This window comes from Nycticebus coucang, chromosome 9 (assembly GCF_027406575.1).
Source record: "Nycticebus coucang isolate mNycCou1 chromosome 9, mNycCou1.pri, whole genome shotgun sequence".
NCBI lineage: Eukaryota > Metazoa > Chordata > Mammalia > Primates > Lorisidae > Nycticebus > Nycticebus coucang.
The window spans coordinates 107,250,787-107,394,965 of record NC_069788.1 but is presented as its reverse complement, the minus strand read 5'-3'; the positions used below and the strand labels follow the sequence as shown (position 1 = coordinate 107,394,965).

General features: G+C 41.9%; 1 pseudogene; it reads right to left on the bottom strand.

Moving 5' to 3' along the window:
- Positions 1–136,892: 136,892 nt before the first annotated feature.
- LOC128594961 (uncharacterized) lies at positions 136,893–136,976 on the bottom strand (annotated as a pseudogene).
- Positions 136,977–144,179: the final 7,203 nt, after the last annotated feature.

Sequence of the window (144,179 nt, the reverse complement as noted above, 5' to 3'; positions counted from 1 at the left end):
CTCCTACTCCATTTTTTTTTTCCCTTGAGTTGGTATTAGTTAGGGCTCTGCACTTGTGCCTGAAAAATCCTGACATGAGAACCAAAATTCTGGAAACTTCTATAAAACTGTGTGTGAGGCACTGTGCTATGTACTTTAAATATATTCTCTGTTTTAATCTCCTATTTAATGACTTCATATGGTAGGCATGATAACCTCAATCTTAACAAGCTGGGAAATGGGGATTCAAACAGGTAAGTAAATTTCTCGTGAGCATACAAGTGGCAGAGTGGAAATCCTATGTTTTCTGCCCTGAACACCTGTAACACTTACCATCTTTGCTATTCAATGGCATTTGGGTTCATATCATCTGATAGAATTATTTCATTTCTTCATGGATTTCTATGCGAGTAAGCCACCTAAGATCTCTGATGTCAGGATACATAACCCATGCTCTGTTGGATGGTCCCACTGCCACCTAGCCCACAGCACCTAGGACTGGACAATGCAAATCACAAATCCTGAATAAACCCTTGCTGGGCTCATGGCATATCAATGGCATTAACAGGCCTTCCCAGGAGGTCCCTCCATAACCAGAATCATGGAGAAAGAGCCATGGGCAGAGTGTGCACTTGCCCCTGAGGGATTAAACATGAATTTTGCAACCATTAGAACTTGCTGCTCCCCAGGAGCTGATCACAGTGAGTCTCCATCACTCATTCGTTCAATATCCATCCATTCTTAATATTCAACAAATGTTTTCTGAACATTTATCATGTACCAAACAGATTGTAAGACTCGGAATACTAAGTGAGTAAGAAACAGCTTCTGCCCTCAAGGATCTTATTTGTAATTACCTTGAAGCAATTTTCCCAAAGCATTGACGAGTTGCTGTTAAAATTGTTGACCACCCCCCTGGATGGCCCCTTGTTGGGGCTCATGCTTTGCCCAGGAGAGAAAAGCATCAGCCCCTATATAGGTCTTTATCAGCCAGCTGGGCCCTGTTTCAGCCAGGAGGACTGCCACAGCCACAAACCTAGGGACCATAATTCTCAGAAGCCTGTGCTGCTGTACATGGAAGCTCTGAGAACCCAAACAGGACCCATTATCCCCCGCTCATTCACTGCCACATTTGTGGAGCACTTTACAGTTTGCTTGGGATTTCACCTACATTATCTCAGTTGAACTGAGTAATTTTATTTGGGTTCCCATAATGTAGTCTTTCTCTACTGCCCTTCACCCCATGGGACTCTGTTGGCTTCATGAGCTCCCCGGAGCCCCCTCTCTGCTGATGACAGCCCAACCCCAACTGAACGGATAACAATTCCCAAGCACCAAGTCGCCTTACCAGCCCCAGCTTTTCTTCCCTTTACCTGGGATTAGCAGCATTCGCAGCTCTGCAGAGGTGACTGTGCTGGTGATTACGAACACATTCCTTGTTTGTCTTTTCAGCCCTGAAATCCTGTCAGTGAGGAGAAGTGATAATAACATGTTATTAAGCGCTTTCTGGGTAATGTAATTCAGGAGTCAGGAGGCAGTTTGGTCATTTATGTCTCTGAAAAGCTTAGAATAATTTTCAGTGTCATTATCTCCCATTTTAAAGAACCAGGATCCTATGTATAAAGGTGTATCTGGCTACCCCTGTGGGTATATATAGACACACGTGTACTCTTAGATGCACACATGTGAATGTGTGTTCAGGCATGCACATGTAAGCGTAGGGGTGTGGACAGGTGTGTACATAAATCAACACAAACTTCTATTTATTTATAGATCCATGTATGTGCCCAGAAACTCCTCCTTTTTATCATCATGGTTTCTGTAATCTAAGGTTTCAGGAATTACATTTTATTCCTGGCCTCTTCCCTGGCATGTTGTAGAGTCTACAGATTTATTTGCCTTTATAATTGTTATACATAAAGGAATAAGAATCCTGGTTATAAGCACACCTCCCAGGTGAGCAGAGCCAACTCACAAGGGGCAGCATTTCAGTCACTTCGTCTTTTCTGTAACTCCCCTTTTCTAAGTCCACAGTTCCTGATAACCTTCTGATTCCACCAGAAAAAGCCTTTCTAGCAGTCACCTATTATTTGTTTATTTTTCCTTTAATGCCTTGTATCTGGTACCGCAGATACTCTAGTCAGGAAAGGTGAGTATATGGTATAATGGAGTTAGTTGCCTTTAAAAAAAAAAAACAATCGGAGATGGAGTCTTACTCGGTCTCTCAGGCTAGAGTGTAGTGGTGCCATCATAGCTCACTGGAGCCTCAAATTCCTGGGCTCAAGTGATTCTCCCACCCCAGCCTCCCAAGTAGCAGGGACTACAGGCATGCATCACCACACTCAGCTAATATTTTGTAGCAATGGGGTCTCACTATCCTGCCCATGCTGGTCCCAAACTCTTGGCCTTAAGTGAGCCCCCTCCTTAACCTCCCAAAGTGCTGTGATCATTAGTGTCAACCACTGTGCCTAGTTGGTGCCTTGATTGTAGATGGTGAAATTTCTAATCCGGAGGGCACCTGTGGTCATGAGCCAGGTTTCTCTTTGCACAGTGAAGACAGAGATGATGGAGCTGGGAGAAACTAGTCCAAGGTTCTTGAGAGTTAGCAGCAAAGCCAGAATAAGAACCCAAGCCTCCTAGGCCTCCCTCAAGAACTCTTCCTGTAATCATGTTTCTGTTCCTCAGAAGGCCACTTTGCCTCACTCCATGTATGCTCTTCCTGTATTTCTTTGTGAGTATGGAGATGGGGACTGGAGATTGGACCTGGCACAACCTTGGTGTGGTCCTAATCAGCTCCTATGAAACAGCTATAGTTCAGTGATGTGAGCTTGAAGACTAAAGTTTGGCTTCTGACCCCAGCTGTGCCGAGTAGCCTCAGGCAAATTCATTCCCTCTGTATTCCCTTTGTCTTCCGTCAGTTGAAGATAGGAGTAGTGTTTAACTCATAGGATTGTTGTGAGAGTTAATTACACTAATATATGTACGGTGCCCAATGTGTTTTGTATATTGATTATTACCCTTCACCCTCACCTGATCTATGGCATTTTTGTCTTGTCCTCATTGGATTCTTTGCCTTCAGACACTTAAATTTTAACACTGCTAGGTGAGTTAGTGTTTCTCATCTATAGCTTCGCCTCCTCCTTCCAAGGTAATTTCATTCCGTCCCATGGCTCCCCAAATCTACATCCCCTGGTCCTATTTATAGGAATGTCCCATAGGCTATATATTAGCATTCATTCATTTATTCATACAAGTATTTACTGAGTGCCTGCCATGTGCTACTTATTGTTCTAGGTACCAGGGATTTGGCAATGAACAAAATACCCTCACATTGTTATTACTGTGGAGCTTCTGATCCTAGTGGGGATTGTGACAAGTGCTGTGTGTGATGAGGAAGCAAGAAAGGAGGTTGAGAATGAGGATAGAAGTTACTGTTTTGAATAAGAAAGGCCTTATTGATGAGATGACATTTGAACGCAAAGTAGATGAAGGGGCCAGCAACAGTACAGGCAGAGGAACCAGCCAAAGCAGATGCCCTCAGTCTGGAATGTGGTAGGTGTGTTTGAGTCTAGGAGTCTAGAGAGCTGTTGAACAGTGTTTGAAAGGGAAAATAGTAGAGACTGGCTCAGAGGCATTATTGTGAGTGGAGGAAAGACAGATTCCATAGGGCTTTGTAGACTATCGGAAGAGTTGGCTGTTACTTACAGAAATATCGGAATCCAATGGAGGACTTTGATTTGGACACGTTGTACAGTGACGAGACATGACTTGTGGTTTTAGGGGATTGTTCCAATAGCTGCACTAAGAGTATATACAGAGGACAAGAGTGAAAGTAGGGGGACAGTGGAGGCCACCACAATAAGCCAGGGGCATGGAAGGGCTGTGGACATCACGTTCTGGATGAATTTTAAGGGTAGATTGAGATAGAGAGGAGTCAGAGGATGGGCAACTGGTGTGATGGTGTCATGCTGTTAACTGAGATAGAGAAGATGGGGGGAGTTGATTTTATTTTTTGTGGAAGGAAAGAGTCAAGATTTTGATTTGGATACAACTCATTAGAGATGACTTTTAAACACCCAGGTGGAGATTTTGAGTTGGAAATAGAAATTTAAGTAAATAGGAATTGATGAAAGCCCTGGCACTGGGCCAGACTTGTATGAGAGGACACCAAAGAAGGTCTGCGGACTGAGGCCCAGGGCAGCCCAGTGCTAACAGGTCGGGGAGGTGAGATGGGGGAAACCAGGAACATCTGGGTCCTGGAGGCCGCAGACAGCAGCGTCTCAATGAGTTGTGACTATCTTTGTTTTTTTTTTTTTTTTGTGGTTTTTTTTTTTGGCCGGGGCTGGGTTTGAACCCGCCACCTCCGGCATATGGGACCGGCGCCCTACTCACTGAGCCACAGGCGCCACCCGTGACTATCTTTGTTAAATATTACGAATAGTGTAAAGGTGATCAATGGATTTGGCAATGACTGGCATGGTCAGGGACCTAGAGTCCAAGTCTAGCTGTGGTTGCAGCCACGTGACATAGTGAGCTAGTGGTATAATGCACAGAAAAGGAAACCCATGTGGCATCTAAACACATGAAAAGATGCTCGCCCTCACTGATAATGCAAGAAATGCAAATTACACTATACTGAGATACCTGTTTCATCTGACAGACGGGTCAAAAGTCAAAATGTCTAAAAATACACTGCCTTCTTAGGGTCTGAGGGAGCAGGCACTCACCAGATGGGAATGTAAATTGGTAGAAACTCTGTGGAAGGGCATATCAAAGTTTAGTTCAGGAAAACAGGAACCATGCTAGGTATTTCTAGCATAAAAATATACAATGTAGGGAATTAGGTGATAGTAAGTATACTGGAAGGACTAGAGGAACTAAAGTTAGGATTATGCCATTACTTTTTGGGGGGTCACAGTAGCACAAGCTGTCATCAGTCTGGAAGGCACTTGTTCTACCCAGAAACTAGGATGCTGCAGCTAAAGTCATAGCTGCCTTTCAGTGACAGGTTGGCCATTCCAAAAAGTCATAGTGGCACAAACCTGCTCATCAGCTGCTGCCAGAGCCAGAGTAAGAATGGCTTCTGCCCCCTTTAGTCATTTATATCTCATGGGAACATACCTCATGACTGTATTCAGTTGGGAAGGAAGTCTGGGAAACGTAGTTCCCAAGCTTCTGACCCTGTGATCTCTATCTTACATCCCTATGGGATAGTATAGAAGGGATTAGAAAGGGGTACTGGGAACCAGGAGACCATATCTAACATAGTCTAGCCCTTGGCTTCTCAACATCCAGACATGCCCTTTTGTCCACATTTAAATTTCCAACAGCAACAACAATAACATATTTCCATCTAATAGAAACCATAGTGACATAAAATAATACAAATGAAAAGGTTGTCTTTTTGCCAAAGAGGAAAGACCCGAAGTGCCTTCAGTCCTTGAGTCCATCTCTGGCTGATGTTATTGTCTTTTCTAGTTCAGTCACAATCCATTTAATGCTCTAAAGACTAAATTAGAAGATTGACCACTACTAACACTTCTTGCATAAAATAATAGGCAAAAGAAAGAGGAGGGCAAATCATGACAAAGCAAGAAAGAATGTACGAGTATGCGTGTTACTACCCTTTAACAGCCAGCCTTTGTTGGTCATTGAACATGAACTGCTTCTGCTATTCATTCCTTATGCCCTTTGCTCTCAGCCAATGTTCAGCTGCTTGGGGTTCTCTCAAGGCCAAGACTGTGGTCACTGCAGAAACTCAGGTCTGCGGAAGCTGGCCTCAGCTACTTCCTCTAGTAGAGGAAGAAGGGCTTCTGCCTTTCTTCTGCACTTTCCAGAAAGTGTTCACAGGATCATATGCCTTTTTTAGTCCTTGTAACCATCTTTGCATTTCAACTGCAACTAGTTGAGGCTGATGTCTTTTCCTGCTCTAATTTCCTCCGCATCGTGTTTTTCCTTACGCTGGATGGTATTAGCGCAGCTGTGGGAATTTTGGGTATCCAGCTAGAAGAATGTTTAACTGGGATGCATTAAGTTGCTATCTGGCAGGGATTTCTGTAATTTGAAGTTATTTACTAGTTAGTCTCCTATTACAGGAATAGCTTCCATGAATAGCTCTACTGCCACAATGCCAACTCACCTAGCTTTATGACACCAAGGTGCAGGGCTAGAGGTCACACCATGATAAGAATGTGTTTCATGTCAAGTATCAGAACTATGCTGGTAGTGAAGGTGAAAAATTAAGTTAAAATGTATAAACCATTAAGGTCATGGTGGGGGTGGGGGAAGGGGAGAGCAGAGAGAGAAAAAAGGAGGGAAGGGTAGGGAAAGGAAGAGCAGAGAAAGGGAAGGAGGGAGGGGGATGGGACCTTGGTGTGTGCCACACATTTTGGGGGCAAGACACAATTGCAAGAGGGACTTTGCCTGACAAATGCAATCAGTGTAACCTGGCTTATTGTACCCTCAATGAATCCCCAACAACAACAACAACAGCAAAAACAAAAAACACTGAAATATTCAAGAATAAATCCAGAAAATTAAAAAAAAAGTATAAACCAATAGCTAGTCTGTGTAATATTCTTCTCCTTATCAGTTGTGTAAAATTGTAAACAGAGAATATGGTACTCACTGAAGCCTAGACAAAATGAAAGCTTTCTCCTATCAGGAGAAAATGCTTAATAATTTAACTTTAATGCTTAGAAATATACCACTTTTTAAAATGAGCATTGTGAATCACAGAGTTTATCAGAATTCCTAAATTCGTAGGACATAAACCTGTAGTGGTACTAATAATAGTGAGTATGTCTCACATGCTTTGTACATACCAACTATCAATAACAAAAATAAATTTTAATGAGCTATGCTAGAGGAAAAATTCAATTATCCTTGTATAAATACATGATATTATAAAATCTTGTCCTATGAAAAAGCTATCAAAGACCAAGTAGGCAAAAAAAGGTAGGGAAAAAATCTTTTATAAAGGTCTGTTAAGTAGATGAGCTAATACAAGGGGGGTGGGTGGGGGAGTAAGCAAGTGGGGAGAAGGAAGGAGAGAGGGGTTGGCGGTCACGGTGTACGGCACACCTCTTAGGGGCAGGACACAGTTATAAGAGGGACTTATCTAACAAATGCAATCAGTGTAACATAATTCTTTGTATGAATGAATCCCAAACAATAGAAAAAATGCGAAAACAAATAAAGGTATGTTAGGCAGTTGAAGAATTATAACATTATTTTTTGCTGAATTTTGTGATGTTTATACAATTATAGCTTTTAAAAATTTCTAATACATTGTGATTTTTTTCACATTCCACATTACTATTTTCATTTTTTTAATTCTTTTAAAGAAGACCTCTGAGACTGTGTAAGAGCTTTGGACAGAAAATGGCAGAGCAAAAGGACAGAATCCTGGTCTCTAATGGCACTGGGGAGCCTTGTGGCAAGCTCTGGATAGCCTACCTCCAGACTTCTTTTATTAGAGAGAGAAATAAATCTCTATCTTGTTCAAGCAACTGTTATTTTGCCTTTTCTGCTATGAGCAACCAAACAGAATCCTAAATGATATATGCATTTGCCCTTTGGCTTAGCAATTCCACTTTCGGGAATTCATCCTACAGATATACCAGTGCATATGCAAAATGATATATGGTCAAGGTCATTCATTGCAACAGAAGATGAGAAACAACCTCTATGTCTGTCTATGGGGATTGGTTAAATAAATTGTATACATCCATAGAGGGCCAGTATGCATCATATATGGGGGAGGCTTGTTATATCAGTATCGAATTATCTCTAATGTATATTGTGAGGAGAAAAAAGTAAATGTAAAGACTGTGCCATTATTTCTGTGTATATATAAATGTGCTTGCATTTGCATAAAACATCTCTAGAAGGACCCACAGGAATTTGGTAACATTGGTTGCCTCTGGAGGCAACTGAGTCATTGAAGACAGGGCTGGGAGGGGGGGACTTTTTTTTACTATATTCCTTTGGAATAATCAGGTGAACTTCTGATCTAATTTAAAATCAACAAATTAAAATGAAAACTAGAAAACATTCTTGCATCTCATACCTGTAGAACAAAATATATGCTTTAAAGAAAAACTCTTTTCAGATTAGGGAATAAAGAAATAAAAATCCCTCAAGTGACCCGGGAAGAGGGATGACCTATGTTTGGTTTGCCCAGGGCAGTCTCAGTTTATGCCTCTGTTCCTGGTGTAATTGTCAATAGTGCCTCACTTCACTCAGCAGAAGAGTTTGGTCCTCAGGTGGCTGATGCAAAGACTTACTCATTCATTTATTCACTTCTTCATTGAACCGATATTCATTAGCACCTGCTATGTACCAGGCACAGCCTTCTGTGTTAGGATTGCAGTGCTGATTTGAGTAAATCTAGTCCCTGCCTTCGTAATGACTACAGACTTTTATAACTATGCTTATTCAGCACCTGGGAAGACTCAACAAGCATTTGGTGAGTCTGACTGTGTGCTGGGACACAGGGAGAAATCAGACCAGAGCCCATAGTCAGGAGGGGGGAGGCAGAATCCAATCCAGGTGACTTATTCTTTGGCTAATTATCAGATAAAGCACTTGCCTTGAGTTTAAAGCCCTTGTATGTAAATAAAAGTGTGTTTTTTAATAATAAATGAATGCCAGTGAGGTGGGCAATGAGGCACACGGCAACCACAATGAACTGAAGGTACATCAGGTTCTTTTTTCCTATCTTGTGTCAGAGCTTGGGCCTCACTTATTGGGGGGAATGGTGGATGAGTCACTGCATTCTTTTTTTTTTTTTTGCAGCTTTTGGCCAGGGCCGGGTTTGAACTCGCCACCTCTGGTATATGGAGCCAGCACTGCACTCCTTTGAGCCACAGGCACCGCCCCGAGTCACTGCATTCTTCAACTGATTATTTTCCCTTTCTTTTTGCTGTGCAAAGCATGCACAAATGTTACATATGTCATGACTCAACTTACACATTTGGATTCTGCCTCCCCCTCCTGACTGTGGGTTCTTATCTGATTTCTCCCTGTGTCCCAGCACACAGTCAGACTCACCAAATGCTTGTTGCGTCTTCCCAGGTGCTGAATGAGCACAGTTATAAAGTTTGTAGTCATTACGAAGGCAGGGACTAGATTTACTCAAATCAGCACTGCAACCCTAACACAGAAGGCTGTGCCTGGTACATAGCAGGTGCTAATGAATATCGATTCAATGAATAAGTGAATAAATGAATGAGTAAGTCTTTGCGTCAGCCACCTGAGGACCAATCTCTTCTACTGATCATTCCCCTTGCAGGTCTGTCTGGCCCTGGCAGATAATGGGAGAATAAAAAGGAAGAGTTCATGGAGGAGGTAGGGTTTGGGGACCTTCTTGCAAAAGGGCAGAGATGTCTCTCATACCGTCATGGCTTTCTAAGTATCTTGGCAAAGTGCCTCTGTGCCTGAAGTTGTGTTAGAGGATCTCTTGCCACATTCATCATGGATGAGGTTCCCATGTCAGTAAATATAATCCTGTGGGGATACTCAGATTTTGATAAAGTCTAAAAAAAAAATCAGAGAAAATAAGTGCTATAATACTTCCTAAATGCCACAACTTTTAGTAATATAACCATCACAATTACTCACTCTAATTGTGCCATATCCAAAATGGGATGTAGCTTATGCAGCTACCAGTGAACTAACTGTCACCCCATCCTCTCGCTTCCACCCACGAATACATTATTAAACCCAAGCAACTGTGGTATTGTTTTAGATCTTGAATTTACTCTAGTTTTCCCCAAAGTAGCTAAGTCTCAAATTTTAGTTCTTTCACTGTTAATAGTAACAAATTACCTTATAACTGATTGAGACACTTATGGCAGGGAATCAACTGTTCTTTTGGTTAGTATTGCCTCTTTTGGTAACCTCTTTAATAATGTAAATGCTCTTAAAGGAACAATACCACTAATTCCCTATCCACTTCTGTGCATAACAATGGAAATATATGTGTGTGTGGGTGTGAGAAAGAGAAACAGACAGATCTGGGAGAGGGGGAAGGAAGTGTGCGTAGGGCTCCTAGAACAGGGATGGGACTTGAAAGTTACTTGACCTCACTAAGCCTCTGTTTCCTCATAAGTAAATGAGATTGATAATAAAGGTATCTATATCATAGGATTGTCGCATTAAAACCAATACAGTGCTGGCCATAGGTCTTGGCACAAAATAAGCCTTCAATAAATGTGAGCTGTTATTTTTTTTCCTGTATGTTTGCTCATTCTTCTGATACGCTGAACCCCCAGTATAAAAAGACTTTGGTTGGGACACTTACAGTTGTCATGGACACTCTGCCGTTCGGCTTGGGCTGAGACTTATCACTGGGACAAAACCCAAAATGAATGGGCAGAGCCTAGTACAGCATCAATGGGGTGGGGAGGGGCCTCGCCTTTGTTGTCCAAGTCACATTTGGGATGTGCAGAGCATCCGCAGGCCACTGGGCTGCTTTGGGGAGTCCTGCATATATGGGAATTGGGCAAGAGTTTGACTCTGGGAGAAGTTGTTAGAATCTAAGGCCAAGTGAACAAATACTGGTCACTGTGAAATTTTCCTCCTTGCCTATCTTTCTCTGTTCATCCAAGAAAATGAATTTCTCATTTCTCTGCTTGCCTTTCACTCATGATGGTGGTGGCATTTGGCCATTCATTCATTCGTTTACCTGGCAAATGTTTTCTGATCTAAGTAGGTGCCAGGCATGGTGCTAAGGGCAGAGGATACAGGGGGGATGAGACAGACAGAGTCCTGTGCCTGTGGAGTTAGTCTGGTGATGGAGGAAGCCAATTTGGTGACAGGTGCAATGAGAAGGGAACAAGCTCTGTGAGGGCAGTTACAGAGGGAAAGTTTGTGGGGGAGGGGCAGAGCAGGTAGGGTCACTTTAAGGATAGGACGTTTGAGCCGAGATTTAAATAATAAGTAGCATGAGGTCCTGAAGGAAGAAACGGAATGAGGGTGTGAAGGGAGGGATGTCATTCCAATGAGAGGTGCACACTCTCTAATTTTTTAGTGAGCTGTGCACACCACTGCTGCTATGTGGGTTTGGACAAGCTGATTCATATTTACAGCCTCCTTGCCTATGAAATAGAAATCGGAATGTCTCTCTTGATAATGAAATTAAAAAGATTACGTGGCGGTGCCCATCGCTCAGTGGGTAGGGCACCAGCCACAAACACTGAGCCTGGTGGGTTCAAACCCGGCCCGGGCCAGCTATAATCAACAATGACAACTGCAACAACAACAACAAAAACCAGCCAGGCATTGTGGCAGTTGCCTGTAGTCCTAGCTACATGGGAGGCTGAGGCAAGAGAATCGCTTAAGCCCAAGAGTTTGAGGTTGTTGTGAGCTGTAATGTCACGGCTCTCTACTGAGGGTGACATAGTGAGACTCTGTCTCAAAAAAAAAAAAAAAAAAATTACGTGAGTAAAGCGCTTGGACTAAGCCTAGCTCTGAGTAAACAGTAGCTATTATTATTGATATTGTGATTACTTTCCAAAGTGAACCTGTCATTTATCATCAGCGTTTGGCCTCATGCTCATGGACATAGTAGGTACTTAATAAATATTGCATGATTCATTGTCCTATGTTCTTCACTTACCAAAATCTCCCCACCTCCTTTTTTTGGAGACAGAGTCTCACTTTGTTGCCCTGAGTAGAGTGCCATGGTGTCATAGCCTACAGCAACCTCAAACTCTTGGGCTTGAGCCATCCTCTTGCCTCAGCCTCCCAAGTAGCTGGGACTACAGGCAACCACCATGATGCCCAGCTAGTTTTTCTATTTTTAGCCACTGTGCCCAGCCCCAAATCTTCCCTCTTCTTCAAGCTCAGGCTAGTTCCATGATATCTCCCTAATTCTTATCCACATGCCTTCTCTTGCCCAAACTGTGCCAGTGAAAGTGGGGGGAGGGTCTCTAAGGGGTGTTGGGGCCAGTACTTGGGCGCCTCCTTGTGGCAGAGATCAGTAGCAACCTCCAGGAGGCAGCAGGCTGGCCTGGTTGCAGACAAGGACAGGTAAGAGGCTAGGTAAATTGTACAGCTTCTCTGGTCATGAATTACTCTGCCTATAAAGTCATGATGTTAACCCCTTTCCTGTCTTGCAGGCAGCTGGGGGGAAGATAAGTGATCACTGAAACAGGAAAGTACTTTAAAAGTTAATTTATCACATATATCTGGTACTAAGTTCTCCAACTCTCTGTATTTTATTTTGCCATCTGTAGAATGGGAATAATAACAGTTCCTATTTTGTGAGAATTAACCCCTGTTTTGTGAGAATTACATAAGTTAATGTTTGTAAAGTACCTAGAGGGCCTGCTATATATTATTACCTGTTAACTATTATTATTATATATAATATTAAAAAATGATAAAACTATCAGCTTGAAAATCCCCTTTTGGAGTTTGGGAGCTCTTTTGAGTGGGATCCTGTTGTTGTATCCTCCTTACTGAGTACAAAGAAAAAAATTATTCAATAATATGTGTTAAAGCACAGTGCTCTGATTTGAATGTGTCCTTCAGAGTTCTGTGTTGGAAACCTAATCTCCGATGCAACCATGCTGGGACATGGGACTTTTCATAGGTGTGAGGCTCTGCCCCATGAAGGGACTGATGCTGTTACCTCGGGACTGGGTCCTTGATAAAGGGAGGAGTTTGCCCACCTGCTCTCTCTTACTGGACTCTATGCTGTTTTTCCTGTTAGGAACACCCTACCTATGACTGTGGCCTGCACAGCACCTAGAAAACTCCTTACAAATACTTTTTCCTTTTATTTAGACATAGTTTTTAATCCCAAAGGAGGCTCAGGGTCTATACTGGACTGGTTCTGATCGCTCCACTGATGGATCTCAGTGGAGACAGCAAGGTATCACAAAAAGAGCTGGACGTGGGTCAGGAGACTGACTTCAGTTTGGCTCTGCCAGTCCTTGCCTGAGGGCTCTTGGACAAGGCCCTCAGCTACTCTGGGCCTCAGTGTAGCCATCTCAAAATGGAAGAATTCAACCACATGATCTCTGCACATTTCTTCTGTCTCTGAAAAGCAATCTGTTCTTTGGTCTTTTTCTTGTAGTCATGGACAGCTAGAGTTGTAAGAACCCCTTTCTTTGCTTCTGCCACCCTGGATGTCAGCAGCTGGCTGGGGTGAATCTGTAAAGGTTAGATTGCTGAGCAACAGGGAGGGCCCCAGTGCACTGTGTGGGGAGCCGAGAGTAACGGTGGGCGAGAGCTCATGGGGAGGAGAAGCCTAGTGAGGATGTGATGCCCAGATCCCTGGAGCTTATGGCACATAACTGTGGTGTTCTTGGGTGACATGCACTCCTTTATGATTTTCCCTGCATTGAAATAATTATTCTGCAATGCCTATGCTTTAGCCAAGGAGCCATTAACCAAGGAGCTCTGCCTGCCCCTGCCCAGTGGTGGGGAAATGACCCATTTTCAGGGCCCCATGTGGATGGTGAGTGGCAGAGAGGCAAGGTAGGCTGCTTTCTCAGGCCTCTCTTGCTGCATGAATGAAGTAAGCCAAGAGCTGCTTGGGACCGTAATTTTGCTGCCATATAGAGAGAGCCTTCCTGGAAATGGAGCAAATTCAAGGAAAAGCAGAATAGAAAGACATGATCCCAGTGACATAATTTGAACCTGTGGAGCAGCCATGCCTAAGGCCAGCACCACCCTGGGATTTCCCATCTGTTTGCACCAGTAAGTTTCTTTGACTATTCCAATTTGACTTGAATTTCAATTTGATTGCAGTTAATAGAGTCCTGGAAAATACAGTGCCCAATAAATGTAGTATTCCCTTGAGATGACGTATTAGATTCTTTCTACTCAAAGTGGTCTAAGGACCAGCAACCTCAGCATCCCCTGGGAACTTGTAAAAATGCAGACTCTTGGGCCCATCCCAGACCTATTGATTCAGGACCTGCATTTTAGCAAGATCCCAGCTATTTATAAGCACATTAAAGCTGGAGAAGTGTTGCTCAGGCTAGTGGTTCTCAGCTCAAGACGCACAGTTAAAAGTCTCAACACCCAAGGCACACCCCAGACCAACTGAATCAGAATCTCTGGGGTGGACCCTAGAATCAGTGTTTTTAAAAGCTCCCCAGGTGATAACAGTGGTTGAGAGCCGCTACACTGAGGTGATATGCTTGGTGGTGGCTAAAAGGTATAATGCTTTGTGATTTGGCCTAGAGCTGAACCCCGCTTCTGTGGAGGGCACAGGGGAGGGATGCTGTCTCTCTGTCCCTTGGGAATGAATTGAGAGCTGCCCCTATGGGTGGAGGGCCTGAGACTGGGCTGCATTCCACAGACAGAACCCACAGGGACCCCAAGGGCCATGTTCCCAAATCCTGGAATACATTCTTTTCTTACCACCGCTAAATATCTTTTTTTCCTCTGAGTTTGTAACACAGGACTATGCAAAAATCTCTTAAACTTTCAAAAGTTCAAGTCCAGGGCGGCACCTGTGGCTCAAGGGAGTGGGGCGCCAGGCCCATATGCCAGAGGTGGCTGGTTCAAACCCAGCCCTGGCCAAAAACTGCAACAACAACAACAAAAATTTCAAATCCATCTGACACAGGGATTTGAACATATAAGAACAACCTGAAGGCCAAACTGAACCCAAGTATTATTTTTTTTTAATTGAACCATGAACTATTCCCCCCAAATGTTGTGAGTTTTCATTTTCCTTCTAATAATCATTGTTGTGGTGAATCAGTTCCCTTTGGAACTAATCCAGATGCTTCCTAAAATCAGACAACTGGAAGAAATGGGAATATCAAAATAGTCTGTGAATTGAAACTGAGCAAAATTCATTGCATTTGGGACTGAGCTCTGCCTTGTTACTGTGGGAGTTTGGCCTGTGGTCTCCTGTTTCTGGTGGCTGGATGGATTCTGTACTCTCTCGCCTTTTCAGTTCTCTCTGAGTGAGGATCGGGCCAGGACCCAAGGGTCACCTGTCACCAATTATGGCTAGGTCCAGGTGGCATTAGGATGTTAGCAGGTGTCAGTAGTGTGCATAGAAAGATGAATAAGGTGGAGGCATCTCTTTTGAGCCTGAGAAGGGGGTGGGCTGGGGTTGCTGGGGCTATTTTGTGTTTGTTAATACAGTTTTAACTGCTGGCAAAGAACCCTTTCCTGCCTGGAGTTCTGTTGAGAGGAGGGGGAGGTGTGGGCGGGGTCATGGAGAGAGCTGGAAGCTGGCCTTCTTTGCTTACCATAGTCAACCCCTCATTAGGGATTCTAATCAGGCAGAAATATTTTCCCATCAGCTCATTATAAACTCTAACAAGGTCCTAGCTCCAGGTCATGGCTGCTTTTCTCCTGCTGGTGATGAGAGGAGCAGCTTGTTGGAGCCTTTGGTAACTCATTTGTTACAACATGTGATTCACAGAGGCAGGAGGGCTCAGGGGAAGAGATGGAGGAGGCGTTCCCTTTGCAGAGGACTGGAAGGCAAAAATGCCCAAAGCTTTAGAGAAGCCAAATCCTGGCACACTTGGACACCTAGAAGCTTCTGGGAATCTGGGCCTAGCTATGTGTGGACTAAGTGTGAGCTGTAGACTGGCTCCCTCTTTGTGTGTGGAAGCAGGCAGCACCAGGGCTGCTGCCGATGTGACTAAGGTTGAGGACTTTGAGATGGAGGGATTATCTTGGATTGTTCAACCAGGTCCAGTGTAATTACCAGAATCCTTAAAAGTGGGATGGGGAGCAGAACAGCAGGTGAGAGAGGTACGACTGTGAGAAGGACTTGATGTAGTGGTGCAGCCTCTGAAGATGGAGGAAGCAGGCCAGGAGCCAAGGGGTACAGGCAGCCTCTAGAAGCTGGCAAGGAAACAGGTTTTCTCTGAGAGCCTCCAGGAAGGAACACAGGCCTGCTGACACCTGGATTTTAGCCCCCTGAGACCCATGCCAGCCTTCTGACCTGTACAACAGTTAGATAGCACATTTGTGTTGTTACATCACTAAGTTTGTGGTAATTTGTTACAGCAGCAAATGAAAACTAATACAGATACATTTTTCTTTTTAGCCTGAAATGGCTAACCTCTGGTACTTAAACCAAATGGCTCAGTGACTCAGAGAGGCAGAGTGGAGGCCAGAAGGACATTTGCCCATCCATTACAGGAAAAATGGTTGTCTTAGAAATCATGACCTTTGCCCCCAAGAGTAAATTAAATTAGGCAAACATGGATGACATGAAGTTTTTCTTTTTCTTTTGCACTAGTGGTCTATTTGGAGAAGGGAGGGAGCGGCATCGTGGGTTTTGTTATAAACCTCAGGTTTTTTACCACCAGCTGGTAGAAATTCGTTTCTCAAAGAATCAGGAATCCTGAAGTTCAGGCATTGCTCTGGTTTTAAAAACAATCTGATGAACCCTGTGTTAGTTATCTCTTGCTATAATAATGCTCCATGGGAAACCACCCCTCCTCCCCAACTTCACTGACTTAAAACAAGAACTATTTCTTGTTCACGGGTTTGTGAACTGACTGGTCAGTTCTGCTGCTCTGGGCTGGACTCAGCTGGTCTTAGCTGGGTTCCCTCGTTCATCTGTGGTCAGTTGGCAGGTTGGCCAGAGGCTGATGAGTCGGGGAAGACCTCAGCTAGGTGAATCAGATCTTCTTCACATGCCAGGTCACACTCCAGAAGACTAGTTGATTTTGTTCTCATGATGGAGGCAAGGGGAGGCCTGCTGGGAAGAGAGAGAGTAAAGGAGGGAGAGAGAGAACTGACATGCTGTCACCACTGCTGTATCCTTTTGGTCAAAGGAAGTTATAAGGCATCCTGGATTTAATGAACAGGGGAAGAGACTCAACCCCTTGAACTAGCAAGTCACATTGCAAGTGCTATGGAAAGGGTGGAGAATTAGGGCCATTTTTGTAGTTAACCTGCCACATACTCTCTAGGATGGGAAAATGCTCTTAGCCCCAGTTAGCTCCTCCAGGCAAAGTGAACTAGGCCACTGCCCATATCTGGCTTCTCTGCAGGCTGTGAGAATGACCCACTGTAGTCCAGAGGGAGCTGTCAGAGCCTTTAAGTCCTTTCCTCCCTTCACAGCCTGCTCTCCCCCACCCCCCCACCAAAGAAAGCTAGAGATCTCTCTGCAAACTTCAGCCACCTGCCCCTCCCTTTTCTGTCTCTCTCCTCCAAGCCCAAGGGATGCTGTGGGTGACCAGCTGGCTTGATGAATACAGCTTCTGCAAACCTTTCCCTGGCCTCTGTTGCAGCATCAGTGTGAAATGAACTTGTTAATACTCCAAGAGCCACAAACCTCTTCCACCTCCCAAGCACGACGCATCGAATCGATCTGGCTGGGTGAGCCGCGACAAACCCTACAAAAAAAAAGCATCAGCCAGTTTAAAGCCTCCTGCGAGGTCTTGATTCACCATAAACTAAGTTGCCGGCAGCCGGCATTGACACTTCCACCACAGTTGATACTGGGATTTATTGACTTGCCATTAAGATGTTGATATTGACCAAGACTGAGTTCCAAATGAAAAGGCCCATGGCAGTATATCTTTATTGCTCAAGTAATCTGAGGACTTGCTAATCCTTTCCTGTCTGCCAAGAGGGTCCCACTCAATAATGTTGCAGAAATTCTTTAGGAGCAGAGAAACCATCACCTAGACACAACGAGATGTTCTTTCCCCACAAGGCCTCCTGAATGAGGGTGGAGGTCCAGGCAGCATGTTGAGTAACATGACAAAAGTGTTGAAAAATCTGTTCTTGCCCGAAGCATTATACTTCTCCTTTAACTTTTCAGAGACACGGCACCCTCTTGGGAAATAGCCCAGAAAAAAACACAATGGAACTTCATTCCTTTCCCTCCTGGTCCACTTTAGAACCTCGGCCTTACCTAGCTCCAACCCAGGCTAATGGATCCTGGTTCCAAGGGGCGCTATGTGTCGCCTTAGTGCTGGTCCCTGAAAGTGAAATTAATGTGACATTTGGTTCTTACTAATTTCAAGGCCCACTAGGAACACAGAAAAAGAAGAGAAAATTTATTATCTGCTAATTTATTTTCTCATTCAAATATAGTCTACAGTTATATACTACAGATTTGTTAGCAGAAGAGTCATACAGGGTGCCTTTTGAGTTATTTTGGATGTCAGGGTCCCTGGAGAAACCAGAAAGGAGAACAGACAGAACAGTAATGAACACTGCCTTAGTTATCTCTTGCTATAATGATGCTCCATGGAAAACCACTGGGCCACAGCGGCAGCCCACAGCAGCAGCCCAGAGCAGCTGGGTTAGGGAGTGAACCAGGGGGTACAATTTTCCAGCCCAGCTTCCTTACTCAGCTCTTTTCATTGGTAGTTTCTAAGACCTATCCTGCAAGGTAAACTGAGGCCAGTGGCGAGAGCCAGAGACAGGCAGAACCACAGGAAGACAGAGCTTCCACGGTCATGCTGTCCCAAAGTTCAGGGAAGCAAATGCAGACTTCCCTGGATGCCGACCCACAGGAAGGCTCTTGTTACTGATTCTGGCTCAGAGACAGGTTGTCCTTGGCAGTGCAGCCTCTGTTAGCTCTCCTGGCCTGCAGCTCCAGGGGTAAAGGGGTGACAGCATGCACCTCATCTCAAAGAGTCAGTGTCACGGTCTTGGTGCTCAGACAGTTCTGGGTTTGAAACCTGGCTTTAGCACTGACCACCTGGTGGCCTTGTCATTTATCCTTTCTAAGCCACAGTTTTCTCATCTGTAAAAAAGGGGAAATAGTAACAGCACCATGGCAGACACTCCTTATGGCTCCTTATTCTTTGCCAACAGAATATCAATTTTACTCAGGCATTCTTTCCCATGAACTTGGGGGAGGGGGCCCTGTCCCTGATCCAGGAGGGAACACGTAATCAGTTCTGACCTATATGATGAAGAAAAGGAATTTTCTAGGTGTGATTCTAGGAAAGATTTTTCCTCCTTGATAAGAGAAGGAGGTCAAGGAGTATCTTTTTGACTTGTTTGACACCCATCTCCTTGATATGGAGCTGGAGGGCAAAAAGAATCTTCCTGCTTACACTTCCCAAGAGTGGATTTTGTTGGGTAATGTGATGATGTTGGCAGCCATTTTATCACCAAGAGACCAAGAAAGAGACTGCGGAAACACCTCTCCAGGGTCCTGCCATCATCAGGCAGCTAAAACAAAGCCACTGACAGCTTATGTTTTGTGTGAGAAGAATGAACCCCTGTTTGTTAAAAGCTCTGTGAATTGGTTAGTCTGTTCTTCTAGTCTCTGCAAAGTATTGACATAGGTTTGTGAGATCTGTTTCCTGGGAGTGATGAAAGAGAGATGGGGTAAAAGTAACACAGCAGTGGGATCACTCTACTTTTCTCTTTCTGTTTTTGGAAGAAGGCAGTTCAGGCCTTAGCTGGATGATTCTCCATCAACCGGACATGTACTTTCTTTTGGGTCAACCACATACTAAATATATCTTATGTACAACTAGATTTTAAAATTTGTTTTTACCTGGAATATTGGTAAATTCTATTCAGTTTCCTTGTTGCTTTACCCACTACTTTTAGAACTGTGGGTGGCAACATTTTAGCCTGAGTTCTGAGCTCAGTAAACAGTAGTTCCTGTTGTTGTTTTTTTCTTTCTTTGCCTTTAAATTTATGTTCTGAGGCTGATGGGGTAGCTCACATTTGTAATCCTAGCACTCTAGGAGGCCCATGGGGTGGATGCCTTGAGCTCAGGAGTTCGAGACCAGCCTGGGCAGGAGTGATACCCCATTTGTACTAAAAGTAGAAAAACTAGCTGGGCATCGTGGCAGATGCCTGTAGTCCCAGTTACTTTGGAGGCTGAGGCAAGGGGATTGCTTGAATCCAGGAGTTGAGGTTGGGGTGAGCTGTGCTGCCCTGATGCCACAGTACTCTAGCCTAGACAACAGAGTAAGACTGTTTCAAAAAAAAAAACAACAACAATGTGGTGTGTACACACTCAAGGGGACTAGATAGTTTTCTAAGCAAAGGGAACATTTGGTAAGCAAAGAATTATTTTCTAATGCCAAGGATCACCTAGCAATTAATTTGTTTGTTAACATTCTTCCAACATTCTTCCAGCATTTTAAAAAGGGGTAGAGATCTTCCCCAGAAGCCTTCCAAACCCCAAAGCTTGGTGTGTGGTGGCAGCTCACAACTTTAATGAACCTTGCAGGCTATTTGCAAGGATGATGAGGACAGAGGGTGGAAAGCAATGCATTCTTGGCTTCGAGTTGCTATAGCTTGCTTGTTTCATAGGTTAGTATTCCCTTAAAAAAAAATTTTTTTTTTTAGAGTTTTTTTTTGTTGTTGTTGAGGATTCATTGAGGGTACAATAAGCCAGGTAAAAATTTTTTATTTTATGCTTATCACAACCATCCTGAGAAATCACCTAACTCGACTGAATATAGCTCAAATTACAAAGTCTCAAAGCTGCAAATGCTGGTGTGGATTTGAAGAGAAGAAAACACTTTTATACTGTTGGTGGGATTGCAAACTAATACAGCCTCTTTGGAAAGAAGTAAGGAGAATACTCAGAGAATTAAAAATAGGCCTTCCATTTAGTCCTGCAATCCCATTACTAGGCATCTACCCAGAAGAAAAATAATTATTTTATCAAAAGGACATTGTTTAACACAGCTCAACTTACGATTTCCAAGATGTGGAACCAATCTAAGAGCCCATCAACCCCAGAATGGATTAATAAACTGTGGTATATGTATACTATGGAATACTATTCAGCCATAAAAAGATGTGGTACATGTACACCACGGAATATTATACAGCCTTAAAGAAAGATGGAGACTTCACCTCTTTCATGTTTACATGGATGGAGCTGGAACATGTTCTTCTTAGCAAAGTATCTCAAGAATGGAAGAAAAAGTATCCAATGTACTCAGCCCTACTATGAAGCTTATTTATAGCTTTTATATGAAGGCTATAACCCAACTATAGCACAAGAATATGGGGAAAGGGCCAAGGAAGGGGAAGGAAGTGGGAAAGTCAGGGTGGAGGGAGTGTAATGGGTGGGGCCACACCTACGGTGCATCTTAGAATGGGTACAGGCGAAACCTACTAAATGCAGAATACAAATGTCTACATACAATAACTAAGAAAATGCCATGAAGGCTACGTTGAACAGTTTGATAAGAATATTTCAGATTGTATATGAAACTAGCACATTGTACCCCTTGATTGCACAAATGTACACAGCTATGATTTAACAATAAAAAATAAAGATGGAGACTTTACAACTTTTATATTAACCTGGATGGAGTTGAAACACATTCTTCTTAATAAAGTATCACAATAATGGAGAAGCAGGTATCCAATGGACTCAATGCTAATATGAAACCAGTAGATAGATGAACTAATACTTGCCCACACAAGAGAAAACCTCAATTCAATTCAATGTGGAGGGAAAGGGGAGGAGGGAGGAGGGGAGAGGGGTGGAAGGAGAGGGATTGGTGTACTCCCACCTAATGGGCACAAGGTAAGGCTATATGGTACACCTCTAGAGTGTGGGAGACAACTACAACAGGAACCTTACCTAAAAATGCAAATATTGTAACCTAATGTTTGCACCCTCATATTAATCTGAAATTAAAAAAATTATTTAAAAATTATTATATAGTAAAAGTGATATTTTGTGTGTATGCAGATTCTTTCTATTAACTTTAATACATATGGGTAAATGCATTCATTTAACCATCATCACAATCAGAAGTGAGGTGATGAATGTTAATTAGCTTCATTTATTCCTGCCACATTATAAAAATTATCTAAATATCACAGTGTACCCACTGCTCACAGCAACCTCAAACTCTTGGGCTTAAGCGATTCTCTTGCCTCAGCTTCCCAAGTAGCTGGGATTACAGGTGCTTGTCACAAAGCCCAGGTATTTTTTGTTGTAGTTGTCATTGTTGTTTGACAGGCCCAGGCTGGGTTTGAACCCGCCAGCTCCAGTGTATGTGGCTGGCGCCCTAGCCGCTGAGCTACAGGTGCTGAGCCTATAATCTTATTCTTCATTTTCAGAATTCTTTGGGTTATTATACTTCCTTTCCATACCAATTTTAAAATTAGCTTGTCTAAATCTGTAAAAAGGAATTCTACTGGGAATGTGATTGGAATTGTATTAAATTTATTAAACATGGGAAAAATAAATATAATTATTATATTGAATCTTCCAGTTTGTGAACATGGTACGTCTCTCCAATTACTTAGGTCCAATTGAATTCTTTTATCAGCATTTTATAGTTTTAAGCATACAGATCCTGTGTATATTTTGTTGACTATACTTAAATATTTCATGTATGGGTTGCTCTTGTATTTATTTTTAAATGTTTGGTTTCCAATTTTACATTGCTAGTGTCTAGCAATATGATGTGTGTTGACCTGGTAGCCTATGACCTCAGTAAGCTCACTTACTGTGTCCAGGATTTGTTTGCTTTTTTTTGTTTGTTTGTTTTTGTTGTTGTTTTTGATTCCTTGGGATTTTTTACCTAGAAAATTATGCTGCTTGTGAGGAAAGATAGTTTTATTTCTTCCTTTCTAACCTGTGTGTCTCTTATTTCTTTGTCTTGCCTTTTGTGCTAACTAGGATTTCCACTCTGATACTGAATTGGACTGGCAAGAGAGTCTTCTTCTCAATCTGAGGGGAAAATAATTCAATATCCCACCGTATGATGTAGGTCTCTTAATAATGTAAATGTCCCTTAGCCAGTTGATGGTGTTCTTGTATTTCTCGTTTGCTGACATTAAGAAGTATTTCTCGTTTGCTGACATTAAGAAAAACATAATTAGATGTTAAATTTTGTCAAATACTTTTCTGCATCAAATGGTATGATGACGTGATTTTCTTTCTTAGATTGTTGATAGGATGGATCACCTACATTAATTTCTGAATACTAAACTATCCTCGCATTTCCAGAATAAACTCCACTTGTTTTGTGATGTATTATTCTTTCTATATTTTCCTGGATTTAATTTGCAATATTTTGCATATTTTGCTGGGTATAAGGCATACTTTTTTGCCCAAAATTTTCAGGGAAAAATAAGGACATGCATTGTACATGGAAGTACTAATTCTGCATGTGTATTTTTTGGTTTTGGTTTTGGTTCTTTTATTTATACTTAGGTGTTAAAACTGTAACTCTAAAAAGCAATAATAACATCGATATGCAAAATAATACCCTGGAATATGGTCATCAGTTTTGTTGCACTTAACAACCAACTTGCAAGAAAGGCATTTTTGGCCAATGAAGAGTGATGTATTTCTCTTTGTACATTTTAGGTGGGAACTAGCAATCTAGCTGATATTTTTACAAAAGTTATTGGAAAATCCCTTGCAAAATGTCAAAATGGTTTTTGCACACTGCAAGTTTTAAGCTAATAGTTATTAAATATGCTAAAGAGCATGGCAATAGAGCTGCTGAGAAACACTTTGGATTTCTTTTATTTTATCTAAAATTTCTTATACTGCAATATGTTAAAAAATAAATGTTAAGAGATTACAGATGTCAGGCTCTCCACCAAAAAGTAAAAATGTTAAAATTCTTTTATAATGCAAAGACAAGTACCTAAATATAAACAAATAAGTATTTGAATTAAAAAAAATTAAGATGGAAATTTCTTTCCTAAAAGTTTGGGCCAAAAATGTGGGTGTGCATTACAAAGGAGTGCATTATACATGGAAAAATACAGATGCTCATGAGGAGTATTGGTCTTTAATTTTCTTTCCTTTTTCATTCTATCTTTTTTTTGGTACTGTCTTTGATTTTTGACATCAAGGTAACACAAGCTTCCTAAAATGAGACAAAATTTTCCCTCTTCTGCTTTCTGGAACAGCTTGTCTAGCATTGGTGTTTTCTTCTCTAAATATTTGGTGGAATTTGCCAGTAAAACCATCTAGTCCTGTGGATTACATTTTGGGGAAGGGTTTAAATAGAAATTTGATTTTTTTTTTAAACAATTACAAGACTATTAGGTTATCCATTTTATCGTGGATGAACTTAGGTATTGGTGGCTTTTTAAGAATTGGTCCATTTCATCTAAGTTGTCAGATTTATGTGTTAATTTAGAATTATTTGTATTATTTCCTTACCGTTCTTTTAATGTTTGTGGGATCTATAGTGACACTACTTTTTATGATGCTGGTATTGATAATTTTCGTCTTTTCCTCTTTGTGAATCTTTTCAGAGGCTTTTTAATTTTATTAATCTCATATAACTAGCTTTTTGTTTTATTTCCTTTATTTTTTCTGTTTTTAATTTCTTCGCTTTCTGCCTTCTTTATTATTTCCTTCCATTTGCTTGCATTCAATTTATTTCATTCTTCTTTGTCTAATTTTTTCTGTGTAAATTTAGATTATTAATTTGAAACCTTGATTATTTTCTAATACAATCATTTAATACTATAAATTTCTTTAGAAGCACTGCTTTAGCTGTATCTCACAAATTTTGATATATTGTTGTTTTTGTTTAATTTAAAAAATATTCCCCACTTTCTTTTGAGATTTCCTCTTTGATCTATGGATTATTTGGAAGTGTATTGTTTAATTGCCAATAGGAGATTTTTCTGTTATATATCTGTTACGGATTTTGCTTAATTCTATTATGGTCACAGAACATACTTTGTATAATTTCTATTATTTTAAACTTATTAAGGTTTATTTTATGACTGACAACATAGTCTATTTTTGTGAATGTTCCAAGAATGTATATTCTGCTGTTCTTAGAGGGAAAATTCTACTGAGAAGAATGTGTTTTCTTCTGTTGTTGAGTGGAGTGTTCCATACTATCAATTAGATCCAGTTGGCTGATAGTGCTATTCCGTTTTTCTATATTCTTTTTGAATTTATGTTTACTACTTCTATTTATGATTTAGAGTGTAAAAGTCTCTAATTATAATAATAGACTCATGTACCTCCTTTTCCAGTACATGTTTAGAATTGCTATTTCTTCTTGGTAAATTGACCTCTTGTAATTTCCTCATTTCTACATCCTTTGTTTTCTTTGGGGGGATCTTATTTTAATATAGTCATTGTGACTTTCTTTAGTGGTTGTATAATATATCTTTCCCACTGTCTTTATTAATACCTACATATTTGATTATATTTGAGGGAAATTTTTTTTTCACAGCATATATGTAGTTGGGTTATGGGTTTTAAAAAGTCTGTTTAATAATACTTGTCTATTAATTGAAGTTTTAATTGTTTAGGCCATTTTTACTTAATGTAATTAATGGTAACTTACCATTTAGGTCTGCCATTTTATTTGTTTTCTGTTAGCGCCCTTTTTTGGTTCCCCTTTCTTATCTTTATTTAGGTTTTAAAAATAGTTTTTAGTGTTTCATTTTAATTTCTTTTTTAAAGTACATCTCTTGGTATATGTCTTTTTAGTGAGTTGCTCTACAGGTTACAATATGCACATTTAAGTTTTCACAAGCTACTTAGAGTCAATATTTTACCATTTCAGGTGGAATGTAAAATGCTTACCACATCACTTGCTCTATCTCCTTGTTTTTTTTTTTTTTTTTGTAGAGACAGAGTTTCAGTTTATGGCCCTCGGTAGAGTGCCGTGGCATCACACAGCTCACAGCAACCTCCAACTCCTGGGCTTAGGCGATTCTCCTGCCTCAGCCTCCCGAGTAGCTGAGACTACAGGCCCCACTACAATGCCCAGCTTTTTTTTGTTGTTGTTGTTGTTGCAGTTTGGCCAGGGCTGGGTTTGAACCTGCCACCCTCGGTATATGGGGCTGGTGCCCTGCTCACTGAGCCACAGGCGCCGCCCTCTATCTCCTTGTTTTATGTTGCAGTTGTCTTATATAGTATGTCTACATCCATTGAAAGCCTCATTAGATGGTGTTATAATTTTTCTTTTAATCATCAAATATATTTTAAATAATTTAATAAATAAAGAATAGTTTAGTATACTTAACCAGATATTTTACCTTTTCTGTTGTTCTTCCTTTATTCCTGATGTTTTAAAACATCTTCTGCTGTTATCTCCTTTGTTTTCTAAAGAAAAAAGGAAAATAATACGTTAGGAATTCTTTTAGAGCAGGTCTGCTGGAAATAGATTCTGTTAGTTTTAGTTTATCTGATAAGGTCTTTAGTTAACCTTAATTTCTTTTTTTTGAAGGTGGCAGTGGCTGTGGAGGCTACCACAGCTATGCAGGGTGGGGGAGTATGGCCCATGGGAGGAAAACACCATCTGGTGTTTCAACTCCCCCAAACCCAATTCTCCATGTTGTGGCCTAGCTTCCACCTCCTCCTACCTTCCTGCCTACTGGGGCAGGTGCCCAGCCAGCCATCTGCTTGTCAGTACAATCCCCACCTCTACCCACTCCTGCACCTGGTGGTGGGAAGTCCATCCCTGATCCTGGTCCCTGAATGTGTCCCAGTGGGAGATAGGCTTGGCTCCACACTTCACACCACACTGCTGGGAAAAGGGACCTAGGAGCTGGCAAAGAGGGAAGTGGACTGAGGCGAGACTGGCCTGAGGCTGCTGGGAGGAGTTTCAGGGATTCCCTCTGTACCTGGCAGTGTCACCACTTTCACAGCCTCTCTTACTACTGAAGCCTATTTCATTTTAATTTCTGAAAAATATGTTTGCTAGATATTTTGGGTTTATACAGTTTTGGGTTTACTGCACTTCTTAAATTTGTATGTTTATTTCTTTTTTCAGATTTGGCAACTTTTCAGCTATTATTTCTTCCAATATTTTTCAGCAGCAAGTTACTTCTCTTTTCTGTTTTAGACTATAATAACAAATATAAGGTCCTCTGTAAGTGTCCCATAGGTTCCTAAGGCTCTGTTCATTTTTTAAAAAAATTTGTTTATTTCTATCATTTATTTCAGATTATTTTTATTCATCTATCTTCTAGTTTGTTGAGTCTTTCCTTCACCATTTCTATTTTGTTTTTGAAGCCATATTGTATTTCCCAGTTCTCAACTTCCCATCTGATTTTTCTTAATGTTTTCTATTTCTTTGTTCAGACTTTCTATTTTGACATGAGTTTCCAGAGTGTTAGTGAGTATCTGTTGGAGCATATTTACTGTAGCTGCTTTAATGTCACTGCAACCTCAATTCCTGTGCTCAAGTTATCCACCTGCCTCAGCCTCTTGAGCACCTGGGACAACAGGCATGTGCAACCATGGTTGACTAATTTTTTTCTATTTTTAGTAGAAACAGGGTTTTGCTCTTGCTCAGACTGGTCTTAAACTTCTGTCCTCAAGCAATCCCCCAATCTTGGCCTCTTAGTGTGCTAGGACTATGGACACGAGTTACCACACCAGGCCTGCTTTAAGGTCTTTTTTTTTTGAGACAGTCTCACTCTCTTTCTTTCTTTCTTTCTTTTTTTTTTTTTTGTGGTTTTTGGCCAGGGCTGGGTTTGAACCCACCACCTCCGGCATATGGGGCTGGCGCCCTACTCCTTGAGCCACAGGCACCGCCCTAAAGTCTTTATCAGATAATTCCAACACTTGCGTTATCTAGTTGTCGACATCTATTGATTACCTTTTCCCAAGTAAGTTGAAAAGTTTCTGGCTCCTTGCATGTCAAGTAATTTTTGATCGGATCTTAAATATTTTGAATATGTTTTTTAATGAGACTCTAGGTCTTCTTAAAGTCCTATGGAGAATGCTGATATTTTTGTTTTTGTAGGCAATTGGTAGCCTGGTCAGGTTCAGGTCAAGTTCCAACTCATTTTTTATGGGCTGTTGTCCATGTCAAGTTGGTTTTTAAATTCCTTGTGTGCTATTTGAATCTCACCTATGTGTGTACTAGTCCAGGACCTGGGTGGTGGTCTTTTTGCTAGTTCAGTGCTCACCATCTTCCATGTGCTGATTGGGATAAAATCCATGCCTCTATTGTTTAGGGGTCAGTCCAGGAGTTCATAATCAATTTTATGGGGTCACTTCCTAAACTTTTCTGTCTCTATACCTTCCTATTACTTTCCAGGTCCCTCAAGCTCCCTTATATGTCCTCTAGTCAGAAATCTGGAGCTTTATTTTTCCAGTTTTGCTACTAAATTCCACAAATGTGCCCATGCTTGGGGCCAAGCACTGGGTGGACAGAGAGAAAGAAAGAGAAGAGAAAAATCAATGAGGGTTTACTTTATTCTCTTGGGTCTGTAGTATCACCAATCATAGAAGAAGGTTTCCTTTCCTCTAAGTTTTGATTTCTGTGGTATTCTGTTGCTACCACAGGATCTTTTTGGAAACTGGTATATGAGAGAATGGAGAATTCTAGTGATTTCTGCACTGTCTCTGACCATTAGGAGTTCCCTTTCTTGATGTCTAAGCCAGAACTATAAAGCTGTCTTGGAGCTCACTCTTTGTGCCCCACTTCTCTTTCTGAGTCTTGAGCTGCCTGGAGTTCAGACTGGGGAATACTAGATAGAAAAACTTACTATTTACTGGCAAGAAAGTAAAAGGAAGAGATGAGATAGCTGCTCCATGCATTTGTCCAAGATTTATAGCTGCATTCACTGGGAGAAACAGAATGAAGTGTGCTTACTCCATCTTCCCTGGGCCTGGAACTCCAGTGTTTTCTCACAGATTTAATAATAATTGCCATTTCTGCACTCCATGCTGAATAATTTACATGGCTTATCCTGTGTCTTTCTAACTTGACTAATAGGTGGCCTACTTTAAAAGAAAAATAATCTTTTTTGGATTCCTAGAGTTTATTTTTTAAATAATTTTGTTCCTTAAATATGCATGGCCACAAATTTAGGTCTAAATTTCTTACAGGGCTTAAAGAACTATGAAACAAAATGAAATTTATAAATGAAGTGCAAACAAAATTACAATACATAACAATGCAAATCAACATCATTTATTTAATGTGACAGATGACAATGTTTGTTGAAACTAAATAACTGTTTATATTGTGAATTATAGTATATGATTGTGGTGTGAGTTGTTTTTTTTTTTTTGGCTGGGGCTGGGTTTGAACCCACCACATCTGGCATATGGGGCCGGCACCCTACTCCTTTGAGCCACAGGTGCTGCCTGGTGTGAGTTTTTTTTTTGTGTGTGGGAGATGTGTCATGTGTTGTGAAATATGACTCACTTCTCTCACTAATTTCTCTACTTAACCACTGCACCACACTGAAGCTCCCATTTCTACAGTGTGGTGTGATCATTTGGCCTATTTTTTACTCAAAACAACATTTACATATTAACTATCTTTTAACATATTAAGATAATAACACATTATATATTAAATTTGTCTTTCTTTAATGGCCTGAGGTCATTAAAATACTGGTTACTGGTGCGAACACTAGTACAAATGTCATTGAAAACTTTGATACTTAAAACATCCAGCAGGACTCACTTATGAGGTAGTCAACCAGATGATCTAGATTATGCTACTATTATAATTTTTAGCCTCTTATTGAAACGAAAGCCTCCACATTAAAAAAATATAGTTTTAGAAAATTCATAAGGCTCAGAATATACGTTTGTGGATCCCAATTTGAGCAACATTGTAATATTGATGAATTTAATCCTTTCAACAAAAATAATTACAGTGAGAAAACTGAGGCTTAGAGAGGTAACTTGGCCCAGGTTTTCCAAGTGATCTGTGGCAGAGTCAGGTATACAGAGAGCAGCCACGTCTGTCCACCTTTAGAGCCTCCACTCACAACTGTGACTTGCCCAAGCTTACTCTTATCTCCATGAAAGCTCATGCTTTGATCTGTTCTTCCAAAGTGGGTGGGGGCTCAAAGGAGTCCTCCAAATTGCCTCAGATGTTTTCCCTTCACTTCTTGATATGAGTCCTTATTGTTCTCCTAAATGAAAGAATAAATTTTTTATTATGTCCCAAAGGCAAGAAAGAATACAAGGAACATAAAACTGTATTCACTTTATTACTCTAAATTCCCTTTATGTCTGTGTCACTGCATGAAATATATTTTTTCTGTAGGTGTGATCAGTGTGTACATTCATGTCATTAACTCTGAGAAGCTTCTCTGTCTTCTCAGACACAATTAATCACTCCTTTTTCTTTTCAACATATAGCACTCTGGTAATAAGCCAAATGGAATACTTAATCCATTGTGTCACACTTGTTTCTCTGCCTCTGAACAGTAAAGCACCTTGAGGACAAGGATTTTGTCATCTTCACCTTTGTAGCACTGGAGGAGCAATATGGATTTGCTGAAATGAATTTTTGTGTATTAACTGACCATATGTTAAAATAAAACTGTTTTCTTGATTTTTTTCCCCTTTAACATTTTCCTCTTTTCACATCTGCTACCATCATCTCTCGCCTCAAAGACAGCAATTGCCTCTAATTGGTCTTGCCCCATCAACTACAATTCATGAGAACTCTGACTACCAGCTTTCCCTCTGTTTTTCATTTCTCCTTTTCTATCTTTCCTCCTTCCTTCTATGTGTACCTGTTTCACTCTTTGCTCTCCTCAATTTGGCTTTGGCTCCTCTTTCCCCTCTGACCATGTATTAGTTATCTGTCACTGTGTAACAAATTGCTCCCAAACTCAGTGACTTGAGATGACATTTAGAGTATCATGGCTTCTGTAGGTTGAGCATCTAGGTGAGGCTTAGCAGGGTCTTAAGCTTCTAGTAGGCTGCAACCAAAGGTGGTAGCTGGAGCTGCAGTCTTCTCAAGGCTCACCTGGAGAAAGATCTGTTTCTAAGTTCACCACAGGGAGTTGGCAGGACCTAGTTCCTGAACAGCTGTTAGATCAAGAGCCATGTTCCTTGCTGGCCATGGCCTGGAAGCCACCCTCAGTCCCTAGCAATGTGGGCCTCAACTTGGAGTACTGCAGTTTGCTTCATCAGAGAAAGCAAGATGGAAGTGACAGCCTTTTACTTCCTGATCTCAGAAGTGCATCACGTTTTTTGTCTTTTGTTTTTTAGAACCAACTCATGAGGTGTAGCCTCAAGGAGAGGGAATGGCACATGGGTGTGAATACCAGGAGGTGTAGGTCACAAGTTGCTATTTTAGGAGCAGCTGACCACAGGCCAGATAACAATGGCTGTCCCTCTGCTCTCAAATTCTTATGCCTACATGCAGCTTCGTGGAGAGGTCCAGTTCTGTCTTATGGTCCTAGTTCTAGATTCTTAGGGAGAGATCTCCACTTGGCTAGCTCAAATCATGTGCTCACCCTTGGTCCAGTATGGCTAGGGGGATGGAGGTAAGATGAGCAGTGATGGTTATTGGGAGTCCATGCCTGTTGTAGGGACCGGGGGTGGGGAGAAAAGGGAGTCTGGTGGTTTTCTAGCTGTGCACAACTTGGCAAGTATTTGCTCTAGATGTCTTGGCTCCTGGGGTCTATAAGCAGCACCTAAACAGGAGAAGCCATTGACTTACATTGGACACCCTAGTACATAGGAGGTCATTTTGGAAGTTTCCCAGAAAGAGAAATGGAGACCATTGGCATTTAGTTATAACACAAGCTCCTGGCTTTGGAGAAGTTGGCATGTTGCAATAGGACTGGGGTCTCTCAGGTCAGAGGAGTGGAGGAAGGCAGGTGCAGGTTCATAGACACGCAGCCTTTTAAAACACCCTGAATAGAGTTCCTTCACCTTTCTAGTGTGTCAGATGTGTTGGAATGCATCTAGTCCCAAGAGCATGATCTTTCACAAGCTAAGTGACAGCCACATTGATTTGAAGACTACTGAACAGAGTCTGTATTAAGCTGGGGGCACTTAGAGTGCTTTGTTGCTGGTTCTGTTTGTTTTTCCCCAGCTTAATATTTCTACTGTGCTATGGTGATCACAACCAGGAAGGGAGTCCCCAAGAATGCTTTCTGGGGGCGCATTAATCTATCTCTTGGATGTAGTTAGATGGTGGGCTAGCAGACTGTAGGGTCTGCCCTATCTCTCTTCCCCAGACACTGCACTGGATATCAGGGGCTGAGATGGGCCTTAGTGTGGGTGCCCTGTACTCAGCAAGCTCACAACAGTGTGGACAAGCTCCTTAGTGTGGGTCTGGGGATTCCTTCTTTTATTTTTTTTTAAAACTAGGGTGAAATTCACCTAATGTATAAGTAACCATTTAAAAACTCCCCATTCAGTGGCATTTAATACCACAGTGTTGGGCAACCACCATCTCTCTCTAATTTAACAACTTTTTCATTTCCCCAGAAGAACACCCTGTTCCTTTTAAATGATCTTTCCTCATCCCCTTCCCTACCCCCGGCCCCTGGCAACCACTTATCTGCTTTCTGTCTTCACCTCTTCTAGATATTTTTTATAGAAAGAACCATACAATATGTTGATTTTTTTTATATCTGGCTTCTTTTGCTTAGCCTGTTTTTGAGGTTCATCCAATTTGTGGCATGTATTGATACTTCATTCCTTTATATAGATAATTTTTTCAAATGAGTTATCTGTACTAGAATTTTGACACGTTGTCACGTACCTCTCCCCCATTTCTCCATCTCTTTAAACTTTCTCTCTTCTAGGCGAGTCTCTTTCAAGTTGGAGAAGAACATAGAGTTTATTGCTGCTCTTGATTGATATTTGTTTTTAAAGTATTGGAGTAGTTGGCCCTGTAAAATTACCGTGGACACTGTTTCTAAAATCCTCTCACTAGGGACGGTAGAGGGTGAAGGTCTTCCTTTGATCACACATCCTTTATTAAACACTTGCTACATGGTGATATGTACTATTAGAGGTAGGACCTTATGTTGCTTCACCAAGTGGCATAAAATGTTAATCCTGCCTTTATAGAGTGTGAGCTCAGAGGTGTAGGGATAGAAACATCAACCAACCATGACAATGCAGTGCAATAAATGCTTCTGTGAGATGTTTGCTAAGGGTGCCGTGAAGTACAGAGCAAAGGCATTTAGTCAATCGGGAAGGCTTCCAGAAGAAACTGATGTTTGAGTTGAGTCCTGTAGCTGAGAGAGAATTGCCCAGAAGGAGGACAAGAAAGAAACAACTATGGGAAGACACAGAACATTATGGTGAGCCCTATAGGCAAATAAAGAAACCTAATGAAATATTCATACCTAATAAAAAACAATGAAAAAAATGCTGAGCAGTCCTCACTTCTCTGTAGTGAGACAACACGGGGGGTGGGGAAAGTGGGGGAGAGGGTCACTCATTTATTGGCTGGTGAGCTTGTTCCTGCCAGACAGATCAGTGGGACAGGCATGCTGATGTGATTGATGGAATATGGATACTTGCATATCCAATTGCAAGTTGCTGGTACATTCTGCAAGGGGTGGTAAAGTGTGGGAGTTGAGAGTTAGACTCTGGAGCTAGACGGCCTGAGCCTAAATCCAGATTTGGTCACTTCAGTTGTTTGTTAGCTGTGGGCCTTGAATGAAATATTTAACATCATAGTGCCTTAGTTTTGTCATTTATAAAATGGAAGTCATAATGGTACTTACTCTTTAGGTTGTTGTGAGGATGGAATGGGTTGACACAGTGCACGTGAAGCTCTGTCATTACAGTAAACATGCAGTAAGTCTTGGCTTTTATCATTCCTCCAGATTGGCCACAAAAGCCACTTATAAGAGGTGAGCATCATGAGCCATGTACCAGGCACTGGAGAATCACACATCATTTCACTTAGCTCTTGCCTGACCACCCAGTGAGGGAACTTGAAAGAAGAGACTTGATAATGAGACTTCAGCCTGGAGAAACCCTCTCCCAAGACCCACAGTGAATGCGGGACATGGTTAGCATTTGGATCCGGTTTGTGTAATTGCAGAGGTCTGCTCTTCACTACGCCTTTTCTGCCTTCCTTAGGTGGAAGGTCCTCCCTAATGCCAATGGTGCGCACACCTCAGGGGGCTGGGGGTTGTGTGTTGGAGGGGCAGGACGACTTCTGAGGTTGCATAGTATTTCAACATGTGTTTGGGACATTTGGGGATTTACCCCCTCTCCTTACCACTCAAGCAAAAAGCCTCCAATTTGAATATGCACTCATTTGCACCCCACTCTCTGTATATACATCCCATGGACCACAATACAGGAGATTTTATTTTGGGACTAAATCTAACTAGGCATAGGGGCCACATTTGGATCCTGAGAAGAGGAACATGCTAAGTAGATTCACACTTACCCTTGTGATGAAGTCACATTTTAAGTGGGAAGTGAACCACAACCTATTGCCATCAACTTGGCCTGCAGAGGAATGGCTGCAGATAGGACATTGGAAGTCACCTACCTGAAGGGCACATAGTTGCCCTGGGAGGGTTGTATGAGCATCCTCTGGGGTGGCAGCATTGGTACCTTTCAGAACCCTAATTTTTCCAGCTATTAGAGGTCTGGGTCAGAGATCGTGGGTGTCCACGGGTTAACCTACAGGCCCTTGCTGCAGGGGTTGGCATTCATTAGCAACTGCTGTTTCTGTCTTCAGCATGATGGAGGGGTAGTTTTTGCTAAGAGCTGTTAGGGTGCCTGGGCCAGTATTTGCTGGAAAGAGTGGTCATAATCATGTTTCCTGCTTCTATCAGGGCCTTGGATCCTACAAGGCACCAAAGTACCTTGCCAGAGGCCTTCCCAAGTGAAAGCTCTCAGGAGAAGCCTAGAAATGAGGCTCTGGCTACCCTCTCTGTGGTCTATAGTTTGGAGCCAAAAAAACAAGCTCTTTAGAGACTTGTAGGGTGAATTTTGTCAGTTATGTTACTGTTGATTTTGGGATTGGAGGAGGTAGCGAAATGGAGGATCCCTGTAGGAAGCGTATGTCTGCTTCCCCCCGGTGTGGCATGATCTGGGTGGGCGGTGAGTTCCTCACGATGCTTGATGTGAGCAGTAAGAGACGAAGTGTTTCTGGGCTGTCTGAGGACACAGGTGTTATCTAAGGAGTCTCTCTGCAATTTGAACAGAGGAGGAAAGGAGGTAAAACCTCCCTCACTCTTTTCCCCCCTCCTTCCCTTCCTTTTCTTCTCTCCTTCACTTCCCTCCTTAATCTTTCCTCAAAAGTTTATTGATCACTTACCATGTGCTTGGATTGGGTGATATATATGTGGAGAAAACATACCAAGGAGTTTTCCTCCAGCAGGGGAGGCGGCCACCACTCACAGTGCAGAGTGGTCCTGAGGTCTGTGGGGTCTGTGCCAGGACCTGGGGAACACAGAGGAGGGGGCATCTGATTCAGCTTAGAACAGCAGGTGGGGGCTGAGGAGAGGACACAGACAGGCTTACAAAGGGGCTGGCACTGGAGATGGCCATAGGAGGAGTTTTCCCAGAGGTCAGTTGGGGAAGGGCACCCTGAAAAAGGAAATAGTAGGAAGAAATGTTTGGAGGTAGGCAAGAGAATCAATAGGTATTCAGGAAATGGCATATACAGTGTCCAAATAAAATGTACACAGGAACCATGCAAAAGAAATGCTGCTTGGTTGTAGACTGTTGTCTACCATAGACTGTTGCTGACCATAGGTTGTTGTCAGCCATACACTGGTTGTAGGCATTTTGAATATATCTGACTTTAAGAAAACCACAATAATTATTAATTAACATCTTTTAAAAAAATCTATGTATCAGAGGCTGGGCGCAGGGGCTCATGCCTGTAATCTCAGCACTCTGGGAGGTTGAGGCAGGAGGATCTCCTGAGCTCAGGAGTTCGAGACCAGCCTGAGTAAGAGCAAGACCTCATCTCTACTAAAAATAGAAAGACCAGCCAGGTGTTGTGGTGGGTACCTGTAGTCCCAGCTACTCAGAAGGCCCTGGCATTTGAGGTTACTGTGAGCTATGATGAAGCCACAACACTCTACTGAGGGCAACAAAGTGAGACTCTGTTTCAAAAAAACAAAACAAAACAATCTGTATACTAAAACTGCGAATATATTTTATTGGATAACCATAGGTTTTGGTGCAGCTGGAACATAACATGTCATTAGGGTGAGAGAGAAAAGAATGAAATGGTGATAGAGCCAACTTAATGCTTGACTGGACACATATTAGGTGTTTCTTTTATTTTTCTTTTTATAAAAGAAAATGTTCACATACATACAAAAGTACAGAGACTAGTACAATGAAGCCTTATGTGTACCCATAACCCAGAGCTTTAATAACCACCAACTACTTTCCATTTTTATAGCATTCTTTTTTAATTGCGGAATCTCTTGAAACAAATCCTGTACCCAGGGAAATGTCAGTATAATTTATTTCTTTAAAACATGTACCCATGAATCTATACTGGATAATTTCTTTTGAAAAATATACTTACAATATCATTTTCACACCCAATAAAATAAACATAAATTCCTTAAAATTCTATCTATGTTGAATTTTCCCTGTCTGTCTCAACAATTTCTTTTTACAGTTGGCTGTCAAGCACGCGCATGATTCGTTCCTGATTGTCTCTTAATCTATCTTAGTTTTTCACACTGTCCCCCACTTCCTTCCCCACTTTATTTTTTTGTTAGGAAATTGGGTTGTCCTGCAGAAGCTCTGGTTTGGCTGATTGTCCCTTGTCGTGCTCTTTCACAAGCTCCTCTAACTCTCTTGTGAACCAGTAGTTAGAGCTAAAGGCTTGATCAGATGAGGGTCTTTCCCACGTGGCCGGAAGACTTCATACAGATGGTGCTGTGTGCCTCCTATTGACTCATATTTGTTCCCTGCTACTGATGTTAACACCGGTCCCTGGGATCAGGTGATTACAGACTGATCTCACCATAGAGTTTGTACTAAGGCTTTTAAGCAGGAATGGCAAAAATACAGTTGGGTGACAAAGGTCCCTTCTGGTGACTCTAGTAGAGAATGAGCTGAAGAAGTCTAGGTGAAAGATGAACTTTCTGACTACGTCCGTAGTGGTAGCAGAGATGACATGGGAGAGAGATTATGTAGATAGTGGGTGTCCACTGGATATGGAGGTAAAGGAGTAGAACACAGTCATTCCATTGGCCTGTCATATTCTTTCTCTACATACATCATAAACCTAGGTGATCTCATTCATTGCCATGGATTTATATACCCTCACTTGCAGATAGCTCTGACCTTAGCCTTTTTCCTGAATTTCACACTCTCATATTCAATAACCTGCTGAACACTTTCACTGGGATGTCAAACCTCTATGTCCAAAACCATAATCCTGTGTCATTCCTATAAACTTCCCCATCCTAGTAATGGCACTGCTAGTTGTTCATATAAAGGAAACTTAGGAGTCTCCTTATTTCTTACCTGTCCATCACACTCCCATTCAGTTATTTTAGCTAGACCCTCAAGATTTATCTGAATCTGAACACCTCTCAGCAACTTTATCACTCCCAGCCCATGTCAGAACGCTGTCATCTTTCAGCTTATCCTACGTTCTTACTGCTTCCATTTTTACAGTATGTAGTCCAGATAAGCGATGTAGACCAGCAGAGTTAAGGCTCAGAGGATAGTGCCTTTCTGTATTCCTCAATGATTCTTGGCAAAGTCAAGTGTTGGTCATCCTAGTTTTCATCATCTATACTTTCCCTCTAGTCCCAAGGCATTATCATCTCTACACAATCGTGGTGTGGTAACTGCAAAAACGGCCCATTTCTTTACCTCTCCCTGGATCTATGCTTTTTTGGCATGTAGCTTTACAATGCTCTCCCACAGTCTCTGGGCTTGGCCATGTGGCTAGCTTTAACAAAAGGAACACAAGCAGATTATGATGCAAGAAGATGCTTGTAAAATGCTTGGGCGGTTAGGCTTGCTCTTCTTTGCTTACACCTCTGCTGTTACCATGAGAACATCTCCAGTGGACTGGTGGAGGATGGGAGATATGTGAAGCAGAGAGCTGAGGCTGACTAGGTGGCTCTGCTAATCCAGCCAGCTGACCTTCAGATGTGTGAGTGAGTCTAGACAAGGTTAGCAGAGCTGCCTCGTCAGCCTCCCCAGATGCATGATCAATTAGGGTTTCATGGTTGTTAATGTAGTATTGTGACAATAGATAACTCGGGCATTCTAAATATGTGTCCACCACACAGTTCTTTCTTCTTAATTCTAGATTTGTATATACATTACTATCAGATAATTGTGTTTGAATATGGGACACACGGCACCCAGAAAACATGACCAAGCCATCTACAAATTATCTGTTCCCCTAATTGCTCCCATCTCATGCCTCATTCATCTAGTAGCCCAGTCCAAAAAGTGGGAGTCATCCTCTATTCTTTAATTTTCTTTGTGTCTCTCATCCAGTTAATCAGGTTGTATCTATTTTAACTTCAAAATGTATCTCTTTAAGTATATACACTTTTCTCCATCCCCCATAAACTCTCTTGTGTTGTTACGGTCACCTTTTCTCTGTTTCCATACTTGATAATCAGTTTTCAAAACAGCAGCCAGAATAATTGAAAATTATGAAAGCAGTGAAACCAAAAACATAGACAATAAAAGAAAAAATAGGTAAATTGACTATATGAAGGCTAAAACTATTGTTCATCAAAGGACCCTACCAACAGGGTAAAAATGCAACCCATGGAACGGAAGAAAATATTTGCAAACCATTTATAAAAAACTCATACAACCCGAAACCAAAAAACAACCTAAACAAAAGATGGGCAAAGGACTTGAATGCACATTTTTTTACAAAGAAGATATATAAATGGCCAGCAAGCAAGCGGAAAGATGCCCAACACCACTAATCAGTAGGAAAATATAATCAAAACCGCAATGAGATCCCACCTCACACCCATTAGGATAGCTACCATTTGAAAATACAACAGAAAATAACAAGTGTTGTTGAGGATGTCATAAAACTCTTGTGCACTGCTGGTAAGAGTGTAAAATGGTTTATATTGAAAACAGTATAGCAATTCTTCCAAAAAAATTAGAATACAATGACTCAGCAATACTATTTCTGGGCAATTGCCCAAAAGAATTGAGAACAGGGACATGGACAAATATTTGTATATTGTATCCAGAACAGCATTATTCACAATAGCCAAGGGATGGAACCAACCCAATTGTTCACTGAGTGGTAAGAGGGTAAACAAAATGTGGTCTATACATACAATGGAATATTATTCAGCCTTAAAAAGGAAGGAAATCCTCACACATTCTGTGACATGGATGAACTATAAAGATGTTATACCAGGTAAAACAAGCCAGTTGCAAAAGGACAAATACTACATGATTCCACTTATTTGAAATATGAAGAGGAGGCAAAATTATAGAAATAGAAAGTTGATTGGTGGTTACCTGGAGTTTGGGATAAGGAGGATCGGTGGAGGTGCAAGGAGAATGGGGAGTTCTTGTTTAATGGGGACTGAGTTTCAGTTTTGCGAGATAAAGAGTTCTACTTATGGCTGGTGGTGATGGTTGCACAACAGTGTAAATGTACTCAAGGCTTCTGAACCTTACACTTAAAATAGTATAAACTTATAAAAAATAGCAAGAAAAATATCTCATAGGCATTTAAAATACATTTTAATATTTTCTTTTGACCACATCAACGATAAAGCAAACAAGAAATGGATTCAGAAATAATAAAATAAATTATTGGCCTTTTCTGGGCATATAAGGAACTATGCCTATTTTCAGACAATCATTCTATATCTAGACTCTTTTCTATATTCAGAATATACTATAGCTCTTTAGCTCCGATTTTACATCTAAATTATTTTTCCTGTCTTATGAACACTGACAATAGACGTGTGCTTCATGGCTGATTAGGTATTCCATTTTGAATATTTTAAGTACAATCAAACTTACATTTACATTTTTAAACTAAGTAATATTTGATTAATACAATGGCATATATGTAAGTTATACATGTATCTATAACATGAATATATATAAATGGTGAAAATGTGTAAGTTATGTAAGAATATACATTAGTCATAAGGTATAAGTACCTTCTGAAATGTAAGTCAGATCATTTCTCTCCCTGATCAAAGCCTTCAAAGACTTCTAATCTGTGTCCTTCATTTGCCTTCAGATCCTGCAGAGCCCCACTTGACCTATCTTGCCGGCCTCATCTCCTACTATCATTCTCCTAGCTCATTCTCCTCTGGCTACTGTGGCCTTCTTGCTCCTACCCGAACTCCCTAAGTTTAGCTCTGTCTCAAGGGCTTTGCACTTGGCTTCCTCTGGAATATTCTCCTTCCAGATAGCTGCAGATCTCATGCCCTCACTTCCTCCTCCTATCCTGACTGCTCTATGTGAAACAAACCTCTCCCTCCCCTCTGCTGCTCATCACTCTCCATCTCCTTATTCTGCTTACCTTTCCTTTTCAGTCACTACACAAGGTCACGTTGCATACTTATCTCTTGTCTTTCTCTCTCCATCATCTAGCTTGTTCACCACAGCCTCCCCACCTCCAAGAAGGTGCTTGGCACATTGTTGAGATTCAAAAAATGTTTTCTCAAGGAATGAACTCAACAGACATTAACTGAGTCCCTAATGTATGCCAGGTACTGTGGCATCAGTATGGAAGATCATACCACTCCAGGGTGTTGAGAAAGGTATTGAGAAAATGACCGGGGGCACTTAGGGTTTTTAGAGGGTTTGAGTTTGAGGTACTTTGGGACTAGCACGTGGAGAGGGAGAAGGCAGTTGTAGCCCTGGTAGGGAATCCAGGGGCAAAGAGATTGGTGGGAATGTATAATACAACATAACAGGATTTGACACTGGGACTAATGGACCAGTGTCTCCATCCTGGGATTCCATTTTCTTTCTTTCTTTCTTTTTTTTTTTTATTGTTAGGGATTCATTGAGGATTCAATAAGGGATTGAATCCCTATTGTTAGGGATTCAGTAAGCCAGGTTACACTGATTGCATTTGTTAGGTAAAGTCCCTCTTGGAATCATGTCTTGCCCCCAGAAGGTGTGGCACACACCAAGGCCCCATCCCTCATTTTTGATGGGCAGTAGGGGGCACTGTGGGAAGAAGGGGCATGTCCATAATATCAATAGTAAGTGGAGACTGTAGGTGATGCAGCTTTGGGAACTATGAGCACATCTCTGTCCCCAGAACCACAGGCTTCTTCATCAGCTGCCTGGTGTTAGAAGTTCCCTTAGAGGGGAAAGTGATTCACTTGGCCTCTTAGAGAGAAGGTGGAAAGACAGGCAGGCCTATGTGAAGGCCACTTCACTTCTATATAGAGGAAACATATAGACGACTCCTATTAGAACTTTCCAGGACCCAGGTTTGGGCCTTTGGTTAAAAAGAGAATCTGAGGTCTGAGGCAAAGAGCAAAGGAGATAGGAAGTTGGGCTTGAAACATAACATGTAAGTTTCCTAGATAAAAACTGTCCTTACATTTGTCTGGTACTTTATAGCTTATAAATTTTTCATCAAAAAGTCAAGTGTTCCTGGATTGAATTCCACCTACCACCTATGACTTGTGGAACCTTTAGAAAATTTGCTTTTACAAATGTTCTTGCTTGTGGGCTGTGAGTAATGACAGATTCCTTATGGGATTGACTAAGACAATGCTGTAAAGCATTAGCCTACTTCCAGCACACACACATCCCACCGACAGGAGTCTCCTCCTCCATTTCCTCTACCTTACCTCATCTGAACCTTATCCCAACTCTGCAAGGTGGGTTTTGCAGATATTGTTATCACCCCCATTTTACAGATGAAAAACCGAGACCCAGAGAGATTTATTGCAACTTTCCTAAAGTTATAGAGCTTTCACATAAGAGAGCTAGGATTTGAATTCAGGTCTTGGTTCTCATGTCTCCTGACGCCGTGCTGCGTCCGGCTTCTTTCTGACGGTGTCAGACAGTGTCGATGCTGGGGAAACAGGATCTCAACACTTACCACCTTATGGGCACTGTGGGGCCAGGAAGATGCTGCTGCCTTTGCTTTTATTATCAGATACTTCTACCTAAACACACAGAGGCAGAATATCTGAAAGCTGAATGATAGACTTAAATGTTCTCGAGGTATGCTGATCAAATTACATAATCCTTAATTACACCTTGCCTTTCAGACACTCCCTCTATGACTGTTACGAGCACCTCCGATGTCTTTCATTTCACTTTTTCCCTTCACAGTTGAATGCAGACTTGGCCGCCGATAGGAAGCTGGGTGGCTAGTCAAGATTAATGAGTCCCCACTTTGGACAAGCCTGGCGATGTTCACCTTTGATTCCACTAAATTTATGAGCCTTTTCACCTTCTCACTTACCTCTTTTCTTTCCCCAGTTATTAAAAAATTATGGCAAATGCAATATACTACTTAAACAGTTGCCCGACTAAACATGGCTGTACCTAATTGGTGAGCGGAGGCAGGGTCATTTTGTCATGGCTCAGTTGAGTCTGCTAATCTCCAAATCCTAGAAGGGGCCACCAGGGACTGTAGAGTAAGGCAGTGAAAGTTGTGCAAAAGTTGCTGGTTGGAGGGCGCGACTCGGGTCATGACCTGCTTGTAGTGGGCATACACTCACGTCGCCAGGAGGTGGCGCCCTTTCTCTGCCCAGGCAGTAGTTGTCGGCCACGACTGTGGGGAGAGAAAAAGATGCGCTTCCTGGAGCTCGGCGGCCATGTCACAGGCTCTGAGAGGCAGCCAGGGGTGTTTCTTCTAAACAGACACACAGTTCCTTTGATGAGAGAAATTGAGTGGAGCTTCACTTCTTCAGCTGCCACAGCTTCTTGTCTGCCCATGGCTTGGCCCGCTTCTCTCTTCCCTTTAGAGGTCCCACTAATATCTCTTCAGGTTTCTGTCCCCTCAGGATGAGGGAGAAAAATCACAACAGCGGCGCGTGTTGAGGGTGGACTGGAGACGAGTCGAGGACAGGCTGGGCCGGCGGGCTGTTGCTTGCGGTGGTCGCTTCCCTCTCTCCCTGTCATGAGCGGCCCTTCTGCTGTTACTCCTGGGGTGACTGTGCTTCTGCATCTCTGCGGGAGGAACTCAACAACGCCCAGCCAAACTTGTGATGGGAGTTGGAGTCACCTGGGGCTGCTAAGCGCCCTTCTTTTTGTTTTGAGTGGATTGTGGGAAATCTGAGGTCTGCATGGGAAGCAAAGAAGAAAGGAAGAAGAGAGATGAAAATCTGAGAAGAAAATGAAAGAGACAGCCAAACAGATGCCAGAGAGAAAAACACAGGGACAGAGAAAGACACACAGAGAGAAAGAGACGTGAGTGACCAGGTGAGATGCGTGCATGAGAGCGGGTGTTGATTTGAAGGCAGGAGAATGGATTTGCACCCCAGCTCATCTACTTCAAGGTCTGTGGCGTTGGGAACGTCACCCGACTGCTTTGAGCCTCAGTCTCCCCATTTGAGAAATGGGAATAATTACCCTGGGTATATACTGCTGTGATGAGGACCACATAGGATGAGAGGAGATCTTTTCTAAGTGACAAAACCTGAGTTAAATGGATGCTACCTGATACCAACTTTAAGAGAGTGGATGTGGTCCAGGCCTGTGGTGAGCCCTAGGGTGGGTCTTGTTTTCAGTAGCCCTGGGAGGAGACAACAGTCTCCTGCACCCCAATCCTGTTTTCCCCGAGGATTTTTTTTAAGAGGGGAAGTTTTCTTTCTTCCAGCACCTGGACAGAGGAGCCTCCCCTGACTAGGGCAGCATTCAGGGCAGGTAAGTGGGGGCGCTTTTAGATTACACTCTCCAGGATTAATAGTCATAGCTAGCATTTTATGGAGTTCACTATGTGCTGCTTTTCTAAGTGTGCCATGTGGATTAACATTTAATCCTCGTAATGATCTTATGAAGTAGGTACTATTATTAGCCTCATTTTACAGATGTGGAAAGTGAACGAACCAAAGGCAGATGAAAGGGACTTGCCTACAGTCATGAGAAGTGGTAGGAGACATGAGAACTCAGGCCATCTGGTCCAAGTCCCTCATCCTAACCACTACACAAACTGCCTCCCCAGTTAGGCCTACGTCCCTCCCTTACCCGCCTATGGGAGCCCTTAGTGGCACCAATTATCCTTATGTTTGACAATCTTTATCTTTTATATCTATGCCTGATCCAAGTGCTTTAAATCTCTTTGTCTTATTTTCTCCTCATTTACTGTGATTATATCAGGATTTTTTCATCCTATTAATTATATTTTTCAGCTGGCTCTGTTCCTTTTCATTCAGTTGTTTCTGATTTGTTTATTAGATCTGTAATACATTTATTTTAGTTCACAATTTGTTTCCTTAGCTCTGTTAAATTCTTTGTCGTTTCATTCTATTCCATCATCTCTTGTTTATTGATTTTATATTTCTATTAAGTCCTTCTATGGAACACAACTCTCATGGGGAGCCTAGTTATGTTCTTCATGTCACTTTTAAAATTTCAGATGATCATATTTGGTTTATAATCTTTCTTTTCTCTCTCTTTTTCTCTCCTTGGAAAGATGGTAAGCCCTGATGGCCCTTCCTGCCTCTGCTCAGGCCCCATGGCAGGATGGAGGGTGTCTACACACTGGAGTTTCCCCCTAACTTTTCATAGACCTTCCAATTCTCTTAGGAAAGTAGGATATTTATAAGAATTTTCAGGAAATTTTCAGGCTCAATTACTTCTTTACCTTCTGTTTTTGTTGAGAATGTTGTAAATTGGATGTCATGAAAAGTATGCAAAAAAAAAAAAAGAATGATATAAGGAGCTATTCTAGATTACATCAGACTATTTTGCATCTTTCCTTGGCTACTATTTTCGAATTCTATGGCACCAGGTCTTATCTCTTTCCTTCTTTTGGTTGCTGACCTTTTTTTTCTTTTTTTTTCGACTGAGCCCTTAAAGAGAGAGATTTTTGTGTTTTTGCTCTGTTCAGGTGATTTGACCCTAAAGTCTGCATTATTTTTATAATCACAAAAAAATTCTATAAGGCTACTAAAATAAAACAGAAAGAATTGGGTTATCTCCAGTTTTTATTTTTTATTTTTTAAATTTTATTTTTTTAATTAAGTCTTTTGTACATAGATCATAAATACATTTATGCCCATTTCAGTGTGTTGATTATTTGTACAGATTGGAGTGCTTAAATCATACTAATCAGCATAGCTTTCATCTCATTTACCCATTTATAGCTTTAGGACATTTGTGTTCTACACATGATAGAATCAACTTGTACTTGCAATGTGCTCCATAGTTGTGGTCCCCCTACTATTCCCTACTATCCCTCCCACCTCTTCCCCATCCCTCCCCCTCCCCTTCCCTCCTTCATCATAGCCTAAAGTTGTGTTTCATTTTTCATATGCAAGTGTGAGTTATTATAAATTGGTTTTACAGTAATGCTGAGTACATTGGATACTTTTTTTCCCATTCCTGAGATACTTTGCTAAGAAGAATATTTTCCAGTTTTTAAATTAACCATTCAGGTATGCTTTTTGAGTACGTTGAAATTTGCCTGTCTAAATAAGTTTCATAAAGGGCACCTTTTTCAGCTTGGATGCTTATTTGAAAACAGTTCAGGACAAATATATAGAGAGAACAAGGTCAGATCACATTTTCTCTCATTACATGAGCTTCACTCTCGCAGACAATTCTGAAACTGTCCTCACAGAGGGCTTCAAACAATGTTTAGACTTATTTGATTTTGCTTTTCATTATATTGATCCTCGCTAACATTTATCTTCTTTTGGTGTAGAAATTATGAAGATTTTATTTCAAAGTTTACTTTTTGTTTTTGAATGTTGCTGTAAGAGAGAGGGTTATATATAATCACTACCCAGGGTTTTTTCATAAAGAAACACCAAAACTTAGGTTCATTTATGTTTCCACAACAATAAAACTCATCTGATGATCCTATGTAACAAACCCATATGGCATACCTAACTACATCTTTACACTTTTGAGACTGCTGCTTCTGACTCACTGTCAAAGTCATCAGTGGAGGTGTAAAGGACAATACTACCTTGGATGATTTTTGGGAATGTTCTGGTCCTGAACATTGGATTTTCAAGTTAATGTTTCAAACTTTCAGATTTTATCTATCTGCCCAAATATTGAGTTTCAAATAAAATTTTATAATATCATATTTTTTGAAATATGTAAAAAAAAAGTCCCAGAATTTTTGGAACTTTATATTATGGAGGCATTTACTCCAGTAATATGTGGGTGTTAGCTTTGACTTACCCTTGTAACCAAAAATAGGGTTATTTAATTGAGAGAGGAAGTTGAAATGATTTGGAAGAGCTGAACTTTTTATGAGTGACCAGAAATAAGTAGCAACAACAATAAAACAGTTCTGAGGCATGAGGTGATAAACTCTATTATAAATATGGAATATATCTCTATTTTCCCTTGAACATACTTAATGCCCATTTCAATTCCTATCCCTAACCTCAATCCTTCTATGATTTTCCTATTTCTAAGGGTTATAGCAAGGTCTTCAAGAATTTGGCCCACATGAGCCCTCCAGGACGTGCATTTCTGGGCTGGAGTTGGTATGTGGGAATCCCTGTTCTCCCTTGTCCCAAATAAATGCATGGCTGTGTCCTCACTGTAGTATTGCCACCCCTTCTGGGTCCTGAGAAACCAAGCATGGGTCTTCTTTTCTTTGAGGCTCCACAGACATCTCTAATCATTGAATTATTTTTCTCTTCCCTCTAGTTGCAGAAAATCTCTTTCTAATCTGTGGAGAATCCTCCCTTCTTCTTGTTTTTGGCCAAGGTCTTTGTGTTTTTGCACAAAGATCTCCATCTTCTTATTTCCTCCATGATGCTAAATGAACCAAAGGGTCATCATACTTTGGGAAAGAAGTAGCCAGGAAGGCCTGTGTGCTGCTCCCTGATCATTTGAATGGCCTGTCGGTCATGGCTCTACCAGAGAAACAGAACCAGCAGGATACACGTGTCTCCTTACATCACTCCCGCCTCTGCCGCCTGCCTCCTGTGCACACATGGACGTGCACATACATACTATATACAGGTATATACACATGCTTATTTATATCTATTTCTTTATATCTTTCTATCTCCAAGGAATTGGCTTATGTGATTGTAGGTTCTGGCTGAACAAGCCCAAAATTTGTAGGGCAGGCTGGCAGGCTAGAAAACTTTTAGAAAGAAACTGCTGCCATGGTCTACTGGCGGATAGATCTCTTCTTCTTCAAAGAAACTTCATTTTTCCTCTTACGGGCCTTTCAACTGACTGGACAAGGCTCACCCACTTTATTAAGGAAAATCTTTACTTAAAGTCACTTGATGGTAGACATTAACTCTATCTGCAAAATACCTGTGCAGCAACACTTATGTTAGTGTCTGATGGGATAACTGGGTTCTCTAACCCATCTAAGTTGATACATAACACTGACCACCACAAATGGGGAAGGGAGGGTAAGAAAGGGAAAAAACAAAGTATCAGGGGTGGGCAGGCAAGTTACTCCTTAGAATTTAATAGGTTAAAAGCATGTTCCCACTCCTCTGCAGGTGTGACCCACACTAAGAGCAGTCACAGTCCATCATTCTGCAGCTGAGTTCCTTGGAAACACTCCAGCATGAAACTGTGCATAAGAAGGTGTTCTGTGGGCAGCTTTGAAGGCTAGGTCTTCCCATTGGTGATTCACAGTGTGTATCACCATATTGAAAACTCTGAGAAATCCCACAGCAAAGAAACTTGTTTATCTTTATTTTTAATTAAGCTTTTCCCAAACTCATTTGACCAGGAAACCTGTCATTTCTTTTTCCATGTAACATCCATCAGCAGAGCAAGCTCAGGAGGGCAAGGCTGGCTTAATCTTCTCTCCCTCAAGCAACAGACCCTGTCCTCTTGGATACTGCTGAAGCTTTGCTGATAACATAAGAACGTTTGCAATCACTCACTGGACAGAAATGTTTTCTTCTTTCCTGGTGTTCATGAAAAGAATGAAATTGGCTGATGCAGGAAAATAGAATTCTGTAGCTTCTGTCTTGTGCATGTGAAAAAAAATCTCATAAGAGGTAAAGAATTCAAAATGGTTTTAATCAAATCTTTGAGCAAAATGGTCTTTGGGAATGTGCCACTTTGTGTATCCCATGAAACACCACCAGGTACCCTCAGGGGCATCAGAACCCTGTGGGATTCTTGGTCTGGCACACTTGGGAGCTGGTTCCCCAGGTGGCAGGGAGTGGTGATACCAGGGATTGTGCCATTGATCTCAGCTAACAGTAGACTCCTCAGTTTGTTCTTGAGAGTCTACTGGGGGATAGGTCAGAGGATGTGCACGTGTGTGTGTGGGGGGGTAATGTGCATGTAGGGGAGAGGGTGGGCATGTACTCAGGAATAAATAAAGAACTAATTAAGTTAAGAGCTAATTAAGTTAAGTTAATAGATTATTTCTGTTAGCAGTTGATTTAGCAATGCCCACGTATGATGGTTAATTTTATGTATCAACTTGACTGGGCCAGGAGGGATATACCCAGTCAATTTGATGAATAAATTAATGCTCAGATGTTTGGTTGAACATTAGTCTGCGTTTGTGAGGGTGTTTCTGGGTGAGATTAATGTTTGAACTGGTGGACTGAGTGAGGCAGATGGCCCTTTCCAATGTGGTCAGGCATCATCCCATTCATCAAAGGCATGAGTAGAACAAAAAGGCTAAGTGAGGTTGTGCTTTCTGACTATCTTCAAGCTGGAACATTGGTCTTCTGCCTTTGGACTCAGGCTCAGACTTAGACTGGAACTTACACAATCATCTCTCCTAGTTCTCAGGCCTCAGGCTTGGACTGAAACTTCCACCATTGGTTCTTCTGGTTCCCAAGACTTTGGACATATTGGTCCTATTTCTCTGGAAAACCCAGACTAATATAACCCCTCAAATAATAGTGCCTTAAACAAGACAAGGGTTTATTTATCTCTAATAGTAACAGTCTGTTGCTAGGCAGACTAGAGCTGGAATGGGGTTCCAAGGTACGAGGGACCCAGGCTTGGCCATTTCTGAAATATTTCTCTCATCTGGGTCATCCAGAATAGCTCAAGATCATGTCCGGTTCTAGCCAGGAAGGAGGAGGAAATGATGCCAAGAAGGGCTCCCACCCTTTGAGGATACCATTCGAAAATTGTATATGCCACCTGCTGTATATCCCATTGGCCAGAACTTGGTCATATGGCCACATACAGTGTCAAGGAGGGGGAGTCTGAGAAAAATAATCCCTACTCCTGGTGGTCATGAAACTCAGCAAAAAGTTTTGTTGTTCTGGAGAATGGGAGACTGGGTTACATCAAATGTGAAAAGGCATTTTTCGGGCCCTTGACTGTTCCCAGCTAAGTGTACTGCAGGATTGGACTAAGACACTTGGTAACCTCTATATCTCTAATTAGTTAGGAGCCATCTCAGAACGTTAAACATTTGAGGTTGCTGCTCCTGACTGTTTTTAAAGTACTCCCTAAACTTTTATTTTTAACAGCAACTTAACTTACTGCATTATAATTACTTCTGCCTGTGGTTGTGTCTGCCTCCCCAGTCACACTGTGCTCCTTTAGGGCGGGGACTCTGTTCTGTGTCTGACTCACTGTGGGTGCTCAGTAAACACTGGCTGGATCCAGTGCGGGAAACTGACATCTGGAAGAGTTGATTTGTAGGATAGTCTCAACACCCACTCCTGTTCCCACTCCCACCTCCAAACTGTCCTGAACCCTGACCTTTTCTTGTGTGTTAATTGGAATTGCTGGGGAGTGAACCCAAATAGTTGGGAACTATGTAACAGTCAGGAACATCACTTCTGCCACATGTTAGTCTTTGTGGCAGTCAAAAAGTCCTTTCCAGTTTCAAGAGATGGAGGCTGCCTCTTCGTGGGGTGGTGGTGGCAGTGGCAAAGTTCTGAAAAGAGCACATGGAAAACGTATCTGCAGCCATTTTTGGAAAACACACTCTTTGCATGCCACCTGTCAGGCTCATCCCGAGGGCTGAATCCAGATGGCTGGATTCACCGAGAACTTCTGGCAGGATGGGTCCATTAGCCACATTCCCCTTCTTCCAAAGGGGCCTGAGAAGAGTCAGGAGCTTTGGCAAAATCCCTGGCATCCCGCCGGCACCCTGACAAGCAGCATGGGGTAGTGGAAATCCCCCTCACCTGGGCATCAGGAGGCCTGTCATCTGATCGTAGTGTGACATAGGATGGACCCTTGACCGACGTGAGCATCAGTTTCTTATGACATAGGATGGACCCTTGACCGATGTGAGCATCAGTTTCTTATCTGACAGATGAGAGGTCTGGTTTAGATCAGTTGTTTTCTCCTGCTTTTAAGTGTGTATTATTTTCAAACAAAAGTTTAGGCAGAACCCAATATACAAACTGATAAAAGGCACTGATGGTGGTAATCCCTAATCCTGGTGGTCATAAAACCCAGCAAAAAGTCAAGGGTCTTGTTCTGGAGAATGGGAGAGTGGGTTACATCAAATGTGAAAAGTCATTTATCAGGCCCTTGACTGTTTCCAGGTAAGTGTACTACAGGATCAGGGGATGTATGTGCCCGCTCATCCTTCCCCACTTCCTTGTGGTGGGGATTCTTCACAAAATCTCAGAGCTCCTTAGAACACCTTTGGAAAATCCTTGGACTGAGATGTATTCAAGGGTCTTCTGGATGGGATGGGATCAGAAAGACCCACCACTCATGCCTCAGATTTCCCTTCTTAGAGTATTTTCTGCTTCCTTCCTGCTCCTTGTGTGACTCCCCCACTTCCACCCCTCAGCCATCTGACACTGCAGTGTCTGCCAGGCGCTCTGGGTGAGCCAAGGTCCCAAAAATCCCTGTGGAGAGTAGTGTTTAGGAGCCCAGACATCTGCTAGTACTGTTTGAACTGGGGGCCCTATCAGGCTTCTCATGTCTCTTGTGCTAGGCTAGTGTCAGGGGTGGAGGTGTGGGGAAGATCTCTCATTCACTACAAAGTTCCTGGCTGAGGCCCCGCTGATAAAAGACAGTCGTGAGAAAAGCACGCAAATTTGTTTGGTATCAGTTTTAGGTGAGTTGGGAGCCTTCAGAAATGAAGACCCCAGGCAACAGGGAAAACCATCTTTCTATGGACACTCATGCAGACATATGATTGATTGGAGGACAAAAGGGTATGACCTAATGGTAATAAACTGGGGGGAACTTAGCAAGACCTATTTGCTGAGGTTCTTCTTGGACATGTGTCTTTGAGGATAAGGACATTCTTTTCCTTCACAAACAGGGAGGACCCTGGTGGTGAGAAGGTCTTAAGACCTATTTTTAGGGAAAGGTCGGCTGGGTTTCCCGGCTGCTTCAGGGGAAAGGGGGCAAGTAGAATTCTTCTAGATTCATGTCTATTTTTGCTTTTTCCTCTATATTTTGGGATGACATGTCCTGAACCACAACACTAACCTGGTCTGGGGGGAAGTTGGAGACGAAGCAGAAAGGCTAGAGGACCATGGAGACTGTGGCCTCCCCAGGGACTCTGCCGTGCCTCCCGCTACACTGCAGAGGAGAGGTGCGGGCTCTGTTCTCCAAGTCCTTCCCTCTCCCAGAAGCTTCCATCTACCTTCCTTATCCCATGCTCTCTGGTGGTCCTCTGCACAGCCCCTTTCCCTAGCCTACCCCCACACCCTACTGTACACAGCCCGATCTTTGGATCTTTGCTCTCCCACACTTTCTGCCCCAATCTTTGTCTCTCCATCCTGTTCTCTCTTAAAAAAAAAAAAAAAAAAAAAAAAAAATCAATCCACAGAGCGATTAGATTTGCAAATGAGCGGGCAGGAAACTGGGAACAAAGGGAACCAGAGCTAAGAGGGAGCAGGTATAATTACTGTAATTAACTCAAGCAGCAGGGACACATCCCCCCAGCGCTGCCAAGAGGGGCCCAGGCACAGGGAAACTCAGACAGCATCTCCTCCTCAGGGCAGGGGCATCCTCTCCAGGCCCTGGCTCAGAGGCTCCTCCTGGAGCAGAAGCCTGGAACAGCAGCATCTCATCTCCTGTCCTGTCTGTGGGAGGAGTGATCCAGGCTCAGAGACAGCCTGTGGGCTTTTGCCCTGCAAAGTGTGGCCACTTAGTTTTTCTTGTGTGCTTAATTAAAAAAAAATTTTTTTTGAGACAGTCTTATTATGTCTCTCTCGATAGAGTGCCGTCACGTCACAGCTCACAGCAACCTCTAATTCTTGGGCTTAAGCGATTCTCTTGCCTCAGCCTCCCAAGTAGCTGGGACTACAGGCGGCCTGCCACAATGCCTGGCTATTTTTTTTTTTTTTTCCTGTTGTTGCTGTTGTCATTATTGTTTAGCAGGCCCAGGCAGGATTTGAACCTGCCTGCCTTGGTATAGGTGGCTGGCACCCTAACCATGAACTATGGGTGCCGAGCTGCTTAATTAAATGCTTTTCAGAGGCAGGATCTTTTTCTGTCACCCAGGCTGGAATGCGTGATCACAGCTCTCTGCAATCTCAAACTCCTGGACTCAAGTGGTCCTCCTGCTTCAGCCTCCTGAGTGGCTGGGACGATACGTGCACCACACCACACCTCACCCGGCTAATTTTTTAATTTTTGGAGAGATAGGGTCTCGCTATATTGCTCAGGCTGGTCTTGAACTACTGGCTTTAAGAGATCCCCCCTCCTCAGCCTCTCAACATGCTGGGATTACAGGCCTGACCCACTGCTCCCAGCCCTGTCTCTTAGCTCTTTACCAGCTTTATGACATATTGAGAATTGGCTCTGGTTTCCCTGGGATCCAGACATTTCTAGAGGCTTAGAGGAGGAATGTGTCTCTGATCCCATGACATTGTCATACCTGTGTCCCTAGCTACCCCCCAAATATACATGTCTTGGCATTTGTAGCCTTCCAATGCACCTTTGCAATCTTACCTTTCACAATGCCCCCTCATCACCTTGTCCTCCAGCCAAATCTGATGGCAGTTGGCTCCCTGAACATGCCCTGCTTTTTTCTATTTCTGTGCCTTCACACACGAAGCACTGCACCTTCCCAAGTGCCACTTGGTGAAATGTCCTCTGTGAAGTCAGTACTAATCTCAGCCTGCTCAGAAGCCCGTGGCCCCTTCTTTTTTGTGGCCCTTCCACCTGTCCTTTGGGGAAGGCAGACAGACCCTACCTTTGGATTCCTGGAGTGTGACTACCAGACCTTTGGGGCTCTGTGTCAATTAAACCTCCTTCACGTGCAGTGACAGAATCTCCAACTCAAACCGGCACCAGCAATGAAGGGAATTTATTGGTTCAAATAACTTTGGGGCTGTTTGCCTTTAGGTGTGGCCATTCAGTCTCTGTCCCTCCTGTCACCTTTCCTCAGTGTGGGCTTTACTCTCAGGAAGGCCTGTCTACAACCTGGCCCCCGGCCTCTCCCGCCTGGCCTCATTCTGAGCCAGCCATCCTAGGGTGAGGGCCTCTCTTCCCAGTGTTGCCAGCACACACCTAAGACTGAGTCTCCCTGGGCCGCATCCAGCCCAGAGCCAGTCACAGGGTGAGGAAAGTGAAACTTAGTGACTGGCCAGCCTAGCACCACCATGTGCCCACCCCTGGAATCTGAGGGAGGAGTGAGGGCAGCCCTGTCCAAACCATGTGTATTCCCAGCTGGGAGCAGAGGTTCCCCAAAGGAGAGCTAAGAAGAGCTCAGCAGGGAGGTTGTGCAGATGGCCCACCAACTTGGAGCACCGGGTCAGAGCCCGGCCCAGGGAATCCCCTGTAGGTCCTTCAGTGCCAACCCACGTCCACCTCACTGCTGCCACCAGGGCACCTCCTCACCTGCTCTGGGTACCAGAGTCTGCACCACTCGGCCAGGTGCATATCCTGTGCGGCCTTATCACAACCTCTATGTTTTCATTTGCTCCTGCCTTATTTGAGCAAGGGGTGTGACCATCTTGTATGTCCACCTCCTACCTGGTACAGCCCTGGGACCCTGGATGGCACGACAGTGGACTGAGCATGGCAGGCAGATCATTTCCAGGTCACTTGCTAGCCTGTGACCTTAGAGAGTCCCCCGACCTCTCTGAGCCTCAGTTTCCACATCGAAAAATAGGGGTTATAAAAACACCTATTTTCCAGGATTGTAAACATAAAGGAGATAATATGTGTAGAAGCACCTTCCACCCTTCTCAGCTAAGCCCAGCCTGCTTTTCCTCAAGTTATAAAACTGGGTATTTAATTACAAGGGAGGGAAGAAATAGACTTTTTCCTTCCTTATCTTGGTGACACTACTCTCTCCAGGCTACCCCCACCTCTTCTGTGATTTCCTTCATTCTCCTTTGCCAGATCCTCTTATTTTTGGCCAACCTTTTAAAAAATGTGCATGTTAAAAGGCGTGAATGAAGGGGTTAGCCCTGCTCGGGTCCTGGGTCACTACCATTCTGGTTGCTGTCTGACCCCTGGACAGAGCATGACCTCAGGCAAGTTGTTTAACCTCCATGGCCCAGTTCTTCACTGTACAGTAAGCACTCCCAGCAGAACCACCTCACGGAGCTGGATTTAATGAGTTGATTTCTGCAAAGCACTTTGCACAGAACTTGGTGGGGAATAAGAACCATTAAAACATTATTATTCTCATTTTAATATTCCAGACATCTTTCGGTACCAAAATCTGGTCAACTCTTCCTCCTTAAAACTTCTCAAATTTCATTCTTTAAACTCTTCTCCATCCCTACTTCTAATTTCTTAATTCGGTCCTCATAATTTCAGCATGGGTTACTCCCACATCCTCCTACTTGGGCTGCCTTTGCTGTCTTGCCTTCCAATCTATTCTCCTCGCAGTCTGGCCGTTTCTCTTCCTTGATTTACATCTTTGCATGGCATCCCATCATGATGAGAATACGAAGTGCAAACTCTGGGCACGGCATAGGCGGCGCTTCGTGATTTTCTCCTGGCTCGTTTCTTTCGCCTCCTCTCTCTCGGCAGCCCCCTCATCTCTGCCGCCATCCTTCTCTCACCTCCTTGTCTGGGGTGTTCTTGCTTCCTCTTTTCTCCCGGCCCCCACTTCAGTGTCTGCTGAGCCTGGTTTGGGCATCGCATGCTTGTAAGGGCTTCTGGGACATCAAGTCTGCTCCTGCCCAGGCTACTCTAGGTCCCTCACCCTGGAATATCTACTGCTGGGAGCATGAACTATGTCCTGCCCTATGTGACATCCAGAAATTATTTGTTTCCCTGCTTCCAGAGGTTATCCTCAGATGCAGGGAGCCTCTTCTCACACATGCACTGACCACTGTCCAACACAGGCTGGAGGGGACCTGTCGGCAAATTACTGCATCCCTGTTCTGTGCAGCTCTGCCTTTTCTGACACCCTGTTCTGCAGGTGTAGCTGCTGTGGCTGCCCTGAGCTGTTGCAGCCTCTGTCTTCCCCGAGGAAAACCGCTCGGTGCTGCCTCAGTTTCCCCTTCTTGCACTGTGGCCTGAAACCACAGGTGATTGTAGGGCTTGTCTCTCTTACTCCCTTTTTTTCAGTGACCAGTCCTGCCCTGATTGATGCTCCGTGTCTTAAAACCATTGATTCATTTTGTCTTTTTTGGTAAACTTCCTTTTCAAGGCAGGAGGGTAAATCTGGTCCCTATCACTCCACCATGGCCAGAAGTAGTGCTACCTTCACTAGTTTTTTTTTTTTTTTAATTTTCCAGAAACATTCTCTGCATAAACAAGCATGTATATATCTCCCCTCCTTTCTACAAACAGCACCCTTTGCTACACACTGTTTTGCCCCTTATTTTTGTCCCTTATCATTTTACATATTGTTCTGTATAGGTTGACACCATTCTTTCAAAGACAGAGCCTGCCTTTCTAACCCCTGCTCTCTTTTGCCTCAGTGAATGACAGCTTCGTTATTGGTGGTTATAATTGATGCCCGGTAAATAGTTGCGAGTTGACTGTATTATGCTGAGACTGCACTGGGTGGCTGGACTCTCAGGTTTTGAGGACCAGAGGGAAAAGGACGCCCTGTGTTTGCTTTGCGGTTCTTTGCATTCCAGGCTGTTCTGTCCCCTCCTTTCACTCCCCTTCAGAGGAGTTTTCCCTCCTCCTGGTCTGTGGTTGACTGAGGCACAGTATGTAGCAATAGATAAATCTCAATTCTTGTCCCTTTTCTCCCATTTTGTAAGAATTCAAATTACACAGTAAAACCACAGCCATTATTAAAAGAGGAATACCAGGTCAGGAAGGTGCTATAAGGTGATGTGGAAATGTGCTCCATGTCCAGAAACCCAGCAAATGCGGTTTTTTTTTTTTTTAAATTTTAGCTGTTTATTTGTTGCAAGCAAATGCTTTTTTGGATGAATTTGGGGTTCACCTATGTCTTGTGTGATTATTATCTAGCCTCTTGCTATGGGTCGAATTGTATTCTCTCAAAATTCATATTTTGAAACCCCAAACCTTCAATGTGACTGCATTTGAAGATCGGACTTTTGAAGAGAGAGCTAAGGTTAAATGAAGTCATAAGGGTGGGCCTCTACTCCACTATGACTAGTGTCCTTATAAGAAAAGGAACAGACACCAGGGATTCACACACACAGGGGAAAGGCCATGTATGGACACAGTGAGAAGGTGGCCTGCGGGCCAAGGAAAGGGGTCTCGGAAGAAACCAGTCACCGACATCTTCATCTTGGGCTTCCAGCCTTCAGAACGGCGAGATATAAATTTATGTTTTTAAGTTACCCAGTCTGTAATATTTTGTATGGAAATCCTAGCAAACTAATATTCTCTCCTACCCCCTCACCTCTTAAAGACTCCACCTCTTAATACTGTTAAATTGGGAATTAAATTTCAACATGCATTTCTGAGGGATTCAAATCAGAGCACTCGGGTAAGCTAGCTCTTCCTTTGCAAAAACTTAGGGGATTGCTGGATCATATAGTAAGTGAATGTTTAACTTCACAGGAAATTGCCAAGATTTCCAAAGTGCTCTGCTATTTTGCATTCCGAGCTTTGCTGTTGTTCCACATCTTTGTCAAAACTTGGTGGTGGTTTTCATTTTAACTATTCTAGTGGTTGCAATGGTGTCTTGTGGTTTTAATTTGCATTTTCCTAATGACAGTGATGTTGAGTACAGTTTGCACATTTACCACTTGCATTTCTTTTTGTGAAGTCTCTGTTCAAATCTTTTGCCAATGTTTAATTAATATCTTATTATTGGGCTACAAGAGGTCTATACATAGTATTTTACAGCCTTTTATCCAATATATGTGCTACATATATATTTTTTCTGTGTATAGTCTACCTTTTCTTTCTTTTTTAAAATGCTATCTTTCAAAAGGCTTTAATTTTGAGCTAGTCCCATTTATGGATTTTTGTTTTCTCCCCGAGTATATGCTTTTTGTATACTAAGAATTGTTTGCCTTTACTAAGGTCTCAACATTTATCTCTTATGTTTTCTTCTGGAAGTTTTTACTTTAGCTTGTACATTTAGGCCTATGATTAATTTTAAGTTAATTTTTGTTTATAGTGTAAAGCAAGTTTCTTTTGTGAGTATTCAACTGTCCTGGCAACATTTGTTGAAAATCTTTTCCCATTGGATTACTTTGGCATTTTTGTCAAAAATAAATTGACCATATTTGAGTAAGTCTATTCCTGGACTCTTATTCTGTTTTATTGATCTATATGTCTATCTTATGTTAATAGCATACTGTTTTTAATCACCGGAGCTTTATGATAAAACTTAAAATAGTGTAGTTCTTACATTATTTTAGCACGTAGTGTAGGAGGTAGTTTTAAGTCCTCCAACTTTGTTCTTCTTTTCTCAGAGTTGTTTAGGATATTTTAAGTTCTGAGCATTTACATATAAATTTTATTATCAGTCTCTCAATTTCTGTTAAGGAAAAACCTGTTGGCATTGTGATTGTGATTATGTTGAATCCTGATACACTAGGAAGTATTAAGATATTAACAGGATTGCATCTTCCAATCTATAATTATTATACATATCATTTATTTAGGTTTTCTTTAATGTTTTTTTAGTGAATATTTTGTTGTTTTTGGTGTATTGATTCAGCCTAGAATTTTGTTGTTTTTGGTGTATTGATTCAGACTATTTGGAATAGTCTTCCAAATCTGTGGTTTCAGTTTCTACAGTTTCGGTTACCCATGGTACAGCATATTTTGAGAAAGAGAGGAAGAAAGAGAGGGAGAGCGTGAGCACATCCACATCACTTTTATTATAGTCTATTGTTACAATTATCCTATTTTATTATTAGTCATTGCTGTTAATCTCTTACTGTACTTAATTTATAAATTACACTTTATCATAGGTATGTATGTATAGGAAAAACATAGTATAATAGATAGTGCAGCAGGGCAGTACTATCTGCACTTTCAGGCATTCAGTGGGCATCGTGTCTTGGAATGTAGCCCTTAAGAATAAGGTAGACTACTGTGTGTTTCATTGAATTTATCCATAAATGTTTTATGGTTTTTTTGATGCTGCTGTAAATGGTATTTGTGACAGCCAGTGAGTGATCCTTCCCTCCTGGTATTCATGCCCTGGTATAGTCCCTTCTGCCCCACATTTTACCAGGTTTGATCTGTGATATGGCAGAAGTGATAGAAAGCCACTTCTGAGACTAGGTCATGAGAGTCATCATGGCTACTTTGCTCTTTTTGGTTGCTTGCTCTAGAGAATAGGGGAACAGCTCTGTTGGAATGTCTATGTGGTGAAGAGCTACAACCTTTATCAATGAGGAACTGATGACTTCACCAACAAGAGGCAAATGAGTCGTATTGAATTGGTGGTTTGCTTTGGGAAGTATGAACATTTTAACAATGCCAATTTGTCCAATCCATGAGCATGCAGTATCTTTCAATTTTTTTTGTGTGTCCTATTCAATCTCTTTCATCAATGTTTTATAGTTTTCATTGGAGTCATCTTTCACTTCTTTGGTATTTTATTTTACTTTATTTGTAGCTATTATAAATGGGATTGTTTTCTTGGTTTCTTTTTCAGATTGTTTACTATTGGCATATAGGAATGCTACTGATTTTTGTATGTTGATTTGTATCTTGCAACTTTGCAAAATCTGTTCCACAGTTCTAATAGTTTGTTTTTGTGTGTGGAGGTCTTTATTTTTCTCTGGATATAAGATTTTTAAAAATCGCTTTAGTCTCTTTGTTAAATTTCTCTGATAAGCTGAATTCCTTCTCTGTGTTGTCACTGAGGTTCTTTAAGACAGCTATTTTGAATTCTTTGTTTGAAAGGTCACATATCTCCATCTCTCTAAGACTGGACACTACACCTTATTTAGTTCATTTGGTTAAGTCATGTATTCCTGGATGTTCTTGATGCTTATGGATATTCTGATGATAAGCATATCTGAACATTAAAGAGTTCAGTATTTATTTTAATATTTACCCAAAGATTAATATTTTAATCTTTGAACCCATCTTTCCTGAGAAGGCTTTCCTGATATGCAAAGGGAATTGAGTGCTGTGATCTAAGTCTTTGGTCATTGTACCAGTATCAGCACTGGGGGTGCCCAAAGCTCAATAATGCTGTGACTCTTATAGACTCCTGGTGGTACTGCCTGGGTGGACTTGGGTAAGATACAGGAGAATTTCCTGGATCACCAGATAATGTCTCCCACTCTCTTCCCTCACTCTCTGTGCTGGGCTGCTAGAGTTGGTGAAAGAGTGATGTGGGTGCCAGCACCAGGTCACAGCTGAAGTCGATCCTGATGACCTCTGATGTTTATTTGAAGCCCTTGGGATCTTTAGTCAGCAGATGTGAATCTTGCCAGGGCAGAGCTTTTCTCTTCACAACAGTGAGTTTCCTTCTGGCTCAGGGTGAGTCTAGAAATGCTGTCCAGGAACTAAGGCCTGGAATCAACAGTGTCAGGAATCTGCTTGGTACTTTATTTTACTTTGGGTGAGCTAGTACCCAAGTTGCAAGACAAAGTCCTCTGAACTCTTCTCTTTCCTTTCCTCAAGTAGAGGAAGATTCTCCAGAGCCATGCTGCTTGTAGTGACACAGGTGCTGGCTTGGCCACAGCTGCTGATGTCTCACTGGGACTCTGAGCCAGCATAGCCACAGGAATTGCCCAAGGACTGCAGCCCTTGTGGCCTGACTGCTTTATGAATTTATTTCTGACTCCAGGCCACTTTTAGTCAGCCTGTGGGTGCTGCTAGCTGGAACTTGGGTTTTGGAGAGGAGAATTACCCTCTGGCTGGGCTAATCTAATGTTCTTCTCACTGGCAGAGTTCTGCCCAGTGCTGTGTTCCCCTGTGACTGGTGGCCCTGAGTTTTTATGTAAAGTCCCACAATCATTTCACTCTCCCTCCCCTGGCACACAGATTCTGGTTCCGCTTGGCTCAGTGATGTAGCGCTGCCAGGGGTTAGGGAAGGGTGGTGTAGGTGATGCAAGACTCTTTCCTGCCCTTCTCAGTGCCTTTTTCCTTGACATAATGTTAAAACCAGGTGCTGTGATCCCTCACCTGGTTTTTGGTTCTTCTGAAGGTGCTTCCTTGCCTGGAGAGTGTTGAATTTGGTGTTTGGGCAGAGGGATGATCACTGGAAGTTTCTTTTGAGCCATTTTGCTCCATCCTTCTTGTCCTGTGTCTTGATCTCTCCTTTTTAACATTCAGAAGTCCCATGTAGAAGGCTGCCTGGCTCAGTCTTTCAAGCTGCTAAGGATGGGAGAAAGAATATCTGCCCTTCAGGTTGTATAGTGAGATGCAGGCCTCTCCTTAAAATAGGGAGGCTATTTAGATAGTGGCCACCCTAAAAATGACAAATATCTGCCATGAAGGCATGCTTTAGGAGTCTTATCCACATTTCCAAGACATTTTTTCAGTATCCATTCAACCACACGTTCTATTTTTATGACAAATTTTAAGAAGCACATTTTCCCCTCCATCTCCCTGTTTCTGTGATATCCTGCCAATGCAGTGATGTTTGAATACACCTTTCCTTGGGTATTTTTGCTGCAGGCAGTTGCCTGGGCGACTCATCCCTTAATCTGATTCTGGACGATCTCCACATGGTGCTTTGAGCAAAGTAGGGGTTTGGTCAATATTTGTTGAAAGCTCAGTGTTCCACTCCTTGGAACTCCAGGGATATGGTTATGAGATATTACAATAATTTGTTTTTACACATAAGCAGAGAGACCATGGAGAACATCTCTTGATCTGACTATGAAGCTGGGGTGAGTGTCCGTGTGTTATGAGAAGGGAGACTTAGACACAGGGCTCTGAAAGGAGACTTTCAGTGAATGAGATGATGGGAGAGAGGCTGGGTGGCTCTGCTGAATCCCAAACAGCTGCCAACTTCACAAGGTTAATACAATGAAAAGGGCTGGAACCTCTGGGGTTTTTCCTGCATCCAGTCTGCTGTGAGTCTTTGGAGTATGTGAAAATAGCTGGTGAGCAGACTACAGCAATGCGGTCTCTTTCCTGCTCTCTTTTCATCTCATTTTTCATTGTCTTCCCTCATCCCCATCTAATCTAGACTGGGGCAATCAGATGACAAAAAGGTTCTACTTTAAAACAAGTGCACTCAGGTATTTATAGTAAGGAAGTGTGACTGAATGAGCCAGCTGCTAAAATTAGAAGGTCTGACTTAATCCATTCAGGAAGACTGGCCCAATGCATTTAGGGGTAAGATACATTGATTTAGATCTAATATTTAGAAAACTTATCCCAGCTTTGGGTGGCTTACCTCTCACGAGAAATGCTGTAGACTTCCAGATCGGCAGCAATGATGGGGGTAGACTTTGCATGGAAAAGGCTTGACTCTTAGCCTGGACATCAGAAGATCTAAAGTTTGTCCTCATTCTCCTATAGGAAAATCGGTCTAAATCCTCTAAGCTTTGGACTACATACATTTCAGTAAAGCTCGCTGAGACCATAAGGGAGATTTGGGGCCCTGACTTATGTTTGGGGAATATTAACCCTCAATTATCTGGCTGGTGCTCATTTAATTTCTCCACATATGTAAGTTCCTTGAATGTATAAACAAATGAACAGTTATTGAGGAGTTATAGGTGCCATGCACCATGCTAGGCCCTTTTCATGCTGTTTTATTTAGGCCTCACTCAACCCTAGTATATGCTCTCAGCTTTGCTGTTACAGAAATAGAAGCTTGGGCTAGGGTTTTCCAAAGTCATATTACTTGTAAATAGTAGCTTGAGATTTGAACTGATATTTAGCATTGGCAATACATAGCAAATCTTGCAGGATTTCTGCAGTAATGCAACTTGGAAATTTATTTAGGATTGTATACTTACAGGCCTCCATAAACATTTGTTTATGATAAAGGCTCCCTTCCCTCTTCCTTTGAGCTCAACGATATCTACTTTATGCTATATTATCTATTGTATCAGTTAGGAATGTGTCAAGTCACAAGGAAAAAACTTCAACCATCGTGGTGGTTAAAATAATAGTAGCATAAAAATGCAGCAATCTGATTGAAAAATAGGCAAAGCAAAGGACCTGAGTAGACATTTTCCCCAAAGAAGACATGCAAATGGCCACAGGTATTGGAAAAGATGCTCAACATTCCAACAGGGAAATGCAAATCAAAACCAAAATGCACTGTCACCTTATAACTGTTAGGTTGGCTATTATCAAAAAGACAAGAGGTAAGTGTTAACAAGGCTATAGAGAAAAGGGAACCCTTTTGTACTGTTGGTGGGATGTAAATTGGGACAGCCATTACGGGAAGCAGTATGAAGGTTCCTCAAAAAATTAAAAATAGAACTATCATGTGATCCATTCTGGGCATATATCAAAAGGAAAGGAAATCAGTAGTATGTTGAAGAGATAGATAGCTTCCCTCCCATGTTCATTGTAACTATCACAGTATTCATAATAGCTAAGATATGGAAATAGCACAAGTGTCCACCTGTGGATGAATGGATAAAGAAAATGTGAGATATAAAGGTGAGATATATGAGATATATGTATACACAAACATATATGTACACACAATGGAATATTATCTGGCCTTGAAAAGAAGGAAATCCTGCCATTTAGATAGATGAACCTGGAAGACTCAGTGAAATAACCCAGACACAGAAGACAAGTACTATAGGATACTCACTTAGATGTAGAATCTAAAGGAGTTGAACTCATAGAAACAGAAAGTAGAATGGTGGTTGCCAGAGGCTAGGGGTGGAGGAAATGGGGAGATGCTGATCAAAGGAAACAAACGTTCACTTATAAGATGGAACATTTCTCGGGGTCTAATGTACAGCATTGTTGTAATTACTAATTTGACTGTACTAATCATTACCTGGTTTATACATACATCACATCGTTACACTGTGCACCCTGAATATGTTTAATCTTTATTTGACAATTTAATATTTTTCAAAAATGGCTGCAGGTTGTTTGACACTCCTCCCATTGAGAAGTGGAGGGTCCGTGAATCTGGTGACTTCTTGGGCCAAATGAGTGACAGAAAGGACACTACATGACTCTTGCATGAGTCTAGGCCGTAAGGCAGCATGCAGCTTCTGCCTATGTTTCTCAGAATACGTGCTCTGGGAACCTAGCCGTCATATTGTGAAAACCTAACTCATAGGAAAAGGGCACATGTTCAGGCACTCTGGTCAACAGTCCCACCTGAGTCCAGGCCTTGGTCTTCCCAGCTCAGGCAATAGACATGTGAGTGAAGAAGCCAGTTTGGAAGTGCATTCTGCAGATCAGCTGGTCCAACTCCTACAAGTTTGAGTCTTCTCAGTTGAGGCCCTAGTTAGTGGTAGGTCAAGCCATTCAGCTGTACTTTGTCTGAAGTCTTTCCCGCAGGATCTGTAAGCTTAACAAAATGACACTGAGTCTTGGAGTGGCTTGTTGCACAGCAGAAGTAACTGAAACATACACTGAGCTGTGTTTTACAGCAATAGAAGTGTTATATGTGTGGGTATTTATTGTGGCTGGAGATCCAGAAGTGGGCTCTTGTTGGCACTAGTTCACTGCTGAACAATGCTGTCAGGGACCCAGGTTCTTTCACATGTCCCGGTTACCATCTTTCTCTTGTTGCCTCATAGTTTTGGCATAACTGCTGTAGTTCCAGGCATTGCATCTATATTCAAGTCAGGAAGAAGAAGGGACAAGCAGAGCCAGCTTCATCTGTGTGGTTTTATCAGGAAAACAAAGGCTTTCTCAGAAAGATACTCATTTAAGTCTCATCAACCAGAATTTTGTCACATGGCTGTCCCTAATGAGAAGAATGAGAAGGAAGGCCAAGAAAATGCATATTTACCTGGGCACACCACTGTCCCAAACTTAGTCTGGATTTACTTAGCAAGCACACAGGGGACAAGAACACCATGTGAGGAACTCTGGTGCCTGTCACATACTCAATTGTTTTGCACATGTTTTCTGGTTGGCTCAACTAGATGGCCAATCTTTGACAGAGACAATGCCTGTTACTTCTCAGGAATCCTCTTTAGTATCCAATACAGCACTGAGAAGGTCCTTTTGGTTTACTGTATTCGCTCCTTGAAGAAAGAGGAGAGGAAAAAGGAGGACATTTTCCAAAGCAGACATCTTTGATTTTTTTCTCTCACATGTCCCTTGAGTGAATTTGAAAGACAGTATAACCCCTGGCACATTTTTAACTTGGTGTCCATAGTTTTTCATTACAACTTAACATAGTTGCAAAGAATATAATTTTGGTCATATTTTATTTATTTTTTTTTTTGTAGAGACAGAGTCTCACTGTACCGCCCTCGGGTAGAATGCCGTGGCGTCACACGCTCACAGCAACCTCCAACTCTTGGGCCTATGCGATTCTCTTGCCTCAGCCTCCCGAGCAGCTGGGACTACAGGCGCCCGCCACAACGCCCGGCTATTTTTTTGTTGCAGTTTGGCCGGGGCTGGGTTTGAACCCGCCACCCTCGGCACATGGGGCCGGCGCCCTACTCACTGAGCCACAGGCGCTGCCCTAATTTTGGTCATATTTTAAATGCTGACATTTAAAAATGAAATAATTACATTGCTATTTTAAAAATTCTCAATTGGCCAGACGTAGTGGCTCATGCCTATAATCCCAGTGCTTTGGGAGGCCAAGGTGGGAGGATCAGTTGAGCCCAGGAGTTTGAGATGAGCCTGGGCAACACAGCCAGGCCCTGTCTTCATAAAAAATGGAAAAAAATTACTTGGGCATGGTGGCCTGCACCTGTAGTCCCAACTAGTCAGGATACTGAGGCTGGAGAATTGCTTGAGCATAGGACTTTGAGGCTTCTATGAACTATAATCATGCCATTGCATTCCAGCCCAGGTGACATTGAGACCCTCTCTGGAAAAAAAACAAAACAAAAAACCCCAAAACAAAAAAACAACTGTCCAGTGAAGACTAAATAGCATAGTAACTTGATACTATAGCTTTTATTTAAAAATATACAAACAATCTTTTCTTTCATAGACAGAAGTTTTCCCATCGTTACTTTTTCTCCTTGAACTTGTATTTTCATTCCATTTCCCAACAGAATTTTATCCAAATGTAATATATTTTATGCTTGAAAGTGTTTTATTGATTTCTGTATCATGCTTCTCTGCAACAAAAATGTGCATATAAATTGAAATAACATTTTAAAACATTTTATGTGACTAAAAGGCTCTGAGTATTGAAAAATTTCTTCTGGATTGAATTATCATGAAAATTATTACTACTATGCAATTGAGAAGAACAACATAACTGTGTTATATATTTTGATATGTAATTATTAAACATGAAAAGTGAAATTACATTGGAAATGTATCTGCTATGAGATGAGTAGTATTTTAAAAAATTATTTCATGTATCTGTGGGTGCATATTACTTATGCTAGAATGAGACAAGGTTTGGCATCAATTACAGTCCTATTTTTTGTTTATTAAGACACAAGTGCTGAAACTGTTGTTCACATAAGTAGATGGGAATGTTGATACATTTGAATTATTTGAGCTACTTCCAAGTCATATATTAAAAAAAAAACACATAGTGATCTATCATCAAAATTATTTTTAATGATCTCCCTGTTTAGCTCAATTAGGTTTTCTTTCGATTATATGGAAACCACAGAGCTGGAAACCACTTGACTTGCAAAAGGATTTGCTACCCAGTCATTCTAGTTGCTCACTGGCAAATGGCTTGTTGTTAGAGATATTAACGACCTCAGTATTTCTATTTATCCCTCTGTGGGAGCCCTGGGAGTTTACATTCCAGGATGTATTATATTAAGATTTGGATGACTGAGAACAGGGCCTTTCTTTTGTGAAGTGGGAGGAGGGCTGCGTGGAAAGAGAAGGTAAGGAAAGCGCATCTGCCCGATGCCCTCATTGCAGGCAGATCAATTTTAGGAGTGTTTGTAGGAAAACAGAGAATCTGGAAATTGAACCTCGCAAATCTATCCATGCCCCCAGATCATATCTGTTTGTACCCCCAAAGGTGTGAGTACCCCATTAGACTGCTGCTCCAAAGGATGGTAAGCTCACGGAGATGTTAACAGTCTTGAGTCGTGGATTTGCTTGAGTTTCCCACAGGAATAGTGGCTGTCACTTCGTGAGCTGCTCTGTGCTAAGTGCCTTGCAGGTACCATCTCATGGAGGCCTTAGATTCAGGAATCATTACCTTTCCTTTGCAGATGAGGATGCAGAATGTAAGGGAAGCAGAAGCCAGCAAGTACCAAAGCTGGGTTCACCCCCAGGGCTGTGGAGTGGCAGAGCCAGAGCTCTTTAGCCACCTTGTTGAATTGTGCCCTGGCTCTAGGTTCAGAGGGCACAGTTCTCCATGCTTGTGACACTTGGATGGCTGTTGCTGCTGCTTTTCACTTTGTCTCTTTCTTGGCAAGTTTCTCTAAATCCGTGGTTCTCAAACCTTGGCATGACTCAGAGTCAGCTGGAGGCTTTGTTAAGACACAGGTAGCCACATGGCACCTCCAGAGTTTCTGATTCCATAGGTCTGGGGTGAGGCTGAGAATCTGCATTTCTAACAAGTCCCTAGGTCTGGAAATCACACTTTGAGAACCACTTCTCTAAAGCATGTTCAGCCTAAAGCATTTAAGGACTAATATTTTTTCTTTTAAATTTCTCTTAGGACTAAGGTTTTCACCTGCTTGAAAATGAGCATGCATAAATATGACATTGAATGGATATTTCAACATCTAAAACCTTAGAAAAAATTTATGCTGCAGGAATTTTTGCTAGAGATTTTTTGAGTGATTTTGTCCATGCGCAAGCCCGCATAAGGGGCAAATTGTGTTTTTGTATTCTTATTTGTTTATTCAATGTGCATGAAGGTCCTCTCTTTGCCAAGTTGTTCCTTCTGTTTGGATGGAATGTCTCACCCCCTTTCTTTACCCATTGATTCAATCTTCAAGACTGTTGTTAAGGTAGTATCTTCTCTTTGAAGTTTCCTGGCTGAGTTAAGTCTGTTTCTAGAACTCCTCTAGCCTGCATAGCATTTTATAAGCACGATCTACTTACACATTATTAATACCTCTCACACTGGATAAATTCAATGCCAGCAAGTACTCAATAAATGATAACAATTAGCTGACGTTTCATAAATGCTTACTATATAGGAGGCATTTGCTAAACAGCTTACATGTGCTGTTTTTGTTTTGTTTTGTTTTTTTTTGAGACAGAGTCTCACTCTGTCACCCTGAGTAGAGTGCTTTGGCATCACAGCTCACAACAACTGATGCTGAGGAGATCCTGTTGCCTCAGTCTTCTGAATAGCTGGGACTACAGGCCCCTGCCATAATACCTAGCTATTTTTTTCTATTTTTAGTAGAGACAGAGTCTTTCTCTTGCTCAGGCTGGTCTTGAAGTCCTCACCTCAGGCAATCCACCTGCCTCAGCCTCCCAGAGAGCTAGGATTATAGGCATGAGCCACCTCCCTCCGCCCTTACATATAGTGTTTCATTGCGTCCTTGTAACAACCTTATGAGATAGACACTGTTGTCCTCCCTGCTTCACAGTTGAGGAAAATGAAGCACCAAAAGGGCTCATACCTATTCAGGAGCATTTCTTTGTTATAGTCCTCAGGGCCTAGGACTGACCTTCAGATTTACAGCTGCTAAATACTGATGTGTCAGCCCCAGAAGCTCACTGATACCCAGTCCATCGGTTTGTGTTGTGAGAAACGCCAAGGGGGATGGATACTCTGGGCAGCGAATTCTCTCTCTGTAGCAGGTTTCTTTGGGAGCTCAAGTACAACCTCTATTTGGCCAATACAAGTTCATACCAGGAGAGTTAGCAACGTAGGTCTTGGGTTAATACAATCTATTGGTGCAGCAAGGATGTTGCTGGGAGAAATAGGGTAAATCCTTGGGGATAACAGCTTCATGGATAAGAGCAGGAGGGGTTCAGTTCCATCTCTGCACTTAGTAGCTGTGTGACCTACAAATTACTCAGTGGTTGTGCCATCTGTCTCCTGGTACCTGTTTCCTCATATGAACAAAAGATGTTGGTAACTATGGAACCTAACTCATAGGCTTGTTGTGAGGGCTAAATTCGTTAGCCTAAGAATTTAGGAGAGTGTCAAACATATGACAAGGACTATGTAAACAATATTTGCTCTTGTGACTCCTAGCATTACATCACTGGTGCCCAGCAGAGGCTTAGCACCTAGTAGGTGCTTAATGCATATATATATATATATATATTTTTTTTTTTTTTTTTTGAGTCAGAGTCTCAAGCTATCCCCCTGGGTAGAGTGCTGTGGCATCATCATTCACAGCAACCTCCAACTCTTTGAGCTCAAGCAATCCTCTTGCCTCAGTTTTCCTATTTTTAGTGGAGATGGGAGTCTCGCTTTTGCTTAGGCTCATCTTGAACTTGTGAGCTCAAGTTATCCACCTGCCTCGGCCTTCCAAAGTGCTAGAATTACAGGTGTGAGCCACGGTACCTGGCCTCTTAATGCATGTTTTTGAATGACTGATCACTTTGACTAGAAGTTTGTAAGACTTTACCAAAGTTTATTTGAGAGCCTATAAGGCACCTATAGCAAATATTTTGACAATGACCTACAGTAAATAAATACATTTTATATTAGATCCAGTGCACACACACACACACACTCTTCATGAAACAATACTTTTACTATGTGTGATACATTTTAATATTTTCTATTCTATGCTACTTTATTTTTTAAAGGATGGTAATGCACTTGTTGATTTTTACCATTTATTAAGGCATCAGGGCTGGCATTTTGGTAAATAGCTGCCTTAAGGGACTTTCTTCCTTCCTGGAACACTTTCTGTCTATAGCTAGATATGTTAATATTGGCCGACAGGCTCTGCATATTTTTGCTTGGATTTTAGAAGACAGAAAGTTCCTCTCATTTTCACATCCTTGGGCTCTGTATCCAAGTCAGTAGAGCCCCTTTCTCATTTCTCCTGTGCTGTGGTTAGATGGATGCATCTTGTGGCTTGGGCTGGCCTTGAGGTCTGTACTTGTCTCCAGGGCCCAAGAATGTGATTCTTCTATCAAGTTCCAGTTTTGCAGGGCTGGTTACACTAGAGCCATGGCCTGAAGATCACGGTGTCAAAGGACTTGTGCCTCCTTGGCAAAATTTGGACTTATCTATGGACACGTCATCTTCTCTTTAAGGTCTCTTGGTCTTCATTTTAACACTTTTGCCTAAGAATGACCAGCATCTGGAGTAGAGGTCCTTCTTTGTCCCTTGGGCCACCCCATTGTAATTCACTACCTCTCATCCTCCTGCCATGGGCCACTGGCTTGTAGGCCTCAATTCTGTACAAGGGAAGCCTTTGGCTGCATGTAACCTGGATTTCTGAGTTTTCTACGACTGGCAGGGGGTGATTAGGGAAATAGTGTGTTCTGCTGCTGGAAAATTATGATGGAATGGTCAGGCTTTGGTTGCCAAGGGAGAAGCTGGCTGGGGTGTGTCCTCGGTGGGTTTAGAACTGTGTAGGCTCTGGACCAGTGTTTTTCAACCTTTTTTTTTTAATCTCACAGCACACTTGAGCAAATAGTTAAACTTCCATGGCACACTTAAATTAGGTTGATGAAAAAAAAAAAAAGAATAAAGAAAACAATATACTTACTGTGCTTTGAACTTCTTTCAAAAAGAACTTAATTGATGATCTTTAAAAAATTTCATGGCACACCTAAGATCCTCTCATGGCACACTGGTCCAAAGTCACTGCTCTGGACAGAGGAGTCCTCTAAAGACAGATTAGCCGGAGCTCCATCAGCCACCAGGATTGTGCTCCCATTTCTCTGGTACCCATTAAGGACAGGATCCTTTGGAAATGGTCTATAGCTACTAGCTTGGTTCTTTTCAAGGCCTATGTATAAATGTCACATGTAACTAGTGTCACTGTTATCAAATGATTATTGATAACAAATAGAGTAGGGAATACTTGGGAAATGTGAACACATGCAAAATCAGCAAAGAAAGGAAGGGGAAAAAGAAGGAAGGAAAAGGAAGCCAAAGGAAGGAAGGGAAAAAGCCTGCAAGCCAGGGGAAACCTCCCTTGTTATAACTCTTAATGTGATGATAATAATACTAATAACTCCGGCTGCTATTTACTGAACATCTCTAAGCTTTGATAGCCTTGGATTCTGTGGCCTGACTCCAACTGGTGGCTGTGTCTCTCTCTCCTGCTCGTGGTTGCCCATGCTCTGTCCTTCTTTGCTGTTTAAGCATGTTAAACTCTATTCCGTTGTTTCTTTGAAGTGCTAACACCAGTCTTCTTAAACCCTGTCAACAGTGTCATGGTTTGACATTCTTGTCAAAATGTCAGCAGTGCCATGGTTTAGGCTCTTGTTTTAGTCTTCCCTGAGAAGGTGAACGCTTCCATTTGTCTTCCCATACTCCCTTTTGTCCCCCTGTTCTCCATCTCTTTTCAAAAATGCTCGAGTGTCATGCATTCTCCCTTAGGACTCAGTATTGCAGACTCCTACGATTTGCTGATTTTGCTTGTGTTCACATTTTCCAAGTATTCCCTCGTTTATGTGTTGTCAATAGTTATTTTTGCAAAGTCTTCATTATTTTCTAATTGTTCAAAATGTGTTTCTTGGCCCTCTCTCTTTTCTAGGACTTTCCCTGTTATAGCAGTGGGACTTTTGGATTTCATGGAGCAAAAGTTAAAAAAAAAAAAAAAAGAGACAGGAACTTGTGTAGGGTTGCTTTCTTTTTATTTTTTGCAAATAAGGACACCTACCATTTACTTTTACCATCATTTCATAAAAGAAGTTACTCAAAATGTCAATTGCCCTTGCAAAGGCGAGGTATTCTCATAGAAACTTTCTGGTTCTTCTGGTGTGATTCAGCTGTGCCTCCTCTGATTCCAGTTCACTGTGATCTCTTGGGCACCTACTGTGTGCTCAACACTGTAGTGGACACAAAAGAAGGATTAGACTCTCACCTTCACGCTCAGGAATTTTACAGAAGATACCTGACAGGCAGCTGTGTAGGAATGTAAACTTTGGGTGTAACTTCCCTCAAGACTGTGAAGTTAAAGATAAAGATCGGATTCTATCTGGGTCTATGTGTTACACTGCACCAGTGTGGTGTCTGATACCTCAGACGGGTTCTATCAGCATTAGCTCACACAGAATGAATTATAGGACAGTATGAGATAAAAGACATATAGAGGTTTAGCTTGAGTCAGTCACATACCAACAGTGTATATAATACTGGACGGCGAGTGGTAGGATAGAGTGGCGGGGAGGAGGGGTGGCATCCCTGATGACTTAAGTTGGAAGGGATACTTCCTGGGAGGGCCCTCAGGAATAAGTGGAATTTGGCATAATCTGGCAGTAATTAGTGGGTGTGCCATTGGAAAGCAGCATGGGAACCAGGTGGTTCTATGCAGGAAAGGCTATGTCTTTGTTTTACAAGCTAATCTTTCTTATTTTGGAGTTTATTGTAGCAGGGGATAATGATGGACACCAAAATGCCACTTAGGGCAATGATTCGAAACTGGGAGGGGACATTTGTCAATGTCTGGAGACATTTTTGGTTGCTATAAGGGTACAAACTGTCATATCATAGTGGCATATGGAAGAGGCCAGGGATGTTGCTAATCATTTTACAACAGACAGGACAGCCCGCACCCCACTCCCAGATAATTGGCTATCCCAAAACATCAACAGGGCCATAATTTAGAAACCCTGATGTAGGGACATCGATAAGAAAAAGGAGATAACTGTAGTGTTATTGGTAACATTTCACGAGCCCAAGTAGTGCTGGGAAGCCAGGGCTGCAGTTATAGGGTAACATTGGCCCCTTTCCTTCTCTCCAAGGAACTTTCCTAGCCATCTTCCTATTACACTTTTTTTTGAACTGTGTTGCCATGTGTCTCTCTCCTTCCTTATCACCTCCTCTTTTGCTCAATTTCTCCAGTGCTTTTATTCAATGGCTTCCTGCAAGTCAAGGCCTCAGAGCTACCCAGGGAACTCTGAGCTACCCAGGGAACTCTGAGAGCTTGTTTGGGTAAAGAATAGAATTTGGTCTTGGCCCCAGGTATATCTTTACCTTTATGCCATTTAGGCTAGATTGTTAGGGCTCCTGGGTTACATGCTTCTTCAGGGGGAAAGTTTTGGCTTTGCCACAGTTCTAACCTGTTGAGTCCAAGTTAGGGTTATTTTTGTAGAACACTGATAGTTGATTTGTTTAATTTAGGGATGACAGCAGGGTATAGAGGTGACTTTCAAAAATATAGTCCCTATAACATTAGTTCTCTATATGTTATTAAATGTTCTATGATATAAAGAGCTCATAAAAAATATGTCAGTGGTCAATAATGTCTAAGACACTACTGGGTTAAACAGATATTTTATGGCAAGGCTTCTCAGAGCCATAGGGATATTCTGAATTTCCTCGAGGAAGAAGTAGTACACTATATTCTAAAACTTAATTGATCATGGGACACATTTTATAGAATGTGGATCAACAGCTTAGTTGGGGAAACATTATAATGGAAAAGTATGGCTTTTAAAACTATTTCACCCTGACTTGAAATTTCTACCCTCCACCAGTGAAGTAACTTCTTTGGGCAAGGCACTTCACTTTTTGAAGCCTCACCTGGAAAACATCATCACAAGCAAATAATACTTCACTAACCAAGTATTGTGTGTTCCCACCTAACCTCACACTTCCATTGTTTTAGTGACATGGCTGTACAATTTGTTGTTGCCATGAAAGTCTTTCCTACTGGGCTGAAATCATTGAGAGCCTGGATAACATCTATGATTTTGCATTCCCTGTTATTTCTCTAATCCTGGCACTTAATAGCACTCAATAAAAGTAAGGAAATGAATTAATGATGTATGCATGCAACATACCTTGTAAGTCTCTGCGAATGTTAGTTCCACCTGGCTCCTTCCCTTTTCCCTCCTCATTGGTTAAAGACTTACTGGAAGAGGTAGGAAGTGGGATTACACCAGTGGTGCATCTTCCAAGGGTATATGTGAAACTTGGTAAATGGTCTGTGAAGCTAGGGAATGATGCCCCATGAATATATCAATGTACACAGCTATGATTTAATAAAAAAAAATTTAAAAAAAATTAAAAAATCAAAAAATAAAAAAAACCTCTGTGATTTTCCTCCAATCGCATTAAATAAATCTTGTATGCTTTTTCTCCTATTAAAAAAAAAAAAGAGGTAGGAAGGAGGTGGACATGAAGTGATGGTGACTTTGATTTTGATGAGATAGTTGGCTGGAGGCTGTATGCAGATCCATGACACATGTGTCAGTTAGTCAGTGTGTATCTGAGGTTCCCTTAAGGAAAGCATGTGTATCTATCAGTAACTCTTTGCCACAGAACTACTATACTGGTTAGTTCTCACCTGGAGTACTCAGTTTGAGGCATCAACCATTAAATGGGAGAAGACATTTCTTTAACATCCCTAACCCTGGCTGGTTTCTGAAAGGACAAGGGAAGAATAAGGAAAGACAGTCAGAAGTTGATGAATGTCCTCCTTGGGAGGGTCCTGGAGCATCTGTATGTCTCAGATGTGACAAATGGCAAAGGAAATGGTGATGACTGTACTAGAGAGCATATCGGGATACCTGTTAACTTTCTTCTTATGAGCAGGATGTTGTAAAGAAGAGGGTTTTGCACCAGTCTGAACAAACCTGAGTTTTAGTGTCTGTGACTGTGAGTGAGTTCCCTGCCCCCAGGGCCTAACTAACTTCCTCTCCTCTCTTCTCCTCTCCGCTCCTCCCCCCTCCCTCCCTCCTTTCTTTCTTTCTTTCCTTTTTAAAGTAAACTTTTTTCAGGTTAATGTAAGAGTACAAACAACCAGGTCAAACGTTTGACTTTGCTAGGTAGAGTTCCTCTTGTGCCAACCCCCCTACCCTGTGTCCATTCAGTGAGAGCGCCCTATCCCCCTCCCTCCCCCTCATTACTCCTCCCTCCAACTTGCATTGAAATGAGTTTCTCTCACACATGGGCATGGATCAGATCATCCACTGGCTTCATATTAGTAGTGAGTACATTGCATAATTGCTTTTCCATTCTTGTGATACTTCACCAAGAAGAATGTGTTTCAACTCAAGTTTCCTGTTTCTAAAATGAAGGTTTGGGACTGGATGATATTGCAGGTCTCATTTGGTTTGATGAGGCATGAATTTGAGAAGTTCAAGGGCTGTGCTGGAGAAGTGTCTAGACTCCAGACTTTTTCTTTGGGTTTTGAAGGGCAGAACTTAGATGGAGGGTGGGAAGAGAAAGGGCCAGTGGTTGCTCATGTGAAAAAGCCATTTCAGAGGGAGAGAGAATATGAACAAGTCCTGTTTCCACAAGTGATAGCAGAGCTACCTGCCTCGGCTGTTCTTGAGATGACCCTGAAGACCCTTGCCCTCAAGTTTTAAATAATAGATGTTTTTATTTTTTTAATTTTTTTGCAGTTTTTGGCCGGGGCCAAGTTTGATCCTGCCACCTCTGGTATATGAGGCTGGTGCTCTACTCCTTTGAGCCACAGGTGCTTCTCAATAATAGATGTTTTATTTCAGACTAATATTTGATATAAAGAAAAATTGTGATAATAATACAGACTGTTCCTATATGCTCTAGGGTGTGGTCTGAATATTTGTGTCCCACCAGGCAATGGTGTTAGGAGGTGGGGCCTTTTGGGAGGTGATTATGTCCTGAGGGCAGAACCCTTGTGACTGGGGTTAGTGCCCTTACGAGATAGGCCAAGGGAGCCTTCCACTAGTGAGGACACAGCAAGAAGGGGCCATTGATGAACCAGGAATCCTGATGCCGAATCTGCCAGCACCTTCACGTTGGGCTTCTCAGCTTCAGAACTAGGAAATAAAGTTTTGTCATGTGTAAGCTGTGCGGTCTATGCTGTTTTGTTATAGCAGCCTAAATGGACCAGGACATACATATAATTTCTACTGGAATTAACATCTTAAGTTAGTATGGTGTCTCTGTTACAGTTGATGAGCCAACACTAGTATGTTATAAAGTTTATGCTTTTTTCAGATTTCCTTATTCCTTCTAATTGTCCTTTTTCTGTTCCAGGACCCATGCAGGATATCACACTACATTTAGGTTCCTCTTGGCTGTGACACTTTCTCAGACTTTCCTTGTTGATGACCTTGACAGTTTTGAGGAATACTGGTCAGGCATTTTGTTGACTGTCCCTTCACTGGAGTGTGTCTGCTGTGTTTCATATGCTTAGATTGGAATTGTGTGATTCGGGGAAGAAAAACACAGAGGCAAAATGCCCTTCTACTCACATCATGTCAATGGTATGCAGTATCAGTACGACTTATCAATGTGTGTGTGTGTGTGTTTGAGACAGAGCCTCACTCTGTTGCTCTAGGCCTGAGTGCTATGGCGTCATAGCTCATTGTAACCTCAAACTCCTGGGCTCAAGCAATCCTGCTGCCTCTGTGCCTCTGAAATAGTTGGGACTACAGGCACTTGCCACAATGCCTGGCTAATTTTTCAATTGTTAGTAGAGATGGGGTCCTGCTCTTGCTCAGGCTGGTTGTGAATGCCTGAGCTCAAGAAATCCTCCCAGAGTGCTGGGATCATAGGCGTGGGCCATCAGTGCTTGGCCATGACTTATCCATGCTGACGTTGACCTTGGTTTGCTAGCTGAGGTGGTATTTGCCAGGTTTCTCCACTGTAAAGTTCTCCCACCCCGAAAGGAAGAGCAGAGAGAGGGAAGAAAGGAAGGGGGTGGGGACTTGGTGTGTGCCACACCTTTTGGGGGCAAGACACGATTGTAAGAAGGACTTTACCTAACAAATGCAATCAGCATAACCTCGTTTCTTGTACCCTCAATGAATCCCCAACAATAATAAAAAAAAAAAGTTCTGGAGGGGGAGACAAGATGGCGGACTGAAGCCAGCTTTCAACAAAGGCTCCCGTCCAGAAGGAGAGTTAAGGGACAGGAATTTAGTAAGTATCCTGGTGGACTTGAGCCTCACCAAGAGAGAAGGCTGAAGAACGCACATCAACACCGCTGAGGCAAGTTGTGATCACAAGGACGCAAACAAAAGGTACAAAATCCACCACCAAGCGGCGGGAGTCCCCCTCCCCCATGAGACCGGCTCTAGAGCCCCATAATTGAACAAGCGGGCAGAAATTGAACAAGCGGGCAGAAATTAGAGCCCTTTAATTTCCACGGTCTCTCCACGGGAGAGACCTTCTAAAAACTGGACCTACCTCCCCTACTGGGGTGCCGTGGCGTTCTCCTGCCGGACATAGGGCTGAATAAAACTTTGGGAATACTTTGCTGGCAACCCTGAATCCCCGGCGCTCCCCTCCCGCCCACTGAGGTCTGGAGGCCTGTCCCCCAGGACTTCGGATCCTTGGGTGATTTCTCAAGGGGAGTGGACAGTCCCCTTGAGTGCGACTGGTCAGCATTGACTCTGAGGCGCGCCGAGTGAGGAGAGGGCACCGGGCTGAGGGGGAGTCACGCCTCGCGGCACTTCCCTGCGGTGCAGTGCAGCAACCCTCCCCGGGCATACGGGGCCCAAGACTGAATCAGACTCTGGCCTCCCCGCTGAGAGCTGAGAGCCCCTACTCTCACTCGGGGTCTGAGGGCCTATCCCCCAGGAGTTCGGATCCTTGGGTGATTTCTCAAGGGGAGTGGACAGTCCCCGAGTTGCGACTGGTCAGCATTGACTCTGAGGCGCGCAAGTGAGGAGAGGGCACCGGGCTGAGTCACGACTCGCGGCACTTCCCTGCGGTGCAGTGCAGCAACCCTCCCCAGGCATACGGGGCCCAAGACTGAATCAGACTCTGGCCTCCCCGCTGAGAGCTGAGAACCCCTACTCTCACTCGGGGTCTGAGGGCCTATCCCCCAGGAGTTCGGCTCCTTGGGTGATTTCTCGAGGGGAGTGCACAGTGCCTGAGCTGCGTCAGGTCAGCGCTGACTCTGGGACACGTGAGCGAGGAGAGGGCACTCTGCTGAGGGGAAATCAAGCCTTGGCGGCACTTCCCTGCGGTGCAGTGCAGGAGCCCTCCCCGGACCGTAGTATTGCGTGAAACTGAATGAAACTCTAGCTTCCCCCCGCCCCACTCCCAATCGGGGTCTGGGGGCCCATCCCCCAAGAGTTCTGATTCTTGGGGGATCTCTTAAGGGGTGTGGACCCAGCACAAACTGTGGCCGCTCAGTGCTGACTCTGGGGCGTGGGACAGAGGAGAAAAGGGTCGCCTGAGTGCCCACACCAGAGCAGCAGTTCCCTGGAGGTAGATCAACAGCCGTTTTTTCTTTAACGGCAGAACGCTCACTTCTGGATATTCTGAGGCCACACCCCCTGTCTCCCTGGGCAACCAGAGGAGGCCACCGGTGACACGGCTCACAAACCCGGAAGCCTCCAGGGCGGGGCCGACCCAGAGAGGTGTTCAGACGCAATTCTCCAGCAGCAAAGACGTTTGAACTCAAAACAGCCCGTCTCCTGTAGGCGACGACAAGAACAGAGACAGAACCTCACAAAGTTGTCTGTTCTGTTCTGTTCTGTTAGCAGCATCCATCAGGGACGGGGCTAAGCCTGAGTGAACACCTCCTTCCCATCACCTGCATCAAACACTCAAAGATGTCAGGCCCCATCTCCTCCTGCTAGATAGCGGCAGTCTGCGGGGGCCTGGCAGACTTCCTTGCGATTCAGGCAGGTGCAAACCCCTGGAGTGTCTGTTCACTGCAGGCAACTGGGTTAGCCATCTGCAGAGATACCAGTGACTGGGTCCGACAGAGGGGCAAAGTGGGGAAGGAGACGTCAACCTTCCCAGACTGCTCTGTTTGCTGGGTGGCTCCTCCTGACTCCACGCTGCACTGGGGTGAGCCGTGTCAGAGGAGTCACCAGGCCCCTGTGATCCAGTTCCCAGAGACCTCTTGAACCCTTCCACCCGAGACAAGTGCCGATTGAGACAGTTGATTCGGACCTTTTGAACTGGGCTAATAGACTGAGGACTCTTCAGGCGGTGCCCTGGGTGTGCGATTGTAGGAAGGTTTGATTCTCCTTTTCCAACTGGGGCCAGAGGTGGGCAGGCAGGGTGACTTAATTGCTGATTTTTCCACACAGCTGAGACTTCAAGCCAGAGTAGAAGTTGCAATAGGATCGAACAGAAACCAGCTGAAAACAAGACAGAACCACTTTGCTCCACCACACCAGACAGGGCCCCAGTTTCTCAGGCCACAACACTGTACGGGCCCTCGATAAAACCCCAGGGGAAAAACCAAAGGGAGTAAACCATGGGGCGGAATCAGCGGAAAAACTCTGGTAACATGAATAACCAGAATAGATCAACCCCCCCAAGAAAAGATACGGCAGATGTGATTGAAGATCCCATTCATAAACAACTGGCTGAGATGTCAGAAGTCGAATTCAGAATTTGGTTTGCAGACAAGATTAATAAAATGGAATTAGGAATTCGAGGAGAAATTCAAAAATTGTCTCAAGAATTTAACGAATTTAAAGACAAAACCACCAAAGACTTAGACACACTGAAACAAGAACTTACAGCACTAAAAGATATGAAAAATACAGTAGAATCCCTCAGTAACAGAATGGAGCAAGCAGAAGAAAGGATTTCTGACATTGAAGATAAAGTCTTCGAACGCTCCCAATCTCTCAAAGAGGAAGAGAAATGGAGAGCAAAAACGGATCACTCACTCAGAGAGCTCTCAGATAATTCGAAAAAAAACAACATAAGGGTTATAGGAATTTCGGAGACTGATGAAGTAGCTGCCAAGGACACAGAGGCCCTTCTACATGAAATTATGAAAGAAAATTTTCCAGACATGCCTAGAGAATCTGAAATTCAGATAGCAGACAGCTTCAGAACCCCAGCACGATTCAACCCCAATAAGCCATCTCCCAGACATATCATAATTAGCTTCACTAAAGTTAACATGAAAGAGAAGATTCTCAAAGCAGCCCGGCGAAAGAAAACTATAACGTACAAAGGTAAGAATATTAGAATAACTGCAGATCTCTCTGCTGAAACTTTTCAAGCAAGAAGAGGCTGGTCATCAACTTTTAATCTCCGAAAGCAAAAAAACTTTCAACCCAGGATCTTGTATCCAGCTAAACTGAGTTTCATCTATGATGGAGAAATTAAATACTTCAATGACATTCATATGTTGAAAAAATTTGCCATAAGTAAACCAGCTCTTCAGGATGTTCTCAGACCTATCCTCCACAATGACCAACCCAATCCTATACCACAAAAGTAAACTCACTCAGAAACTTCGGATCAAACTCCAACTTCCACACTGGCAAAAGGATTAAAAATGTCCACTGGACCTTTGAAAAACTCGATACCCAAAATTCCACCAGACTTATCAATACTCTCCATCAATGTGAATGGCTTAAACTGTCCTCTAAAGAGGCATAGGTTAGCTGACTGGATACAAAAACTCAAGCCAGATATTTGTTGCATACAAGAGTCACATCTCAACTTAAAAGACAAATACAGACTCAGGGTGAAAGGATGGTCATCCATATTTCAGGCAAATGGCAATCAGAAAAAAGCAGGTGTTGCAATTTTATTTGCAGATACAGTAGGCTTTAAACCATCAAAAGTAAGGAAGGACAAGAATGGTCACTTCATATTTGTTAAGGGTAATACTCAATATGACGAGATCTCAATTATTAATATCTATGCACCCAACCAGAATGCACCTCAATTTATAAGAGAAACTCTAACAGACATGAGTAACTTGATTTCCTCCAGCTCCATAATCATTGGAGATTTCAACACTCCCTTGGCAGTGTTGGATCGATCCTCCAGAAAGAAGCTGAGCAAAGAAATCTTAGATTTAAACCTAACCATCCAATATTTAGATTTAGCAGACATCTACAGAACATTTCATCCCAACAAAACTGAATACACATTCTTCTCATCAGCCCACGGAACTTACTCCAAAATTGATCACATTTTAGGTCACAAGTCTAACCTCAGTAAATTTAAAGGAATAGAAATTATTCCATGCATCTTCTCGGACCATCATGGAATAAAACTTGAATTGAGTAACAACAGGAATCTGCATACCCATACAAAAACATGGAAGTTAAATAACCTTATGCTGAATGATAGCTGGGTCAGAGATGAGATTAAGAAAGAAATCACCAATTTTTTGGAACAAAATGACAATGAAGACACAAACTATCAGAACCTCTGGGACACTGCAAAGGCAGTTCTAAGAGGGAAATTTATAGCACTGCAAGCCTTCCTCAAGAGAACGGAAAGAGAGGAAGTTAACAACTTAATGGGACATCTCACGCAACTGGAAAAGGAAGAACATTCCAACCCCAAACCCAGTAGAAGAAAAGAAATAACCAGAATTAGAGCAGAATTAAATGAAATTGAAAACAAAAGAATAATACAACAGATCAATAAATCAAAAAGCTGTTTTTTTGAAAAGGTCAATAAAATAGATAAACCTCTGGCCAACCTAATCAGGAAAAAAAGAGTAAAATCTCTAATATCATCAATCAGAAACAACAAAGACGAAATAACCACAGACTCATCAGAAATCCAAAAAATCCTTAATGAATATTACAAGAAACTTTATTCTCAGAAATATGAAAATCTGAAGGAAATAGACCAATACTTGGAAGCACGCCACCTTCCAAGACTTAACCAGAATCAAGTGGAAATGTTGAACAGACCCATATCAAGTTCAGAAATAGCATCAACTATACAAAACCTCCCTAAAAAGAAAAGCCCGGGACCAGATGGTTTCACGTCAGAATTCTACCAAACCTTTAAAGAGGAATTAGTACCTATATTACTCAACCTGTTCCAAAATGTAGAAAAAGAAGGAAGACTACCCAACACGTTCTATGAAGCAAACATCACCCTGATCCCCAAACCAGGAAAAGACCCAACAAGAAAAGAAAATTATAGACCAATATCACTAATGAATATAGATGCAAAAATATTCAACAAGATCCTAACAAACAGAATCCAACAACACATCAAACAAATTATACATCATGACCAAGTTGGTTTTATCCCAGGGTCTCAAGGCTGGTTCAATATACATAAATCTATAAATGTAATTCAGCACATAAACAAATTAAAAAACAAAGACCATATGATTCTCTCAATTGATGCAGAAAAAGCTTTTGATAATATCCAGCATCCCTTCATGATCAGAACACTCAAGAAAATTGGTCTAGAAGGGACTTTTCTTAAACTGATAGAGGCTATCTACAGCAAACCCACAGCCAATATCATATTGAATGGAGTTAAATTGGAATCATTTCCACTCAGATCAGGAACCAGACAAGGCTGCCCATTGTCTCCATTGCTTTTCAATATTGTAATGGAAGTTTTAGCCACCGCAATTAGGGAAGAAAAGGCGATCAAGGGTATCCATATAGGGTCAGAAGAGATCAAACTCTCGCTCTTCGCAGATGATATGATTGTGTATCTGGAAAACACTAGGGACTCTACTACAAAACTCCTAGAAGTGATCAAGGAATACAGCAGCGTCTCAGGTTACAAAATCAACATTCATAAATCGGTAGCCTTTATATACACCAACAACAGTCAAATTGAAAAAGCAGTTAAGGACTCTATCCCATTCACAGTAGTGCCAAAGAAGATGAAATATTTGGGAATTTACCTAACAAAAGACGTGAAGGATCTCTATAAAGAGAACTATGAAACTCTAAGAAAAGAAATAGCTGAAAATGTTAACAAATGGAAAAACATACCATGCTCATGGCTAGGAAGAATCAACATTATCAAAATGTCCATACTACCCAAAGCAATATATAATTTCAACGCACTCCCTATTAAAGCTCCACTGTCATATTTTAAAGATCTTGAAAAAACATTACTTCGTTTTATATGGAATCAGAAAAAACCTCGAATAGCCAAGACATTACTCAGAAATAAAAACAAAACAGGAGGAATCACACTACCAGACCTCAGACTTTACTACAAATTGATAGTGATCAAAACAGCATGGTATTGGCACAAAAACAGAGAAGTAGATATCTGGAACAGAATAGAGAACCAAGAGATGAATCCAGCTACTTACCGCTATTTGATTTTTGACAAGCCAATTAAAAACATTCAGTGGGGAAAAGATACCCTATTTAACAAATGGTGCTGGGTGAACTGGCTGGCAACCTGCAGAAGACTGAAATTGGACCCACACCTTTCACCATTAACTAAGATAGACTCTCATTGGATTAAAGATTTAAACTTAAGACATGAAACTATAAAAATACTAGAGGAGAATGCAGGGAAAACCCTTGAAGAAATTGGTCTGGGTGAGTATTTCATGAGGAGAACCCCCCGGGCAATTGAAGCAGCTTCAAAAATACACTACTGGGACTTGATCAAACTAAAAAGCTTCTGCACAGCTAAGAACACAGTAAGCAGAGCAAGCAGACAGCCCTCAGAATGGGAGAAGATATTTGCAGGGTATAACTCTGACAAAGGTTTAATAACCAGAATCCACAGAGAACTCAAACGCATCAGCAAGAAAAAAACAAGGGATCCCATCGCAGGCTGGGCAAGGGATTTGAAGAGAAACTTCTCTGAAGAAGACAGGCGCAAGGCCTTCAGACATATGAAAAAATGCTCATCATCTTTAATCATCAGAGAAATGCAAATCAAAACTACTTTGAGATATCATCTAACTCCAATGAGACTAGCCTATATCACAAAATCTCAAGACCAGAGATGCTGGCGTGGATGCGGAGAAAAGGGAACACTTCTGCACTGCTGGTGGGAATGCAAATTAATACATTCCTTTTGGAAAGATATATGGAGAACACTCAGAGATCTAAAAATAGATCTGCCATTCAATCCTGTAATTCCTCTGCTGGGCATATACCCAGAAGACCAAAAATCACAACATAACAAAGATATTTGTACCAGAATGTTTATTGCAGCCCAATTCATAATAGCTAAGTCATGGAAAAAGCCCAAGTGCCCATCGATCCACGAATGGATTAATGAATTGTGGTATATGTATACCATGGAATACTATGCAGCCTTAAAGAAAGATGGAGACTTTACCTCTTTCATGTTTACATGGATGGAGCTGGAACATATTCTTCTTAGTAAAGTATCCCAAGAATGGAAGAAAAAATACCCAATGTACACAGCCCTACTATGAAACTAATTTGGGACTCTCACATGAAAGCTATAACCCAGCTACAACTTAACAATAGGGGGAAGTGGGAAAGGGGGGGGTGGGTAGAGGGAGGAGAATCGGTGGGATCACACCTGTGGTGCATATTATAGGGGTATTTGCGAAACTTGGTAAATGTAGAATGTAAATGTTTTGGCACAGTAACTGAGATAACGCCGGAAAGGCTATGTTAACCACTGTGATAAAAATGTGTCAAATGGTTTATGAAGTGAGTGTATGATGCCCCATAATCATATCATTGTATACAGTTATGATTTAATAAAAAAAATTAAAAAAAAAAAAGTTCTCCCACCCCTCCTTCATTTTTCTATACTGTAATTTTGGAGGGAAGTCACTGTGTGCACACAGCCCATACCTGAGTGGGAAGCTATGCTCCACTTCCTTGAGTTTTCAGTTTTAAATGAAAAAAAAAAAAATAAAAAAGAATTATTTTGCCTTTTGCCAGCCTTCCAGGTCTCTGGCAGAGCCCTGGGCACAGTGAGTGAGCCCCCTCTCATTTGTTGTCAACATCTCACAGCCAATCAAGGCACTGGCATTTATTTAAGCTAACAAATGATTATCCTTCACTATACAAGGGTTACCAGAATGCTGAATGTGCTAATTACTCTTTACTTCTCCCAGACAGAGATTTTTGAGAGAGATGGGACAAACTTATCTTAGATGAGAACTACGACTGAGGAATTTGGGAGCCTGGGAGTGTGGTGGGGGCTGGTGTGGAACTGAAGCAGTTTGAAAGGAAGCAACTTGGTTAAGAAGGAATCAGTCCATCAGAGTTTCTCTTGGATTACTGCTGGTGCCCTGCTAACATTTCTGAGAAGAAATGTTTATCCTGGTATAGTGGCTGGAAGGAGAGGCTGCTCGGAGTCTCGCTGGCCTTTTGTCTTCAACTTGCTGCCATCATTTCCTATTTTTTTTTTTTTGCAATTTTTGGCCGGGGCTGGGTTTGAACCTACCACCTCCGGCATATGGGTGCCATCATTTCCAAATGAAGCCTTTGCTGGCCTCTCTCTCTCTTCTTTTTTCCTATTGCTCACATATAGAGTTGAGCATTGGAAGAGATGGCTTTGAGCCTCGTCAGCCACTAACTGGGTATGTGATCTTTGATCCTCTTCATTTGTACAGTGGTGTGTTAGTTCGACCAAAAAGGGTAAACTTGATCTCCTTTCACACCTTTGCCAGACATTGCTAATTGATCACACCATTCTCACCTGCTGAGGACTGACTTGGCCTCAGACTCCTTCTTAACACAGTGATGTGTGGTTATTAACTACCTATCATGTGGAGTGGGCAAGCAAGTGAATGATTCCTAGACTAGATACTCTTGTAAGGCCTTTTCTATGATATACTTCTAAGATCTCAAGATTCAGTTTTGCATGATTCATTCCATTATTCAGTCAACAAATATTTCTGGATACCTCTGCGTGCCAGGCATTGTACTAGATGTAGAATGTACATTGGTGGAAAAGATAGACATGGTCCCTCCCTTGGTGGAGCTTATGGATTATAAGTAGGTGTTTTGATAAATGTCATATCCCAGTAACTCTTAATACCGTATGAGGTTATCAAAATCCTCTGACAAGGGTGGCGACAAGGGCCCTGGCCAAATTGCAACAAAAATATAGCCGGGCATTGTGGTGGGCACCTGTAGTCCCAGCTACTCAGGAGGCTGAGGCAAGAGAATCGCCTAAGTCCGGGAGTTGGAGGTTTCTGTGAGCTGTGTGACGCCACAGCACTCTGCTGAGGGTGATAAAATGAGACTCTGTCTCTAAAGAAAAAAAATCCTCTGACAATAGGAGGGAAAGGGAAAGGAAGCAAATTTTATGAAGCATCTCAGGCAAGGTGCCAATATGTTATCCCATTTAATTTTCAGAATTGCTTTATAAATTATGTAATATTACAATTTAAAATGAGGAAAGCAAGGTGTACAGAGCTGAGTTGTCCAATATGCAAGAGTGGTGGGTGGCAAAGCTGAGATTGGACCTTCAGTTAGTCTGATACCAAAAGCAGTGAGTTTTATACCCCACCTCATTCCTGATGCTCAACCTTTCTGTTCTTTGATAAACAAGGAGGGGAAGATTAAATTCCACACGAGGGAGAAGGGGGAAGGCTGAGACAGTGCTGTTGCCAACCTGTAGCTGCTGACCTTCTGGCTAAGCGTGAGGCTGCTCTCTGGGGCTGATGCAGCCCATCAACCCAGTTGAGCAGGCAATGCCTAGAATGATGATATAAATGAGGCCAGTCAGAGGATGCGCCTCCTTCTGCACCCTTGGATCATTTATCATATCGTATTAGCCTGACTTCTTGCTAGGCCTACCCTGACCTTGCAATGCAATCCATCCTCTCTGGTCTCTACCAGATGCTTAAAACTATAAGATCTCTCTCTAAGTTTTCATGTTGCCTTGAAATAGGTTGTGCCCTGGAGAGTCTGAAAGTTTGTGTCCTTCCAAAATACATGTTGAAATGTAACCCCCAACGTGATGGTATTAAGAGGTGGGGCCTTAGGAGAAGATTAGGCCAATGAGGGCTCTATCTTCATGGATGGGATCAGTGCTGTTGTAAAAGAGGTTGAAGGGAGTGTCTTAGTACCTTTCTGACATTCTTTCCTGCCATGTGAAGACAATGTTTATCCTTTTTTGCTCTTATCATAGGATACAGCAAAAGGTCTCCAACTTAGACCTCACCAGACATGAAATCTGCTGGCACCTTGACCTTGAATTTCCTAGTCCCCAGAACTTTGAGAAAAAAATTTTTTTCCTGTTTTTTATAAATTACTTAGTGTCATGTATTTTGTTCCATGGTCAAAATGGACTGAGATAGAAATTGGTACCCCAAAATGGGGTGTTGCTATAACAAATACCTGCAACTGTGGAAGTGGCCTTGGACCTGGGTAATGTGTAAAGAATGGACCATAAAGAACTATTCTGGGGAGGGCTAAGAAAAATGGAGAGCTGTAGAGAAAGCCTCAATCTTCTTAGAGATTACTTAAGTGGTTATAATGAGAACATTGGTAGAAATATGATCAGTAAAGGCCATTCTGATGAGGTCTTAGATGGTAATAAGAAGCAGGGTATTGGAAACTGGAGAAAGGCCTTCCTTGTTATAAAGTGGTAAGGAACTTGGCTGAATTGTGTCTGTGTCCTAGTGCTTTGGGGAAGGCAGAACTTAAGAGTGGTGAGCTATGATATTTGGTGCAAGAAATCTCTAAGCAAAGTGTCGAGGGTGTCACATGACTTGTCTGGACTGCTTATAGTAAAATGCAAGAAGATAGAAATGAAGATGGAATTTATGATCAAAAGGTAAGCAGAACTTAAAGATATGAAAAATCCCCAGCCTAGCCATGTAAAATATTTAAAAAGCATGTCCAGATGAAAACACTAAGTGTGTGGCCGACCGAACATTTAATAAATTAGTATGGCTAGAAAGAAGCCAGTTGCTATTCATCAGGGCAATGAAAGAATGGCCTTGAAGCCATTTCAGAGATCTTCATGGGTGCCCCACCCACCACAGGCCCATGATGCCAGGACTTTGAGGACAGAATGATTTTAGAGAAGGAACCAGAGTATCCGTGGGACCTTGGGCCACACTCCCAGGGCCAGCTCAAATTTCTGCTCCATGCATTCAGGTGCAATGCTCCTTGGCCACCCTGCTGTGATTCAGGTAGGCCCAGGTTTGGCTCATGCTGCCCCGCTAGAAGGCACATGCAGTAAGCCTTGGCTGTGTCTGCATGGTGCCTCTGCAGGCATGTAGAGTGCAAGAGCTGTTCACGTGATGCCTCCATGTAGATTTTAAGGGATGCCTTGGACAGCCTCAGGGTCCACACAGAGAACTGCCACAGGGGCAGGACTGTGGCAGAGAACCCTCACTAGAGCAATGCCTAGTGGAGCCATGGGAGGACGGCCACCTCTGACAGCCTCCACTAGGGCAATGCTTAGTGGAGCTGTGGGAGCAGGGCCACTCCCAAGACCCCAGACCTGTAGAGCCACCAAGTGTGCAGCATTAGCAGGTGAGAGGCCTCCAACCCCTGAGAGCCGCTGCATGGGCTGTGGCTAGTGAAGCCACTGCATGGGCTGAAGCTAGTGAAGCCTACAAGGTAGGGCTGCCTGAAGCCTCAGGGGCCAAACCATCACTCCAGTCCAGATGGCAGGACATAAAGTCAAAGATTATTCTTCAGCCTCAAGATTAATGCCATTTGCCTCATTGGGTTTTGAACTTACTTGCAACTTGTTATCTCTTTCTTCTTTCTACCTTTTGGTATGAGAATGTCTGTCTTGTGCCTGTCCCACCATTGTATTTTGTAAGTATATAACTTGTTTGATTTCACAGTTTTATTGCTAGAGAGCAATTTGCCTCAGGCCAAATCATACTTTGTGTCTCACCCATATTTGTTTTAGATGAGACTCTGGACTTTGGAGTTTTGAGTTGGTGCTGGAACAAGTTAAGACTTTTGGGATGGAATGAGTGTATTTGGAATGTAGAAAGGGCATGAATTTTGGGGGAGTGGCAATGAAATGTTATGGTTTATGGAAATTCAAGGTCAAGGTGCCAGCAGATTTCATAAACCATGAAGTCCAGAGTCTCATCTCATCTTCCATAAGATAACGTCATATCCAAAATTCATCTGTTGGAAATTATACCTCAAAGTGCTGGCATCAGAATATAGGGCCTTCAGGAGGGTAATTAGGTCATGGGCTCCCCACTTGGGAATAGGATTAATGCCCTTAGAAAAGGGCTAGAGGGAACTAGCTAGGTCCCTTTGTGTCCTTGGTCTCCTTTTCTATATACAGACATCAGGGTGGTGTCATCTATTTAGGAATAGGCCCACACAATATTCCAAACACATTCATGCCTTGATCTTGGACTTCCCAGCCTCCAGAGCTGGGAGAAAAATATTTATGTCATTTATAAATTGCCTGGACAAAGGCATTTTCTTATATTGGAAGGAATAGACTAAGGCAGTGTGTCTAGGAAAAAAAGGAGAAAGGCAAATATTGGCCACAGTAGGGTTGACCTTGCCCTCTGGATATATAGTCCCACTCCAAGCCTCGACCTTTATCAGGGCCTGAACACACAGCCTGGCCTTGCTCTGTTCTCACATACGCACAATGCTTTCCATGACACCTTTGCAATTTAGCTCCTGAATTCCCAGAGTTCCATTCACCGAAGCTGATGTTTAGTGTTAAGAGGACCAGAAAGTCCTCCTTGAGTGAGTATATTCAAACTGGGTGAAAGAAAGGACTTCCCTGGAAAAGAACTATAGAAAGAAATCCCTAATGCTTCATCTGAGTATTTCCAGAGACTACAAGGCCTACTTTTTTATAGAGAAGCTCTCCTTTTCTCTTTTCCAAACATTTGAGTGTGCTATAGGAATCCGTTCTTCCTTATGAGCATCTTAAATGTTTTGGTTTCTCTGAGAGTAAAGGCTGAATCCAGGACTTGAGTCCAGGTAGTTTATTTGGGAAGGGTGGTGGATGCCCCTCTGTGACACACTCAGATCCTCCTGCAGTAATGAAAGACATATTCCCTAACAGCTAAGAAGGCTGTGTCTGAGAGGATTTAGCTGTCATTTGCCTGGGGATGGTCTCACTTTCAGACAGCTGCCTAGTTCAGGGTGACATGCACTTTCCTGGGTGGCTTCATCCAGTAACTCATGGAAGTCATGATTCAAAGCTTTGGCCGCTCTGATCCCTACTCAGGACACCTCAGAAGTGTTATCCCAGCTTCAAAATTCCTCAGAGGTCAGTGGAAACCCTCACGGATACTATGGTTAGCTTCTGCTGCCCTGTCTGCCCAAGCTGCCTCTTGCCCCATCCCCTCTACAGGTGTTGATTCCAAGAGCTCCCTGTAATAAGCCTCATGTGAACTAATCTCTATCTCAAACCCTGCTTCTCAGGGAAAAGAGCCTTTGATAGTAGGTGCCAGAGATGGCCTGGGAAAACAGATGCTAGGATGGAATTTTGGAGCAGCCTGGATCAGCTGCCTGGGTGCCAGGGAGAACTGGGGTAGGTGGAGCACAGATAATTCCTTTACATGTCAGTGATGCAAACTTTAATTTGTGGTGGCTTGGGATGGTATAACAGTAGAAAAGAATGGATTGAAGTTTTCTTTGTGGGAAGGTTTTACACTTCAATTTTTTATTGAATAATTTATTTTAGTTTCCTTAATAAGAATGGAATGAGAATAATTCAGTCTCTTTAACAGATTTAGGGGCTATTCAAGTTATCTTTTTCTTCTTCTTCTTTTTTTTTTTTTTATTGTTGGGGATTCATTGAGGGTACAATAAGCCAGGTTACACTGATTGCAATTGTTAGGTAAAGTCCCTCTTGCAATCACGTCTTGCCCCCATAAAGTGTGACACACACCAAGGCCCCACCCCCCTCCCTCCTTCCCTCTTTCTGCTTCCCCCCATAACCTTAATTGTCCTTAATTGTCCTCATATCAAAATTGAGTACATAGGATTCATGCTTCTACATTCTTGTGATGCTTTACTAAGAATAATGTCTTCCACGTCCATCCAGGTTAATACGAAGGATGTAAAGTCACCATTTTTTTTAATGGCTGAATAGTATTCCATGGTATACATATACCACAGCATGTTAATCCATTCCTGGGTTGGTGGGCATTTAGGCTGTTTCCACATTTTGGCAATTGTAAATTGAGCTGCAATAAACAGTCTAGTACAAGTGTCCTTATGATAAAAGGATTTTTTTCCTTCTGGGTAGATGCCCAGTAATGGGATTGCAGGATGAAATGGGAGGTCTAGCTTGAGTGCTTTGAGGTTTCTCCATACTTCCTTCCAGAAAGGTTGTACTAGTTTGCAGTCCCACCAGCAGTGTAAAAGTGTTCCCTTCTCTCCACATCCACGCCAGCATCTGCAGTTTTGAGATTTTGTGATGTGGGCCATTCTCACTGGGGTTAGATGATATCTCAGGGTTGTTTTGATTTGCATTTCTCTAATATATAGAGATGATGAACATTTTTTCATGTGTTTGTTAGCCATTCGTCTGTCGTCTTTAGAGAAAGTTCTATTCATGTCTCTTGCCCATTGATATATGTGATTGTTGGCTTTTTTCATGTGGATTAATTTGAGTTCTCTATAGATCCTAGATATCAAGCTTTTGTCTGATTGAAAATATGCAAATATCCTTTCCCATTGTGTAGGTTGTCTCTTTGCTTTGGTTGTTGTCTCCTTAGCTGTACAGAAGCTTTTCAGTTTAATGAAGTCCCATTTGTTTATTTTTGTTGTTGTTGCAATTGCCATGGCAGTCTTCTTCATGAAGTCTTTCCCCAGGCCAATGTCTTCCAGTGTTTTTCCTATGCTTTCTTGGAGGATTTTTATTGTTTCATGCCTTAAATTTAAGTTCTTTATCCATCTTGAATCAATTTTTGTGAGTGGGGAAAGGTGTGGGTCCAGTTTCAGTCTTTTACATGTAGACATCCAGTTCTCCCAACACCATTTATTGAATAGGGAGTCTTTCCCCCAAGGTATGTTCTTGTTTGGTTTATCAAAGATTAGATGGTTGTAAGATGTTAGTTTCATTTCTTCGTTATCAATTCGATTCCAAGTGTCTATGTCTCTGTTTTTGTGTCAGTACCATGCTGTCTTGACCACTATGGCTTTGTAGTACAGACTAAAATCTGGTATGCTGATGCCCCCAGCTTTATTTTTGTTACAAAGAACTGCCTTAGCTATACGGGGTTTCTTCCGGTTCCATACAAAATGCAGAATCATTTTTTCCAAATCTTGAAAGTACGATGTTGGTATTTTGATAGGAATGGCATTGAATAGGTAGATTGCTTTGGGAAGTATAGACATTTTAACAGTGTTGATTCTTCCCATCCATGAGCATGGTATGTTCTTCCATTTGTTAATATCCTCTGCTATTTCCTTTCTGAGGATTTCATAGTTTTCTTTATAGAGGTCCTTGACCTCCTTCGTTAGGTATATTCCTAGGTATTTCATTTTCTTTGAGACTATGGTGAAGGGAGTTGTGTCCTTAATTAGCTTCTCATCTTGACTGTTATTGGTGTATACAAAGGCTACTGACTTGTGGACATTGATTTTATATCCTGAAACATTACTGTATTTTTTGATGACTTCTAGGAGTCTTGTGGTTGAGTCTTTGGGGTTCTCTAAGTATAAGATCATGTCGTCAGCAAGGAGGGAGAGTTTGACCTCCTCTGCTCCCATTTGGATTCCCTTTATTTCCTTGTCTTGCCTAATTGTATTGGCTAGAACTTCCAGCACTACATTGAATAGTAAAGGTGACAGAGGACAACCTTGTCTGGTTCCAGTTCTAAGAGGAAAAGCTTTGAGTTTTACTCCATTCAGTAAAATATTGGCTGTGGGTTTGTCATAGATAGCTTCAATCAGTTTTAGAAATGTGCCACCTATGCCTATACTCTTCAGTGTTCTAATTAGAAAAAGGATGCTGGATTTTATCAAATGCTTTTTCTGCATCTTTTGAGAGGATCATGTGATCTTTATTTTTGCGTCTGTTAATATGGTGGATAACGTTTATGGACTTGCGTATGTTAAACCAGCCTTGCATCCCTGGGATGAAGCCTACTTGATCATGATGAATGACTTTTTTGATGGTAAGCTGTAATCTATTGGCTAGGATTTTGTTGAGAATTTTTCCATCTATATTCATGAGTGAGATTGGTCTGAAATTCTCCTTTTTGTTTGGGTCTTTTCCTGGTTTTGGTATCAGGGTGATGTTTGCTTCATAGAATGTGTTGGGGAAGATTCCTTCTTCCTCAGTTTTTTGGAATAATTTCTGCAGTACAGGAATAAGCTCTTCCTTGAAGGTTTGATAGAATTCTGCAGTGAAGCCATCTGGACCAGGGCATTTTTTAGTTGGAAGCTTTTTTATTGTTTCTTTGATCTCAGTGCTTGAAATTGGTCTGTTCAGGAGCTCTATTTCTTCCTGGCTAAGTCTAGGGAGAGGGTGTGATTCCAAATATTGATCCATTTCCTTCACATTGTCAAATTTCTGGGCATAGAGTTTCTGGTAGTATTCAGAGATGATCTCTTGTATCTCTGTGGGATCAGTTGTTATTTCCCCTTTATCGTTTCTGATTGAGGTTACTAGAGATTTTACTTTTCTATTTCTAGTTAGTCTGGCCAATGGTTTATCTATTTTATTTATTTTTTCAAAAAAACAACTCCTTGTTTCATTAATTTTCTGAATGATTCTTTTGTTTTCAATTTCATTGATCTCTGATTTGATTTTGGATATTTCTTTTCCTCTACTGAGTTTAGGCTTAGATTGTTCTTCTTTTTCCAATTCCATAAGATCTCTTGTGAGATTGTTGATGTGCTCTCTTTCTGTTTTTCGAATGTAGGCATCTAAAGCGATGAATTTTCCTCTCAAAACTGCTTTTGCAGTATCCCAGAGGTTTTGGTAGCTTGTGACGTCATTGTTGTTATGCTCAAGGAAGTTAATGATTTCCTGTTTTATTTCTTCCTTCACCCATCTGTTATTCAACAGAAGACTGTTTAATTTCCATGCCTTTGGGTGGGGTCGAGCATTTTTGTTAGAGTTGAGTTCCACCTTTAGTGCCTTATGGTCTGAAAAGATACAAGGTAAAATTTCAATTCTTTTTATTCTGTTGATATTTGTTTTGTGTCCCAGGATATGATCAATTTTGGAGAATGTTCCATGGGGTGATGAGAAGAATGTATATTCTTTATCTTTGGGATGGAGTGTTCTATATGCGTCTATCAAGCATAGTTGTTCTAGGGTCTCATTTAAATCTCTTATATCTGTGTTTAATTTTTGTTTAGAGGATCTGTCCAGCTCTGTAAGAGGAGTGTTAAGGTCCCCTGTTATTATGGTATTATCAGATATCATATTGCTCAGACTGAGTATGTTCTGTTTCAAGAATCTGGGAGCATTTAAATTGGGTGCATAAATATTTAGAATTGAAATGTCTTCTTGTTGTATTTTTCCCTTGACCAATATAAAGTGACCATCTTTGTCTTTTTTGACTTTAGTTGCTTTAAATCCACATGTATCTGAACATAAGATTGCAACTCCTCTTTTCTTCTGAATTCCATTTGCCTGAAAAATTGTCTTCCAACTCTTGACTCGGAGCTTTAATTTGTCTTTTGAAGCCAGGTGTGTTTCTTGCAGACAGCAAATGGATGGCTTGTGTTTTTTAATCCAGTCAACCAATCTATGTCTCTTCAGTGGGGAATTCAAGCCATTAACATTTATAGAGATAATTGATAAGTGTGGTAGTATTCTATTCGTCTTATTTTGTGAGAGTCCATTGCTTAGTTTTATCTTTTGCATCAGTGTGGAGGTTAGGTTCTGTCCTTTAATTTCTGAGTTCTTACTTTGCTGCTGGTCCATTGTGGTGGTCAGTGTGCAGAACAGGTTGAAGTATTTCCTGTAGAGCTGGTCTTGTTGTGGCGAATTTCCTCAATGTTTGTATATCCGTAAATGATTTGATTTCTCCGTCAATTTTGAAGCTTAGCTTAGCAAGGTACAGAATTCTGGGCTGGAAATTGTTCTGTTTAAGTAGATTAAAAGTAGATGACCATTGTCTTCTTGTTTGGAAAGTTTCATTAGAGAAGTCTGCAGTCACTGTGATGGATTTGCCCCTGTAGGTCAACTGGCGCTTACTCCTGGCAGCTTGCAGAATCTTTTCTTTTGTCTTGACTTTGGACAGGTTCATCACAATGTGTCTTGGAGAAGCTCGGTTAGAGTTGAGGCGACCTGGGGTCCGATATCCCTCTGAAAGCAGTGTGTCAGAATCTTTGGTGATATTTGGGAAATTTTCTTTTATAATATTCTCTAGTATGGCTTCCATTCCTCTGGGGCATTCTTCTTCCCCTTCTGGAATTCCTATAACTCGTATGTTGGAACGCTTCATAAAGTCGCATAATTCTGACACTGAACATTCTGCTTTCTCTCTCTTCTTTTCTGCCTCTTTTACTATCTGAGTTATCTCAAGAACTTTGTCTTCTATCTCTGAAATTCTTTCTTCTGTATGGTCTAACCTGTTGCTGATACACTCCATTGCATCTTTAAGTTCCCTAATTGACTGTTTCAGTTCCCTCAGCTCTGCTATATCCTTTTTATATTCTTCATATCGTTCATCTCTTATTTGATTCTGTTTTTGGATTTCCTTTTGGTTATTTTCCAATTTATTAGCAGTTTCCTTCATTGTTTCCATCATTTCTTTCATTGTTTTCAACATGTGTATTCTAAATTCCCTTTCTGTCATTTCTAACATTTCTTTATAGGTGGAATCCTCTGCAGTAGCTACCTCATGGTCCCTTGGCAGGGTTGTTCTGGACTGGTTCTTCATGTTGCCTGGAGTTTTCTGCTGATTCTTCCTCATGAGTGATTTCTTTTATCTGTTTCCTTGCCCTAATTTTCATTTCACTTCCTCTTGCTCTTTAAGTTCTTGTGCCTGTGAACTAAGGGTTACAGGACCAGAAGGGTAAGAAGGTTGAAGAGCAAAAAAGGGATGAAAGAAAGGAGGACCCAGTGATAAGAAAAACAAAGAAAAATAAAGAAAGGAGAGGGGGTGGGTAAAAGGAATATTGACAAAAAGAAGAGAGGCACAGAAAGAGGGAGACAGAGCAGTATAGGTGTACAGTAGGGTACTTTAATACAACCTTAAAAACCCCCCACCTTCTGGGCATGCCCAGTTGGGTGGTTCCCTTGAAGTCAGCAGCTCTTTGCTAACCTGATCAGACATAGTACCCCACCTCCACCAAGTAGAGAGGAAAGACAAAAATGCTATAAATCAAACCAAAACAAGGAAACAGAAAACTTTATGGGATAAAATTGGGTGGAAAACCAAATAATAGCGGTAGAAACACTAGCAAAAATGAAGTTCTAATTATTGAAATAGGCAGCAATGGGAAATTATAATTAAACTAGAAAAATTGAGAACGAAAAAGGATCTGTATGGAAAAGGTTGAACTTAAAAAGCAAAACAACATCAACAACATCAAAATAAACAAAAAACCCCCAACCAAACCAAAAAAAAAAAAAAACACACCAAAAACAAAGCAGTATGTATATGTTATTGAATATTGTCTGGGCAACACGTGGTCTTCTGGGGTATGAGATGTTAATCACAGTTCTGATATGACTGGAGGCTGCTAATTTCTCAAACCCCAGCAGGTAGACACCCTAAATCTCTCTTCAGCCCACTTAAAAGGCACTTTGAACTTGTTCACTTGCTGAGCAGAAGCTTTCCCAGGAAAGTGCTTGTCACTGGAATCACTGCTGAAGTTGCTATCCACTTACCCAGTGTGCCAAAACTGGTCTCCTTCTGCCCCCGAGGGTTAGGGCTGCAAGGCGGCTCAGACCCCGCCCTTAGGCTACTTGGTCGCTGGGTTACCAGCTCCCACCCAATTCCAGCTCTGCGACCCTGAGGGCGGAGCTTGCTGGGGCAGATCGCTCACAATGGCTCCCTGTGACCCATGGCCAAACACTATTAGCTCCGTCTGGCTCAGCGGCTCAGACTGGGGCCCTAGACAACGGCCAAAGTTCTCCGCACTCCCACTCAGGCTCTCCCCAAGGCAGTTCAACTGAGTGCCAAGTCCAAAGACACCAAAACAGTTCACAGGTAAGGCCTTTCTGGTTTACAGTCTCGCTGGTACTGAACTTACAGTTGCCGGCGGGTTTAGATGGATTGAACACACGCGACCACTTGCCGGTTTTCCACTGTTTTATTCCTCCTCTTGGGGTCTAGAAGTCTCTCGCTGACTCCCTGTATCCTCGCAGGGGTGATGATAGGCAGATCCCACCAGCCAGAGATGCCTGGAGTCCTATCTCCCCAGACTCACAGTGCCCAGATGCAAGGAAGCTGTTACTCGGCTGCCATCTTGCTCTGCCTCCTATCTTTTTCTTCTTGAGTGAACTTTGGTACTATGTGTCTTTCATGGAATTTTTCTCTTTTAATTAAATCCATGAATTTTTTGGCATGATGTTGCTCATAGTATTTCCTTTTTTTAATTTATTTTTATTTTTTTTTAATGTCTGTAGTATCTGTAGTGATGTTAATTCTTCCATACCTCATAGCTTTTTTTCAATGAGTTTCTTAAGAGTTTTATTACTTTTATTATCTTTTCGAAGTATCAGCTTTGGCTTATGTTGGATTTTTAATATTGATTTTTAGTTTCTGATTTCATTCATTTCTTCCATTAACTTTGTTTCATTGTTTAATTTCTTCAGATTATTTTGCATTTAATTTGTTTCTTATTTCTTAAGATTTCTTTCTTTGTTTCTCATTCTTAAGAAAAATCTTAAGATTTTCGTCTTTCATACTGTAAGCATTTAATGTTGTAAAATTTGTTTCTTATTTCTTAGGATGAGAATCTTAGATCATTCTTAAGAGAAATATTAAAATTTTTCTTGTTTTATACATAAGCATTTAATGTTGTAAAGTTCCCTCTAGTAACCCTTTTAGCTATAATGCGTATAACTCATTTTTGGGGGGAAGGGTTTTTAGAGATGAGGTCTCATTCTGTTATTCAGTCTCTCAAACAGTGCGGACTGTAAGTACATATCACTATGCCCGGCTTGTTTTCATTTTTGTTCAGTTAAAAATATTTTCTAATTGCCCTTGTGATTTCTTAGTTGATTTGTATGTTATTTTGAAGTATATTGTTCAATCAACTTTCAAATATTTGGAAATTTTCCAGTTACTTTATCATTATTAATTTCTGGTTTAATTTCATTATGGTTAGAGCACGTTTTGTGTATTTCAATCTTCTTAAACTCGAGACTTGTTCCATTTTCCAGAATAAAGTCTGTCTGGTGAATGTAGCATTTATATTTACAAAGAATGCATATTCTGCTGGGTGGCTTGTTCAATAAATAACAATTAGGTCAAGCTGGTTGATAGCATTGTTGAATGTTTCTATATTCCTATCTTTTTAACCTACTGTCAGGGTGGCAGTCTGTCCTTGGTGTGAGGGCTGAACAATGACCAGACACAATGAAGTGTGAAGTCCAGCCTCCTAGTTCTATTAACCTGGTTCTCTGGCTCCTTAGAAGGGGGAAATTGCCAGCAGGACCAATACACGAATAATCTCATATAAGCAGCTCTTTATTAAAAAAATGGAACAAGTCTCTCTCTGAGAGCAGAGAGAGAGACTGACAGATTGACTGGCTATCAGGGCTCTACACCTCTTGAAAGCCCTCTCCTGGACTGAGCCAATAAAAGGAAACAACCTGAGAGAGCCAGGGAGCAAGGGAGTCCATCAGACAGACAGACTGTTAATGCACTTCCTTTCTTGTAGCTGTCAGAGACTGCCTTTACCCAATAAGCTTGTGCAAGAGTGGGACTCATCTTGTTCCTTTCTCAGTCTCTGCAGTCCTGCATTGCCTGTAACCTAATCTCTGAACACTGATGTATATATGTTCTGTTTGGGTTTAAGGTGGGAGGGTAAATCTAGGCCTTATTATTCCATCTTGTCCAGAAGGACCAGCAGGGTATCTAAGAACTTTTATGTGCTAATGACTCTTCAAGATAGGGATGCATGACAGTGTTTGCCAAATGTATTTGATAAGGGAGGAAAATTGTCTCATAGGACTATGCTTCTAGAAGTCTAGACTCTGCACCAGATATGGGAATTAGTCTCTTCCCAACCCTCTTGGAGAAGTCCAAGCTGCTTTGTGTAGGCTTCTGTATCAAAGTTGAGTGCTCCCTGGGAAAGCAGACTTAGAAGGAAAGAAATAAAGGATGTTCATAAGCCAGAAAAGCCAGATGCAGCTCCTCAGGCCCATCCTTCCTGCATTCCTCTGATCCTGTGTCTTCAATAGGACTCTCTTACCCTCCTGGTGAAAAAGAATCCCTGGTACTCCAGGGCAAGACCATAGTCAAGGAGCCTCCGTCAGAATGGAGCCCCTGTCCAGAATAAGACTGGAGGCAGACACGCTAAAGGCAGACATGCTCCCGCCTCTGCTCTGTCCACCTCCTTCCTGTTCTTAGCTGGCTCCTGGCCACTGGGTTTTGCTTCCTATTATATGTATACTCCACACTCACCTCTGTGCCTTTTTCAGTTTTACAGACACTTTTGGTCCTGCTGCCGCTGGACATCCTTGGTAGCTATTGCATAGACCAAATCAACCCTGACCCTTGAAGCAAAACTCAGAAGTCAGCATTCATCTGTCTGCAGGGGAGGTGGGTGGTGGGTACTCAAACATGGTATCCAATCACAAGGACACATTTTATTTTAGTTTATATTTACAATTCTTTACATGGATGTATCAGAACCCCACGCTAATGATCTCATTTAACCTCATAGAACTGAGTTTTAATTTCAAAAAATAGAGAAAAGCTACCTAGCTTTTCCTTAATTTGCCCTGCCAAAAGAAAGAGGGAGCCCCTTTCTGATAAAGATCTTTAAAAGGGACATCCATTTATAAACCCTCATCCAAAACCCTTGGGCCAGACATGTTTATGAATTCAGAGTTTTTGGATTCTAAAAAGATAATGCAGTCTCTATACCATATCTAGTTTAATACCCCAGCAAGTTCTAGGCCAAAAAAGCAGATCAATATCTCATCAGTGAAATGTGTGAATATTCACATAAGGGTGGATAAATGGAGTCCATGAGTAGCCTCATATCAGGTCAGGGAAGGTTTGCTACCAAATGAATTTGTCTCAAGCTGATAAAAATCCTTTTTTAATTTTTCAGAAGTTTTGGGTTTGGGAATTGTATTAGTCTGCCCAGGCTGCCATAACGCCACTGACTGGGTGGCATAAACAACAAATTTATTTCTTGCTGTTCTAGAAGACAGAAGTTCAAGATTAAGGTGCTGACAAGGAAGGTTTCATTTTGAGGCTCTTCTCTTGCCTTGGAGATGGCCACCTTCTCCCTGCGAGCTCCAGGACCTCTTCTTAGTATACAGAGATGGAGGGGATTAGTGTCCTTCTTACAAGGACACTAATTCTATTGTGTCAGAGCCCCAGCCTTGTGACCCCATTTGACCTTAATTATCTCCTTAGACCCCCATCTCCAAGTATAGCCACACTGGGAGTTAGAGCTTCAGCATATGAATTTTGGTGGGGGAAGGAGCACAAGAATTGTGGGGTTTTTTTGTTTTTGTTTTTTTGAGACAGTTTTGCTCTGTCACCCTGGCTACAGTGCTGTGGCATCATCACAATTCACTGCAACCTCAAACTCCTGGGTTCAAGTGATCCTCCTGCCTCAGCCTCTGGAGCAGCTGGGACTACAGGTTCACACCACCATGGTCTGGCTAATTTTACTATTTCTTTGTAGAGATGGGAGTCTTGCTCTTGCTCAAGCTGGTCTTGAACTCTTGAGCTGAAGCGATCCTTCCACCTTGGACTCCCAGAGTGCTAGGATTACAGGCATGAGCCACCAGGCCTGACCAAGAATTGTGAATAAGAGATTATGAAAGTATTTATATCATGTTCACTACCAGTCCAGCCATACTGCTCTTTCTGTTTCCCGAATCCTGCTAGCTGTTCTAGTTAGATAGCGCCTTTGCATGAGCTTGTCCCTAGTCTTAGAATACCCTTTTTTAGTGCTCCCCTAGCCCCACAGTTCTTCAATGGCTGGGGACATTCTTGCCTCTCTCTCATCTCACCTGCTCAGAGAGGCTTTTCTGACCCCTTTGCCTGAGTTTGGCCCCTGCTGGTCAGTCATTTTATTTTCTTTGCAGTGCTTCTCTTCTAAAATGATCTGAATTTATTTACTTGCCCTTCAGCTAGAATGAAATTTCCAGGAGAGCTGGGATCTTATCTTCTCCAGAACTGCATGCCTACAGCCTAGACCAGTGCCGGGTGCTTCAGATATGATAATAACCAATGGCCGTCAGGTCCGGCTGGGCACGCACATTGGATAGGCACTGATCTTGGAGCCTTGCCTGGGTTATCTCTCATTTTTTTAAACATTTGTTGGCTAAATTAAATAAGGGGAGCCCTGTCCCTTCCTCACAGACAGATCTGGCCATGTCTAGCTCTATCCTGATTAGGAAACTTGCAAGTTTTCTGACCCACGTGAGTCTACCACACATTTACTGCCAGGGACCCACATTTCAAGTGCAGATGTAACTCACGTCTATTGATGCCTTCTTACCAATGCTTAAAATTAACTGGGTGTTTTTTTTCTTTAAATAGCAACTTTATAACTTTCTTTGTCAAGTTTATTACAGTAGTTTTGCTGAAGAAAGAAGTTTCTGAACCATGCTACAAAGTTGAGAAGCCCCTCACTGGGCTTATCCTAAATATGGGGTCCTTGGCTGTAACTTTTATTCTCTCAATGTGATCACCAGATATTCACTGAGCATGAAACGTGTGCCAGGCAAAGTGCTGGGGCCAGTGTCCAAAAAGACAGGTCCCATCCTGGACCCCACAGGCTTACATTTTAGAGGAGTTTCATCGTTCTTCTGCCCATCTCATTGTGCTGATACCTCACTGGGCACCTATTCATTCATTCACTGATTAACTCAGTCCCCAACATGTATTGACTGTCTTCCAGACAGTGGAAACTGATGTGCCTGCCCTGAGGTGGGAGGAAGCCATGATGTTCTAGGAAGTGAGAGAAGACGACCAGGGAACTGTCAGCCAGGGAGAACAGGTGATCGAGTAGGTGCTTGTTTAACATTGGACAACCAGAAGATCTAACCATGGCTTTTTAAAACACTTTTTCTTCCCCAATGTAACTAGACCTGCAGCAACTGGTCCCCCTGTCCAGAGACAGACATGCTAACGGCCTTTTAAAGCAGACCTGGCACAGGGCCCAGCACTTGTGTCCACGAGGAGCCAAGGGCTGGTGCTGGAGCTAGCACTGCGCACCACACGCTTGTAGATAAACACCACTGAGTAATAGATTTTTATCCACTTCTTCCACTGAATCTCTTCCAGATTGCAGTGGGGTGGGCCCTGGTACAAGTCAAACATTGATTCAGCTACTGGTGAGAAGGGGTTCGGAGATGGAGAAGGGCCATCGGCAGTAGGGAGGGAAGGAAGGGACAGGGGACAATCTGGTAGGGAGAGAGAGATGGGGGAGGCCCATTTAAGGGTTAAATTCTTCTGTCTGTGTCTCTGCCCCTTTGCTGCTGCTGAGAGGCTGTATTTATAGATGGGATAATTGCAGAGGCTTTGAAAGCAGCTCTGAAGTGTGGGGCTGGTGGATGGCGGTGGGGAGGCTCAGATCCCACCTGCTTTTGAGAGTTGCCCCTCCCCCTCCCTCCCTTCTTCCTTCAGTCTCCTAACAAGTGCCAGCTTTGGGGTGATGCTGATGGTGCCTGGCTAGTCATCCTCACCAGGTGCCCAGCATTGTGTTTGCCAAATATTTTACAACAGCCCTATGAAGTGGTTACTTTCTCTGGTTCTTTCCTGATCACTTCAGTGAAAGAGGCCCCTACAACTTAAACCCTACCAGTGACTCCCTGGAACCTTGCCATTGTTGCCCTGTTTTATTTCTTGCATAGCATGATCAAAATTGGAAAATTACCCTATTTATTTATTTTTTACTTGTTTATTTAATGCCCAATTTTCCTATCGTATTTGTTAAATGCTTGGCCTAAAAAGGCATTCAGTAAATATTTGTTGAATAAATGAATGCTTATTTAAGAGACTAGGAAACTGAGGCTTGGAGGGGTGTAGTAATTCTGTCACATGGAAAGTCAGTGGGAGAGCTAAAATTAGCATCCAGGTATAGTTATCTTCAGAGCTTGAGGTCTTAGCACTGGACCAAGAACCCTAAAGCTAGATACACAGAGGGTTTAGGCTGCTCAGATGAATGAATGAAGAGGGCTGTGTGTGTGTGTGTGTGTGTGTGTGTTCAGGGTCTGGGGGGGAATGCTTTCTCTAGTGGTAAGTGGAGCTCCCTGCTCATCCTAGCTGAAGGGACAGATGCTGTTCAGCTGTGGCTAATTGTTGCTGATCTTTTGATTTTTTTTAAAGATAAGCCAAAAAATTTGGATTTTTATGTGAAATTTCCTGGTTTTTAAATGCTGGCAACAAATCTACATTAAAAAAAAACACACACCACACAGGCCAAGCACAACACAGCTGCAGGCTGGATGGGGCCCACAGTTTGCAACCTCTGCCCTCAATGCATCCAGTCTTTGCTGAGAAGCTACACAAATAATACCTGTCTCCTCCAGTGACACTGCACTTTGGGGATTTCAAAGTCCTGCCTTACCTAATATTTCTTGTAATATTCATAATGTTCTGGGAGAGACATAGGGGAGACTATGATACCTGTTTTAGAGATTAGCAGCAGAGACCCCCAGGGGCTCCCATGAGGCCACAGGGTGGTGGTAACGAGCTCTCACCCTTAGGCTTTTGCTTTCTGGCTGGTGTTTGGTCCTGCCTGGGACCACCTCTCCCCATGCCTTTTATTACTCTCGCTCTACTTGTGATATATGTGGTGGATGGGGATGAAGAAATCCTACTTAGTTCCTCCCACAGGTCTGGGGTGCTCCCAACAGGATTTATTGCCAGCGCCATGAAGTGCTTGTGCTGGTTCTTGTTTGGAGATACAGTTATCAAAATATTGTCGTGCTGAGTAATGATATAGCTCTGTCAACACACTTTAATTCTGATTAGGCTTTAACAGTCGTCTATCAGCCCAAGAAGGAAAGGAGAAGGCTGGGCTCATCTGCAAGCTCCTGTATGGCACTGCATCTCCCCTATTCCAGCCTGAATAGATGCCAGTCAATTGCCAGATGAGTGAATGAATGAATGAATCCTCAAGGCTCATGGGGTGAAGGGAACAGGGAAGAGGGCCTCTAAGCAATAATAATAGCAATAATCTGATTAACCATAGCTAATATTTTTGTGCACTTATATATTCCATACACTGTCTTAAGACTTGTTTGTATCTGTTGAGGTGATCTGTGTAGAACAGTGACGGTCACTTTAAGTGCTTAGGACACATCACCTGTTAACACTGTATTTGATTTTCACTGCAGCCTGAGAGAGAGGCGTTATCATCGCATTATCATCCCCTTTTTGCAGATAAGGAAAGCAAGTCTTTGGGAGGGTGAGCAACTTGCCAGTCACCTCGCTAGTAGTTCGTGGCCACAGGACTTGAACCCCAGCTGTGTGATCCCAGAGCTCGTAGTGGTACCCATCAAAGAAACAGAGAGGGGAATTGCTAAGAGAGGAGACAAGAATAGTGAGGAAGAGTCAAGAGAGGAAGAGTCTCTGGGGGAACCAGGCTGAGAAAGGGCAGCAGGTGGGGGCTTCTGGAAAAAGAGGAGCAAGTGTGCCTCAGGGGCAGGGCTGCAGTGCAGCCTCCCCTGGGGCTGATCCCACATGAACTCGATAGAAGCTGACAGATTTAGGATTGACTGGAAGGGTTCAGGTCTCTGAGTATCAGGTGGAAATTTGCCTGCAGCATAGCCAGAACATAATTTGTAAGCAGGGTCTGGCCTTGGCAGCCAGCCAGGCCTTATTCCATCCACATTTCTCCATGAAGGCTGGCTGGGCCAGGGTCCCTGCTGACATAGGTCAAAAAGGCTTAAAAACAGGCAAGAAACAAGAGAGCCGATCAATTTTTTTTCTCAGTGAACTTAATGCTTTATGAGGGAAGTATGTAATTGTAAGAACTCAGGTGTATGAAGAGAGACCTATAGCTGTCTGCTTCTCTCTCTTACCACTTACTACCTGTGGGGAGTTGGGGACATTTGCTAGTATGTGTCTCCACAGATCATGGTTTCGGGGGAAGAATATCGGGAGGTGCAGATGCTTTCAAAGTTGGGTTTTTTTGTTTGTTTATTTGTTTTGCCCATGGCCCATGGTAAGAAAAAACTTCGACTTGGTCACACAACATACAAAATGGTGGCGGGAACCATTGTCTCCCATTGGCCAGTTCTGGGAGCCAGAGCTGCTGGGCCCAGTGGCCAAGTGAATCTGAGGAGGTGCTTAAAATGGGATCAGGGTAGGCTAATTCTCCCTCCGTTTGTTAGTATATGTGACCAAGTTTTTCCCGAAGAGTTGCAACAAGACTGTTGGGGGGGTTCTGGGAAAGATGTTTCCTTCTTAATAGTTGAGAAGTATTAGAGAAAAAAGGCATTTTAGCTGATCTCTTTTTTGCAATCCAGTTTTGGTTACTGTTGTGTGATAATGTCATGCTTGGAATGTGTCAGCGATATTGTGACTAAGAGAGGGCATGTAATATAGTGAGGATGGCAGGGGATTGATGGAGCTAGGTCCCCAGGACATGGCTGAGCAGCTATACTTACTCTGGGACCATTTATCTCTATTTCTTGTCTAGGAAATAATAATCATCCCTATAGTTTGAGTCACTGTTGTTGGTATTTCTTTTTTCTTTCTTTTCTTTTTTTTTAAATCATAAACACATAGATCATGTATACATTAATGCATTTATATGGTACAATGTGCTGATTTCATATAGAATTAGGAACGCTTACATCACACTGGTTGATATATACCTCATCTGGTTTACTTAATTATTGTGTTAATACATTTATATGCTATACTAACAGATCTGACATGTACCCTTGCATTATACACCATAGGTGTGATCCCACCATTCCCCCTCCCTCCATCTGACCTTCCCCTTCCCCTCCCATCCCCCCTCCTCCCTCCTTCATCTTGGGCCATAGTTGTGATCTATTCTTCATATGAAAGTGTGAGTGATTGTAAATTGGTTTCATAATAGTACTGAGTACATTAGATATTTTTTCTTCTATTCTTGAGATACTTTACTAAGTAGGATATGTTCCAGCTCCATCCATGTAAACTTAAAAGGCTGCATAATATTCCATGATATACATATGCCATAATTTGTTAATCCATTCATGGGTCCATGGGCACTTGGGCTTCTTCTATGACTTGGCTATTATGAATTGAGCTGCAATGAACAATCTGGTGCAAATACCTTTGTTATAAAGTGATTTTTGGTCTTTTGGATATACACCTAGTAGAGGAATTGCAGGATCAAACAGCAGATCTACTTTTAGATCCCTGAGTATTCTCCATACTTCTTTCCAAAAGAGATGTTATTAGCTTGCACTCTGTTGGTGGTATTTCTATTCTTGCAGTAGAGGTAATCTTAAATGACTTAAAATCATAAACTCCTGGGATGAATTCCTGTGCTTTAGAAAGTCCAGAATTTTTGAATTGGCTCTTAGAACCATTTGGGATGATTCAGATCCATGAGTTGGCTTGCATCCTCTTTTGTGTGAAGGAAGCAGAGAATAAAAGGGGGTCTAGTTATTGTGGGGGGCTTCATAGTCTTGGCTCAGGATGCCTAGTCTTTGGTATGTTTTTCTTCTATTGATTTATTTGCTTCTTTTTCCTTTTTTTTTTTTAATTGTTGAGGATTCATTGAGGGTACAAAGAATTCAGTTACATTGATTCCATTTGTTAGCTAAAGTCTGTCTTATAATTGTGTCCCTACCCCAAAAGGTTTGTCACACACTGTGACCCCCCACCCTCTCCCTCCTTCCTTGTGTTTGCTCTTCCCTTCCCCCACCCCCACCATGTACTGGATCATTAATTGTCCTCATATCATATCCTCATGTCCTCATGCATAGGATTCATGCCTCTCCATTCTTGTGATGCTTTACTAAGAATAATGTGTTCTATTTCCGTCCACGTTAATACAAAAGATGTAAAGTCTTTATCTTTTTTAATGGTGGAATAGTATACCCTGGTATACATATACCACAGCTTGTTAATCCATTCTGGGGTTGGTGGGCATGTAGGCTGTTTCCACATTTTGGTGATTTTAAATTGAGCTGCGATAAACAGTATAGTGCAAGTGTCCTTATAGTAAAAGGATTTTTTTTTTTCTTCTGGGTAGATGCCTAGTAATGGGATTGCAGGATCAAATGGGAGGTCTAGTTTGAGTTCTTTGAGAATTCTCCATACTTCCTTGCAAAAAGGTTGTATTAGTTTGCAGTCCCACCCACAGTGTAAAAGTGTTCCTTTCTCTCCACATCCACACCAGCATCTGCAGTTTTGAGATTTTGTGATGTGGGCCATTCTTGCTGGGGTTAGATGATATCTCAGGGTGGTTTTGATTTACATTTCTCTAATAATTAGGGATGATGAGCATTTTTCATATGTTTGTTAGCCATTAGTTTGCCTTCTTTACAGAAGATTCTATTCATCTCTCTTGCCCATTGATATATGGGATTGTTGGCTTTTTTCATGTTGATTAATTTGAGTTCTCTGTAGATCCTAGTTATCAAGCTTTTGTCTGATTCAAAATATGCAAATATCCTTTTCCATTGTGTAGGTCATCTGTTTGCTTTGGTTGTTGTCTCCTTCGCTATACAGAAACTTTTCAGTTTAATTAAGTCCCATTTGTTTATTTTTGTTGCTGCAATTGCGACAGAGGTTGTCTTCATAAAGTCTTTTCCCCAGGCCACAATCTTCAAGTGTTTTTCCCATGCTTTCTTTGAGGATTTTTGTCATTTCCTGCCTTAAAGTTAGGTCTGCTAACCATCTTGAATCAATTTTAGTGAGTGGAGAAAGGTGCAGGTTCAGTTTCAGTCTTTTACATGTGGATATACAGTTCTCCCAGTACCATTTAGTGAATAGGGATTCTTTCCCCTAGTGTATGTTCTTGTTTGGTTTATCCAAGATTAGGTGGCTGTAAGATGTTAGTTTCATCTCCTGGTTTTCTATTTGGTTCTAGACATCTATCTCTCAATTTTTGTACCAATACCATGTTGTTTTGACTACTATGGCCTTGTAGTACAGCCTACGGTCTGGTAGGCTGATGCCTTCAGCTTTGTTTTTATTACTAAAAATTGCCTTAGCTATATGAGGTGTCTCCCGGCTCTATACAAAATGAAGAATTATTTTTTCCAAGTCTTGAAAATATGATGTTGGTATTTTAATAGGGATGGCATTGAATCTGTAGATTGCTTTGAGAAGTATAGACATTTTAACAATGTTGATTCTTCCCAGCCATGAATATGTTTTTCCAATTGTTAATATCTTCTGCTATTTCTTTTCTTAGGGTTTTGTAATCTTCTTTATAGAGGTCCTTCACCTCTTTTGTTAGGTATATTTGAGATATTTCATTTTCTTTGAAGCTATTGTGAATGGGATTGTGTCCTTAATTAGTTTCTGTTCTTGGCTGTTATTGGCATAAATAAAGTCTACTGACTTGTGGACATTGATTTTATATCCTGAGACATTACTGTATTTTTTGATTATTTTTAGGAGTCTTGGGGTTGAGTCTTTGGGGTTCTCTCAATATAAGATCATATCATCAGCAAAGAGGGAGAATTTGACCTCCTCTGCACCCATTTGGATGCCCTTTATTTCCTTCTGTTGCCTGATTGTATTGGCTAAAACTTCCAGCACTATGTTGAATAGTAGTGGTGATAGAGGACAACCTTGTCTGGTTCCAGTTCTAAGTGGAAAAGCTTTCAGTTTTACTTCATTTAGTAAAATATTAGCTGTGGTTTTTTGGTAGATGGCTTCTATCAGTTTAAGAAATGTGCTGCAAATACCTATACTCTTCAGTGTTCTAATTAGAAAAGATTGCTGGATTTTATAGAATGCTTTTTCTGCATCTATTGAGAGGATCATATGGTCTTTGTTTTTGCTTCTGTTGATATTGTGAACTGTGTTTATTGACTTGCTTATGTTAAACCAGTCTTGCAGCCCTGGGATGAAAACTTCTTTTCCCTTTAATAAGAAAAAAATTCCTTTGAAAATGAAATAAAACCCTCCCTATCAATTTAATCAATACATGTTCTGGTCTAGTGCATTAGAAAAGCCATAGATGCAGGGCTAAATCCCCAAGGCCCATGGAGGGAAGAGAATGAGGAAGAGGACCTTAAAATCAATATTGACTGTGTACATATATATGCCAGACCTAAAAAGTAGTTTATTTATAGACTTTCAATTTGGTAATCTATATATTTATCCTGTGCCAGTGTCCTTTTGTCTTAATTTCTGTAGTTTTGAAGTAACTTTTAAAATTAGAAAATGTTAAGTTCTCCAAATTTGTTCTTTTTCAAGATTGTTTTGGCTATTCTGGATACCATGAATTTCCATATAAATTTTGGGATCAGCTTGTCAATTTCTGCCAAAAATGTGGCTGAGATTTTAATAGGGATCATATTGAACCTATACATCAATTTGGGGAGTACTGCCATTTTAACTGTGTCTTAAGTCTTCTGATCCATGAACATGGAATGTCTTTCCATTTATAAAGTTTTCTTTAATTGATTTCAACAACATTTTGTAGTTTTTAGAGTAAAAGTTGTTTGAAAAGTTTATTTCTAAATGTTTTTTTGTTTTGGATGCTATTGTAAATGGAATTTTTTTCTTAGTAAAAATTTTATAATTAGATTGTTAGTGGGAGGTGTATAAAAATGCAATTGATTTTGTATGTTGACTTGGTATCCTGAAATCTTGCTGAGTTTGTCTATTTCTTCTGAGTAATTTTTAATATAAAAATTTTTTGCTCCTTAATTCTACGTGTGTCTGTATGTGTGATGGAAGTGGGATCTGAACCCATGCCTCCATGGTATATAGTATAATTACACTTGTTTTTTTTTTTAATTGTTGGGGATTCATTGAGGGTACAATAAGCCAGGTTACACTGATTGCAATTGTTAGGTAAAGTCCCTCTTGCAATCATGTCTTGCCCCCATAAAGTGTGACACACACCAAGGCCCCACCCCCCTCCCTCCTTCCCTCTTTCTTCCCCCCCCCATAACCATAATTGTCATTAATTGTCCTCATATCAAAATTGAGTACATAGGATTCATGCTTCTCCGTTCTTGTGATGCTTTACTAAGAATAATGTCTTCCACGTCCATCCAGGTTAATACGAAGGATGTAAAGTCTCCATTTTTTTTTTTTTATTGTTGGGGATTCATTGAGGGTACAATAAGCCAGTTACACTGATTGCAATTGTTAGGTAAAGTCCCTCTTGCAATCATGTCTTGCCCCCATAAAGTGTGACACACACTAAGGCCCCACCCACCTCCCTCCATCCCTCCTTCTGCTTCCCCCCCCATAACCTTAATTGTCATTAATTGTCCTCATATGAAGATTGAGTACATAGGATTCATGCTTCTCCATTCTTGTGATGCTTTACTAAGAATAATGTCTTCCACTTCCATCCAGGTTAATACGAAGGATGTAAAGTCTCCATTTTTTTTTAATGGCTGAATAGTATTCCATGGTATACATATACCACAGCTTGTTAATCCATTCCTGGGTTGGTGGGCATTTAGGCTCTTTCCACATTTTGGCGATTGTAAATTGAGCTGCAATAAACAGTCTAGTACAATTGTCCTTATGATAAAAGGATTTTTTTCCTTCTGGGTAGATGCCCAGTAATGGGATTGCAGGATCGAATGGGAGGTCTAGGTTGAGTGCTTTGAGGTTTCTCCATACTTCCTTCCAGAAAGGTTGTACTAGTTTGCAGTCCCACCAGCAGTGTAAAAGTGTTCCCTTCTCTCCACATCCACGCCAGCATCTGCAGTTTTGAGATTTTGTGATGTGGGCCATTCTCACTGGGGTTAGATGATATCTCAGGGTTGTTTTGATTTGCATTTCTCTAATATATAGAGATGATGAACATTTTTTCATGTGTTTATTAGCCATTCGTCTGTCGTCTTTAGAGAAAGTTCTATTCATGTCTCTTGCCCATTGATATAAGGGATTGTTGGCTTTTTTCATGTGGATTAATTTGAGTTCTCTGTAGATCCTAGTTATCAAGCTTTTGTCTGATTGAAAATATGCAAATATCCTTTCCCATTGTGTAGGTTGTCTCTTTGCTTTGGTTATTGTCTCCTTAGCTGTACAGAAGCTTTTCAGTTTAATGAAGTCCCATTTGTTTATTTTTGTTGTTGTTGCAATTGCCATGGCAGTCTTCTTCATGAAGTCTTTCCCCAGGCCAATATCTTCCAGTGTTTTTCCTATGCTTTCTTGGAGGATTTTTATTGTTTCATGCCTTAAGTTTAAGTCCTTTATCCATCTTGAATCAATTTTTGTGAGTGGGGAAAGGTGTGGATCCAGTTTCAGTCTTTTACATGTAGACATCCAGTTCTCCCAACACCATTTATTAAATAGGGAGTCTTTCCCCCAAGGTATGTTCTTGTTTGGTTTATCAAAGATTAGGTGGTTGTAAGATGTTAGTTTCATTTCTAGGTTTTCAATTCAATTCCAAGTGTCTATGTCTCTGTTTTTGTGCCAGTACCATGCTGTCTTGAGCACTATGGCTTTGTAGTACAGACTAAAATCTGGTATGCTGATGCCCCCAGCTTTATTTTTGTTACAGAGAACTGCTTTAGCTATATGGGTTTTTTTCCGGTTCCATACAAAATGCAGAATCATTTTTTCCAAATCTTGAAAGTATGTTGGTATTTTGATAGGAATGGCATTGAATAGGTAGATTGCTTTGGGAAGTATAGACATTTTAACAATGTTGATTCTTCCTGTCCATGAGCATGGTATGTTCTTCCATTTGTTAATATCCTCTGCTATTTCCTTTCTGAGGATTTCATAGTTTTCTTTGTAGAGGTCCTTGACCTCCTTTTTTAGGTATATTCCTAGGTATTTCATTTTCTTTGAGACTATGGTGAAGGGAGTTGTGTCCTTAATTAGCTTCTCATCTTGACTGTTATTGGTGTACACAAAGGCTACTGACTTGTGGACAGATTTTATATCCTGAAACATTACTGTATTTTTTGATGACTTCTAGGAGTCTTGTGGTTGAGTCTTTGGGGTTCTCTAAGTATAAGATCATGTTGTCAGCAAAGAGGGAGAGTTTGACCTCCTCTGCTCCCATTTGGATTCCCTTTCTTTCCTTGTCTTGCCTAATCGTATTGGCTAGAACTTCCAGCACTACGTTGAATAGTAAAGGTGACAGAGGACAACCTTGTCTGGTTCCAGTTCTAAGAGGAAAAGCTTTGAGTTTTACTCCATTCAGTAAAATATTGGCTGTGGGTTTGTCATAGATAGCTTCAATCAGTTTTAGAAATGTGCCACCTATGCCTATACTCTTCAGTGTTCTAATTAGAAAAGGATGCTGGATTTTATCAAATGCTTTTTCTGCATCTATTGAGAGTATCATTAGAGGATTATTTTTGCCTCTGTTAATATGGTGGATAACGTTTATGGACTTGCGTATGTTAAACCAGCCTTGCATCCCTGGGATGAAGCCTACTTGATCATGATGAATGACTTTTTTGATGATAAGCTGTAATCTATTGGCTAGGATTTTGTTGAGAATTTTTGCGTCTATGTTCATGAGTGAGATTGGTCTGAAATTCTCCTTTTTGTTTGGGTCTTTTCCTGGTTTTAGTATCAGGGTGATGTTTGCTTCATAGAATGTGTTGGGGAAGATTCCTTCTTCCTCAATTTTTGGAATAATTTCTGCAGTACAGGAATAAGCTCTTCCTTGAAGGTTTGATAGAATTCTGGAGTGAAGCCATCTGGACCAGGGCATTTTTTGGTTAGAAGATTTTTTATTGTTTCTTTGATCTCAGTGCTTGAAATTGGTCTCTTTAGGAGCTCTATTTCTTCCTGGCTGAGTCTAGGGAGAGGGTGTGATTCCAAATATTGATCCATTTCTTTCACATTGTCAAATTTCTGGGCATAGAGTTTCTGGTAGTATTCAGAGATGATCTCTTGAATCTCTGTGGGATCAGTTGTTATTTCCCCTTTATCATTTCTGATTGAGGTTACTAGAGATTTTGCTTTTCTATTCCTCGTTAGTCTGGCCAATGGTTTATCTATTTTATTTATTTTTTCCAAAAACCAACTCCTTGTTTCATTAATTTTCTGAATGATTCTTTTGTTTTCAATTTCATTGATCTCTGATTTGATTTTGGATATTTCTTTTCTTCTACTGAGGTTAGGCTTAGATTGTTCTTCTTTTTCCAATTCCATAAGATCTCTTGTGAGATTGTTGATGTGCTCTCTTTCTGTTTTTCGAATGTAGGCATCTACAGCGATGAATTTTCCTCTCAAAACTGCTTTTGCAGTATCCCACAGGTTTTGGTAGCTTGTGTCTTCATTGTTGTTATGCTCAAGGAAGTTAATGATTTCCTGTTTTATTTCTTCCTGCACCCATCTGTTATTCAACAGAAGATTGTTTAGTTTCCATGCCTTTGTGTGGGGTCGAGCATTTTTGTTAGATTTGAGTTCCACCTTTAGTGCCTTATGGTCTGAGAAGATACAAGGTAAAATTTCAATTCTTTTGATTCTGTTGATATTTGTTTTGTGTCCCAGGATATGATCAATTTTGGAGAATGTTCCATGGGGTGATGAGAAGAATGTATATTCTTTATCTTTGGGATGGAGTGTTCTATATGCGTCTATCAAGCATAGTTGTTCTAGGGTCTCATTTAAGTCTCCTATATCCTTGTTTAATTTCTGTTTAGAGGATCTGTCCAGCTCTGTAAGAGGAGTGTTAAGGTCCCCTGTTATTATGGTATTATCAGATATCATATTGCTCAGACTGAGTATGTTCTGTTTCAAGAATCTGGGAGCATTTAAATTGGGTGCATAGATACTTAGAATTGAAATGTCTTCTTGTTGTATTTTTCCCTTGACCAATATAAAGTGACCATCTTTGTCTTTTTTGACTTTAGTTGCTTTAAATCCACATGTATCTGAAAATAAGATTGCAACTCCTCTTTTCTTCTGAATTCCATTTGCCTGAAAAATTGTCTTCCAACCCTTGACTCGGAGTTTTAATTTGTCTTTTGAAGGCAGGTGTGTTTCTTGCAGACAGCAAATGGTTGGCTTGTGTTTTTTAATCCAGTCAACCAATCTATGTCTCTTCAGTGGGGAATTCAAGCCATTAACATTTATTGAGATAATTGATAAGTGTGGTAGTATTCTATTCGTCTTATTTTGTGAGAGTCCACTGCTTAGTTTTATGTTTTGCATCAGTGTGGAGGTTTGGTTCTGTCCTTTAATTTCTGAGTTCTTACTTTGCTGCTGATCCATTGTGGTGGTCAGTGTGCAGAACAGGTTGAAGTATTTCCCATAGAGCTGGTCTTGTTGTGGCGAATTTCCTCAATGTTTGTATATCCGTAAATGATTTGATTTCTCCGTCAATTTTGAAGCTTAGCTTAGCAGGGTACAGAATTCTGGGCTGGAAATTGTTCTGTTTAAGTAGATTAAAGGTAGATGACCATTGTCTTCTTGCTTGGAAAGTTTCATTAGAGAAGTCTGCAGTCACTCTGATGGATTTGCCCCTGTAGGTCAACTGGCGCTTACTCCTGGCAGCTTGCAGAATCTTTTCTTTTGTCTTGACTTTGGACAGGTTCATCACAATGTGTCTTGGAGAAGCTCGGTTAGAGTTGAGGCGACCTGGGGTCCGATAGCCCTCTGAAAGCAGTGTGTCAGAATCTTTGGTGATGTTTGGGAAATTTTCTTTCATAATATTCTCTAGTATGGCTTCCATTCCTCTGGGGCATTCTTCTTCCCCTTCTGGAATTCCTATAACTCATATGTTGGAACGCTTCATAAAGTCCCATAATTCTGACCGTGAACGTTCTGCTTTCTCTCTCTTCTTTTCTGCCTCTTTTACTATCTGAGTTATCTCAAGAACTTTGTCTTCTACCTCTGAAATTCTTTCTTCTGCATGGTCTAACCTGTTGCTGATACTTTCCATTGCATCTTTAAGTTCCCTGATTGACTGTTTCATTTCCTTCAGCTCTGCTATATCCTTTTTATATTCTTCATATCATTCATCTCTTATTTGATTCTGTTTTTGGATTTCCTTTTGGTTATTTTCCAATTTATTAGCAGTTTCCTTCATTGTTTCCATCATTTGTTTCATTGTTTTCAACATGTGTATTCTAAATTCCCTTTCTGTCATTCCTAACATTTCTTTATAGGTGGAATCCTCTGCAGTAGCTACCTCATGGTCCCTTGGCAGGGTTGTTCTGGACTGGTTCTTCATGTTGCCTGGAGTTTTCTGCTGATTCTTCCTCATGGGTGATTTCTTTTATCTGTTTCCTTGCCCTAATTTTCCTTTCACTTCCTCTTGCTCTTTAAGTTCTCATGCCTGTGGACTAAGGGTTACAGGACCAGAAGGGTGAGAAGGTTGAAGAGCAAAAAAGGGATGAAAGAAAGGAGGACCGAGTGATAAGAAAAAAAAAAAAATAGAGAAAGGAGAGGGGGTGTGTAAAAGGAATATTGACAAAAAGAAGAGAGGCACAGAAAGAGGGAGACAGAGCAATATAGGTGTACAGTAGGGTACTTTGATACAACCTTAAAAAAAAAAACCACCTTCTGGGGGTGCCCAGTGGGGTGGTTCCCTTGAGGTCAGCAGCTCTTTGCTAACCTGATCAGACACAGTACCCCACCTCCACCAAGTAAAGAGGAAAGACGAAAATGCTATAAATCAAACCAAAACAAGCAAACAGAAAACTTTATGGGATAAAATTGACTGGAAAAACCAAATAATAGCGGTAGAAACACTAATAAAAATGAAGTTCTAATTATTGGAATAGGCAGCAATGGGAAATTATAATTAAACTAGAAAAATTGAGAAAGAAAAAGGACCTGTATGGAAAAGGTTGAACTTAAAAAACAAAACAACAATCCACAACATCAAAATAAACAACAACAAAAAAAACAACCAAACCAAAAAAAAGAAAAAAAAAAACAACCAAAAACAAAGCAGTATGTATATGTTATATTGTCTGGGCAACACGTGGTCTTCTGGGGTATGAGATGTTAAGCACAGTTCTGATACGACTGGAGGCTGCTAGTTTCTCAAACCCCAGCAGGTAGACACCCTAAATCTCTCTTCAGCCCACTTAAAAGGCACTTTGAACTTGTTCACTGACTGAGCAGAAGCTTTCTCTGGGAAGTGCTTGTCGCTGGAATCACTGCTGAAGTGGCTATCCACTTACCCTGTGTGTCAAAACTGGTCTCCCTCTGCCCCCAGGGTTAGGGCTGCAAGGCAGCTCAGACCCCGCCCTTAGGCTACTTGGTCACTGGGTTACCAGCTCCCACCCAATTCCAGCTCTGCGACCCTGAGGGCGGAGCTTGCCAGGGCAGATCGCTCACAATGTCTGCCTGTGACCCAGAGCCAAACACTATTAGCTCCATCTGGCTCAACGGCTCAGACTGGGGCCCTAGACAAAGGCCAAATTTCTCCGCACTCCCGCTCAGGCTCTCCCCAAGGCAGTTCAGCTGAGTGCCAAGTCCAAAGACACCGAAATAGTTCATAGGTAAGGCCTTTCTGGTTTGCAGTCTTGCTGCTACTGAACTTACAGTTGCGGGCGGGTTTAGACGGATTGAACACACGCGACCACTTGCTGGTTTTCCACTGTTTTAGTCCTCCTCTTGGGGTCCAGAAGTCTCTCGCTGACTCCCTGTATCCTCTCAGGGGTGATGATAGGCAGATCCCACCAGCCAGAGATGCCTGGAGTCCTATCTCCCCAGACTCACGGTGCCCAGATGCAAGGAAGCTGTTACTCGGCTGCCATCTTGCTCCGCCTCTCAATTACACTTGTTTTTTATCTCCACCTTTTATGAACCTAACTTTACTCATTTGAAAATTTCTTTCTTAGGGTGTGTGTGTGTGTGTGTGTGTGGTGTTGCTTCTAGATTTTCTCTATATTACCTTTTTGCAAAGTATCCCAAATGACCTGAACAGAGTGTTCTGCTTTATTTAGTACTTTGCTAGGTACAGGTGGGAGGGCAACGCATGTGAAATGTGAAAGAATCCCCCTTGCCTTCAAAGTTTTATGACCAATTATTGAAATTAGTTGGGAGATAAGCCTTCTTTGTATTTGGATAGACTTACCTATTGGATTTAGTTTTGTGAATATGGGAGAAACCCATAGCCATCTCAAGACTTTGGCTGACCTACTAATACTTGGCCATCTGGAAAAGTAACTGGGACATAGTTGGGTCTGAAAAAGATTTTTTTGAGTGTTGAATAAATAGTTTCTAGTCTTTGCCCCTGCAAAAGAATTATGAGGGGTTATAGCTGTTATAAATCACAGTTAGTGATTTTTAAAATGGTAGACAGTTTAGTTTCGCTTGGGCAGTGTGACTCCATCCTACAATAGGTCCCATTTTAATAAGCTCATCTTTCTGCTGAGTGAACAAATATTTATTGCCTTCTCAAAATGTGCCAGGGACAGAATAGCCAATGGGTCTTGGTTCTCATGGAATCTAGAATTCAGAGGAGGAAATAGACATAAAATAATTACAAGTGGCCAAATCCTGGGCATTGATGTCTTCTGGTTCTACATAGCTTTTTATGTGTTCTTTCTTGACAAAACAATGCCTGTCATTTTGTCAGTTCCTTTCTTCTCCCTCTTTCCTTTTCTTGGTTTTCTTTTTTTTTTTTCTTGTTTTGGTTTGAGGCAGAGTCTCACTTTGTTGCCCTGGGTAAAGTGCCATGGCATCATGATAGCTGACAGCAACTTCAAACTCTTGGGTTCAAGAGATGCTCTTGTTTCAATCTTGCAATTAGCTGGGACTAAGGGTGTATGCCATCACACCTGATTAGCTTTTTTATTTTTTCATAGAAATGGGGTCTCCTCTTATTCAGGAGCTCAAGGGATCCTCCTGACTTGGCCTCCCAGAGTGCTAACATTACAGGTGTGCACCACTGTGCCTGGCTATTCCCTTGGTTTTCTGTGTTACATGTCAACTTCTGGCCACCCTCTCTTCTGCCTCTCATCTCAGTACTGGGCATCAGTTTACTCTTCTTCCTGACAGTGGCTTCTCATGTCTTCCTGTCTGAAGAACTCCAGACAAATGGTCAACACAGGGCTTTGCAAATCTTTATCTGTAAATTGCTCTTGTGCCCTCATTTATACCCATAAATTCTGCTCTGTATGTGGAACACTGGTCAGGGTGAGCTCTGCAGAATACTTTCTGCCATCTGAAGGAGCATTCTCAGGAGGGATGCTGAGGAAAGGCACCTTTTTATGCTTAATTCTTCCTAAGTGAATTGCACGTGACTGAGTACCTATTCTAGGAGGAAAAACATCTCTAATGTTTATTTCCATCACTCTCACCTTCACTGTCTTTAAGGGCATTCAGTGGGCAAGATGCAGGGCCAGGACCCGGAAATGTATATGTAGTGATCAGTCACAATTCCTATTCTTGTCATTTAGAGGAGACAGTATTTACCTACCAAATAATAGCTAATGAGATATTATAGAATAATAGACTCTCAGTATTAGAAGGGAACTTATTTTATTCCAATACTTCACAAATTTCTTGGATCATGACACACAGTAAAAAGTATATTTTACATCATGACCAAATATGTGTGTATATATGTTATTCATACATATGTGTATACATACATATATATGCCTGTATCTATCATCTAATTATATCTTTTTTTTTTTTTTTTGAGACAGAGCCTTAAGCTGTTGCCCTAGGTAGAGTGCCGTGGCATCACAGCTTATAGCAACCTCTAACTCCTGGCTTAAGTGATTCTCTTGCCTCAGCCTCCCAAGTAGCAGGCACTGGCCACAACGCCTGGCTGTTTTTTGGTTATAGTTGTTGTTGTTGTTTGGCAGGCCTGGGCTGGATTCAAACCCGCCATCTCTGGTGTATGGGGCTGGCACCTTAGCCGCTTGAGCTATAGGTGTCGAGCCACATCTAACTATATCTTATACAAAAGTTTTACAAAGCAATTCTTACCCTTAAAATGCTTATATTTTCCGATCTATTTCATTTGAAAATGTTGACCCACAACTCACAAAATTAATTATATGACTCAATATTACATTTCACATTAACTTTTGGAAAACATTATTCTATTCCAACAATCTATCTGTAGCTCACACTCTCTCCAGTTACCAAGTAGTTGTTTAGGCCTTGCTTGAATTTCTTTGGTGATGGGCAAATGCAATGTCTACCTAGGAAAGACTGTTTTTGTAGGATTTGTCTGTTAAGAAGTTTTCCTTATAAAGATACTAAGTCTGGTCTCCCACAGATGACTGAATAGTAAAATCTTCTTCCAAGTGAAATCTCTTCAAGTATTTCAAAATGGCAGTTGCCCTGTCACTGTGGCGTCTTTCTCTTTGAGGAGGGGCCTGCAGGGCCCTGGACTTGGCTGGTTTATTTGAGGAAAAATAAGTATTTTGGTGTAGGCCGCCTTGAGCTGGCTTACCAACACAGGCAGCCCAGCTGCCACTGGATGGTTGGCCCATAAATCTGAACTCGATAAAGCTGAAGTGTCAATGGTGTTCTCTGTCAGTGATGAAGTGTCCAGCTCCTCCTCTTCTCGTTCCTGTCCAGCTCTGAACAAGGCCTAAGGAACTCATTTGGGACCCGATTCTTTCTTGTGTACAGCCACTGTGTTATCCGAAGAAGTCTGGAGACTCGCCTTCCTCAAAATGGCTTTTCTGGTGCCTATATTTTACCATTTGGGATTTATTCTTTTAAGGTAAACAGTGCCCTCTCCACGAGTTCTACTTTAAAATGGTGGCACCTTGGGAGAGTGGCATATTATTAAGCCTCTAAAAACTTAGTGTGAATAAACTTGTAAGATGCTTGCTCCCTGCCCCACTGCCAGGCTTCTCAAGGTGTGCATCAACTACAAAGAAATACTGGAGGTAACTCCATGCAGTGTTGAGTTCCTGAGCCTGGCTGCACTTTCAGAATCAGCAGAGTAGGTTTTTACTTAATTAGAAAAATGTTAATTTGATAACTATTGACCCCCCCCACACCTTCTATTCAAGGTAAATGTCAGTCACTCATACAGTCTCACATTTTAAAAATATGCAAATCTCATATAAGAAGAATATAAATCTCGTATTTAAAATATATTTATGTGTAGTATAATAACAAAAGAAATGCAAACATTGTAACCTAATTGTTTATACCCTCATATTAATCTGAAATAAGAAAAAGAAAAATAATTTAAAAAATACAATGTTACATTAAAAAAAAAAGAAATCCCCCCCCTCGACTTATCTATTTCCATCTTGAAAAGTACAGATTTTTCTTTCTTTTTTCTTTTTTTTTGGTTTCTCCTTAAACCTATAGAAATAGATTGTTCTAGAAGCAGACCAGGACTCCTTTTTAAAAAATCCTCTTCAGGTGTTCCCAAATGTGTAAAGAGGTGTGGGCCCTGTGGAGTCATGCGCTGATGTTTCTCAGTGATAGGTACCATATTTGATTCCTTTCTGTATTCCCACAACTCCCTGCCCAGGGCTTGGTGCATAGCAAGTGTACAGTAGGTGCTTTGTAGGTGATGTTTAAATTAAACTGGAAGAGGCCGGGAGTTAAGCAGACCTGAATTTGAGTCAAGCTCTGCTACTTAGAACGAAGGTGACTTCCTTCTCATCTGGGAAAAGGAGATGAGATGCCTGTGATAATGGGGTTGTTTCAGAGCTGGTGGGATCTTCTCACTGCTTTCCAGGCCTCCCCTTTCCTTGGGTTGTCACAGGAGGGAAGGGCAGTCATTTAGAGGATGGGCTGAGTCCCAGAGGTTCTCTGTCAGTTATCCAGGATGCAACTCCAGGTCTCTTTTGAGCATTGGTCTCACCCTGCTTGCCACAGGTCTGCCATGTTACCTTTGGGCTGCTCAGATGAAAAGCAAGGAACATTGATGGGGCAGGAATCCATCCTTCCCTACCTGCTTGTGGCTGGATTGATCAGCTTCCTGCCTGATATCTGCAAATAGGGGGCCAGCTGAAGCTAATTTCCTGCTCGACCTGTCCTAGCTCCTGAGGACTGTGGGGAGGTGGCATCAGAGAAAGCCAAGTGACCAACAGGGAGCTTTCAGAGGAAGGGAGAAAGGTCTTGAATGGGTGCAGCAGTGGCAGAGGGCACTTCCTGGGGGTGGTCTGCTATCTAGATTAGAGGGGAGGGAACTATGACCGCCTTCCCTTCGGTCTCACGGTTGGCCTGTTGGCACCTGCTTCCTCTGACCTTTTTCCATTTTAGTTTTAATAATCATTGTAGGAGTATATTTTCATAAATATTTTATTGAATAGGGAGACTTTGGAGTGCTTGCGGGGAGGGACTATTCAGGCATTGATTCCCAGGGGCCCAGACCACATCCTCAGCCTTCAGCCTCCTCTGTTGGAAGGGATTGGGCTTTTCCACGTCCCCCCCCACCCCGCCCCGGCTTGTCTTACTTCAGGGTCTTGGTTTCTGTCTGAAGTCTCTGGTGGGACGCTGGGTCCTCATTCTTGGCATAATTAAGAGGTGAAAACCTATGGAGCATTGCTGCTCTGGATTTGATTACTTTGCTCTTGGTGTTGAGGCTCCCTGAGTTTTACTTTCTTTATCTGTAACATGGGATTACAGTAACTACTTTACTACGGCATAGGCATTCAATGAGAAAACCCAGGGAAGGCACCTAATATAGTCCCCGGAACATAGATGTTGCCTAATAACTGGTAGGTATTATTGCTGTTGTAATTTAAAAAAATTTCTCCTCCATCCTAAGACCCATCACCCCCTCACCTTTCACACAATTTAATGTACCTGAATCATTTTGTGTCTTAAAGTCAATATGTATGTTTCAGGTAGTGTGGTTTGCTCTCCTTTTCCCTCAAGAGTTGTTATTAAACCAATGATGACTTTTATAACTAAAGGGCTCTCAGATCTAAGAAAATGTGGTATCGTGAGCTCTGTTCCTGATCCTCAGCTAAGATTCCAGTAATCCCAAGATTAGCCAATAATTTCTCCTTAAAAAGGAAGATTAGTGGGTGTTAAAAATGTACTAGCAACTAATTGATCAAAATCAAGATTGTATTGAAGAGAGGGGAGGGTTTGCAGAGAAGTAGATAACTTTGCAAAGCATTTCATGGAAGGGAAAAGTATTCTGGACTTTCTCTAAGTAGGTATCTCTAGAGCTAGGTATCTTGTTCCATTCTGCTCTCCTGCCTCTTAGGTAGAAGAGTCTGTCTCCTCTATGGGGTTATCTGCGTGAGGACCCCTATTATTGTCTGTAGGATGAGAGTGTTTCCTTCACTTGGGGTGTCTTGCATCCCCTCACAGATCAGTTTACAAAAGTACTCAATTAATCCCCTCCCCAACAATTTAAGACCTAATTGAATAATCTGGAAGACACTAGGAAATAGCAAACCATGGTATACTTCTGGCCCATTCATTCGTGCCTTTTCATTACTACTGTGTAAAGAATTTGCAGATGTCCCAAGGCTCTCTGTTTATTGTTTCATGTGTGTGTGCAGATGTGCTGAGCAATCGGGGGTCTGATTAATATCTCTGAGATAAACCTCTTATTGAAATCATTCCAGAGAATTAACACCTTGCTGTAGGCACAAAATAAACTTCTAATTCCACTGTGGCTTTCAGTTGCTGGGTGGTGAGCACAGTGCTCTGGGAGCCCTTCCTTTCATTCTCATGTTCTTTTCAGAATTGGAAGTGGATGGTTGATTTCACCAGAGTGAGGCAGTGTGAGCCAGGATGATGCTATTGCTGAAGCCATTACCGTTGTGGGGACTAGAAGCTAATATTTGTTGAATGCTTTCTATGTAGCAGGTACTAAATATGTAACTTGTGTTTCCTGATTTGATTCTCATAATATTCTTATTAGAGAGATTGTTTTCTCAATATCATTTTGCAAATAAGGAAAGATAATCAGGTAACTGATTATACCTAACTCTGTACTGCAGAGGTCTCAGTTCACTGCCAAAGTCACTGCCTTTGGTAGCCCTGAGGAAGTGGGGGATGTGCTGGGAGGGCTTTCCAGGGTCATGAGCTGTATTTGTCTGAGACCTGCTTATCTATGTAGCCCCTGCCTACAGTCTCTCCCTTCTGGCTGTTCTTTGCACAACTTGAGGGGCACCATTCAGGTCTTGCTCTATGGCAGGAGGTGGGGTACTTATAAAGGGGCCAGATAATATTTTTGCCTTTGTAGACTATGCAGTCTCTGCCACAACTACTCAGTTCTGTTGCTGTAGTATGAAAGCAGCCATAGACAATTCTTAAATGAATGGACATAGCTAATCTTTCAATAAAACTTTGTTTACCAAAACAGGTGGCAGGCTGGATTTGCCCCCCAGGCTATAGATTCCTGACCTCTGGTTTGTATCATCAGAAGAGGTGTCATTCACAGAGAAAACTGCCTGGAGGGGTGCAAAGGGAGCCCTGTTTTTGGTGGTTAGCTGAAGAGGAATGGATCGTGTTTTTATTAAAACTATCTCAGTTTAATAATCCTTACAACAAAAGCAAACATTTTAGCATCAGCAGGACAGCTTTGCAGGTAAGGAAGGATAGTATGACTCAAAGGCTATCTCATCTCTTGGAGTTTCAGTTGTCTTTGGGAGAAGGGTCCTTCACCCTAATAATCACCCTGGTCCCCGAGATGGTGATTCCAGGGAGGTGTTATTCTCTTGCTTAAAGATCGGGCCCCAGTACAGGCAAAGCTCTTTCCTTAGTCATTTTTGGTGTAGCCAAGGTGTAGAAATTCAAAATAAATGAGAGCATTTGGGGAAATTGAAGGGAAAAGTGTATACAACACAAGACGTAAGTATGTCCAGTTTATCATGCATGGACTTCTGAGACTCCCTCAGCTGGGTTGTGTCTGCTGGTTTCAGAGTCACTCCCACTCTGCACGGTCTTCTCATACCTTCTAATGAAGTCCTGCTCCAGACCTGAGGACCTCCCCTTTCTGTAGGTCATCAATGGCATTTGGGGTTTGTCAACACAAATGGAGGACATGGAGGACCTCATTTTCAACACACAAAGAGAGCCCAGGGCAGCATGTTAATTAGCTTTAAAATAAATAAAAAAGAATATCCATTAGTATAAGGCAAATAGTGTAAAGACAGAAAGAAAAGGGAAGTCAGCTGTACTCCTTGCATCCAGGGACAACCACCCGTGCACGTTCTGATGGGTTGTTCCCCATGCTTTTCTCTGCAACAAGCTCAGGGGCTTTCTTGGACAATAACTGTAAACCCATGCAATTGTAATGACAGGGCAGCAACAGAAGGATCATTTTGTCACAGCAGAATAAGCCCTGGAAGCTGTTGGTGAGGGAGTAGGCAGGGAAGAGAAACTCAAGGGGCTGCCGAACAGGTGGCTGCAGCCTCCATTACCTTCTGGGTGTCCTGGCCTGGGTGCTGAGTGGCAGCAGTGGCAGGGAGCAGGAGGGGTGGGTGTGCACAGCTGTCTGGAGTGTCCTTGCTCTCCCTCGCCTTGGAAGGGAGGTGGTGACTGTCCTGAAAATGGAGATGGGGTGGGAGTGAGAGCTGGTGTCCCCTCCTCATTGTCTGCAGCTGTCCATCTGCCCTGATCAATGATGCTTGTCCATCACTGCTGAGATCCAAGTCCAGCCATGTGCGAGGGGGACATCTGCTCCCACAGCTGCAGGGACCTGCAGTCCTGGAGCCAGAGTGACTGCAGAAGCCAAACACGGGGCCACTGGTTGTATATGTGTTTGGGGGGGCATGGGGGCAGGATGGTGCAGAGTGAAAGGCAGGGGTCTGGTGTCATGAGGGGCACTTCCTGTTACCCCCTGGGCAGCTGGCACATTAGGACTGTTGGGTCCTGGTGCAGGGTCTGAGCAGAGGGAGCTGGGCAATGACTCCCTAAGCTCAGCAGGTAGGGGGTGGAATGCAGAGTGTAGAATGTGCAGTAGAATGTGCTTTCCTCCCACAGTAGAACGTGCTTTCCTCCCGGTTTCCACACTGCTTGACATCAGCGGCATAGCAGGGTGGGTTTCTCCTGCCACCTTATCATGAGGGCTTTCGGATGCAGTTCTTCAGTGCCTCAGAGCTCAGCTGTTCACCGCAGGACCTGCTTCCATCCCCGGCATTAGTTCTGCCTCCAGAGCTGCATGGATAGCTGGGGGCTAAGAACCTGTGCTTGGGAATCAGACAGAACCAGGCTCAAATACGAGCTCCTCTGTGTGCTGGCTGTTTGACCTCGGACAACAGGTGATACCTCTCTGCGCCTTTTTGCCTGCCTGAAAATGGGGTAACAACATCTGTCTTTGGAGGTGTAGGAAGGAGCCACTGAGTTAATGCACATACATCATCATCCATAGCTGTGAGCAGGGTGTTCCCTGCCTGCCTTCTCGCTTGGTTTTATTCACAGCTGTAGACTCTGTGGCTGAGATCTTTGAGGTATGCAGAGCATCTGCCCTTCAGGGAGGGATCAAGGTCAGTGCTGTTAAGCTCCTTATTTGATCTAGCCATCTGACCATTGCCATTCACCATTCACCCTGGTGGACTACATCCCAGGCCTTCCCGTGTGAGGGAATGGGTCACATGAACAACAATGGCCTGTTTCCCTGGCTCTTGACTCTACCTGCTTGCCTGGAACTTTACCCTTGTGAAATCCTTCCATCCCTCCTGACCCCCTCTGGGAGTATCTGGAGTGCAGCGTCTTGAGTGATCATGTCAGAGCTGCCCAGCAGCCTCTGGCTCTGCCCTGGGTTCCCTGGATCCACCTGGGCTTTTTCCCTGGCCAGGCTCCCCCACTGTTCCCAAGCCTTCCCGACATCTCTCACCAGGCCTGTCTGCTCTTGTTTCTGAAGGCTTTGGTCCACCGAAGCTGCCCTCTGCATCTGTGGTGAGCATGGATGATGGATCCTTCTTATATATTTGTGGGATCACACTCTAATTGGAGGTGGTGTCCTAAAGATGTTCAGCATCTGCCTTGTTCTTGAAGACTTTCCCCTGCAATATACATATATATATATATATATATATATATATATATATTTCTCCACCCTCCAGACCTCAGACTTGCTCCTCATGAGCATTGGCTGGAAGCAGGTCTGAGATCTTACCCAGGTCCATCCTCCTTTGTGACCCTGGGCTTCTTAGTATTGCGAGATCCCCTAGGAAGACCCTCAGACCTGCCACAGAGAGGCTCTGGCAGGCATGCCCCACTGGGTGCTCCGCTGGACTCCTCGCCAAGCTCAGATGCCCAGACTGTGATGGGGAGGCCTCCTGCCCACATGATCATTCACCATTTGCTTAGAGACCATCACAGGTCATCTGGCCTCCTCTTTTCCAAAATAAATAACCTTGTTTCCTGCAACCATCCACTTCCTAACTGCCTGTGCACTTTACAAGTCTCTTTTGACCCTTTTCAATGCTACTCTTTAATTTTTAGTATGGGGTCAGCTGTAGTCCCAGGGGCAGAGCCTGAGTGATGCTTATGTCATGGTCACTTGCAGCATTTCCTACACACCATGTACTTTGTATCAGGTGATCCCCCTGGGGACTTTGCCCTGTTCGGAGGGCTTCTCTCTAATCACAGGGCATTTCTGCTGGTCAGCGAAGCCCTTTCTCCTTCCAGCCCACATGGCTGCCTATCCCAGCCAACCACTTCTACTTGGGCTTGCCCTGGAGAGCATCCCTCACCTCTCTGAAGGCCAGTGGTTCTCAGATGTGGTGGTCTGAGTCCCCCAGTAGCTCTTGCTAAAACAAAGTCCTGAGTCTTTCCCAAGCCCACTACCATCTTATCCATTGAGTGTGTTAGGGGTAGTGCCTGGTAGAATTAAATGTATAGAAAATGGAACTATGTCAATCCTTTAACCACAAGTCAATTCGCTCTCACATAGTTACGTGTGATTTAAGTTCAAGGTGGGATGTGAAGGACTTTGGATATGTTCGTTATAATGTGGGATGATGCTCCCACAACAGAAGTACTGGGGTCCCCTAACATCTCAGGATGGCTTTGTCCAGACTTTCCAAAGTCGGCCGTGGAGGCAGAAGCAGGATTCTGCATGTTTGTCAGCTTTTTCAGTTGATTTATCTTCTTGCCTAGAGTGTGGTCTCCTAGGATTCCGAGATTGCTGCAATCTGATCATGAATGCAGTTACTGCAGGACAAAGACTATCTACTGTAGAGTGGTAGTCTTCAAACCTGGTTGATCACAGGAACCCCCAAGGAACTTAAAAATAAAAATATAGTTGCCTGGGCCTTACTCCACTACCCCAAACCTATTAAATACTTTTATCCAGAGTGAGGCCTGGGAATCTTTATTTTAAAAACATTCTCTAAGGGACAGGAAATGAGGAAGGAGCATCGGACCAGAGCTTCTCACAGTTGGGTGCCTAGAGATCACCTGGGGATCAAGTTAAACTGTGAGATGTGACTCCGCTGGTCTTGATGGAGCCTGGATTCTGCATTTCTAATGAACTTCTGGGGATGCTAATGCTGCTTGTCTGCAAATCAGACTTTGAGTTCAAGAACCCAGACCCTGGGCAGGAATTCTGGGTTAGCTACTTATCAGATAGGGAGGCTTGGGAAATTTTAGTAACATCCAAAAGCCTTAGAAAAGAGATACCAATTAGCTTGGGTTGATGGCCCTCAAGTTTTAACATAGGGCTGGGGGTAGGTGAAGGTGAGGTTTGGTTGGCTCAGTCCCCTGTATCTGGCTCACTGACAGAGTGATCTGTACAGTGATCACCAACGCCAAAGCCACTTTATGTAGTTCTTAAATTCCTCAGGTTACAGCCAAGGACTAGTGTTCCAAGCCAGCAGAATCCAATTTGTGGCTGTTATTTTTTGACCCTGGCCATGTATTTCCTAGAGAAACCCTCATGATGTGACTAGATATTATTCTTCAGAGACCTACGCTCTTGGAATTCTATGAGCTCACAAGTATCCTTTGATAAATTCTTTTACCTCTTAAATTCATCAGAGTGGATACTGTTGCTTGAAGTTAAGAACAATAAATGATGTGTGGGTGAACAGAGGCAGGGATCAAAGCCACTGAAAATGTTAGGAATGGCTGCCCCCCCATCCACGTCAAGCCGTGTAGCTGGGAATTTCTAGTGCCCCTGTAATTTATTTCCTTATATTGTGTTTATTTTATCTTGACAATTCGATTGAAAGCTTCTTGTGGGGGCAGCATTTGATCTTCATTCATATTTGTATTCATTCATCCAGTCAAAAAATATTTACTGAATGTCAACTATGTGCCAGTACAAAGCTATCTTAACCTGGTATTCTGTCTGGCCAACCTCACTGTGGCAGTTGCCCCAAAAGTGGTATTTCTGCAAGGATCTGCTGCAAACTATTCTGAGATATGGCTGCTTGGAAGTCAAAAGGAAAAAGAAGCAGTGGTTACCAGTCCACTGGCATTTATCATAGGGTGACCAGTCCAATATATTTATCAGGGGGACTTACAGAGTGCCAGAGGGGTCTTTACAATGGGCAATGAGAGAAAGGGATATTCTACCTAGGTGTGTTGACCTGGGTTTGCATGAGTGTTAACGGAATTTTGCTCAGGGCCGGAGCTAATTTCTTTTGGTGTTTTAGGCAAAATCTTAAACACTTTTGTCACTGTCTGGGATTGTTCAAGGTCCCAGCTGGGGTTCAAGCCTTCAGGGAAAACATATATCTGGCCAGGTAACAGAGAGGTCAAGGCAGTCTGTGTTTTTCAACCAGGACAGGGAAAAAGGTGGGGGAACAGAGGACCCTATATCTGGGTTTCCCAGAAAGGAGAACCTGACACAGAAAATGGCTTACTGGGGAGTGGGCCCTGGGGCAGGGAGGAGGAAGCACCACACAGAGATGTACTGTGGAGTTGGCCACAGCTGTGGATGACTGAGTGATGGACCACCGGACATCTCAGAAGCCACATGACATGCGTCCCAGGACCACCCCTCTGAAGGGGTGAGGGAGAAGCATATATGTATGTACTCTACAGCATATGTATTATATTAGAAGTGTCCCTGGGTTGCTGTGACAAGTTACCATGAGCTGGGTGGCTTAAAACAACAGACATTTATTCTCTCATAGTTCTGGAGGCCAGAGTTCTGAAATCAAGTTGTTGGCAGGGCTATGCCCCCTCTGACGGTTATAGGGACAGGCCCTTCCTTGCCTCTAGTCAATGTCTGGTGGTGGCCGGCAACCCTAGGTGTTCTTTGGAACTGCAACTCTCTAATTTCTGCCTCTGTCTTCACGTGGCTGTCTTTGCTCTGTGTGTGTCTGCGTGTCTCTGAATCCCTCTCTTCTTATCAGCACAGCAGTCATGGATTTAGGATGACCTAATCAAGTGTGACCTCATCCTGACTTGATTACATCTGCAAAGACTCTGTTTCTAAATAAGGACACCTTTGCAAATGGGAGGTTTCTGATGTCAACATATCTTTTTCAGGGATGCGGTTCAACCACAACACAGTGGTTACAGGTTTTCCCTGCCATGCTAACATCAGCCTAGTTTCAGGTTGCATATACATGGACATTAGGAGAAGAAGCTTCCTGCTTGGCAGAGCTAGACAAGCCTCGGGGGAAGAGGTGAGGAGTCCTGGGCATGAATCTAAGGTGACTAGGCTATCAGGTGGCACACTGAATTGCTTGCTATAGCAGTGGCTGGAATAAGAGATGAGGCCAAAAGGGTCTGAAGTGGCACCTAAGAGGTATCCAATATGTGTATTGGCAGTGATCATGATAGCCGCTGACATTGAGCCCTTTCTGTGCCTGGCCCTATGCTAAATACATTCAATGCATTTCCTCATTGAATTTTCACGACAACTCCATGAATCAGGTCTCTATCTTACTGATGAAGAATTTGAAGTTTGAGATGTGTAGTTGACTTGGGGTCAGACCTCCCTTGCTATAGAGAGCTAGACTTTGCTCCACACCTCGAGAGCACCAAGAACATATCCTGGTATACAGTTGGTGCTCCATAAATGTTTGCTTCCTGTTTAAATTATGGAGCTGGAATTGGAATCCAGGTAGCCCAATGGCAAGGTCCATGCATTAAACCTGAGTGATGATGAGAACAGAGAGGTACTCTTCCTTCTATGAGCCACACCCCTATTTAGGAGACTGAACTAAGTAAGTAATTATAAGTATTCAGTCCCAGGTCCGTCTTAGCCCAGGTAGCAAGCATGCAGTAGGTGCTGCATACACATTTGATGGACTCGCAGGCCACAGGATTTGCACTTTCTGCCCAGTCTGGCTCATCATCAATTGCACTCTGGTCTCTTCTGTGAAGGCCAGACTTTGCCTGCCAGATTCATTTCATGACACTAATAAACATTCACAGCTACTTGGAGCATTTAGACAGAAAAAAATGAAGCCTAAAAGCTCCATGAAGCAACATGCTTCCCCTTCGCAAGCTAAGGGAGCATTAACTGAAACACACATGCTATGGAAAATGGCTGCATCATTATTAGAACTGATGCACCCTCACTCCAACCAATCTATTTTTATTTGAAGCGCTTACATTGCATGAAACTGAGCATAATAACTACAGTCAATAGAGATGTATTTATTTTTATTTAAACTCGTATAAATGTGCTAATGCCAATAAAGGTCACCCCCCACCCCTGCCGGAAAAGTAAGATATGTATGGAGGAGATGAAAATTTACATAGCCATTCAAACAAGAGGGTCCATTTTTTTCAGAAGCCACTTTTTGAATTGCCAGTGATATACAGTGTCAACCAAAGACTGAACTGGTGAGGTGAGGAGAAGGAGGGAGAAAGTGCATCCATATGGTTAATCTCATTCCCTTTAAAGAGCAGAGGAGTTAAAAATAGAGAGTGGGGGGCAGAGATGGGGTGTCTAGGTGAGAGTTGGATTTGAGGAATAAGAGGCCAGCTGGATCCTTATTATTCTTGTTTGCTGTCCAAATGTGCTTTGGGAATAAGACCTCTAGGGTAGGATGTTGGGGGTGATCTGGATTTGCTACTATTTAACCATGTCACCTTGACCAGGTCTTGGGCTGCCTTATCTGCAACTAGGACACCAGTATTGGCCTTGATTAGTGGTTAAGAGTGTAGGTCCTCTAGAGCCAGATTGTGTGAAGTGAAATCCTTGCTCTGCCAGTTACAACCATGTGACCTTGGGCAAGTGACTTTATCTCTCTGGGCTTTGGTTTCCTTCTTGATCTGTGACGAGATGCTGATGGCACCTTGCTAATGGCCTTATTTTGAGATTTAGAGAAGAAAAGCATATGAAGGACTTAGAAGAGGCTCTGGCACATAACAAGCACTTGATGAGTTCTCATCAGGAGAGCTAGACAGGAAATTAAAAAATATTTAGTTCATGGAAATTGTGTCATAACAACAATAACAAAAAAGTTAGTCCAAGGCCTTTCGTTTTACCAATGAGGAAATAGACCCAGAGAGGCCTTGTGTTAGTTTTCTAGTAAGCTTTCCACGGCTTAAAACAACACACATTAATTTTCTTACCAGTCTGGATATGGGAAGTCTGAGATGAGTCTTACAGAGGTAAAATCAAGGTGTTGGCAGGTTGATTCCTGCTAGAAGCTCTAGGGGAGAATCTCTTCCTTGCTTCTTTCAGTTTCTAGAGTTTGTGTGCATTCCTTGGCTTGTGGCTGCACCACTTCAATGTCTGCCTTTGTGGTTATGCTGTCATCTCTATCTCTGATCTGCTCTTCTGTCTTACAAGGACCCTTGTGATTACTCCAGGGCCACTTGGATAATCCAGGAAAATCTCTGATCTCAAGATTCTTAATGTATTCTCCCCTGCATGTAAGGTACATATTCACAGGTTCTGGGAACTAGGGTGTGAACTTCTTTGTGAGTGGTCCAATCAATATTCAGCCTTCTCCTCCCCTGAAATCTTCTTTCACCTCCTCTTTCCAGCTGGTCCCTGTGAGCAGATAACTTGACCAGACTGGCTGCTGGAAGCTGCCCAAGGCTCAGCTGCAGTGGGCTCAGAAAGGGAGCTTGAGTCATTAGCTTGGGACGACTGAACAGTCTCTGCTTCTCCTGGTTGCACCTTTTGGCTATTATGGAAAATGCTGCTGTGAACATGAATGTACAGATGTCTGTTCATGCTCCTGTCTGCAATTCTTCTGGGTATTTACCTGGAAGTGGAACTCCTGGGTCACATGGTCCAGGCTGCACCTGGCCTGCTCTTCTGACCACTAAACCAGGTGCTGGATTTAGCAAGTTGGGATGGATGGTGGGGGGGGGGGTCAGTGGGAAGGGAGTGATAATAACAAGAGCCCTTCACCTGTGTAAAAGGGTCAATAAATAGCTGTTCCCAGGCAGTGAGGGGCAAGGCTCATGTGAATGATTCAGACCACAATATTACAAGAAATTAGAGATGAGAGCTTTTACCCTGTCCTGGAGGACTTCAAGGAAGAGCCAGGGCCTAGAAATGGGCCATGGGGGCTACATGGGTATATCAGTATTAGAAAAAAAAAAAGGCTCAAACAAGAGGGATGTAATAGTCAAGAAGTCCAGATATGGACTTAACTTGAAGCCTTTTATCAGTTCTCAAGTGATGTCATTGGGAATCTCTTTCCATCTCTCAGTCCTGCTTTCTCTGCACTGTTTTTTTTTTCCCCTACAAGTTGGCAACGTGGCCTCTAGAAGCTCCAGGCTTGCACCTGTCTGCTCAGCAGTGAGGCAGCCAGCAGGCTGCTTCTGTGAGACCAGAAGTTTCCTTCTGGGGATACATTTGGAAGAATAAAGATAAAAGTTTACAAAATGGACAAGATAGGTCATCATCTCTCATATGAAGTCAACTGGTGGGGAGGGATATTGGGCATTCATGAATTAAAACCAAAGTAATTAAATATCTGCCACATGTTAAATCTTGTGGTAGATATTGGTACCAAAAGATGAATCAAATGAAATCATATCATTTGTGATTCTTTTGATTGTAATTAATAAAAATCAAGCCTGACAAATATAAGCCAAATGGACAATTAATAGAACGAATACTGGGATGGCTGAAGGGTCATCAGAAGTGGAGAACTAGCCAGGCCTCTGCAAGAACAGGGGCTAGGATGGTCTGGGGTCCTCTGGTTGCCCTCCAATCAGGAGTCTTTGAGAGACTCCAAAGGTCTTCAATCTCTTATAGCACCTGAAGACTTCAGTTCCCAAAAGAGAATGAGAGAGTGAATCTGATTGGCTTAGGCTTGGATCAGGTGTCCTTCCTGTGACTGATAAGCTGTGGCGAGAAGGTTGAGGATTATAGAGCAAAAATACAGCCATTCTTGGAAATGGACCATTCCCAGAGAAAAGGAAATAAACCACTATTGTGGGCCAGGAAGCTACCCAAATTGGTATTTACTACAAAAGCCTTTGTTCCAGAAGCCTTTAGACAAGTGATTTTCAACCGATGTGCCTGCAGCACACTGGTGTGCCAAGGGAGGATCTTAGGTATGCTGTGAAAAATTTTAAAGATCATTAATTAAACTATTTTTGAAAAACATTTAAAGCACAGTAAGTGTATTTTTTTTTACTCTTTTATTTTGATCAATATAATTTAAGTGTGCCATGTAAGTTTAACTATAGGTTCTAGCTGAGAGATCAAAAAGGTTGAAAAACACTGCTTTAGACTAATGCCACCCATTCTTGGTCTGGGGCAGATAGAGTAAGGATGATCCAGTATGCCTCTCGATACCTCATTTTTCACAGCTGTGTAATGGGTTGTTGCATCTCTTGGCAGGAAATCATTTGCTCCAGACAGCTGGAGATGTTCATCCTATCTCTGAGCAGAACAAGGCAAACAGACCTATTTCATTGATTTTTAGGCCACTTACAAAGCTGGCAAACACCCTACAGTGCTTAGATGCCAAATGGGGTTATGTGGGTATTGCCCAAATTTCCTTAGCAGCTGCCCCTCAGGACATTTTGCAGCGGCATCAGCAGCAGGTGCACCAGGGAAGGCTTCTTCTCTTTTTTATTACAATCAGTTATTCCTTTTTATTTACAATCAGTTAAACTGTGGTCATCTATTTCTTTTCCCTTCTGAACTGTGTTTGTGATTGTTGTTTCTGTTCTAAGTGGGTCAGAGCCTAAATAGGTCATGTTGGTTTCCTAAATGTGATAATCATGAAATAAACTGGGCAAGCGAGTGGGAGGGAGAAGGCCCTAACTGGTATAGGGTGTAGGAAGGTGATCTTGGAGCTTGGAATCCTGCTTGCACGGGTATGGAAACCTCTGGTGGTAGGGGCTACAGATCCCTGAGTGAATCAAGGGAGAAATGACACTGGGATTTGAACCAAGGGGATAATAGTGTGTGTGAGAACAGCCCTGTTCTGTCTGACCTAGTCTGTGATGGTGATAAGAACTAACAGGGAGCTTGAAAATGTATGTGAGAGGGTAGAGACGGGAGGAGTGATTGTGAGGGGTGGTTATGGGCCAAATTATGTCTCCTGAAAACTCATGTTGAAGTCCTAACCCCTAGCACCTCAGAATATGACTGTATTTGGACTAGGCTCTTTAAAGTGGTAATTATATTAAAATGAGGTCATTAGGATGTATCTAATATAGTATGGCAGGTGTCCTTGTAAGAAGAGGAAATTTGGACACAGACACATACCAAGGGAAGTTCACGTGAAGGTACAGAGAGAAGATAGCTGCAAGCCTGGAAGCATCAATCCCACCAACACCTTTTTTTTGGATGTCTAACTCAAAAATTATGTTCCAGAATTATGAGAAAATAAATTTCTACTGCTACCACTGTCTGTGGTTTAGCAAACTAATACAAGGGACTTCTGTGAAGTGATAAAGCTTATTTCTCTGTTTCCTTACCCATGGAGTTGTTTATGGATTGGCTTATGTTCTTGGAACTCATTGGCCCAGAACTTCTGCAAGGTGAGCTTCTGTCCTTATCCTCAGCCTCCTTTCTCTTTGGCTTAAGGAGCTTTCTGACTTGACAACTGAGGCAGCTGAGAAAGACTGTGGAGGGCTGACCTCGAGTCCAACCTTGAGAAACTTCTTCATCTTCTTTCCCTGCTTTCCTAGCATTCTTTCACACTCAGGAAGGATAGCTGGATCACTTCATTTGTGTAGATGGAGAAACTGGAACCATGACGGAATCTCTTCTTCTTCTCCTTCCTTCTTCCTTCTTCTTCCTCCTCCTCCTCTTCTTCTTTTTTGAGGCAGAGTCCAACTTTGTTGCCCTCAGTAGAGTGATGTGGCACCATGGCTCGCAGCAACCTCAACTCTTGGACTCAAGTGAACCTCTTGCCTCAGCCTCCCAAGTAGCTGGGACTACAGGCGCCTGACACAATGTCCAGCTATAGAGACGGGGTCTTGCTCTTGCTCAAGCTGGTCTCAAACTGGTGAGCTCAGACAATCCACCCACCCTGGCCTCCCAGAGTGCTAGGATTATAGACGTGAGCTACCATGCCTGGCCCATGATGGAATCTCATTTGTCAGTGAGCTAAAGATTGCTTTGACCCCCTTAACATTGTGTGATTATTATAGAGTAGATGATTACTTTGGGATCAAAACTTGCATCTCAGACACTCCGTCCAGCCAGCCAGTATGACTTGAGCATGGTGGGGTATGTTTCCCTTGTGAAGCCTGTATGAAATTCCACCTTTATTGAGTTGTTGGGATTAAAGGCTTTTGATAGCCCCATGAAATTATCTGGGAGGGCTATGAAGCAGCCTCCCTCCCCACTGTACAGCTTAAAAGAAATTTCAGTATCGGGAGGCACCTGTGGCTCAAAGGAGTAGGGTGCTGGCACCATAGGCCAGAGGTGGCGGGTTCAAACCCAGCCCTGGCCAAAAACTGCAAAAAAGAAAAAAAAAATTCAGTATCTCATTATTCATTGCTATCATTTTGGAATACAATTGATTTTCTTATATTTAACATGTGTTGCATAACCTTGCTTTTTAGTTCTTGTGGAATTTTATAGATGCCACTGGATTTTTGATATAAACAACCATGTTGTTTATGCATAAAGATAGTTTTACTTCTTCCTTTCTAATTTGATTGCCTTTAATTTCTTTTTCTTGCCTGATTGCACTAGCTAGGATCATAAGTGAAATATTGAAAACAAGTAATGAGAGTGGCTGTCACATCTCATTCCTGGCACCACTTGTCAGGGCCCAAGACTGGCCAGGTCTCAGGCCTGGCTTAACTAGGTTCTGGACGCTGACCGCTAAGTTACCTTGCTCATGGACCATTTGTCTTAGGTGCCTGAGGGCTATCTACTTTAGCTGGAGAGAGAGTGTTTTAGAGTAAAGGAGTCTTCTTAGAAAGATAGATCTTAGTCTTTAGTAGAGCCTGGTAATCTTCAGCAGAAAGACGCCGTGCTGGTGTTCTGCAGGCATGAGAGGAGACAGAGTCAGAGTAAGCAAGTCTGTGATAGAATGCTCATGCTTCTGACTGCCTTCGCCTCCAGCCTAATATACGGCTGTTCTCGTGCCTCTCAACACCACAGGTGTAGAGACTGCCAATTCACCACGGCTCTCATCTCGTGAGCTCTCATGCTTGTTAGAGCTAAATCCCTCTCCATGCCCTTTCCACCAGGGTGTTCCCTTATTGAACTATACAGGTATTTCTTATAACTCTCACTCCTCCTAGCCATAGGCTATACGGGCTGCTACAAGTGGCCATTCCTGTCTTTTTCCTGATCTTTGGGGCAAACTTTTAGTCTTTTACCATTAAGTATATTAGCTTTGGGTTCTTTGTAGATACTTTTTATCAGTATCTAAGAAGGTTGAGGAAATTCTCTTCTGTTCCTGGTTTGCTGAGAGTTTTATTATTTTATAATTGGAAATAGATGTAAGATATTACCAAATGCTTCTGTGTCTATTGAGATAATCATGTGGTTTTCTCTTTTAGTTTGTTTTTACATCTATGTTTATGGGGGTTTATTAATAAGTGGTTTCTTTTCTTACAGTGTATTTGTCTGGTTTGGTATCTGGATAATGCCGGTTTGATAAACTAAGATGGGAAATAGTCCTTCCTTTTCAGTATTCTGGAAGAATTTGTACATGCTCAGTAGTTATTTCTTTCCTAGATGTTTGGTACAATTCACCATTGAAGCCATCTGGGCCTGATGTTTTCTTTGTGGGAACATTTTAAACTACATATTCAATTCCCTTAATACATAAATTGCTATTCAGATTACCTATTTCTTCTTGAATGAGCTTTAGCAATTTGTGTCTTTGACAGAATTGTCCATTTTATCTAAGTAGGTGAATTTATTAACATAAAGTCATTTATAATATTTTCTTGTTTTAATATTTGTGGAATCTATAATAATACTTCCTGTCTCTCTCATTCCTCATATTGGTATTCTGTATCTTTGATTGATTTTCTCTTTTTCTCCTACATCATTTATTTCTGCTCTAATCTTTATTACTCTGCATTAAATTACACTTGTTTATCTAGTTTGTTAACGCTGAAGCTGAGGGCATTGATTTGAGTTCTGTTTTTCTTTCCTACTATAGCTGTTTAGTGCTATGAAATTTCTCTTAAGTTCTGCCTTAGTAGCACCCCACAAATTTTGATATGTTATATTTTTATTTTCATTTGTTTCCAAATACTTTTGTTTTTCCTTTTGATTCATTTTTTACTCGTAGATTATTTAGAAGTGTGCTATTTAGTTTCTAAATCTTTGAGTATTTTTCAGAGATCTCTCTAACATTGATTTCTAATTTAATTTCATATGGGCAGACTCTCATGGCTTGAATCCTTTTAAATTTATTGAGGGACTTGTTTTATAGAATAGAATATGATTTATCTTGGTAAGTGTTCTGTTTGTACTTGAAAAGAATGTATATTCTGGTATTAGGCAGAGTGTTCTCTAAATATCAATTAGGTTAAATTAGTTGTTTAAGTCTTATTATTCCTATTGATTTTCTGTTTACTTGTCTTAGCATTTTTTGAGAGAGAGATATTAAGATCTCTGGCTATAAGTGTATTTTTGTCTATTCTCCTGGCAGTTCTATTCTTCTTTCTTTGTGTATTTTGAATCTCTGATAATATTGGAATATTAATGGTAGTATAATAATATTATTTATCACTATTGTGATATTATTGTAAATAATAATATCATGATTGTAATCTCTGATATTATTTACTTTGAAATTTACTTTGTTTAATACATGGTGTCCATAAAATTTGTGTGCAATTTACTATGTTAAGCTGTTTTACTACACTTGATCTTAGCCAAAAGGCTGAGAAGTGATATTGTTAAGCTATTTTAAATTGCACATGTACTTTATGTCCACCCTGCATTAATATTAATACAGTCACTCAAACTTTCTTTTTGTTAGTGTTAGTGTGGTATAACATTTTTTATCCTTTATTATTTAACCTATTTTTCTTTTTATATTTAAAGTGCATTTCTTATAGAAAAAATATAGCATTACTATAGTTGCTTTTTAAATTCACTCTGACAATCCTTGGCTTTTTAATAGATAATTTTAAGCCATTTATATTTAATGTAATTGTTGTTCTTGCATACAGGTAAGTTGCTTAAAAATAGTGTGAACCTTTCAGACCTTTTAAGATTTATAGTTGTCCCTTGAACAACATGGGGGTTGGGGGTACTGACTCCTCATGCAGTTAGCAATATATAAATATTGACTCCTCAAAACCTTAATAATAGCTGACGGTTGACTAGAAACCTTATTTATAACATAAACACTTGATTAGCACATATTTTGTATGTTATGTGTGTTATATACTGTATTCTTACAATTTACTAGAGAAAAGAAAACATTATTAAGAAAATCATAAGGAAGAGAAAATATATTTACTATTCATAAAGAGAAACTGGATCATCATAAAGATCTTCATCTTCATTATCTTCATGTTGAATAGGCTGAGGAAGAGCAAGTGTTGTCTTGCCGTCTCAGGGGAGGCAGAAGTGGAAGAAAATCCACATATACGTGGACTGGTGGAGTTCAAACACCTGTTGGTTCAAGGGTCAGCTATATTACACAGGACATGAGCAGTGTTTAGTTGGAGAGAAAAGATTATTTTAAGTATTGTACTCAATCTCCCATGAATTTTGGGCTTTTCTGGTCTGGCTAGTGAGAATGGGCACTATTCCCAGCCCTGAGTAAGTGTTGGGTCCTGTTTCCTCTAATTCTTTGCGTGTTCCCCCCTGCCCCCAGCCTCTGTTAGTTTTCTTACTTGCATGAAGACATGAGGGGTACTCTTGAAAGATCTCTAGTGTTCTCTGTCTTTGAGGCTCTCTCCTCCCTGCCTTAGTCTCTCAAGATTCTTAGCTGTCTCATCAACTCAGGGAGTCTGCTGGGTTCTTCTTGCATCATTGCTTGGAAACTTTCTCAAGACAGACAGCTGGAGTTATCTTAAGGCTCATCTCATATGTGTTTCCTCTCTCTCTGGGATAATTGGCTTTTATGTCCAGTGTCTTGAAGATCACTTTATCTTTTTGGTTGCTTGTTTATTTCAGGAGGGAGGGTAATTCTGCTGCCTGATATTTTATCTTCTGGAAGCAGAAGTCTTGAGTAGTGTTTTTTGTTTGTTTGTTTCTAAAACTGCATTTTGCCAGGTACAGTGACTCACACCTATAATCCTAGCACTCTGGGAGGTTGAGATGAAAAGATCACTTGAGCTCAGGAGTTCAAGACCAACCTGATCAAGAGTGAGACTTTGTCTCTATGAAAAATAGAAAAATGAGCTGGGACTGGTGGTGCACACCCTACTTGGGAGGCTGAGTGAGGAAGATCTCTTGAACCCAGGAGTCTAAGGTTGCTGTGAACTAGGATGACACCATGGCACTCTAACTGGGCAACAGAGTGAGACACTGTCACAAAAATACAAACAAATAAATTGCATTTGAACATTTTTAAGGGGGTTTGTGCTCCCAATTTATCACAGCTCCTGACCTTTCCTATTTCATTATTTTGGCTCACTTATTTCATTTATGTTACTTGCTGTCCCTATTTAGTCATTTTAATTTGTAACCCTTTAAAGTTGTGGGATATATAATAGGTAAATTTTGATGATGGTAGGTATGGTAGAGTGTAGACAGGAAGGTCCTTGAATAGGGATAGCAATGTGACATTTTAATCTTTGTATCTCTGGAGCCTGGGACATATTCTTTACAACTGTGAGGAGTATCTTTCCATTGTTTAAGCTGCTCAGTCTGTGTTTTTTATTATTATTATTTTTTTTTATTGAAGCCCAAACTCACTAAGACAGGTGAAATAGTAGATGGCAAAAGTTTACTGAAATGTTCCCTTGGCCCACCCTGAGGTCACTTTAATGTAGTTCCTGGACATGGTGTCTTCCTGTGTCTCTCTGTCTTTCAGGTGTTCTCAAGCCTGAGAAGCACACTGCATACTTGTGCAAGAAGAAAATGCTGGCAAAATAACCCCTCAGAATATCCTTCACTTATTGACAGATGAGAGTGGTGGGTCAGTATGCCAGCTCCCTACCTGACTGAAGGCTCAATCCTGCCACCTGTTCTACATATTCTCTCAGGGTGTCCTCAGGTGAGATTGAGCTCCAGTTTTCCCATAGCGGTGATCTCCTTAACACATCTTTAACTTTTCCTGTTTTACTTCTCTAATCCCCCAGTGGATCATCCTGGAATGATCTCCCAAATAAACTACCTGTACCCAAGTTCCTGTCTCCAGGTCTGCTTTGGGGGGAATCCAAACAGAGGTGCTATTTGGTAAGGACCCTTCCTGGGACTCAGAGTTCCCTGCCACTTGCCCCGATATAGACACCTATGTATGGTAGGGAAGGTGGCAGAAGAAGAGGCTTGACTGGGGGTCTTGGTTGCTAGTGGGGCCATACATATGGTGGCTGTGTTGATAGCCTCTCTGTGTTTCTAAAGATGCGCAGATCAGTGCACTTTGGAGGAGGCCTGGCTGTGCCTTCCCTTCTCAGGTGGCCTTGGTGTGTTCTGATACACAGGTGCTGACACTGAGGACTATGGGTAAGGAGAGATGTGGTGGGACTGAAACCTGTCACCACTAGGTTTCATTCTTTGCTTGAAAAACAGTTTCTCCTTTCCAGGTCTCATTAAGAAGAATTAAAATAGGTCTTTTTGTGTGTGGAACTGATGGGAATTGGCAGGTGCCTTATAAGCTCTTTGTAAGGTTTGTGTTTCATTTTCACTACCTTTTGTAAGTTAAATAATTTTCCTTGAACAGGCAATATATTTATGTGGTTCAACAACTTCTTACTCCCTCCCTCATCTAGCTAGTTTCAATTCCAACTCCATCCATGGCACCTCTGTTATTAGTGTCTAACATAAACTTCCAGAGTTTCTTTATGCTTACGCAAACAAATATGGATAGGATTTTTATATTCTGGCATCCCACTCTGCTTCATAATAAAAATTGTTATACATCACCCAATTTCTGCTTATTTTTCCTCACACTATATCTTGGTGATACTTTCATATCTGTGAAAAGATAGCATCTTTATTATTTAATAGCTTCATAGAATTTCATCGGGTGGGTGTACCATAATTTATTTAACCAGTTTCATCAATGGTCATTTGAGTTGTTTCCAGTCTTTTACTATTACTTCAATATTGTTTCAATAACCTTGTTCATGTTATTTTGGACATACATAGGAATATTTATAAAATAAATTCCCAGAAATGAAATTACAGAATTATAGGGCTTATTCATTTATAATGTTGATAGATTTTGCTCAGTTGTCCTTTGCTGGGGTTGTATGAGTTTACATCATTGCCAGGAATGTATTAGAATACCTTTTTCTCTTTTGTATCACCAACAAAGCATAAAATCAAATTGTTGGCATTTTGCCAATCTGATAAGTAAAAAATGGCATTTGCTTTTCTTTTTTTACAATGGCGATTTGGCTGCTTTTCATACATTTAAGAACCACTGTATTTATTTAATATTTTTCTGTGAACTTCTCATCTTTCTTTTCCCATTTTTCAAAGGACTTTATTCTTACCTATTTGGTGGTTCTTTTTCTTACATATTTTGATAGATTTTTCTTATTCGTTTTTAGAACATGAATGGAAAGTTTTTATTTTCCTTTTGATGCTGCTTATTTTTATATTTTATTTTTTGCTAAAAGTTATTTTTACTTTAAATTTCTTATGGAGTCATATTTTCAATTTTTATAAAATGTCTTTTAGATTTTTCAAGCCTATTTAGAAAAGACATCTTCCACGATAACCTAGAGTCCTTAAACATAGTGTTAGGAGATATTTAGCTGTGTCTGAAAGATGTTATAATTAGTAGGTCCCTGGGGCCTCCTCCAAGTGTTTTTGCTCTAAAACCTTGGGTTCCTTCCCCCAACTTCAAATTAGACAGCATGATCAGGTAACAGTAATTCGTACTCAGGTGTGACTGACTGGTCCACCAGAATCAACTTTTTCAAAAGACATTTCTATCCTAAATAGGGAGCTGAGTCAGTTGAAGTGATTACTGCTGGAAAGTTGGAAAACTTGGAATCCAGCAATGGTGCTGCAGGAAATGGTGACCATGGCTATTCTACACTCTGGGCTTCTGCTTCCTCATTCCCTGGTCTAGAATCCCAACAAAAGCTCAACTTTGGATGAGAAATGATTTTGACATTTCTGGTGATAGTAGATATGATGCTTATATGGGCTGGCATATGGAATATACCTTCTATCTGCAATATATGAACCAGTATCTGGAACATACTGTATATTTGGAATATGTGGGCTGGTTGGAAAGTAGGTCAACTGTGCAACATTGGGAAAAATGATGATAAATTAAACTTATTTTTTTATTTTGTGCCTGCCTGTCTCCTTCTTCCTCCCTCTCATCCTAATCCTATTCCCTAGTCCAGGGGCCCAGTGAAGGTTACTGGATGAGAGGTGGATGGCAGTGAGACGTTCTGTGGAGTTCTACTAGAGAAGGAAATCCTATTCCATGGGTACAAAGTCTGTTTCTAATTGGTTGTGTGATTATATATAAGTCAATTGATCTCCCTGCCCTCAGTTTCCTCACTTAAAAAATGAAAGGGGTGGACTCATTAAAGACCCTTTAAGTCTTAGGCTTCCAAGTTAAGCAGTTCATGTACTTGAGTTCTCTTGGATAAAGGGTGTGTGGGAAGGAAGTCAAAAGTCCTCCAAGATGTTTCATTTGCATGTTCCTCAAGATTCCCCCTCCAACTCCAGAAAGGTTGATCAGTCTCCACATCTGCTTCCATTCCTGGTCCTCTACCTCTACCCCTTCTTCCCAGCCCTGGTGGAGCCAGGTATAGGCATATATTACATGTTCATTTCCAGACTAATGCTATAGAACACCCATAATATGAATTTTTTGGTTTCCCCATGCATATGAAAATTATGCTTACACTATACTGTACTTCATCAGGTGTACAATAGCATTATGTCTTAAAAACAATGTACATACCTTAATTAAAAGATACTTTATTACAGCAAACCCACAGCCAATATTGTATTGAATGGAGTTAAATTGAAATAATTTCCAGTCAGATCAGGAACCAGGTAAGGTTGCCCCTTGTCTCCACTGCTCTTTAACATTGTAATGGAAGTTTTACCCATCGCAATTAGGGAAGAAAAGGTGATCAAGGGTATCCATATAGGGTCAGAAGAGATCATACTTTCCCTCTTCACAGATGATATGATTGTATATCTGGAAAACACCAGGGATTCTATTACAAAACTCTTAGAAGTAATCAAGGAATACAGCATTGTCTCAGGTTACAAATCAATACTCATAAATCAGTAGCCTTTATATATACCAACAATAGTCAAGTTGAAAAAACAGTTAAGGACTCTATTCCGTTCACGGTAGTGCCAAAGAAGATGAAATATTTGGGAGTTTATCTAACAAAGGACGTGAAAGATCTCTATAAAGAGAATTATGAAACTCTAAGAAAAGAAATAGCTGAAGATGTTAACAAATGGAAAAACATACCATGCTCATGGCTGGGAAGAATCAACATTGTTAAAATGTCCATACTACCCAAAGCAATATACAATTTTAATGCAATCCCTATTAAAGTGCCACTGTTATACTTTACAGATCTCGAAAAAATAATATTTCGTTTTATGTGGAATTAGAAAAAACCTCAAATAGCCAAGACGTTACTCAGAAATAAAAACAAAGCAGGAGGAATTATGCTACCAGACCTCAGACTATACTATAAAGTGATAGTGATCAAAACAGCATGGTACTGGCACAAAAACAGAGAGGTAGATGTATGGAACGGAATAGAGAACCAAGAGATTAAACCAGCTACTTGCTGTTTGATCTTTGACAAGCCAATTAAAAACATTCAGTGGGGAAAAGATTCCTTATTTAACAAATGGTGCTGGGTGAACTGGCTGGCGACCTGTAGAAGACTGAAACTGGACCCACACCTTTCACCATTAACTAAGATAGACTCTCACTGGATTAAAGATTTAAACTTAAGACATGAAACTATAAAAATGCTAGAAGAAAGTGCAGGGAAAACTCTTGAAGAAATCGGTCTGGTTGAGTATTTTATGAGGAGGATCCCCTGTGCAATTAAAGAAGCTTCAAAAATACACTATTGGGACCTGATCAAACTAAAAAGCTTCTGCACAGCCAAGAACACAGTAAGTAAAGCAAACAGACAGCCCTCAGAATGGAGAAAATATTTGCAGGTTATGTCTCCGACAAAGGTTTAATAACCAGAATCCATAGAGAACTCAAAAGTATTAACAAGAACAAGTGATCCCATTGCAGGCTGGGCAAGGGACTTGAAGAGAAACTTCTCTGAAGAAGACAGGTGCACAGCCTACAGACTTATGAAAAAATGCTCATCATCCTTAATCATCAAGAAATGCAAATCAAAACTACTTTGAGATATCATCTAACTCCAGTAAGATTAGCCCATATCACAATATCCCAAAACCAGAGATGTTGGCGTGGATGTGGAGAAAAGGGAACACTTCTACATTGCTGTTGGGAATGCAAACTAATACGTTCCTTTTGGAAAGATGTTTGGACAACACTTAGAGATCTAAAAATAGACCTGCCATTCGATCCTATAATTCCTCTGCTAGGTATATACCCAGAAGATCAAAAATCACATTATAACAGATACTTGTACCAGAATGTTTATTGCAGCCCAATTCATAATTGCTAAGTCATGGAAAAAGCCCAAGTGCCCACTGATCCACAAATGGATTAATAAAGTGTGGTATATGTACACCATGGAGTATTATGCAGCCTTAAAGAAAGATGGAGACTTTACCTCTTTCCTGTTTACATGGATGGAGCTGGAACATACTCTTCTTAGTAAAGTATCTCAAGAATGGAAGAAAAAGTATCCAATGTACTCAGCCCTACTATGAAACTAATGTATGGCTTTCATATGGAAGCTATAACCCAGTTATAACCTAAGAATATGGGGAAGGGGGAGAGGGAGCGGAGGGAGTGGGGAGAATGGGCAGAGGCAGGGTG